The sequence below is a fragment of the Hyla sarda genome, chromosome 8 (genome assembly GCF_029499605.1).
Source record: "Hyla sarda isolate aHylSar1 chromosome 8, aHylSar1.hap1, whole genome shotgun sequence".
NCBI lineage: Eukaryota > Metazoa > Chordata > Amphibia > Anura > Hylidae > Hyla > Hyla sarda.
Genome location: NC_079196.1, coordinates 12,624,839 through 12,733,863, shown reverse-complemented (window position 1 = coordinate 12,733,863; position 109,025 = coordinate 12,624,839). Strand labels below are relative to the sequence as shown.

Below are 109,025 nucleotides of genomic sequence, written 5' to 3'. Positions count from 1 at the left end.
CAGATCCCCTATACAGACCCCCCAGTCATACAGATCCCCCTATACAGACCCCACCAGTCATACAGATCCCCTATACAGACCCCCCAGTCATACAGATCCCCTATACAGACCCCCCAGTCATACAGATCCCCTATACAGACCCCCCCAGTCATACAGATCCCCCCTATACAGACCACCCCAGTCATACAGATCCCCCTATACAGACCCCCCCCAAGTCATACAGATCCCCCTATACAGACCCCCCCCCCCAGTCATACAGATCCCCTATACAGACCCCCCCCCCAGTCATACAGATCCCACCTATACAGACCCCCCCAGTCATACAGATCCCCTATACAGACCCCCCCAATCATACAGATCCCCTATACAAACCCCCCAATCATACAGATCCCCTATACAGACCCCCCCCACCAGTCATACAGATCCCATATACAGACCCCCCCCAGTCATACAGATCCCCTATACAGACCCCCACCAGTCATACAGATCCCCTATACAGACCCCCCAGTCATACAGATCCCCTATACAGACCCCCCCAATCATACAGATCCCCTATACAGACCCCCAATCATACAGATCCCCTGATACAGACCCCCAGTCATACAGATCCCCTATACAGACCCCCCAGTCATACAGATCCCCTATACAGACCCCCCAAGTCATACAGATCCCCTATACAGACCCCCCCAGTCATACAGATCCCCTATACAGACCCCCCAATCATACAGATCCCTATACAGACCCCCCAGTCATACAGATCCCCTATACAGACCCCCCAGTCATACAGATCCCTATACAGACCCCCCAATCATACAGATCCCCTATACAGACCCCCCCAATCATACAGATCCCCTATACAGACCCCCACCAGTCATACAGATCCCATATACAGACCCCCCCAGTCATACAGATCCCCTATACAGACCCCCACCAGTCATACAGATCCCCTATACAGACCCCCCAGTCATACAGATCCCCTATACAGACCCCCCCAGTCATACAGATCCCCTATACAGACCCCCCAGTCATACAGATCCCCTATACAGACCCCCCAGTCATACAGATCCCCTATACAGACCCCCCAGTCATACAGATCCCCTATACAGACCCCCAATCATACAGATCCCCTATACAGACCCCCCCCAGTCATACAGATCCCCTATACAGACCCCACCAGTCATACAGATCCCCTATACAGACCCCCCCAGTCATACAGATCCCCTATACAGACCCCCCCAGTCATACAGATCCCCTATACAGACCCCCAGTCATACAGATCCCCTATACAGACCCCCCAGTCATACAGATCCCCTATACAGACCCCCCCAGTCATACAGATCCCCTATACAGACCCCCCCAGTCATACAAGATCCCCTATACAGAACCCCCCAGTCATACAGATCCCCTATACAGACCCCCACCAGTCATACAGATCCCCTATACAGACCCCACCAGTCATACAGATCCCCTATACAGACCCCCCCACCCAGTCATACAGATCCCCTATACAGATCCCCCCAGTCATACAGATCCCCTATACAGACCCCCCCAGTCATACAGATCCCCTATACAGACCCCCACCAGTCATACAGATCCCCTATACAGACCCCCACCAGTCATACAGATCCCCTATACAGACCCCCCAGTCATACAGATCCCCTATACAGACCCCCCAGTCATACAGATCCCCTATACAGACCCCCCAGTCATACAGATCCCTATACAGACCCCCCACCCAGTCATACAGATCCCCTATACAGACCCCCCAGTCATACAGATCCCCTATACAGACCCCCACCAGTCATACAGATCCCCTATACAGACCCCCCCAGTCATACAGATCCCCTATACAGACCCCCCAGTCATACAGATCCCCTATACAGACCCCCACCAGTCATACAGATCCCCTATACAGACCCCCAGTCATACAGATCCCCTATACAGACCCCCACCAGTCATACAGATCCCCTATACAGACCCCCACCAGTCATACAGATCCCCTATACAGACCCCCCCAGTCATACAGATCCCCTATACAGACCCCCCCAGTCATACAGATCCCCTATACAGACCCCCCAGTCATACAGATCCCCTATACAGACCCCCCCAGTCATACAGATCCCCTATACAGACCCCCAACCAGTCATACAGATCCCCTATACAGACCCCCACCAGTCATACAGATCCCCTATACAGACCCCCCAGTCATACAGATCCCCTATACAGACCCCCCAGTCATACAGATCCCCTATACAGACCCCCCACCAGTCATACAGATCCCCTATACAGACCCCCCAGTCATACAGATCCCACCTATACAGACCCCCCACCAGTCATACAGATCCCCTATACAGACCCCCCCAGTCATACAGATCCCCTATACAGACCCCCCCAGTCATACATATCCCCTATACAGACCCCACCAGTCATACAGATCCCTATACAGACCCCCCAGTCATACAGATCCCCTATACAGACCCCCACCAGTCATACAGATCCCCTATACAGACCCCCACCAGTCATACAGATCCCCTATACAGACCCCACCAGTCATACAGATCCCCTATACAGACCCCCACCAGTCATACAGATCCCCTATACAGACCCCCCACCAGTCATACAGATCCCCTATACAGACCCCCCCAGTCATACAGATCCCCTATACAGACCCCCCACCAGTCATACAGATCCCCTATACAGACCCCCCACCAGTCATACAGATCCCCTATACAGACCCCCCCCAGTCATACAGATCCCCTATACAGACCCCCCACCAGTCATACAGATCCCCTATACAGACCCCCCAGTCATACAGATCCCCTATACAGACCCCCCCAGTCATACAGATCCCCTATACAGACCCCCCAGTGATACAGATCCCCTATACAGACCCCCCCCCCAGTCATACAGATCCCCTATACAGACCCCCACCAGTCATACAGATCCCCTATACAGACCCCCACCAGTCATACAGATCCCCTATACAGACCCCCCAGTCATACAGATCCCCTATACAGACCCCCCCAGTCATACAGATCCCCTATACAGACCCCCCCAGTCATACAGATCCCCTATACAGACCCCCACCAGTCATACAGATCCCCTATACAGACCCCCACCAGTCATACAGATCCCCTATACAGACCCCCCAGTCATACAGATCCCCTATACAGACCCCCCAGTCATACAGATCCCCTATACAGACCCACCAGTCATACAGATCCCCTATACAGACCCCCCCCCAGTCATACAGATCCCCTATACAGATCCCACCATCAGTCATACAGATCCCCTATACAGGCCCCAACCAGTCATACAGATCCCCTTACAGACCCCCAGTCATACAGATCCCCTATACAGACCCCCCCAGTCATACAGATCCCCTATACAGACCCCCCAGTCATACAGATCCCCTATACAGACCCCCCCAGTCATACAGATCCCCCTATACAGACCCCCCCAGTCATACAGATCCCCTATACAGACCCACCAGTCATACAGATCCCCTATACAGACCCCCCCCAGTCATACAGATCCCCTATACAGATCCCCATCAGTCATACAGATCCCCTATACAGGCCCCAACCAGTCATACAGATCCCCTATACAGACCCCCAGTCATACAGATCCCCTATACAGACCCCCACCAGTCATACAGATCCCCTATACAGACCCCCCAGTCATACAGATCCCCTATACAGACCCCCCACCAGTCATACAGATCCCCTATACAGACCCACTACCAGCCAGAGATCCCCTATACAGAGAGCCATACTGACCACCCCCCCCCCCCCATACTGACCTAAGTATCCCCAAAGTATCCCAGATCTTGTTGCAGGGTGCTCCTTGCAGTTCCCCGTCCTTTTGCAGTGTGCCCCTCGCAGTTCCCCGTCCTGTTGCAGGGTGCCCCTCGCAGTACCCCGTCCTGTTGCAGGGTGCCCCCTCGCAGTACCCCGTCCTGTTGCAGAGTGCCCCCCGCAGTTCCCCGTCCTGTTGCAGGGTGCCCCTCCGCAGTTCCCCGTCCTGTTGCAGGGTGCCCCTCGCAGTTCCCCGTCCTGTTGCAGGGGTGCCCCTCGCAGTTCCCCGTCCTGTTGCAGGGTGCCCCTCGCAGTTCCCCGTCCTGTTGCAGGGTGCCCCTCGCAGTTCCCCGTCCTGTTGGAGGGTGCCCCTCGCAGTTCCCCGTCCTGTTGGAGGGTGCCCCTCGCAGTTCCCCGTCCTGTTGGAGGGTGCCCCTCGCAGTTCCCCGTCCTGTTGCAGGGTGCCCCTCGCAGTACCCCCGTCCTGTTGGAGGGTGCCCCTCGCAGTTCCCCTCGCAGTGCCACCCACCTCTCGCTGGGTGCCCCTTGCAGTTCTCCTTCGTCGCTGGGTGTCCTGCGCAGTCTCCCCCCCCCCCCCCCCCTTGTTGCCAGTTGCCCCTTGCAGTGCCTCCCCCCATTGCTGAATGCCCCAGGAAATGACACCCTCTTTGTTGCTGAGTGGCCCTTGCAGTGATTTTTTGGGATTTATCCGGCTCCCAGTTGACTGTCAGTCTCTATTTACAGGTCGTCTATAAGGTTCACCAGAAGTCACATCATGTGTTCAAGAGACAAGCGGACGAGCAGCTGCGGATGAAGATTGTGTATGACGGCAGCATCGACGCGTGAGTGGTCACCAGGAGCTGAGTGCAGGCGGCCCCCCCTCCATATATCACCCCCTCTGTATGAGGAGCCGCACTGATAGCAGTGTAGGGTCTGGGTATAAAGGGGATCTCTGACATGTTCACTATTTCTCCAGTGTAAATTGCTGCTGTACAAACCAAAGCAGATCTGACATGTGACATCACAGCGAACGTCTCTGCCCATTATATGTTACACATCTGAGTGTGAGTGTCTGTGCTCATCCTATAGCTGATACATTAGAGTGTGAGTGTCTGTGCTCATCCTATAGCTGATACATTAGAGTGTGAGTGTCTGTGCTCATCCTATAGCTGATACATTAGAGTGTGAGTGTCTGTGGTCATCCTATAGCTGATACATTAGAGTGTGAGTGTCTGTGCTCATCCTATAGCTGATACATTAGACTGTGAGTGTCTGTGCTCATCCTATAGCTGATACATTAGAGTGTGAGTGTCTGTGGTCATCCTATAGCTGATACATTAGACTGTGAGTGTCTGTGCTCATCCTATAGCTGATACATTAGACTGTGAGTGTCTGTGCTCATCCTATAGCTGATTCATTAGAGTGTGAGTGTCTGTGGTCATCCTATAGCTGATACATTAGACTGTGAGTGTCTGTGCTCATCCTATAGCTGATACATTAGACTGTGAGTGTCTGTGCTCATCCTATAGCTGATACATTAGACTGTGAGTGTCTGTGGTCATCCTATAGCTGATACATTAGAGTGTGAGTGTCTGTGCTCATCCTATAGCTGATACATTAGAGTGTGAGTGTCTGTGCTCATCCTATAGCTGATACATTAGAGTGTGAGTGTCTGTGCTCATCCTATAGCTGATACATTAGAGTGTGAGTGTCTGTGCTCATCCTATAGCTGATACATTAGTGTGAGTGTCTGTGGTCATCCTATAGCTGATACATTAGAGTGTGAGTGTCTGTGCTCATCCTATAGCTGATACATTAGAGTGTGAGTGTCTGTGGTCATCCTATAGCTGATACATTAGAGTGTGAGTGTCTGTGCTCATCCTATAGCTGATACATTAGAGTGTGAGTGTCTGTGGTCATCCTACAGCTGATACATTAGAGTGTGAGTGTCTGTGGTCATCCTATAGCTGATACATTAGAGTGTGAGTGTCTGTGGTCATCCTATAGCTGATACATTAGAGTGTGAGTGTCTGTGCTCATCCTATAGCTGATACATTAGAGTGTGAGTGTCTGTGGTCATCCTATAGCTGATACATTAGACTGTGAGTGTCTGTGGTCATCCTATAGCTGATACATTAGAGTGTGAGTGTCTGTGGTCATCCTATAGCTGATACATTAGAGTTTGAGTGTCTGTGCTCATCCTATAGCTGATACATTGGAGTGTGAGTGTCTGTGGTCATCCTATAGCTGATACATTAGAGTGTGAGTGTCTGTGCTCATCCTATAGCTGATACATTAGACTGTGAGTGTCTGTGGTCATCCTACAGCTGATACATTAGAGTGTGAGTGTCTGTGGTCATCCTATAGCTGATACATTGGAGTGTGAGTGTCTGTGCTCATCCTATAGCTGATACCTTAGAGTGTGAGTGTCTGTGCTCATCCTATAGCTGATACATTAGACTGTGAGTGTCTGTGGTCATCCTATAGCTGATACATTAGACTGTGAGTGTCTGTGCTCATCCTATAGCTGATACATTAGACTGTGAGTGTCTGTGGTCATCCTATAGCTGATACATTAGACTGTGAGTGTCTGTGGTCATCCTATAGCTGATACATTAGAGTGTGAGTGTCTGTGGTCATCCTATAGCTGATACATTAGAGTGTGAGTGTCTGTGCTCATCCTATAGCTGATACATTAGACTGTGAGTGTCTGTGGTCATCCTATAGCTGATACATTAGACTGTGAGTGTCTGTGGTCATCCTATAGCTGATACATTAGAGTGTGAGTGTCTGTGCTCATCCTATAGCTGATACATTAGAGTGTGAGTGTCTGTGCTCATCCTATAGCTGATACATTAGAGTGTGAGTGTCTGTGGTCATCCTATAGCTGATACATTAGACTGTGAGTGTCTGTGCTCATCCTATAGCTGATTCATTAGACTGTGAGTGTCTGTGCTCATCCTATAGCTGATACATTGGAGTGTGAGTGTCTGTGCTCATCCTATAGCTGATACATTAGAGTGTGAGTGTCTGTGCTCATCCTATAGCTGATACATTAGACTGTGAGTGTCTGTGGTCATCCTATAGCTGATACATTAGAGTGTGAGTGTCTGTGGTCATCCTATAGCTGATACATTAGAGTGTGAGTGTCTGTGGTCATCCTATAGCTGATACATTAGAGTGTGAGTGTCCGTGGTCATCCTATAGCTGATACATTAGAGTGTGAGTGTCTGTGCTCATCCTACAGCTGATACATTAGAGTGTGAGTGTCTGTGCTCATCCTATAGCTGATACATTAGACTGAGTGTCTGTGCTCATCCTATAGCTGATACATTGGAGTGTGAGTGTCTGTGCTCATCCTATAGCTGATACATTAGACTGTGAGTGTCTGTGCTCATCCTATAACTGATACATTAGAGTGTGAGTGTCTGTGCTCATCCTATAGCTGATACATTAGACTGTGAGTGTCTGTGGTCATCCTATAGCTGATACATTAGACTGTGAGTGTCTGTGGTCATCCTATAGCTGATACATTAGAGTGTGAGTGTCTGTGCTCATCCTATAGCTGATACATTAGAGTGTGAGTGTCTGTGCTCATCCTATAGCTGATACATTGGAGTGTGAGTGTCTGTGCTCATCCTATAGCTGATACATTGGAGTGTGAGTGTCTGTGCTCATCCTATAGCTGATACATTAGACTGTGAGTGTCTGTGCTCATCCTATAGCTGATAAATTAGACTGTGAGTGTCTGTGGTCATCCTATAGCTGATACATTAGAGTGTGAGTGTCTGTGCTCATCCTATAGCTGATACATTAGAGTGTGAGTGTCTGTGCTCATCCTATAGCTGATACATTAGAGTGTGAGTGTCTGTGCTCATCCTATAGCTGATACATTAGAGTGTGAGTGTCTGTGGTCATCCTATAGCTGATACATTAGAGTGTGAGTGTCTGTGCTCATCCTATAGCTGATACATTAGACTGTGAGTGTCTGTGCTCATCCTATAGCTGATACATTAGACTGTGAGTGTCTGTGCTCATCCTATAGCTGATACATTAGACTGTGAGTGTCTGTGCTCATCCTATAGCTGATACATTAGAGTGTGAGTGTCTGTGGTCATCCTATAGCTGATACATTAGAGTGTGAGTGTCTGTGGTCATCCTATAGCTGATACATTAGAGTGTGAGTGTCTGTGCTCATCCTATAGCTGATACATTAGACTGTGAGTGTCTGTGGTCATCCTATAGCTGATACATTAGAGTGTGAGTGTCTGTGGTCATCCTATAGCTGATACATTAGACTGTGAGTGTCTGTGGTCATCCTATAGCTGATACATTAGACTGTGAGTGTCTGTGCTCATCCTATAGCTGATACATTAGAGTGTGAGTGTCTGTGCTCATCCTATAGCTAATACATTAGAGTGTGAGTGTCTGTGCTCATCCTATAGCTGATACATTAGACTGTGAGTGTCTGTGCTCATCCTATAGCTGAGTTATTAGACTGTGAGTGTCTGTGCTCATCCTATAGCTGATACATTAGACTGTGAGTGTCTGTGGTCATCCTATAGCTGATACATTAGACTGTGAGTGTCTGTGGTCATCCTATAGCTGATACATTAGGCTGTGAGTGTCTGTGCTCATCCTATAGCTGATACATTAGACTGTGAGTGTCTGTGCTCATCCTATAGCTGATACATTAGACTGTGAGTGTCTGTGCTCATCCTATAGCTGATACATTAGACTGTGAGTGTCTGTGCTCATCCTATAGCTGATACATTAGACTGTGAGTGTCTGTGCTCATCCTATAGCTGATACATTAGACTGTGAGTGTCTGTGCTCATCCTATAGCTGATACATTAGAGTGTGAGTGTCTGTGCTCATCCTACAGCTGATACATTAGAGTGTGAGTGTCTGTGCTCATCCTATAGCTGATACATTAGAGTGTGAGTGTCTGTGGTCATCCTATAGCTGATACATTAGGCTGTGAGTGTCTGTGGTCATCCTATAGCTGATACATTAGAGTGTGAGTGTCTGTGCTCATCCTATAGCTGATACATTAGAGTGTGAGTGTCTGTGGTCATCCTATAGCTGATACATTAGACTGTGAGTGTCTGTGCTCATCCTATAGCTGATACATTAGAGTGTGAGTGTCTGTGCTCATCCTATAGCTGATACATTAGTGTGAGTGTCTGTGGTCATCCTATAGCTGATACATTAGACTGTGAGTGTCTGTGCTCATCCTATAGCTGATACATTAGAGTGTGAGTGTCTGTGCTCATCCTATAGCTGATACATTAGAGTGTGAGTGTCTGTGGTCATCCTATAGCTGATACATTAGACTGTGAGTGTCTGTGCTCATCCTATAGCTGATACATTAGAGTGTGAGTGTCTGTGCTCATCCTATAGCTGATACATTAGTGTGAGTGTCTGTGGTCATCCTATAGCTGATACATTAGACTGTGAGTGTCTGTGCTCATCCTATAGCTGATACATTAGACTGTGAGTGTCTGTGCTCATCCTACAGCTGATACATTAGACTGTGAGTGTCTGTGCTCATCCTATAGCTGATACATTAGACTGTGAGTGTCTGTGCTCATCCTATAGCTGATACATTAGACTGTGAGTGTCTGTGCTCATCCTATAGCTGATACATTAGAGTGTGAGTGTCTGTGCTCATCCTATAGCTGATACATTGGAGTGTGAGTGTCTGTGGTCATCCTATAGCTGATACATTAGACTGTGAGTGTCTGTGCTCATCCTATAGCTGATACATTAGACTGTGAGTGTCTGTGCTCATCCTATAGCTGATACATTGGAGTGTGAGTGTCTGTGCTCATCCTATAGCTGATACATTAGAGTGTGAGTGTCTGTGCTCATCCTATAGCTGATACATTAGACTGTGAGTGTCTGTGGTCATCCTATAGCTGATACATTAGAGTGTGAGTGTCTGTGGTCATCCTATAGCTGATACATTAGAGTGTGAGTGTCTGTGCTCATCCTATAGCTGATACATTAGACTGTGAGTGTCTGTGGTCATCCTATAGCTGATACATTAGAGTGTGAGTGTCTGTGCTCATCCTATAGCTGATACATTAGAGTGTGAGTGTCTGTGGTCATCCTATAGCTGATACATTAGAGTGTGAGTGTCTGTGCTCATCCTATAGCTGATACATTAGACTGTGAGTGTCTGTGGTCATCCTATAGCTGATACATTAGAGTGTGAGTGTCTGTGCTCATCCTATAGCTGATACATTAGAGTGTGAGTGTCTGTGGTCATCCTATAGCTGATACATTAGAGTGTGAGTGTCTGTGGTCATCCTATAGCTGATACATTAGAGTGTGAGTGTCTGTGGTCATCCTATAGCTGATACATTAGAGTGTGAGTGTCTGTGCTCATCCTATAGCTGATACATTAGGCTGTGAGTGTCTGTGCTCATCCTATAGCTGATACATTGGAGTGTGAGTGTCTGTGCTCATCCTATAGCTGATACATTGGAGTGTGAGTGTCTGTGCTCATCCTATAGCTGATACATTAGAGTGTGAGTGTCTGTGCTCATCCTATAGCTGATACATTAGACTGTGAGTGTCTGTGCTCATCCTATAGCTGATACATTAGACTGTGAGTGTCTGTGCTCATCCTATAGCTGATACATTAGACTGTGAGTGTCTGTGCTCATCCTATAGCTGATACATTAGACTGTGAGTGTCTGTGCTCATCCTATAGCTGATACATTAGAGTGTGAGTGTCTGTGGTCATCCTATAGCTGATACATTAGACTGTGAGTGTCTGTGGTCATCCTATAGCTGATACATTAGACTGTGAGTGTCTGTGCTCATCCTATAGCTGATACATTAGAGTGTGAGTGTCTGTGGTCATCCTATAGCTGAAACATTAGAGTGTGAGTGTCTGTGCTCATCCTATAGCTAAACCAAGCATTTTTGGCAAAAAAAAAAATGCAAAATATGCTGGGAGTTGTAGTTTTGCAACAGCTGGAGGCACCCTGGTTGGGAATCACTGCTGTAGAGTCTGTAGAGCTCCAAAGCATCAACATTGATGTATCCTGATGCTATATATCAGTGTCAGTGCTCTGGATCCCCCGAAGATGAAGACCCCCATGATCCTGGCCTAAAAGACTAGAAATACCAACAACTCAGCTTTCCTGGCAGTATCAGATTCCAGACCGTGCTGTAGATGGATACTGATCTAATGAGACTTTCTCTTTGTATTTATAGCCTGATCCCAGCAAGGAGAAGACTTGTCAAAGTGAGTATCATCATTCCCTGCGTGAGAGGGTAAAGTTGAAGAGGGGGGGGGTCTTGCGGCTCAATGTTCTTGTACTCCCTGACTCACAGTACATTTTTTAAAGTGACACCGTCATTTGAAACAACTTTTGACATGTTGACCAGACATATCAAAAGTTTCGGTCGCATCAGGTCTCAACTCTAAAACCCACTGCTATCGTGATATCACGAGTTATATGGCAGGGAAGTGTGCAGCAGCAGCGTGCAATCACAGCGGGTCTAAGGACTGAGAACCAGCGCCATCTAAATTTTTGACAGTCTGGGCAACATGTCCTCCTTCCTAAACGGGTACTTCCCTCCTAAAGGGGAACATTTAGTTCTGAACTCTGTGTGCGCCCGCTGTGGGGGTTGGCCACGTTCCCTTGTACCGTGACGCCACGCCCCCTTACTGCGAGTCTATGGGAGAGGGCGTGGCGTGACATTGTGTGTGCATTCTGTGATGGTTGGCCCCGCCCCCTCGTGCCGTCACGCCCCCTCACTGCAAGTCACGCCCCCTCACACTTGCAGTGAGGGGACATGGCGTGACGGCACAAGGGGGCAGGGCCAACCCCCACAGCGTGCGCACACACAATGTTCGGAACTAAATGTTCCCAATGCTGGCCAGTGGAGTACCCCTTTAATTAAAGCTGAACACTTACCTTGCCACTTCCCCATCATTGCACGTTTCCCGAGTGCCAAGTCTTCAACTAGTAAAAAAAAAAGGACTGAGCCAGAGACCAAGGGCATTCTGGAAAGTAGCTGGAGTTTGGGCAGGTAAGTATGCTGTTTTATGCTTTCTGCAGCCTCATTAACATATAAATAAATCACTCTGTGCCCTGGCAGTCTTTTGAAATGGGCACTATCATTTGCAAAAACTTTTTATATAGTAACATCATATATGGCTAAATATAACAACATTTTATTTTAAGGAGAAAAAATACTGTCTTGTCCCTGCAGCTGTTGCCCATGTGTCCCTGTGCGAAGACAAAATACAGGAAGTTAGGGTGGGACAAGCAGGGCTCTGTACAGGCTCTTGGCTTGTCAATCATCCTGGTGTGTGATTCGGGAGTGTGTCACAGGGCCTCAGTACCAATTTATATGACAAATATACATACACTCTTATCTACATTATATAGAATGTTTTTGAAAATGACAGTGTCTGTTTAAAGCGCTACTGTCATTAGTAAGGAAAGAAAATGCTTAAATCAGTATAGTTATGTGCTCTTATATAAAATAATAATAATATGCATGTCTTAATATGTAAAATACCTTTTTGATCTATATATTACTGTGATCAGTCTTCTGAATTTCTCTCTGAGACTGGGGTTGCTTCCCCTGGAGTATGATGAGCTCCCCTCTCCCCTGTCATGAGGTCTGCACAAACATTTTTACATTTGCAAAGCATACTGCCTATATGCATGCTCTATATAACTCTAATGCAGCCATGCATGCTCTAGATAACTCTAATGCAGCCATGTGAAACTATATGGTGCAAGGAATGAAGTAGAACTCCAGTGAAAAATTTTTTTTTCAAATCAACTGGTGCAAGAAAAAACTGATTTGTAAATCATGTCTATTTAAAAATCTTAACCCTTCCTGTACTTATCAGCTGCTGCATACTACAGATATACTACAGAGAAATTTGTGAAGTTCTTTCCAGCCTGACCACAGTGCTCTCTGCTGACACCTCTGTCCATGTCAGGAATGGTCCAGAGCAGAAGAGGTTTTCTATGAGGATAGTATTCTAATCTGGACAGTTCCTGACACAGACAGATGTCAGCAGAGAGCACTGTTGTCAGACAGAAAAGAAATTCACAAATTTCTCTGTAGTATACAGCAGCTAATAAGTACTGGAAGGATCAAGATTTGTTTAACAGAAGTCATTTACAAATCTGTTTAACTTTCAGGCCCCAGTTGATATGAAAACATTAGTTTTTCTACTTTTTTCCACCGGAGTTCCCCTTTAAGTGTTGATATAGTGGAAGGCAGTACTAACATAGAATGGACATGATGACGCTGTATTGTAGGGATAAGTGATTTTCTTTATCTACAGAATAGGCTCTTCCCACAAGCAATCTCCTATTTACAGAAGACGTTTCAAGTGCGCAGACCAAGTGGCTCCATATTACTGAGCAGGTAAGTGCGGCCCTCCCCTTGTGTTATACAGTACAGTGGTCCCTCAAGTTACAATATTAATTGGTTCCAGGACGGCCATTGTATGTTGAAACCATTGTATGTTGAGACCATAACTCTATGGAAACCTGGTAATTGATTCTAAAGGCCCAAAATGTCATCCAAAAATAGGAAAAAGTGAGGATTAAAGAAAAATAAGTAGATAACTAATATAGATAAAGCAAATCCTTACATATAAAAGTAAGAAAGATCTGCTGGGAGCTGTAATCACTGTCTATGTCAGTGTTTCCCAAGCAGGGCGCCTCCAGTTGTTGCAAAACTACAACTCTCAGCATGCCCGGACAGCCGTTGGCTGTCCGGGCATGCTGGGAGTTGTAGTTTTGCAACAGCCAGGGGCACCCTGTTGGGAAACACTGGTCTATGTAGAGGAAAGGAGCTTCTTCAGGGTCCTGTACAGTACACACAGTGTCCTAAAAAAGTAACATGGAGCCGCCCTCACCTGGTGTCCAAAGGAGCAGGTAACCCTGGTACAGGTAAAGTGTACAGAACATGTAATACCTCCCTGTACTGTAGGGGGCGCTACCAGACACCAGTCAGTGCATACACTTCAGTAATACAGGTAAAGTGTACAGAACATGTAATACCTCCTGTACTGTAGGGAGCGCTACCAGACACCAGTCAGTGCATACACTTCAGTAATACAGGTAAAGAGTACAGAACATGTAATACCTCCCTGTACTGTAGGGGGTGCTACCAGACATCAGTCAGTGCATACGCTTCAGTAATACAGGTAAAGAGTACAGAACATGTAATACCTTCCTGTACTGTAGGGGGGCGCTACCAGACACCAGTCAGTGCATATACCTCAGTAATACAGGTAAAGAGTACAGAACATGTAATACCTCCCTGTACTGTAGGATGTGCTACCAGACACCAGTCAGTGCATATACCTCAGTAATACAGGTAAAGAGTACAGAACATGTAATACCTCCCTGTACTGTAGGGGGCGCTACCAGACACCAGTCAGTGCATACACTTCAGTAATACAGGTAAAGAGTACAGAACATGTAATACCTCCTGTACTGTAGGGGGCGCTACCAGACACCAGTCAGTGCATACACTTCAGTAATACAGGTAAAGAGTACAGAACATGTAATACCTCCCTGTACTGTAGGGGGCGCTACCAGACACCAGTCAGTGTATACACTTCAGTAATACAGGTAAAGAGTACAGAACATGTAATACCCCCCTGTAGTGTAGGGGGTGCTACCAGACACCAGTCAGTGCATACACTTCAGTAATACAGGTGTTTTACCAGTAAATGTCCATTCTGATTGGTCAGTTCTTTCAGCCATTGACATGTTTCACAGATCTGGACCGTCTGTTGTATTGTATGTTGAGTCTGGTTTCAACTTACAATGGTCCAGAAAAGACCATTGTATGTTGAAACTATTGTATGTTGAGGCCATTGTAAGTTGAGGGATCACTGTAATATGTGACTGTTTTGCTGACGCTGATAATTCCTGAACATATGTTCTGTTTGTTCTCATTAAGACAATGTGCAAGGAATCAATATGTGAGGAAAAAGTCAGATACCCAGAGATACTGCCATGAAGGCTGCGCTGAGCACACGCGATGCGGTCCGGTCATTGTCCCGGAGGAACATCTCCAGGTAGTACATTGTCCCAGAAGTCCTTCTGCTTTGGAGGGAGCTTCTGAGCTTTCCTATTAACGGGGTTTAATGAGAGGATTTATATGACACATATATATATATATTATATATATATATATATATATATGTATATGTATTGTGAGGCTTATGAATAAGATATTTTATTTATTTATTCGTTCCTTTACTCACTAATTAGTGCCAATAGTAACCAACTGGGCCAGTGCAATACTGTTCTGTTATTTCATCATATACCTGCTATCATAATCCTTATTATTGGGGTCTGTATAACAAATTTACTATAGTACAATTTAAAGGGAACCAATCATCAGATTTTACCCTATATAATGCTTGGCAAAGAGTTATATAGGGTAAAATCTTTATTTTTACCATTCCCGGGGGATGCTCCTGCCCCCAGGGATGGTGAAGATATGAAGTTATAAACTAGTCACCGCCGCCGCCGTAAGTAGTCACCTGGGCGGGGAGCTTCACTCACCTACTCCCGTTCTTCGGCCGGGAGCGACGCCCCCTCCGCTTGTTTGAAGGGCCGCGTCATTGTTCCGCTCACTGAACAGACGAAGCAGAGCGATGACACGGCCCATCAATCAAGCGGAGGGGGCGTCGCTCCCGGCCGAAGGACGGGAGTAGGTGAGAAGAGCTCCCCGCCCAGGTGACTACTTGCGGCGGCGGTGACTTGTTTATAACTTCATATCTTCACCATCCCTGGGGGCAGGAGCGTCCCCCGGGAATGGGGAAAATAAAGATTTTACCCTATATAATGCATTTCCAAGCGTCATATAGGGTAAAATCTGATGATTGGTTCCCTTTAATCTGAATTTGTATTTCTGGCACGCCACCATAAGCATAGTGCAATATTGTTTAATATATTTACTAACTGAATTTCTATCATATTTTAAACCTCACCCGTCATATTAACAAAAAATATTTTTTGTTGGATCTATCACTCAGTACCTAATCCTGACCATGTACATGTAATTTTTATGTGTCTAGCTCCTTTATTTTTTTTTTATTACACTTTAACTTTAGCTCACTAGTCCGAATTCCTCTCAAAGGGAGGGGGCGTGGCCTCACTGTGCAGGTCTCCGCCCCCTCCCTCAGTATACTGTCTGCTCACATCTCTCCCAGCATTAGCAAAACTACAACTCCCAGCATGTCCTCACTGGCAGTAGCCGGACACAAGATGACAGTGGGAGGATTTTTCCTCCAGCTCTGAGCCCTGAGCTCACAGCTGTCAATCAAGGAAGTGTGTCCATGACATAGGTGATGACTCATGGACACAGCAGGACTAGTATGTGTCCAAGCAGGCGGGGGGGCAGTTGTTTACTGGATTTATCAGTAGAGAATACAGAGAATTTTCTAATGAAAGCAATTACAAAACCTATTTGTTATACCGTATTTTTCGCCGTATTAGACGCACTTTTTCTTCCCCAAAACTGAAGGGAAAAGTCGGTGCGTCTTATACGGCGAATACACCCCTATCGCGGCGGTCCCTGCGGCCATCAACGGATGGGACCCGCGGCTAATACAGGACATCACCGATCGTGGTGATGCCCTGTATTAACCCTTCAGACGCGGCGATCAAAGCTGACCGCCGCGTCTGAAGGGAAAGTGACACTAACCCGGCTGTTCAGTCGGGCTGTTCGGGACCGCCGCGATTTTACCGCGGCGGTCCCGAACAGCCCGACTGAATAGCCGGGTTAGTGCTTACAGAACACCGGGAGGGACCTTACCTGCCTCCGCGGTGTCTTCTCCGTTCAGGGATCCCCTGTATGGCCGGCGCTCTCCTTCCTCGTCATCACGTCGTCGCGTACGTGCGTCGGCGTGCATAACGACGTGATGGCGGCGACGGAGAGCGAGGATACCCGGCCGGCAGCAGAGACGTTCCAGAGCGACGGTGACGCGGCGACAGCGATGGGTCCGGAGCGGCGGGGACACGTGAGTATTACCTCCTATGCAGTGGTCTTCAATCTGCCGACCTCCAGATGTTGCAAAACTACAACTCCCAGCATGCCCGGACAGCCAACGGCTGTCCGGGCATGCTGGGAGTTGTAGTTTTGCAACATCTGGAGGCCCGCAGGTTGAAGACCACTATTGGGTTCAAAATCTTAATTTTTTTTGATTTTGCACCTATAAATTGGGTGCATCTTATACGCCGGTGCGTCCTATAGGGCGAAAAATACGGTACATGCTTTACAACATGTCAAAAGTTTTTGTGTCTGACAGCGCCCGTTTAACTTAACTGTTGTGTTCATTAAGGCAGGTATTTGTAGGTGAATATGAGGAGATTTCAGTAAAATGGCAGATAGCAGAGTTTGTTTGGGGTAATTTATTGAAGACATTTATTGGAATAGCTTTCTGAATATTGTGGGTTCTTTTCCGCTGTTTTCCTGACTGTTTGTCATTCGCCTTGTTTTCTCCATCTACCACTTTGCTATAGCAATGCTTCCTGTGCCGCAACAAGTTCTGCGGAGCATCCGGGCCCCCTGATAGTGGAGGGATTCGAGATGCAGACTTCATCCTCTACGTCAGCGCCATCACAACGGAAAGATGCAGCCAGGAGAACATTGTGGCGTATGCGGCCTATTGTCAGCTGGAAGCAGATATGGACAGGTAGTGAAGCTTATACGTTTCTATGCCAGAAGGGAACATATAGTCCAGTCATTAAAATGATCCTTTCCAGCAGGGTAACCTATTCCAGCTCTGCACACCAGTCATCTGCATTCATGTTTGTGTGTTAAAGGAAAACTGTCAGCTTACTCCCCCCGCACTAACCAGTGGTACTGGCTGGGGGACGCTGATCAGTTTGATGCCTACTGTGCCTGGATCCGTCCCTCCGTTCGCCCGAAATCTTCAATATAGCTATAGCTATAGTTTAGAGACCACTGCACAGTGGTCTCCAAACTGTGGACCTCCAGATGTTGCAAAACTACAAATCACAGGATGAACGGACAGCAAACTGCTGTGTGGGCATGCTATCAGTTGTAGTTTTGCAAGATCTAGAGGTACACAGTATAGAGATCACTGTGCAGTGGTCTCAAACTGTAGACCTCCAGCTGTTGCAAAACTGCAAATCCCAGCATGCTTTCCTGTATATGCTAATTATATGCCCACATACCGCCGCCGCCCCATTGCCTCCCCCCATCCCCTGCCCACATACCGCCGCCGCTGCCCCATTGTCTCCCCCATCCCCTGCCCACATACCGCTGCCGCATTGCCTTCCCCCATCCCCTGCCCACATACCGCTGCCCCATCGCCTCCCCCCATCCTATGCCCACATGCCGCTGCCCCATCGCCTCCCCCCCTTCCTCTGCCCACATACCGCCTCCCCCCATTCTTCTGGCTCCTGCGCTGTTGCTGTGCGCTGCGTAATGATGAGTGACGTCCCCAACGCGACGTCACCGTCCGTGCGCTCAGTGACAGCGCAGGACGCCGACGGAGCCAGAAGGATTGCGGACCCCAGGAACAGGTAATTATTACACCGGCGATGGGGGGAGGCGATGGGGCAGAGGATGGGGGGAGGCGGTATGTGGGCAGAGGATAGGGGGGGGGGAGGCGATGGGGCAACTGTGGTGGTTAGACTCAGGACCCCAGGACCGGCAGGGGGAGAGAAGCAGGCGGCGGCGGCGGTCTCTGGCCCAGCAAAAGCCGCTGCAGTTCATTGATTTAAAGCGCCCGCTTTAAACCTTTGATCTGCAACGGCTTCTGCCTCGCCAGGGGGGTGTTGAAATAGCCGACAACTTATACCGGAATATCGGTATAAGTTATCGGCTATTGGCCTGAAAGGTGACAGATTATCGGTATCGGCCCTAAAACATCGATATCTGTCGATTCCTTCCCTGTAACCCCGCCTGTGCCATTTAGCACCTAATTAGCATATACAGAAAAGAAGATTTCGTCCGCATGGCAGGGCGGATCTGGGCACGGTAGGCATGGGGGGCAAGCTGATGTGCGTTTATTTCAGGATGCCATCATAAGCATCTGACCCTTTGTAGAGTTACCTTCACACAGTATTTACCCAGTTTGGAGACCATCTTTGCAGTATAGCATAGAGCTGCAGGATCTACCAATATGCTGCTATATATTGATATAAATATAAAGTCTGTACTGGGACTATCACTTCTTGATGAAAATCTTTCATTGACCTGCTGCTTTCTATAAGCAGAACCCCTGAGCTGTACATGTTATTTTCTATCAGGATATATGTCCATTACAGAACTAGAGCCTAAAGTGTGTTTATATTAGTAATATACTGTACTATATTGGTAGATTTGAGAATTCGTGCCAATATCTTTTTTTTGTCCTTGTAGGCCCATTGCAGGATATGCCAACCTGTGCCCCAACATGATCTCCATCCAGCCCCAGGAATTTGCTGGAATGTTATCCACTGTGAAGCACGAGATAATTCACGCTCTGGTAAGTGCCTTCTGCCATTTATCTCTGTGTTCTTGTTCTAAAGCGCAACTGTCATGAAATCTGGGTGCAATAACCTGCACACAGCCTTTGTTCTGTGTGCAGGTGGAGTGTATAGCAATGTTTTTACCTAATATTTGCAGGCTTTCATGACCCCAAAAATAGGGATCGACCTATTATCGGTTTGGCCAATAATCACGATTTTTGACATTATCGGTATCGGCAATTGCCCCGCCCCGAGATCACCACCGCCGCCGCATTGCCTCCCCCATCCCCGGTTTTATAATTACCTGTTTCCGGGGTCCGAGCTACTTCTGGCTCCTGCGACGTCCTGCGCTATTGCTGTGTGCTCTGCAATGACGAGTGACGTCCTCAACGCGACATCGCCGTCAGTGCGCACAGTGACAGCGCAGGATGCTGCCGGAGCCAGAAGTAGCGCGGACCCCGGGAACAGGTAATTATAACACCGGGGATGGGGGAGGCAATGGGGCAGCGGTGGTGGTTGGACTCAGGACCCCAGGACAGGCAGGGGCAGAGAAGCCGGCAGCGGCGGCGGTCTCTGGCCCTGCAAAAGCCGCTGCAGTTCATTGATTTAAAGCGTCTGCTTTAAATCATTGATCTGCAGCAGCTTCTGCCCCACCGGGGGGAATAACCGATAACTTATACCGGAATATCAGTATAAGTCATCGGCTATCTGCCTCAAAGTTCACATATTATCGGTATCGGCCTCGGCCCTAAAAAATCTATATCGGTCGATCCCTACCCAAAAAATGCTTTTGATCAAAGCCACTGACGGTCGGATAGGCGTGGCGCGAGGTACGCGATGCCCTGCCGCTACCATGCCCACCCCCTGTATGTCAGTGCTGGGACCGCTTTTTGATTGACCCACAGGTCCCAGTGCATGTGCCCTTCAGCTCGTCTAACGTGAGCGCGGCTGCTGTTTCCGGCACTCCAAGCGCACTTCCTCGGGCTGCCGATAGGAGTGCAGGAAACAGTCTGTCGCTGTGAGGCTGCACCTCTGCTTCTACCCGCTGTACGTTTTTACTGCATGTGAATAAAGATTCCTTCAAGCAAGTATCCCGGGTGAGTGCATCCTTTATTTCTTGAACTATTTGCCAGTGCTTATGTATTCTGGATTGCACCCCTGTGAAGCTCCTCAGGTTATCAAGCTGGTGCCTAGTTTCCCATTGGATTGGGCAGCTGGACTCACCGGTTTCTATCAGTGTTTTGGATTCTACATATCCTATAACTTCTGTATAATAGGCAAACGTTCCTAAACTCCATATAATGATAATTACTGTGCATGAATCTTGGGAGTTATAGATGTGAAATGTCGGTAGTATTAGAATTGTTGCCTGAATTCTGTTCCTTTTTTTGTTTTCCAGGGATTTTCAGCTGGTCTCTTTGCATTATATTATGATGACAATGGGGAACCTCTGACACCGAGGAACATAAATGGTTTCCCTATCTTCAATGAGAGGTGAGTGTCCTTCTTATCCTCTCACATTAAACATTACAGCAGGTGTATGCGGTGTTACAGTCTCCATTTATTGCAGCATTGGTGTTTACCAGTGGAGTGATAAAGTCGTTCGCACTGTGACAAGAAACTGGGATGTTAGAGGCTCCAAAATGGTTCCACACAATGTCTACCTGCTGGTCACTCCAAGGGTCACTGTGAGTTTCCATATTCATTATAGTTATATTTTATGACAGAATAGTAGTAGAATACTCAAATGCACAGAAAATCAGCTCAACCAACAAGCTCAGCCGACAACCACCGGGTAAACTTGCAAAGAATCATGCAGAAAACATTTATTTATTTAAAGGGGTTATCCAGGAAAAAACTTTTTTATATATATCAACTGGCTCCAGAAAGTTTATGCAGGATAAGACATCAACTGCCGAGCCGAGAAGTTCGTGACGAATCGAATTTACTGTAAGTTCGCTCATCTCTAGTTGTGACGTCACAAAATGTTTTGTAACACTAAAAATATATTTTTTTAATTTAGATAAAGTAGAAAAACTTTAATAAATAGCATTAAAGGGGTTATCCAGGAAAAATTGGATACAATGTTATATATATATATATATATGTCAACTGGCTCCAGAAAGTTAAACAGATTAGTAAATTACTTCTATTAAAAAATCTTAATCCTTTCAGTACTTATGAGCTTCTGAAGTTGAGTTGTTCTTTTCTGTCTAAGTGCTCTCTGATGACACTTGTCTCGGGAAACGCCCAGTTTAGAAGCAAATCCCCATAGCAAACCTCTTCTAAACTGGGCGGTTCCCGAGGCAGGTGTCATCAGAGAGGATTTAGACAGAAAAGAACAACCTTAACTTCAGAAGCTCATAAGTACTGAAAGGATTAAGATTTTTTAATAGAAGTAATTTACAAATCTGTTTAACCCCTTAAGGACGCAGGACGTAAATGTACGTCCTGGTGAGGTGGTACTTAACTCACCAGGACGTACATTTACGTCCTAAGCATAACCGCGGGCATCGGAGCGATGCCCGTGTCATGCGCGGCTGATCCCGGCTGCTGATCGCAGCCAGGGATCCGCCGGCAATGGCCTACGCCCGCGATCTCGCGGGCGTCCGCCATTAACCCCTCAGGTGCCGGGATCAATACAGATCCCGGCATCTGCGGCAGTTCGCGATTTAAATGAACGATCGGATCGCCCGCAGCGCTGCTGCGGGGATCCGATCATTCATAACGCCGCACGGAGGTCCCCTCTCCTTCCTCCGTGCGGCTTCCGGCGTCTCCTGCTCTGGTCTGTGATCGAGCAGACCAGAGCAGGAGATGACCGATAATACTGATCTGTTCTATGTCCTATACATAGAACAGATCAGTATTAGCAATCATGGTATTGCTATGAATAGTCCCCTATGGGGACTATTCAAGTGTAAAATAAAAATGTAAAAGTAAAAAAAAAGTGAAAAATCCCCTCCCCCAATAAAAAAGTAAAACGTCCGTTTTTTCCTATTTTACCCCCAAAAAGCGTAAAAAACTTTTTTTATAGACATATTTGGTATCGCCGCGTGCGTAAATGTCCGAACTATTAAAATGTTAATGATCCCGTACGGTGAACGGCGTGAACGAAAAAAAATAAAAAAAAAGTCCAAAATTCCTACTTTTTTAATACATTTTATTAAAAAAAAAATTATAAAAAATGTATTAAAAGTTTTTTATATGCAAATGTGGTATCAAAAAAAAAAGTACAGATCATGGCGCAAAAAATGAGCCCCCATACCGCCACTTATACGGAAAAATAAAAAAGTTAGAGGTCATCAAAATAAAGGGATTATAAACGTACTAATTTGGTTAAAAAGTTTGTGATTTTTTTTAAGCGCAACAATAATATAAAAGTATATAATAATGGGTATCATTTTAATCGTATTGACCCTCAGAATAAAGAACACACGTCATTTTTACCATAAATTGTACGGCGTGAAAACAAAACCTTCCAAAATTAGCAAACTTGCGTTTTTCGTTTTAATTTCCCCACAAAAATAGTGTTTTTTTGGTTGCGCCATACATTTTATGATATAATGAGTGATGTCATTACAAAGGACAACTGGTCGCGCAAAAAACAATCCTCATACTAGTCTGTGGATGAAAATATAAAAGAGTTATGATTTTTAGAAGGCGAGGAGGAAAAAATGAAAACGTAAAAATTAAATTGTCTGAGTCCTTAAGGCCAAAATGGGTCCTTAAGGGGTTAACTTTCTGGAGCCAGTTGATATATATATATATAAAAAAAGTTTTTTCCTGGAGTACCCCTTTAAAGGCTTACTCCGCTCCCCATCGTCCGGAACATTGAGTTTCTCAACGCTGTGTGCGGCCTTCCGTGTTCACGCCTACCCCCTCGTTACGTCACAGCCTGCCCCCTCAGTGAAAGTCTATAGGAAGGGGGTGCAGCAGCTGTCACGCCCCTCCCATAGACTTGCATTGAGGGGTCTGGGCGTGACGTCACGAGGGGGCGGGCGTGAACACGGAAGCCCACATACAGCGTTGTTCCGGACACTGGGGAGCGGAGTAACCCTTTTAATCCACCTGATAAAGCAAGACATACAGGTAAAGTGACTCGGTTCAATTGATCAAATCATTTTAGTCATACGCATGACTGAGGGTGTTTTGATCGACTGAAGCGTGACACTTTACCTGTATGTCTTTACCTGTATCAAGTAAATTAAGTTTTACTGCAACGTCTTACTGTGCTGGGCATCTGTAATCCTTAGCGATCCGAATACTATGGGGTTTATTTACTAACGCGTTCCCGACTCTTTTTTTTTTTTCCCTAGGGTTTTGCGCCCAAATTTTGTCGCACACTCCATGGGACACAGTTTGTGACCAAAAAACCAAAACTCTCCATTTTACAAGAAAACCCCCAAAAAGTGGGCACAGTCACAGGAAAAAGGGGCGTATCTATCCCTGACAGTTTAAAAAAAAAATCCCAACATATTTACTAAGGTTTTATTGTGGATTTGAGCTGGAAAAACCCGACAGATCAGAACAGTTGTAAAAAAAATTAAAATAAAATAAAATAAAAAAAAACTTGGAAAAATACCCACAAATAACCCACTCCACCCTTAGTAAATAAACCCCTATATGTATAGATATGGCCTAGTACAGAAAGCCGTTTTTGCACCGTGTGCTTCTTTTGGCCTCCTGAGGGCGGGAAGAAGCACACGGCTGTGTGTGATAACGGCTGTTACCCTCTGAGCGCCCGCATCAGAACATCTCCCTGCCGCACAGAATGCTCGTGTCGTGACAAGCTACGAGGACGGCGAGTGCAGGCTACTATATCTTACTAGCTTGGCACCTCGTCGGTAGCGAACCATACTACGGCTACGGCCACTGATAGATACTGAGAACTGTTGTACTTGATTGTGACACTCGGGCTCCTGTATGTGACTGTGCTCTCTGTATCCAGTTTCTCTTCCCAAATTATAATACTGTATAAGTTTATGATAAAAAAAAAAAACTGTTAGAAATAATCTATCACCTCCTGATTATACATTACCATTAATCCTGTTGATCATCTGACGGACTGTGGGGGCAGCACTGAGTAGTGATGTTGTTTTTTCAGGAGGAGGTGCGGAATCACTTTGACTGCCCAATACTGGAGGGAATGGAGCTGGAGAACCAGGGCGGTATCGGGACAGAGCTGAATCACTGGGAGAAGCGGCTGCTGGAGGTGCGGGGGCAAAGATTTTTTTTTTCTGGTTATTTCTGTAGTCATTTTTACTTTTTCCTAATACTTCTTGTTCTGCCTCCACAGAATGAAGCCATGACCGGCTCCCACACACAGAATAGAGTCTTCTCTAGGATCACCCTTGCACTGATGGAGGATACGGGGTGAGTCCTGATATTATAACCCACAAACTCTGATCAGTATAACCCACAAACTCTGATGTCTGTCTGGAGCCATACTACTTACGTTTTTATTTAGTTGTTTTTGCCCACTGGCTATGGTTATGTTTTTGTTTTTTTCTTTAATCCTGTTTTACAGTCCCCTGATGAAGTAAGCTCCCCAAAACAAGTTGAGACACCAAATACAATTTAGGCATATCTAAGGCTACTAGCTTAATGGTCTTTGTTCCCTCCCTTATCTGGACAGGTGCTTTGTGGTTGGGCTCATAGGGACTGGTAGGGCATAATAGAAATGGGGCGTATTCCCTTTCTTTAAAGGGGTACTCCGCCCCTAGATATCTTATCCCCTATCCAAAGGATAGGGGATAAGATGTCAGATCGCGTCCCCTCAATGCAAGTCTATGGGAGGGGGCGTGACGGCCGTCACGCCCCCTCCCATAGACTTGCATTGAGGGGACGGGGCGTGACGTCACCCTCTTCCGCTCGCATGGTCGGGATCTGAAGCCTCCAGCGTTGCCGGAAGCCATTGAGGTGGGTGCTGAAGTTGAGATCCTGCAGCGGGACCCCCGCAATCTGACATCTTATCCCCTATCCTTTTGGAAAGTGGATAAGATGTCTAGGGGCGGAGTACCCCTTTAACAAACTGCGTTGTTCTCTGTGGTAAATCAACAGCATTAGTAAGGGCATTGCAGCTTGCTATGACTGGCTCATATTCCCATGTCCTGCTAATTTAGATATTAATGATAACAGACGGACAATCAGCTCGAGTCCAAATGAAATATCCCCTGTCCATATGAGAAGAGCGTCCCCTACAGTGGAGGGCTCGGTATGTCAGTACATACATTTTTTTTTTTTGTACGTGCCACCAGCCACAGTTTTTGGCTGAGTGGCAGAACACCCCCCCCCCCCCCTCCACTGACTTCTGCGCCCCCCTGCCGCCACCAATCGCTGATCAGTGTGCAAACCACTGATTAGGTAAACGCTTTTTTCTTTTTTTTTTCTGGACTACAATCGGTATATGGGGGGAGTTGATCTTTCTGATCAAGTCCTCAAGCCATATAACGCCATGCGGAAAACACGGGCATGGTACAAAAAAGTTGCGGTCTACATGGTACAGGTTGCCATGTACAACGCTTTTGTACTGTCCCAGTACGCCGGCAACACAGGGACATACCTGCAGTACCAAGAGGAAGTCCTAAAGGTCCTGATCTTTGGTGACCACCAAAGAGCGGGTCAGAGCACCTCTGGAACTGTGGGCCCCCGGATCACTTCCCAGGTGAAGACCCCCCCCCCCACACTGGAAAGAAGGGACGATCCCAGAAAAAATGCAGAGTGTGTGGCAGGAGGGGGATTCGTAAGGACACCACCACCCAATGCGACACTTCCCCCGATCATCCGGGCCTCTGCATTAAGGATTGCTTCAGGAGTATCACACTTCCATGGAGCACTTATGAAACTTCTATTCCTTCTCCCTAATTTTAATTCCCCCAAAATTCGACTCCATTGTAACAGTCCAGAGTACATGGTCTTTAAAATGTTAAATCTAAACTTTTTTTTTTCTTCCCTAAAATGGGTCATGGGACACAGTCAGCAGCATTGGGGGGGTTTGCAAGTTGCCTCAAATGTGCAGCGCTCTCTCCCCAGCTGAGCTGCGCATTTGAGGTAACAGAAATAGGGACGGCCACACACATCACATTCCCGGGGGGGGCGGAGATACTTTCTGTAATGGTGTCACTTGTGGGTGTTTCATTTTTGTATTTTCCTCGGAATGTATGTAACCGTCATCTACTGATATGCCAAAGGCCTCAAATGCAAAGTGACCTCTCTGAGCCTTGTTGTGCGCCCGCCCAGCACGTTACCCCATATGTGGATGTATTTGCATAGTCAGGAGAAAAAGACCTCCAAAATTTGTAACCCAATTTCTCCCATTACCCCTTGTGAAAATGTAAAAAATTGGGTAACCCGAGCATTTTAGTGTAAAAAAAAAAAAAAATCTAGTTTTTCAATGTACTCACTGTACCCCTTTTTACCTTCCAAAGGATAGGGGATAAGATGTCTTGACGCTGGGGACCCCCGCAATCTTGTATCGGCACCCACCTGTTTGAGCTGCCCGCCGCGGTGCCAGCTCACAACCAGCCAGGTGGTGAACACGGGGCCGGAGTATCATGATGTCACGATTCCGCCCCCGTGTGCCGTCACGCCCCCTCCCATAGACTTGCATAGCGGGGGCTGATGTCACACGGGGGCGGAATCGTGTCGTCACGATACTCCGGCCCCGTGGTCGCCTGTTTGTGAGCTGGCACCGCGGCTTGCAGCTCAAACTGGTGGGTTTAAGATGGGGGATAAGATGTCTTAGGGCCGGAGTACCCCTTTAAATTGATAGTGGATCCAGCATCTCACTCAGTCAGAGGCCATATGCCCAGCAGAGGTGAGTGAAAAGAGTGTTAGGGTCCCATCCAAAATGAGGCCACCTCCCCGTGGTGGATGGGGGGACATGTTTTGATCAAAAACTGTGCGAAGAGCCTCCATTTTTTGACCAAGAGCGCTACTGCAACCTTCTTTTTTGTATACTTTGTATTTGCCACAGCAGCGTGCACCCGTGTATTAGGCAGTTGTGCTGGCAATTTTTTTTATTTTTTTTTTTGTTTTTTTTGAGGGCACCAGGTACAGCATTGGGTACACTTATTTAGACATAGACAGAGAGCACTGGGAACTCAGAAGTAAAAACGGCTTAAAAATAACGGATGCAGACGGGTACAGGCCCAGTTTATCAAACACAAAACTTTTTAAGGGGTATTCCAGGAACAAACTTTATTTTATTTTATTTTATATATATATATATATATATATATCATCTGGCTCAAGAAAGTTAAACAGATTTGTGAATTACTTCTATTAAAAAATCTTAATCCTTCCAATAATTATCAGCTGCTGAAGTTGAGTTGTACTTTTCTGTCTGATAACAGTGCTCTCTGCTGACATCTCTGCTTGTCTCAGGAACTGCACAGAGTAGAAGAGGTTTGCTATGGGGATTTGCTTCTACTCTGGACAGCTCCCGAGACAGGTGTCATCAGAGAGCACTTAGACAGAAAAGGACAACCTTAACTTCAGCAGCTCATAAGTACTGGAAGGATTAAGATTTTTTTTATAGAAGTAATTTACTAATCTGTTTAACTTTCTGGAGCCAGTTGACCCATACATATATATAACATTGGTTCCAATTTTTCCTGGATAACCCCTTTAATGCTATTTATTAAAGTTTTTCTACTTTATCTGAATTTAAAATATATATTTTGAGTGTTACAAAACATTTTGTGACGTCACAACTAGAGATGAGCGAACTTACAGTAAATTCGATTCGTCGCGAACTTCTCTGCTCGGCAGTTGATGACTTTTCCTGCATAAATTAGTTCAGCTTTCAGGTGCTCCCGTGGGCTGGAAAAGGTGGATACAGTCCTAGGAGACTCTTTCCTAGGACTGTATCCACCTTTTCCAGCCCATCGGAGCACCGGAAAGCTGAACTAATTTATGCAGGACAAGACATCAACTGCCGAGCCGAGAAGTATGTGACGAATCGAATTTACTGTAAGTTCGCTCATCTCTAGTCACAACTTGTTTAATGATTTGTTTTTTTTTAAGCTGGTACAGAGCTAACTACAGCATGGCACAGAAACTGGAGTGGGGACGAGGGAAAGGATGTGACTTTGCAATGAAAAGCTGCAAGATCTGGATTGATCAGCAGAGCAGAAAGTAAGACATATCTTGTTTCTTGTGTATTCTAATCTCTGCGTATCTCAGATGATACAGCATCTATTGTGTGCAGGAAGAAAAATGTCAGCCCCTTCTGCAATGCCCTGCGAGGAAATCCTTTAAAACTGGCCTGCCGGCAGGACCAGAGGGCGGTGGCGATATGTAACCTACAGAGGTTCCCCAAGAGCCTCCCCCAAGAATATCAGGTACCTACAAGTTACAGAGTTCAGTATAACCTCTTCCTATGTACCGTATTTTTCATCCTATAGGACGCACCGGCGTATAAGACGCACCCAATTTTTAGGGGCAAAATCTAAAAAAATACAGATTTTGAACCCAATAGTGGTCTTCAACCTGCGGACCTCCAGATGTTGCAAAACTACAACTCCCAGCATGCCCGGACAGCCGTTGGCTGTCCGGGGATGCTGGGAGTTGTAGTTTTGCAACATCTGGAGGTCCGCAGATTGAAGACCACTGCATAGGAGGTAATACTCACGTGTCCCCGCCGCTCCGGACCCGTCACCGCTGCCCTGGATGTCGCTCCATCGCTGTCGCCGTGTCCCCGTCGCTCCGGAACGTCTCTGCTGCCGGCCGGGTATCCTCGCTCTCCGTCGCCGCCATCACGTCGTTACGCACGCCGACGTATGTGCGTGACGACGTGATGACGAGAAAGGAGAGCGCCGGCCATACAGGGGATCCCTGAACGGAGAAGACACCGAGTTGGCAGGTAAGGTCCCTCCCGGTGTCCTGTAAGCACTAACCCGGCTATTCAGTTGGGCTGTTCGGGACGCCGCGGTTAAATCGCTGCGGTCCCGAACAGCCCAACTGAACAGCCGGGTTAGTGTCACTTTCCCTTCAGACGCGGTGGTCAGCTTTGATCGCCGCGTCTGAAGGGTTAATACAGGGCATCACCGCGATCGGTGATGTCCTGTATTAGCCGCGGGTCCCGGCCGTTGATGGCCGCAGGGACCACCGCGATAGGGGTGTATTCGCCGTATAAGACGCACCGACTTTTCCCCCCCAGTTTTGGTGAAGAATAAAGTGCATCTTATACGGCGAAAAATACGATATTTCACAGGTTCCTTATGTTATTTATGGAACAGCTGATCGTGTAATATTAGGTGTGTGAATCTCCATGCCAGTGTTTCATAGCCAGGGTGCCTCCAGCTGTTGCAAAACTACAACTCCCAGCATGCCCGGACAGCCAACGGCTGTCCGGGCATGCTGGGAGTTGTAGTTTTGCAACAGCTGGAGGCTCACCAGGTAAGAAACACTGCTCTACGCAGTAATAAAAGTGGATGGTGTTACCCTATGCCAGTGGTGTCCAAACTGTACTTCTCCAGATGTTGCAAAACGTCAACTCCCAGCATGCCTAGACAGCCGTTGGTTGCAGCGAAAAGTTGTTCGGGCATGTCCAGGCGTGCTGGGAGTTGTAGTTTTGCAACAGCTGGAATACACACCAGCTAAAGGGGTACTCCGCCGCTAGACATCTTATCCCCTATCCAAAGGATAGGGGATAAGATGTCAGATCGCCTTGGTCCCACTGCTGGGGACCCCGGGGATCGCCGCTGCAGCACCCCGCTATCATTACTGCGCAGAGCGAGATCGCTCTGCATGTAATGACGGGCAATACAGGGGCCGGAGCATCGTTACGTCACGGCTCCGCCCCTCGTGACGTCACGGCCCACCCTCGTCAATACAAGTCTATGGGAAGGGGGCGTGGCGGTCGTCACGCCCCCTGCCATAGACTTGCATTAAGGGGAAGGGCCGTGATGTCATGAGGGGCGGAACCATGACGTCACACTGCTCCGGCCCCTGTATCGCCCGTCATTACACACAGAGCGAACTCGCTCTGCGCAGTAATGATAGCGGGGTGCTGCAGCAGCGATCCCCGGGGTCCCCAGCAGCGGGACCAAGGCGATCTGACATCTTATCCCCTATCCTTTGGATAGGGGATAAGATGCCAGGGGGGGAGTACCCCTTTAAGAAACACTGCTCTACGCAGTAATAAAAGTGGATGGTGTTACCCTATGCCAGTGGTGTCCAAACTGTGCTTCTCCAGATGTTGCCAAACTACAACTCCCAGCATGCCTAGACAGCCGTTGGTTGCAGCGAAAAGTTGTTCGGGCATGTCCAGGCATGCTGGGAGTTGTAGTTTTGCAACAGCTGGAGGGCCGCAGTTTGGACACCACTGGCATAGGGTAACGTCATCCACTTTTATTACTGCGTTGAGTAAGTGTTTCCCAGCCAGGGTGCGTCCAGCTGTTGCAAAACTACAACTCCCAGCATGCCTGGACATGCCCTAACAACTTTTCACTGCAGCCAACGGCTGTCTAGACATGCTGGGAGTTGTAATTTTGCAACAGCTGGAGGCACACCAGTTTAGAAACACTGCTTTACGCAGTAAAAGAAAATGGATGGCGTTACCCTATGCCAGTGGTGTCCAAACTGCGGTCCTCCAGATGTTGCAAAACTTCAACTCCCAGCATGCCTAGACAGCTGTTGGCTGCAGTGAAAAGTTGTTCGGGCATGTCCAGGCATGCTGGGAGTTGTAGTTTTGCAACAGCTGGAGGGCTGCAGTTTGGACACCCCTGGCATAGGGTAATGTCATCCACTTTTATTACTGCGTATAGCAGTGTTTCTCAACTGATGTGCCTCCAGCTGTTGCAAAACTACAACTCCCAGCATGCCTGGACATGCCATAACAACTTTTCACTGCAGCCAACAGCTGTCTAGACATGCTGGGAGTTGAAGTTTTGAAACATCTGGAGGGCCGCAGTTTGGACACCACTGCCCTATGCGGAGTATCTTCACTTTGAAAGAACAGTTTTGCAGTAGCTGTATACAATACATTCATAAAGTCTTCAGACTTATTCCCCTTTTTACATTCTTTAATATATTTCTATGTTGTACTGATCCTTGGTTACATCATATAGATATAGATATATATATAGTTACATATATATATACACATAGTACTATTATCTGTATTATACTTCAGAGCTGCACTCACTGTTAGAGCTCGAGGTGTCAGACACAAGACATGGGGACTTTTTCTGATGAGAACCTGCAGAATAGCGAGTGCCAATATGGATTCAGAATAAGATTTACATCTCTTAGCTCTGAGCGTTTTTGGAATATTACTAAGCTGTCTGGAGTCTTTCATGTTTTTACCTGTCACATGAATGTTATGCCATGAAAAAGAAAGTCATTCAAAATCCTTTTGGTGCTTGAAAATCGTTACTGATGAGGATGACTCTTCCTTATACCGGGGCATGTTATAAAACAGCTCCCACTTGAATGCAAACAGTCTTAAAGGGTACCTTTCATCAAAAAAATTACCTAATGTATGCAGAATAACTTTCCAATTGCATGTTATTAAAAAAAATATGCTTCTTTTTATTACATTTTCCACTTTGAAAAAATGACCACTAGAGGTCTCCCTACCAGTCCTGGCGCAAGCCTTTTTATAGATTTCAGACTCATGCTGGAGTACTAAATCTCAGACTGATGCCAGGACACTGACAAGCTCAGCACTGCTCCCTGCCTGTCACTCAGGACTCTGCCTTACTGCATGCCCTCATTCTTATTACTATCGGAGCTCCTGTCTTCTCTCTGCACATGCAGTTGTAAACAGAGAGGAGAAGATTCAGAGCTGCCGGCTGCTGTGTTCACAGCCTCTATACTGGGCCACGCCCCCTTCCTCCCTCACACTAGTACGGCTGAATGAGCAGCCAAGAAGGCAATAAATCAGGTAGAAAGGGGGGGGTTTTGAGTGAAAAGAAACACAGGGATAGAGTCAGTGAGAGTCAGATGGGGGGGGGGGGGGGTATTAGGGATGAGTTTGGATCATGATAGGTACACTTTAAATTGGGTGGGTCGCACATGCTCAAGTACTCAGACTCCCATCATCCATGAGGGGTGGGGGGTGCTTAGTTTTCCAAATGCTTTTTTCCAGTAATGTTACCTCCCCATCCAATACTCTGTCCTGTCTGAATGCTGGGGATATATATCCTGCTTTTGTATTAGTAGGTGAAGCCTTTTTCGGTTACATTAGGTACAGTTTACATATATTTAGTACTTTTTAGTGAATTTTAAGAATTTAACTTGTTTCCTCAAAGCAGCTGAAATGAATTACAATCTTATGATTTTCATTATTGTTATTGCATTATCATCCCAGTATTTTGACTACATTCCTGGAGTGGTAGAAGAAGATCTGGCTTATTATGGAGGAGCAGTAGAGATTGCTGACTTTTGCCCCTTCACCCAGGAGTTCAGCTGGCATTTGAGCGGAGAATACCAGAGAAGCTCGGACTGCACCATGGCCCAGAACCAGCCCGGTTAGTCATTGGTATAAGCTCAGGGCCATACACACTACACTCATGCTGGTGGGATCCAGCAGTCATCTAATGGATTTTTGGGAACCAATCTGTCTCTGCGGGAGGAGTGTGATCCTGTGTTGCTGTTGGAGACAAGTGTTGCCTTAACCCCTTAAGGACTCATGACGTTCTCATACGTCTTCATTAAGGTCATTAAGGACTCATGACGTATGAGAACGTCATGAGCTTTCCCGGCCCCCCGCATCCATCTGGAGGGGAGCCAGTGCCCAATGCCTGCTGAAATCGTTCAGCAGGCATCGCGGCATATCACCCAGGAGGGACATGGTGACCCCCCCATGTCGGCGAAGGCCGCAGATCGCTGTACAATTCAGCCCAGCGATATTCAGCCCAGCGATACGGTTTACCGGCCGACCAATCAGGGCACCTGCTGCGGGTGTCACTCCCGCAACCCGCTCCGCCCCTCTTCCGGAGGACGGGTGCGGGAAGGTGACCCCGGCAGCTGGGGACCCCGATCCCCGGCGTCCCTGTTGGGATTGGGGCCCCAGGAGCGGCGGTGGCGACGAGGGACTGACCTGTGTGCCGGAGCAGCAGTTGGAGCTGAGTGACAGCCTCCTGCTCCCAGCATGCAAAATGGGCATGCTGGGAGCTGTAGTTATGCAACAGCAGGACGCAGACCACCTCAACTCCCAGCATTCCCTTATGGGCATGCTGGGACTTATAGTTTTGCAACAGCTGGAGGCACATTTTTTCTATGGAAAAGTGTACCTTCAGCTGTTGTATAACTACAACTCACAGCTTGCACAATCAGCTAAAGTGCATGCTGGGAGTTGTTGTAGTGGTGCATCTGCTGGTTGCATAACTACAACTCCCAGCATGCCCGTTGGCTGTCGGTGACTGCTGAGAATTGTAGTTTTGCAACAGCTGAAGGCACACTGGTTGTGAAACACTGAGTTAAGTAGCAAACCAGTGTGTCTCCAGCTGTTGCATATCTACAATCCCCAGCCAAAGTAGTATGCCTCCAGCTGTTGCATAACTACAACTCCCAGCATGCACTGATAGACCCTACATGCTGGGAGTTGTAGTTTTGCAACAGCTGGATGTTCTCTCCCCCCCCCCCCCCCCCCCCCCCCCCCAATGTGAATGTACAGGGTACACTCACATGGGCGGAGGTTTACAGTAAGTATCCGGCTGCAAGTTTGAGCTGCGGCAAATTTTCTGCCGCAGCTCAAACTGCAAGCGAGAAACTACTGTGAACCCCCGCCCGTGCGACTTTACCCTAAAAACACTACACTACACTAACACACAAGAAAATAAAAAGTAAAAAACATTATATACACATACCCCTACACAGCCCCCCTCCCCAATAAAAATGACAAACATCTGGTACGCCACTGTTTCCAAAACGGAGCCTCCAGCTGTTGCAAAACAACTACTCCCAGTATTGCCAGACAGCCACTGACTGTCCAGGCATGCTGGGAGTTTTACAACAGCTGGAGGCACCCTGTTTGGGAATCACTGGCGTAGAATCCCCCTATGTCCACCCCTATGCAAGTCCCTAATTTAGGCCTCAAATGCGCAGTGCGCTCTCACTTTGGAGCCCTGTCGTATTTCAAGGCAACAGTTTAGGGACACATATGGGGTATCGCCGTACTCGGGAGAAATTGTGTTACAAATTTTGGGGGGGGATTTTCTGCTATTACCCTTTTTAACAATGTAAAATTTTTGGGAAACCAAGCATTTTAGGTAAAAAAAATTACATTTTTTTTTTTTTACATATGCAAAAGTCGTGAAACACCTGTGGGGTATAAATGTTCACATTACCCCTTTTTACGTTCCTCGAGGGGTCTAGTTTCCAAAATGGTATGCCATGTGTTTTTTTTTTTTTTGCTGTCCTGGCACCATAGGGGCTTCCTAAATGCCCCCAGAGCAAAATTTACTTCCAAAACGCCAAATGTGACTCCTTCTCTTCTGAGACCTGTAGTGCGCCAGCAGAGCACTTCTCACCCCCATATGGGGTGTTTTCTGAATCGGGAGAAATTGGGCTTCAAATTTTGGGAGTTATTTTCTGCTATTACCCTTTTAAAAAATGTAAAATTTTTGGGAAACCAAGCATTTTAGTTTTTTTTTTTTTTTTTTTTTACATATGCAAAAGTCGTGAATCACCTGTGGGGTATTAAGGTTCACTTTACCACTTGTTATGTTCCCCGAGGGGTCTAGTTTCCAAAATGGTATGCCATGTGTTTTTTTTTTTTTTTTTTGCTGTCCTTTTTGCTGTCCTGGCACCATAGGGGCTTCCTAAAGGTGACATGCCCCCCAAAAACCATTTATCGCTCCTTCCTTTCTGAGCCCTCTACTGCGCCCACTGAACACTTTACATAGACATATGAGGTATGGGCTTACTCAAGAGAAATTGGGTTCCAAATACAAGTATAAATTTTCTCCTTTTTACCCCTTGCAAAAATTGAAAAATTGGGTCTACAAGAACATGCGAGTGTAAAAAATGAAGATTTTGAATTTTCTCCTTCACTTTGCTGCTATTCCTGTGAAACACCTAAAGGGTTAAAACACTTACTGAATGTCATTTTGAATACTTTGGGGGGTGCAGTTTTTATAATGGGGTCTTTTATGGGGTATTTCTAAATAGGGAGTTTGCAAATTTTGTGAAAAATTTGAAAATTGCTGCTGAACTTTGAAGCCCTCTGGTGTCTTCCAAAACTAAAAACTTGTCAATTTTATGATGCAAACATAAAGTAGACATATTGTATATGTGAACCAAAATTTTTTTTATTTGGAATATCCATTTTCCTTACAAGCAGAGAGCTTCAAAGTTAGAAAAATGCAAAATTTTCAGTTTTTTTCATTAAATTTGGGGATTTTTCACCAAGAAAGGATGCAATTTCCCACAAAAATTTACCACTATGTTAAAGTAGAATATGTCATGAAAAAACAATCTCAGAATCAGAATGATAACTAAAAGCATTCCAGAGTTATTAATGTTTAAAGTGACAGTGGTCAGAATTGCAAAAAACGGCCGAGTCCTTAAGGTGAAAAAGGGGTAAATCCTTAAGGGGTTAAAGGGGTTATCCAGGAAAAAAATTAAATTTTTATATAGCAACAGGCTCAGAAAAGATAAACAGATTTGTAAATTACTTCTATTAAAAAATCTTAATCTTTCCAATAATTATCAGCTGCTGAAGTTGGGTTGTTCTTTTCTGTCTGACAACAGTGCTCTCTGCTGACATCTCTGCTTGTCTCGGGAACTGCACAGAGTAGAAGAGGTTTGCTATGGGGATTTGCTTCTACTCTGGACAGTTCCCGAGACAGGTGTCATTAGAGAGCACTTAGACAGAAAAGAACAACTCAACTTCAGCAGCTCATAAGTACTGAAAGGATTAAGATTTTTTAATAGAAGTAATTTAGTAATTTACAAATCTGTTTAACTTTCTGGAGCCAGTATAATGGCGGCGAGAGGCCGCGGAAACGTTGCTCTCCTGATTTTTGCACTGGAATAATGCAATAAAACCCACGTTTTTTTCACAATTTTTTGTGTGCTGCTATTCTCTGGAGTACTATATCTATTATTTCTACTATATATATATATATATATATATATATATATATATATATATATATATTCCTGGATAACCCCTTTAATTCTTCCAAACTGTGAGTGATTCGACAGCCAGTGACAAGAACATTACATAAGGTGGCATCATTAAAAAAAAAAGTCCTACAAACTAAGCCCACAGTCCCCATACTTCTGTTCCAATTGTATATCCGCATACACTGTGTACTGTGATTTGACGGTAAATTTCTTGCATGTCCCAGCTGCAACCAGGAATTATGGAGCAGAGCGCTACGGTCCCGCGTCGGTCTGTGTGGAGCAGAAAGCGGCATTTGTCATTGAGCAGTGCACGAAAAGGATGAGTTACCCCGACTGGGGCAGCGGCTGCTATCAGGTATGGACGGTTACTAGGTATAGAGCGAAATAAAAGGAATCCCTAATTAGGGATCGACCGATTATCGGTATGGTCGATATTATCGGCCGATAATCACGATTTTGGGCATTATCTGTATCGGCAATTACCTTGCCGATAATGCCCCGCACCGCCCCCACCGCAACGCGACCGCCCTCCCCCCGACGCACCGCGACCGCCCCCCGACCCGCCGCACCGCGTCGCACTCCCCACCGTAGTGCTGGGCGGTGAACCGGATACCGTTTTTTTTTTTTTCTCCCATGGTATGGATTTTTGCCCATACCGCTATACCGGTCGGGCCCCTCCCCACCCTCCGAGTCAATAAAAAAATGTAAATTACCCATAATAGGGGTGGTCCGGGCCATCCATCCTTCCTGTAGTGTCAGGCGGCATTCTGGGTGGAGGGTGAACCGGTCCGGGCTGTCCTTCTTCTCCGGGGGTCATCTTCTCCACTCCGAGTAGGCTCCGGCCTAGTAACGCAGCATAGACGCCGCTACGCCGTGACGTCAGGTGCGTCGCTGCGCATGGGCGTCACTGCGCAGCGGCGTCTATGCTGCGTTACTAGGCCGGAGCCTACCCGGAGTGGAGAAGAGGACCCCGGAGAAGGACAGCCCGGAACGGTTCACCCTCCACCCAGAATGCCGCCGGACACTACAGGAAGGAAGCATGGCCCGGACCACCCTGACAGGCAGGGGGAGAGAAGCGGGTGGTGACGGCGGCGGTGGCCTATGGCACCGCAAAAGCCACTGCAGTGCATTGATTTAAAGCGACCATTTTAAATCAATGATCTGCAGCGGTGTCGCGGGGGGGATAAATAGCCGAAAACTTATACCGGAATATCGGTATAAGTTATCGGCTATCGGCCCTGACCTCCACCGATTATCGGTATCGTTATCGGCCCTAAAAAAACGATATCGGTTGTTCCCTATCCCTAATATACTTCTATAGCAGCGTTTCGCAACCAGGGTGCCTCCAGGTGTTGCAAAACTACAACTCCCAGCATGCCTGGACAGCCATCGGCTGTCCAGGCATGCTGGGAGTTGTAGTTTTGCAACATCTGGAGGCAACCTGGTTGGAAAACATTATTCTATAGTCGCGTCTGGGCATGTTGGGAGTGGTAGTTTTGGTTAGAAGATCAAACTTTCAGGCCCAGCAAAAACTGGAACATACAGATACAATGGTCCCTCAACATACGATGGTGATTTGTTCCAAATGAACCATCGTTACTTGAATCCAATGTATGTTGAGGGATCCGTACAATAGTAATATAGAAAGTTATACTCACGTGTCCCCGCCGCTCCAGACAGTCACCGCCGCCCTGGATCGTCACTCTCCATTGCCGTCATCACGTCGCTGCGCACGCTCCTATTGGATGATGGGACGGTGTGCGCGGCGACGTGATGACGACAAAGGAGAGTGACGGCTATGCAGCGGAGCCCGAAGAGGACGGTCCGGAGCGGCAGGGACAGGTGAATGGCACTCACCGGAGCACACGGGGCATATTAAACAGCCATCCAGTGGCAGCTGAAGCAGTCTGCGCTGCCGGATAGCCGTTTATGCGATGGCCCCGACATACAAAAGCATTGTATGTTGATGCTGCCTTCAACATGCGATGGCGTCTGAGAAGCCATCATATGTTGAAATGATTGTATGTCGGCGCCATAGTAGGTCAGGGGACCACTGTACTCTCATATACAATGTATTTTTTTTTTTTTTTTTTCGTGTTCAAACTAAAGTTTTATTAAACATAAACGGGTCAAACATTCCAGACTAAAAGGAACAGAAAGTGTACATTACAATTCAGTACAACAACAGTGACCGGGTACTGTCCATCAAGGTGACAGGGTACTGTCCATCAAGGTGACAGGGTACTGTCCATCAAGGTGACAGGGTACTGTCCATCAAGGTGACCGGGTACTGTCCATCAAGGTGACCGGGTACTGTCCATCAAGGTGACAGGGTACTGTCCATCAAGGTGACAGGGTACTGTCCATCAAGGTGACAGGGTACTGTCCATCAAGGTGACAGGGTACTGTCCATCAAGGTGACAGGGTACTGTCCATCAAGGTGACAGGGTACTGTCCATCAAGGTGACAGGGTACTGTCCATCAAGGTGACAGGGTACTGTCCATCAAGGTGACAGGGTACTGTCCATCAAGGTGACAGGGTACTGTCCATCAAGGTGACAGGGTACTGTCCATCAAGGTGACAGGGTACTGTCCATCAAGGTGACAGGGTACTGTCCATCAAGGTGACAGGGTACTGTCCATCAAGGTGACAGGGTACTGTCCATCAAGGTGACAGGGTACTGTCCATCAAGGTGACAGGGTACTGTCCATCAAGGTGACAGGGTACTGTCCATCAAGGTGACAGGGTACTGTCCATCAAGGTGACAGGGTACTGTCCATCAAGGTGACAGGGTACTGTCCATCAAGGTGACAGGGTACTGTCCATCAAGGTGACCGGGTACTGTCCATCAAGGTGACCGAGTACTGTCCATCAAGGTGACAGGGTACTGTCCATCAAGGTGACAGGGTACTGTCCATCAAGGTGACAGAGTACTGTCCATCAAGGCACTGAGGGGGAGTAAACAGCTCCAGTTCACAACAATAAAGAGCATTATCAACATAGGACAGAGAGCCGTGACTCAAATGCGACTATAGTCAAGGAAAGAACGGGAAGGTAGAAACAGTTATAAAAACAAAAGAAAAAAGGGCAGCAAGGGAGGAGGGGAGGGGAGGAGGAGAAAAGAGGGGAGAGGGGGAAAAGGGGTGACGGAAGGAGGGAAAAAGGAGAGAGAGAAAAGAGAAAAATAAATAAAAGGGGGGGGGGGGGTTAAGAAGAGTCACTGACCTGCGCTCCTCTGGTTGCCGCGGGCAGCCCCTCCGCCGGCCACCGACTACGCCACTTATATGTTTTATGTGTCTGCATTATTCCAGCAGTTCTGGATCGGACCTTTAGGCTAGGTTGAGACTGCGGAATCTCCGGGCAGAAAAATTTCCACCCGGAGATTCCGAGTTCCGCCTGCGCCGACTGAATTAGTCGGCGCTAGGACCGCGCGGACACTGCAGTCTCCTATAGACTGCTATGTGTTCCGCTAGGATTTCCGCCTGAAGAAAGAGCAACCCCTTTCTTCAGGCGGAAATTTTCTAGCGGATTTTTCATCCGGGTTTTCCGCTTCACAAATTCCGAAGTGTGAATTTGTGAACGGAAAACCATTCACTACACTATGCATTATAGTAAGCGGAATTTCTGCCAGAAATTTCAAAGCGGAAATTCCGTAGTCTGAACCTAGCCTTACATGTGATAATTTTTTTCACTTTATTCACTATGTAGATTCTGTGATATTTTACATTTTAGAAGTAATGTTAAAGACATTTGTGCGTATTATCAAACAGGTGAGCTGCACCCCAGAAGGCCTGCAGATTTGGCTGGAAGATGAACCCTACCTGTGCAGCCGGGCCGGGCAGGTACTCACTGTCAGCACTCAGATCAGCGGCTGGTATTATGAGGGGAAACTTGTCTGCCCATCCTGTTGGGATGTCTGTGACTTCTGCCCTCCGGAACGTGATCCCCCTCCAGACAACAGGACGAGAGCCGCCCCTCTAGGTATGATCCTGTGTGGACAAGAGCTGCTGTATGGGTTGTGCTATAGATCAAGCTATAGAGCAAGATTGATAGAATTGTAGCCAGAGCTATACAATGTAACCGAAAAAGACTTACCTGAGCAATAGACATATTGCCGGAACAACCCAACCAGAAACCTAACCTGAAAATAACAAATCCAAATTACCCATACAGGATCTCCCCAGGATACTATATAAATTCTCAATTTCCCATTCGGCTTTCGCCCTCATGGGACTAATTTCCCAAACTAGGGAACCCTATAATCATTAAAACTTATCTTCATTGCTCTACTTATTAAAAAAAACTTTAATTAATGAAACTTGTGAGAAACCAAAAATATGATGTGCATTAAAAACACAAACACTGGCTCAGTAGAGGGTCAGGTGTAATACCCATTCCCATTTAGGTTGGATAAATAGCTCCCTGGCCGGGACGCCACTAATACTCCACTCAAGGTATTTATAATTAAGTCCAACCTAATTATTTGTCAAATTTTACGATCCAAATGTTGCTGTTTAAAACATCACACACTGACACCCCCTGACGTTTCGCCAACCGTGACCGGCTTTAATAACCCCTTGGCCCTTGATAAAGCCGGTCACAGTCGGCGAAACGTCGGGCGGTGTCAGTGTGTTATATTTTAAACAGCAACATTTGGATCGGAAAATTAGACAAACAATTAGGTTGGACTTAATTATAAATACCTTGAGTGGAGTATTAGTGGCGTCCCGGCCAGGGAGCTATATATCCAACCTAAATGGGAATGGGTATTACACCTGACCCTCTACTGAGCCAGTGTTTGTGTTTTTAATGCACATCATATTTTTTGTTTCTCACAAGTTTATGAATTAAAGTTTTTTTTAATAACCAGAGCAATGAAGATAAGTTTTAATGATTATAGGGTTCCCTAGTTTGCGTAATTAGTCCCATGAGGGCGAAAGCCCGAATAGGAAATTGAGAATTTAACCTGAAAATAAAGCACTTCGCCACAACTGGGATTAGATAAACCAGAAAAGAAAACACTTGAGTAAATAACACAGTTACAAGCCTTATAAACATAGATGTTGAACTGTGCCCAAAACCGCGACCTAGGGTCCGCTTTTAGAGGGCACACCCTATAATAATGAAAAAGGGGAGGGATGGTTTTCGCCAAACGCACCATACACACCTCTGGAGAGGCCGTTATATATCCCATGCTCCTCCCACAAATACAGCCTGATAGGCTTAAAGGGGTACTCCACTAGTGCCAGAAAGTGAAACAGATTTGTAAATTACTTCTATTAAAAAATCTTAATCCTTCCAGTACTTATCAGCTGCTGCATGATCCACAGGAAGTTCTTTTCCTTTTGGATTTCCTTTCTGTCTGACCACAGTGCTCTCTGCTGACACCTCTGTCCATGTAAGGAACTGTCCAGAGCAGGAGAAGTTTGCTATGGGGATTTTCTCCTGCTCTGGACAGTTCCTAAAATGGACAGAGGTGTCAGCAGAGAGCACTGTGGTCAGACAGAAAGGAAATTCAAAAAGAAAAGAACTGCCTGTGGATCATACAGCAGCTGATTAGTACTGGAAGGATTAAGATTTTTTAAATAGAAGTCATTTACAAATCTGTTTAACTTTCTGGCACCAGTGGATTTAAAAAAATAAAAAAAAGTTTTCCAGTCTCCTGTGCATGTGAATTATAAGTTTCTCAGTGTGGAAAACCACAGCAAAAACCTGACTGGACCCCTCATACCATGTTCACGTGGCTGAAAATGTGCAAAATGTCCACCGTGCGCACAGTGAGGCAAAATCCCATTGAAATCAATGGGACCCTGCTGCAGCAGAATTTCCGAGAGGAATATTCCTGTGAAATTCTTCTAAAAAATTCCGCTGTTTGAACATGGCCTTAGAGTTTTTATCTTGCTCCTTGTGTTACTATGTCATATCTGGCCTAGAAATGTAATATAATAGTAATATCGTAGTCAGTGATGTGTTAGCGTTCTACCAAATGGCCGTCCCCATCGTGTATATTTATGGCATCATTGTGTAAGTGTATAATATATATCTCCCACCTTAACATTGAAATGATGGTACATAGAAGGACAAGCCATAAAGCTATGGTGCAGAGCAGGGCTGGAATGGAGGTCTATTATCTTTACAGATGAGTCTGTCTTTGTTTTAGATGCAATGATATCTATCTCGGTGTTTCCCAACCAGGGTGCCTCCAGGGGTTGCAAAACTACAACTCCCAGCATGCTTGGACAGCCAAAGGCTGTCCAGGTATGCTGGGAGTTGTAATTTTGCAACCCCTGGAGGCACCCTGGTTGGGAAACACTGATCGACCTGTGTGTGTGTTTCGATAGATATAACGATACATATAGCGATAGATAGATATGAGATATAGATAGATCTGAGATATAGATAGATATGAGATATAGATAGATAGATAAATATGAGATATAGATAGATATGAGATATAGATAGATATGAGATATAGATAGATATGAGATATAGATAGATATGAGATATAGATAGATAGATATGAGATATAGATAGATAGATATGAGATATAGATAGATAGATATGAGATATAGATAGATAGATATGAGATATAGATAGATAGATATGAGATATAGATAGATAGATAGATATGAGATATAGATAGATAGATATGAGATATAGATAGATTTGAGATATAGATAGATTTGAGATATAGATAGATTTGAGATATAGATAGATTTGAGATATAGATAGATATGAGATATAGATAGATAGATATGAGATATAGATAGATAGATATGAGATATAGATAGATAGATATGAGATATAGATAGATATGAGAGATAGATAGATAGATATGAGAGATAGATAGATAGATGGATATGAGATAAAGATAGATATGAGAGATAGATAGATAGATATGAGATATAGATGTATATGAGATATAGATGGATATGAGATATAGATGGATATGAGATATAGATAGATGGATATGAGATATAGATAGATGGATAGATAGATATAGAGATATAGATGGATATGAGATATAGATAGATGGATATGAGAGATAGATAGATGGATAGATAGATATAGAGATATAGATGGATATGAGATATAGATGGATAGGAGATATAGATAGATGGATATGAGATAGATAGATAGATAGATAGATAGATATGAGATATAGAGATATAGATGGGTATGAGATATAGATGGGTATGAGATATAGATAGATGGATATGAGATATAGATAGATGGATATGAGATATAGATAGATGGATATGAGATATAGATAGATGGATATGAGATATAGATAGATGGATATGAGATATAGATAGAGAGAGGTAACTGTATGTGAGAGGTGGATGAGCGTCCTCCATCACCTGACCATGCACCACATGCACAATATGGCACTAATAGGTGACTTTTTTTTAATGTTTATGTTTTTCAGATCTCTGCTCTCGTTCTTCAAACCTGGTGGTCACCCTGTGGCTTCTAATGCTGAACTTACTCCCCCTGCTGGCAGGGTTTTTTCTTTGTGTGTACAAGTGACAGATGCTGCAGTTGACCTCTCCGTGTCCTGGTGACACCCGCTGCACTTTATATAGACAGATATGTGGATGTGCCACGTGCTGGACCTGGGCATTACAGGTGTCTATGGGGCAAAGAATCATCAATTCTCAAATGTTTACCTGACTCCATCCTAGAGCTTTGCACATGTAAACGAGACTCTCTGAGACCCTGAGAGAGGTGTTGGCAAACCTCTAACCATAGCTGTGGGGTTTACTATATACTTGATGTGATCTTTAGTAGTAAGCTCAAAACCATGCAGTAATCTCTGTATGTTCACTTTACAGCTCCTACATTGTGCCATGTGGACAGCTGTGTTCTGCCCCTATATAGGGACGTTTTGCCAGTCCATGACCATCGAGAAGCAGGTCTATATTGTATATTGTAAGTAGCATACAGTCCTTCAAAACCAGGAGCATACAGTACCTCCCCCTGTGGGGCAGAGCTATGCCAAATTTGGCACAAGTTTCTTCCCCTAAGGAGAAGGACTGTGATGCATGTGGCATAAGTCCCTCCCCTGAAGAGCCGGGCTACACTCCATATAGCATACAGTCCCTCCTGGGAAGAGTAGTCGGCCCCCTGAGAAGCAGGGCAATGCCATATGTGGCATATTTTACTACATTACATTCCCTTTAATGCACTTTTTAAGTACTCGTCCCATCCCTCATGAGGAAAGCTAAATCATCACAGAATGAAAAGTCTGCAACTTTCTTGTTTTATTTGTCCAATTCCTCATTATTTTCAAGATATCTGCTTCTTGTATCCAACTATTGTTGTGCTCCATATACATATCACTCCTAATACTAACACTCCTCATCAAAAGTAAGCAGACATTTTGACAGCGATGATAAATTGAATCCAAAAAGTATTAGAAAGTTACAGGACTTTTTCTCTAAGTATCGATGAAGCTTTCTTTACATTAAACTGGCCTGGCCCTTTAAGTCTTCTACAATGCACTGTACGTGGGTCAGATTGTGGAGGGACACGACTAATTTATTACGGTTTGCTCCTGATTCATGGAACCTTTGAAGATGTATTATATGACTAGAGAGGAAGTCTCCAGATCGGGTGCAGTGCAATAGAAATGTACAACTGGGCTTCTTTTTTTTTTTTATATACACTGCTCAAAAAAATAAAGTGAACCCTAAGATAGCACATCCTAGATCTGAATTAATAAATAATCGTATGAAATCCTTTCGTCTTTACATAGTTGAATGCACTGACAACAAAATCACACAAAAATTATCAATGCAAATCAAATGGAGGTCTGGATATGGAGTCACACTCAAAATCACAGTGGAAAACCCCACTACAGGCTGATCCAACTTTATGTAATGTCCTTAATACAAGTCCCAATGAGGCTCAGTAGTGTGTGTGGCCTCCACGTGCCCGTATGACCTCCCCGCCTGGGCATGCTCCTGATGAGGTGGAGGATGGTCTCCTGAGGGATGTCCTCCCATACCTGGACTAAAGCATCCGCCAACTCCTGGACAGTCTGTGGTGGATGGAGCGAGACGTCCCAGATGTGCTCAATCGGATTCAGGGGAACGGGCGGCCAGTCCATAGCATCAATGCCTTCCTCTTGTAGGAACTGCTGACACACTCCAGACACATGAGGTCTAGCATTGTCTTGTATTAGGAAGAACCCAGGGCCAACCGCACCACCATATGGTCTCACAAGGGGTCTGAGGAGCTCATCTCAGTACCTAATGGCAGTCAGGCTACCTCTGGCAAGCACATGAAGGGCTGTGCGGCCCCCCAAAGAAATGCCACCCCACACCATTACTGACACACCGCCAAACCGGTCATGCTGGAGGATGTTGCAGGCAGAAGAACGTTCTCCACGGCATCTCCAGACTCACATGTGCTCAGTGTGAACCTGCTTTCATCTGTGAAGAGCACAGGGCGTCAGTGGTGAATTTTCCAATCTTAGTGTTCTCTGGCAAATGTCAAACGTCCTGCACAGTGTTGGGCTGTAAGCACAACCCCCACCTGTGGACGTCGGGCCTTCATACCACCCTCATGGAGTCTGTTTCTGACCGTTTGAGTGGACACATGCACATTTGTGACCTGCCGGAGGTCATTTTGCAGGGTTCTGGCAGTGCTCTTCCTGCTCCTCCTTGCACAAAGGCGGAGGTAGTGGTCCTGCTGCTGGGTTGTTGCCCTCCTACGACCTCCTCCACGTCTCCTGATGTACTGGCCTGTCTCCTGGTAGCGCCTCCATGCTCTGGACACTACGCTGACAGACACAGCAAACCTTCTTGCCACAGCTCGCATTGATGTGCCATCCTGGATGAGCTGCACTACCTGAGCCACTTGTGTGGGTTGTAGACTCCGTCTCATGCTACCACTATAGTGAAAGCACCGCCAGCATTCAAAAGTGACCAAAACATCAGCCAGGAAGCATAGGAACTGAGAAGTGGTCTGTGGTCACCACCTGCAGAACCACTCCTTTATTGGAGATGTCTTGCTAATTGCCTATAATTTCCACGTGTTGTCTGTTCCATGTGAAATTGATTGTCAATCAGTGTTCTTCCTGAGTGGACAGTGGGATTTCACAGAAGTGTCAGTGACTTGGAGTTACATTGTGTTGGTTATGTGTTCCCCTTATTTTATTGAGCAGTGAATATTTTAGAAATCAATGAGAACTTTACATTACTTCTATTTATGTGAGAGTTTTCTCCAAAATGAGCATTTCAGATACAGGGTTGTGTCATGAAAGGTATGGTCTCGTGATGTGGGCTACATGGAGAAGGTGATCCCTATGATTAGGACCCCCACCCTCCATCAGCCATTGTTAAGAGGGACTGTCAGTCTGGAGAACCTGTCTGACTGATTACAATGGTCGTCATGTAACATGTATCGCTTGTAAGAGGTACTTGGCTTGCTGACTCTTTAAAGGGGTACTCCGGCCCCAAGACATCTTATCCCCTATCCAAAGGATAGGGGATAAGATGTCTGATCGTGGGCGTTCCGCCGCTGGGGACCCCCGCAATCTAGCATGCAGCACCCACCTGTAAGTACTGTCAGAAGTGCTGGAGGCTCTCAGTCTTAGGCCTCCCGACCACGGGGACGGAATATCGTGACGTCACGACTCCGCCCCTGTGTGACACCACGCCTGCCCCCTCAATGCAAGTCTATGGGAGGGGGCGTGGCGGCCACCACGCCCCCTCCCATGGACTTGCATTGAGGGGGCGGGGCATGACGTCACGATACTCCGTCCCCATGGTCGGGAGGCATAAGACTGAGCGCCTCCAGCACTTCCGGCAGTACTTACAGGTGGGTGCTGCATGCTAGATTGCGGGGGTCCTCAGCGGCGGGACCCCCACGATCAGACATCTTATCCCCTATCCTTTGGATAGGGGATAAGATGTCTTAGGATCAGAGTACCCCTTTAAAGAAAAAAACAATCATATGAGAGCAAAAAAAAAAAGCCAAGATCTGGAGCCCCCTGGTTGGGAAATGCTGCACTAGCACTGATATTTTCAGTTCGGTGGGATGTGATTTCCCCAGTAAACCAATCTGCATTAGGGACCATCTGCACGTAGTGCTGTTAATTTTAGTAGACCCCGTGTAAGGCTATGTTCACTTGGCGTGCGTAATTCTGCAGAAGAATTCTGCCATTATTTACTGCCTATTAATTTCAATGGGATTACGCAGGCCCATTCAGACACCATTCTGCCACGGAAATTCCACATTCACGATAAGGCACTTCCATTAGGGATATGAGAATGCCGCCTCATGTTTCATTTCTGAAGTGTGCAGCAGGTTGTTCCCCTGTCCCCAGCTCATTGCTGGAGAATAAATGACTTTACCTGAACTGCCCGGCGCTGTTTTACGAGAACTGCTTGCAGTATTAGCTTATACAGCGCTGATTCTTTACTGGGGAATCAATGTTTTGGCACCGCACTGTCTAGGGTGCTGCACAAACCCACACTACTGTGGTGAGCTCAGGAATGTCTCCAACTGTCGGTGCCGATCGCTCTTGCAGGTTGCCGGTCGCTCTTGCAGTTTGCCGGTCGCTGTTGCAGTTTGCCGGTCGCTGTTGCAGTTTGCCGGTCGCTCTTGCAGGTTGCCGGTCGCTCTTGCAGTTTGCCGGTCGCTCTTGCAGTTTGCCGGTCGCTCTTGCAGGTTGCCGGTCGCTCTTGCAGGTTGCCGGTCGCTCTTGCAGGTTGCCGGTCGCTCTTGCAGTTTGCCGGTCGCTCTTGCAGTTTGCCGGTCGCTCTTGCAGGTTGCCGGTCGCTCTTGCAGGTTGCCGGTCGCTCTTGCAGGTTGCCGGTCGCTCTTGCAGGTTGCCGGTCGCTCTTGCAGGTTGCCGGTCGCTCTTGCAGGTTGCCGGTCGCTCTTGCAGGTTGCCGATCGCTCTTGCAGGTGCCGGTTGTACATCATAGCAGTATTACTTTTTGAATTCTTAGATATTTGGGTGGGGTAGTATAGCTCTCTTCATTACATGGCTATAGTTCAGCAGCCATATAGACTTTGAATGGCGTGGCAGCGTGCATGCTTGATCGCCACTACAGTTTCATGGGTAATAAGGTCCTCTCGTTCTAGCAGTTGGCAGGGGTCCCAGTAGTCTGACCATCACCATAAGTCTCATATCTATAATTTTCTTTAATACTAAAACTAATAATGCAGATTGACATTGGTCTCATTCAGTGTTTCCCAGCCAGTGTGCCTCCAGCTGTTGCAAAACTATAACTTCCAGCTGGCTAAGCAGCAGGTGTCATGGTCTGGGCAGTGGATGGGAGACCAAGAACAATACTCAAAGCAGTGTTTCCCAATCAGGATGCCTCCAGCTGTTGCAAAACTACAACCCCCAGCATGCCCAGACAGCCAAAGGCTGTCTGGGCATGCTGGGAATTGTAGTTTTGCAACACACTGATGTACATTGGCATTCGTCTGAATGGTCATTAATTGATATTTTCTGTTTACACATGTGTTCCGTTCATGTTCAATGTATTATGCGTTATAGTCATCCTCCCTGTGTGCGTGAAATGTTTGTGTTTGATATGTTAAATTTTATGGTTGTATTTTTTTTTTTCCTTTTAAGCTGCTCATTTTTTGGCGCATTTCTACAGCGCCGGGTATCCCAGGGTAAAAATAACACAATGTACTACCTCAGCCATCGCTGAATGATCGAGCAGTTTGTGTTATTATAATGTAGTGAATGTGAGAGATTCTTTTTATTTCTTTTGTTTCTCTTCCCTGCAGTGTTATTAGAAGGTTCTCTCCATTATGTTTACTAATAGGCCCTGACGTTTTTTTCCTCTGCATTTTCTATTTGTGTACGCGGCCCCCTTACTGCAACCAGTGGAGTTCGTAAGGGGTTCTGGTTTATTATTAATGATCCGTTGTCATCCTATAGTAACAATAAATTGGTTATAATAACTTTGAAATACCTTTTGCAGCCATTTTCTGTAAATACTTCATATGTGCAATGACTGGAATCGGGAAAACTATTCTACTGGCTGCGGAAATGTTTCAGTGTCTGTCCCTTTAAGGCTGTGATCACGCGGCGGAATGTCCCACCGTACAGGAATATTCCACACAGACATTCTGGTGCAGCAGAGTCCCATTGGTTTCAGTGGGATTCTGCTGCACTGTTGACATGGCGGACGTCTCTGATGCAGAAATCGCGATTGCGGCGTACGCAAAAAGAATAGCCTTGTTTATTCTTTTTGCAGATTTTACATGGCTGTCTAAAACGTCATATTTCCGGCCGTACTAGCGCCCGCCACGGATCAGGCGCACATTTTACGCCATCTGAACATGGTCCAAGGCTATGTTCACACGGATTAAAGGAGATCTGCAGCCCCCTTCAGGATAGGGGAGAAGTGTCTGATCGCGGGGGGTCCGAACCCCAGGACCCCAGCTCTGCCGTGGCTCTACCATGCAGGAGGCATGTTGGCCGCAGCATGACGTCGCGGACGACTAGCCCCCTCCATGTATCTCTATGGGAGAAACAGAGATGCAGCGTTTGTGCACCCCCCATAATACACGCATTAGCTGCGGCAAGGCCGGGTCCCCGTATGGGAGATCGCAAGGGGTCCCAGCGGTCGCCCCCCCCACGATCAGACACTTATCGCCTATTCTGTGGATAAAGGATAAGTAGAGCTGGGCAGTAAACCGGTTCATACCGAATACCGGTGTGTTTTTGTCTTACGATATGAATTTTTCACATACCGCAATACCGTTTCCATAGCAACCCACTCCAATGCATGATGGCATAAATAAAAGTCCGTCCGCACAGCGTTTCTGGGAAGTGTAGTCCGAGCTGCACTGAACTGACTGTGAGGAGCTGGGAGGGGACTACAACTCCCAGCGGGCACGTGATTTCCGGGCGGGTGCGGGAAACTCGCGGAGACATGGAGGAGAGTTATCGGGCGGGCTGACAGAGACCCTGGGTACCATGGTGAGGACCCCCGACCACCTGACACTATACTGAGGAACCCCCCCCCCCCCCCCCCCTGACCACAAATACCGTTAAATACCGTGAAACCGATATAATTTATAATATAAAATACCGTGATATAAATTTTTGGTCATATCGCCCAGCTCTAGGGATAAGTGTCTAAGACTGCAGTATTCCTTTAAAATATGCAGAATGTCCACCTGGAAAACACGGCAGACATTCTATCCATTTGCGTATTCAGGTGGCGCTAGGACCACTTGGAAATGCGCCGTCTCCATAGACTACAATGCATTCCCGAGTGCAATCTAGAAACATTGAACAGGTTCGTTGTTTCTGAGGTCCCCGTAATCAGGATTTCTGCAGCAGAAAGACCCTTAAAGGGGTACTCCGGCACTTACACATCTTATCCCCTATCCAAAGTATAGGGGATAAGATGCCTGATTGTGGGGGTCCTACCGCTGCGGACCCCCGTGATCTTGCACGCAGCACCCCAGTTAAAATCAGTCCCCGGAGCATGTTCGCTCCGGGTCTGATTACTGGCGACCACAGGGCTGAGTTGCTGTTTTCCACTGTGTTTACTGTTCTGGTGCACGGTCGGCATTAATTGTGCACGCTCAATTTTGGCGCAGTGCGATGGAAATACCTGACAGAGTGAATTTCCTGTAACTTGATGAGAGGTCCCTGAGGAGCCATGAGCAATAGGGCAAAAGCCAAAAATATAAAAAGTGAAAAGAGAACTATGCCACCGGAGCTTTATGAACTATGCCACAGTTTTGTAAAGATCTGTGCCTCCATGCCCATCTGATCTGTGGCGCCATGCCCATCTGATCTGTGGCGCCATGCCCTTCTGATCTGTGGCGCCATGCCCATCTGATCTGTGGCGCCATGCCCATCTGATCTGTGGCGCCATGCCCTTCTGATCTGTGGCGCCATGCCCTTCTGATCTGTGCCGCCATGCCCATTTGATCTGTGGTGCCATGCCCATTTGATCTGTGGCACCATGCCCATCTGATCTGTGCCTCCATGCCCATCTGATCTTTGGCTCCATGCCCATCTGATCTGTGGCGCCATGCCCTTCTGATCTGTGGCGCCATGCCCATCTGATCTGTACCGCCATGCCCTTCTGATCTGTGGCGCCATGCCCTTCTGATCTGTGGCGCCATGCCCTCCTGATCTGTACCGCCATGCCCTCCTGATCTGTACCGCCATGCCCTCCTGATCTGTACCGCCATGCCCTCCTGATCTGTGCCGCCATGCCCTTCTGATCTGTACCGCCATGCCCTTCTGATCAGTGCCGCCATGCCCTCCTGATCAGTGCCGCCATGCCCTCCTGATCTGTGCCGCCATGCCCTTCTGATCTGTGCCGCCATGCCCTCCTGATCAGTGCCGCCATGCCACTACTTTACTAGTAAAATGGCATAAAACATGGACAAAATTTTCTGAAATATATAAGATAAATAATATCCTCAACATTCAGGTTTGTATTTTGAAAATAAATACATTGTAACATATCAAGCTTTATTTATTAATTATGGATTAAAAAACACATTTGAATGTAGAATTAGAGTTTCTGAACAAAAATCTATACAAATTTGATAAAAAATAATTTAAAAAATTATAAAACCAACAAAAGTAAAAAAAAAAATAGAGGATTTTCTGACGTGAGGAGAAATTCACGGGGTTTATTCTCATGTTTTCTCAATTTAGCGATTGGGAACGATTGTGTTCCAGCAGTATAGGCTTCCCCAGCTCGCCGGAGCAGATTCCCTCTCCAGATGGTAGGTCAGCAGTGCAGTATACAGGTGAAACTAGAAAAAATGTGAATATCGTGCAAAAGTCCATTGTATTTCATTAATGCAACTTAAAGGGGTACTCCGCTGCTCAGTGTTTGGAACAAATTGTTCCGAATGCTCGAGCCGAGAGCTTGTGATGTCATAGCTCTGCCCCTCATGATGTCATGCCCTGCCCCCTCAATGCAAGTCTATGGGAGGGGGCGTGACGGCTGTCACGCCCCCTCCCATAGACTTGCATTGAGGGGGCGGAGCTATGAAGACATCACGAGCTCCCAACTCCAACATTTGTCACCGTTTGTTCCCAACGCTGAGCAGCGGAGTATCCCTTTAAAATCTCCAGGTAGACGGATGCGTTGACCCTGGACCTAATGAAGCCCAGTGACCATCACCAGCAGATGACATGGCCCCAAATCATGGTAATTGGGGGGGGGGGGGGGGCGGCTTTGGGGTTTTCATGAGCTGTAACCATCACAATTATGACAAATCACTATCTTGCTTTGCATGTAATGAGTCTCTAATATATTAGTTTCACCTACTGAAATAAATGGACTTTGTACGATATTGTAATTTTTCGAGTTTCCCCTTTATGGCTGTGCTATTCCTGGGGCTGGCAGGGGCATAGTCCTGAGGGACCGTCTTTTTTTGTGTGATGATCTGGGTTAAGGGCTGTTTGTTATTTGCCGATTTTTTTGTGATTTTATTGTAACCTGGAATATTTTATAAACAAAGTCAATAAAGAATCGGACGATGAAGCTTGTGTTCTCTTTCTCTGATCCATCCCTGTACGCTGAACCTGTATATAAAAAAGTGTGTGTGTGTGTATATATATATATATATATATATATATATATATATATATATATAGTATGAAAGGAGGATGAAAAAAGTGTAGTCTTTATTCACTTCTCAGCGAGCTACATTTCGCCAACCTCACGCTGCCATTGTCAGGCAACAAATTGTGTAAAAGGAGGGTAATTAAAGGGGTACTCCGGTGGTCAATGTGTTTTTCCGTTTGTGACTTACCCTATTTGTTTTGTTTCATTTCTATTCTTGTTGTTTCGCCTACTCTATTTCCGTTCTTTGTTGTCTTTTTATCCCCCACTTTGTTTTCCTATCTTTGCTTCTATTTCCTGTTTCTTGCTGTACTGAAAACTACAAATCCCAGCATGCCACATGCCTTGCTGGTTTGGGGCGGCTGCTTTTTTTGTTAGTTTGTTCCGCCCTTTACCCACCCTGCTATTTTCCCGGGTCAGCCCCCTTATACACAGCACACTAATATAATCAGCCTTGGTTGGGATACACTGGCATAAACACACAAAAGGAACTACAACTCCCAGCATGTGTCATTCAGGAGTCTTCAGTCTGTGGTATAACACCAGCATGCTGCCTCTGTAGTCTCCTGGGGGTTGTAGTTCACCACACCTCTGTAGGGTATACACCAGTATTTCCCAACCAGTGTGCCTCCAGGTGTTGCAAAACTACAACTCCCAGCATACCCTGACAGCCTTTGGGCATGCTAGGAGTTGTAATTTTGAAACAGCTGGAGGCACACTGGCTGGGAAACACTGGTGTAACATGAAGTGTATGCTGAATAGGCTAGAACAGTGTTTCCCAACCAGTGTGCCTCCAGCTGTTGCAAATCTACAACTCCCAGCATGCCCAAAGTCTGTCAGGGCATGCTGGGAGTTGTAGTTTTGCAACAGCTGGAGGCAGACTGGTTTCTAAACACTAGCATACACACACATAACAGGGACTACAACTCCCAGCATGTGTCACTCAGGAGTCCCCCCCCTCCACCTTCACATATAGGGAGAGATTTATCTAAACCTGTGCAGAGGAAAACTTGCCCAGTTGCCCATAGCAACCAATCAGCTCACTTCTTTCATTTTATGAAGGCCTGTGAAGAATGAAAGAAGCGATCTGATTGGTTGCTATGGGCAACTGGGCAAGTTTTCCTCTGGACAGGTTTTGATAAATCTCCCCCATAGAGATCATTCCCAGTATGAGATTTCTTCCCCTGCAGTCCATACATCCCCGGCCCGTGCACCTTCTCATCCTCCCCTTCACATAACACTTCTCTTCTATGTGAGGTCCTTCTCCTGTGTAGACCTGCGTACTTAGAATACAGAGCAGGGGGAGGGGAGGAGCTGTGTACTCAGCTGGATGAGATTAGGGGGCGTGGCTTATTTCTCATGCAGACAGAGAAAAAAAAAAAAGCTATGACATCTTGTCCACAACAGACTCAGAACTGTGGACAACGGTAAAAGAAAACCGTCTGAACTACAGAACTTCCTGCCCAACAAACAGGTAAGAAAAACACATACATGCTGCCAAAACATAGAACACATGTATATTGCAAAAAAACTAAACTTACAAAGAAGATGCCATATAGTCAAAAAAAGGAACCACTGGAGTACCCCTTTAAGGTCACGCAAGTTAGGGGTAATTTCCTATTCTTTGGGCATAAGGTTATCAGGAAGAAGTGGGCAGCATCTATCTCTCCTCCTTGTCCTGCCCAGGGACTGAACATAGAGGTGTCTCCTGCCCATAGCAGAGTATAAAACTGCAGACCTGGGGGGGACTAGGTGCGCTTGCATGGGGGACAAGATCTAATTTTGGATGCCAGACGCCATTTCCTACCAGACCCCATGGCCTAGAACTCTGTAACTTTCTGTAAGTAAGGATTCTATGTTTTTTCCCTTTTATTTTATTTTCTGTGGGGTGAAACTTTGTCTTGTTAATATCTATTTTTACATGTACTGTGAATATTTTAATTTCATAATAAATCATTTATTCATTCCCGCCTTATGTCTGGTAAAACGGACGTGTATTGTCCTTGAAGAGATTGAAGTTATAGTCTTAAATTTACTTCGGCTACATTATAGATTTGGATTAATCTTTTTCCTGTTTTTATATACTACTGGGGATAGTAGATTCTATTTGGGAATTGTAGCATATCCAGATTGGATTGATAGCTTCCTGTCGGCTTGAGATTGACAGGTGGTGGCAGCGATTTAATTGGGTGGTGTAAGAGGGATTTTTTATCATTATTTTCGGTCTAGTGTAGACAAATAGTTACCGTATTTTTCGCCATATAAGACGCTCCGGTATATAAGACGCACCCAATTTTAAAGGAGGAAAATCTAGAAAAAAAAGATTCTGAACCAAATACTGTAGTAAAATATTTTATATCAGTATAGTTCCCCCACAATAGTTGGCAGTATAGTTCCCCCACAATGGTAGGCAGCTCCTCCCCCCTCCCCCCCCACAATAGTTGGCAGTATAGTTCCCCCACAACGGTAGGCAGCTCCTTCCCCCTCCCCCCCACAATGATTGGCAGTATAGTTCCCCCACAATAATTGGCAGTATAGTTCCCCCACAATGGTAGGCAGCTCCTCCCCCCTCCCCCCCACAATGGTTGGCAGTATAGTTCCCCCACAATAGTTGGCAGTATAGTTCCCCCACAATGGTAGGCAGATCCTCCCCCCTCCCCCCCACAATGGTTGGCTGTATAGTTCCCCCACAATGGTTGGCAGTATAGTTTCCCCACAATAGTTGGCAGTATAGTTCCCCCACAATGGTAGGCACTGGCAGCTCCCCCCCACAATAGTTGGCAGTATAGTTCCCCCACAATGGTAGGCAGCTTCCCCCCCTCCAAAATGGTAGGCAGCTCCCCCCCCCCTCCACAATGGTTGGCAGTATAGTTCCCCCACAATGGTTGGCAGTATAGTTCCCCCACAATGGTTGGCAGTATAGTTCCCCCACAATGGTTGGCAGTATAGTTCCCCCACAATGGTTGGCAGTATAGTTCCCCCACAATGGCTGGCAGTATAGTTCCCCCGCAATAGTAGGCAGCTCCCCCCCCCACAGACATACAGCTTCAAGCCATATACAGTGTATGGCTGGAGGCTGTATCTCTGTGTGCTGCCCCCACAGTGTTCCGGTCACTGCTCCTCTGGCCCAGTGTCCCATTTACTGCTATGGCCTATGGACCATAGCAGTAGGTGCCGGGACCGGAGGAGCGGTGACCGGAACGCTGAAGATTACACACCGCCGGTCACTCACCAGGCCCCGGTCGGCGCGCGTCTTCCTCCGGTCCTCCGGCGCCTCTATGGTTGTACGCACGGGACGTCACTGAGGTCCCGTGCGTACAACCATAGAGAGGCAGAGGATCGCAGGAAGACCGCAGGAGGACCGGAGGAGGACGCGCATCGGCCGGGGAATGGTGAGTGACCCGCGGACATCCTTATGTCCCGAAAAGATTTTTTGGGACATAGGGATGTCCGGCATAGGAAAACCTATGATTTTATCTGCCCGGGCCGGCTCCTGTGTACGGCTGCAGGCGGGGGCCGGCCAGAGCAGGTAAAAACTAATACTGTATATTAAAAACCAGGGGGCCTCTAGCTGTTGTGAAACTACAACTACCAGCATGCCCAGACAGCCTTTGCCGGTCCGGGCATGCTGGTAGTTGTAGTTTCAGAACAGCTGGAGGCCCCCTGGTTTTTAGTATACAGTTATTAGTAATTCACTTGCCCGGCGCCCGGAACTGTATGTTCCAGGCGTAGGGCAATAAACATAGCCGGTGTGAGGTGAAAAATTCACCGGGGGTCATGAGGCTGCTGCGGGTGGGGAGCGGGAAGTCAGCGCTGTACCGTACCGCCGCAGCCTCTGTACTTACCGCTGACTTCCCGCTCTCGCCCTCAGCAGCCTCGGGCGTATATTCGCCGTATAAGACGCACCAACTTTTCCCCCCCACGTTTTGGGGAAGAAAAAGTGCGTCTTATACAGCGAAAAATACGGTATTTTATAGATAATCCTACCACCCGCACGTCTCTGTTCGTGACAGCGCCCCCTACAGTACAGAGAGGTATTACATTCTCTGTACTCTTTACCTGTATTACTGAAGTGTATACACTGACTGGTGTCTGGTAGCGCCCCCTACAGTACAGGGAGGTATTACATGTTCTGTACTCTTTACCTGTATTACTGAAGTGTATGCACTGACTGGTGTCTGGTAGCGCCCCCTACAGTACAGGGAGGTATTGCATGTTCTGTACTCTTTACCTGTATTACTGAAGTGTATGTACTGACTGGTGTCTGGTAGCGCCTCCTACAGTACAGGGAGGTATTACATGTTCTGTACTCTTTACCTGTATTACTGAAGTGTATGCACTGACTGGTGTCTGGTAGCACCCCCTACAGTACAGGGAGGTATAACATGTTCTGTACTTTTAACCTGTACCACGGTTAGCTGCTCCTTTGGACACCAGGTAAGGGTGGCTCCATTTAACTTTTTTAGGACACTGTGTTCTGTACAGGACCCTGAAGAAGCTTCTGTCCTCTACATAGACAGTGATTACAGCTCCAGCAGATCTTTATTACTTTTATATGGAAGGATTTGCTTTATCTCTATTAGTTATCTACTTATTTTTCTTTAATCCTCACTTTCTCCTATTTTTGGATGAAATTTTGGGCCTTCAGAACCAATTACCAGGTTTCCATACAACAATGGTCTCAACATACAATGGTTATCCTGGAACCAATTAATATTGTAACTTGACTACTGTACATACATAGTACAAGTAATATGTAGTGATCGTGTACATAGAGGAACATAAAAATCATGATGCAAAAAGTGGGCGGCAGGACGTGATCACTCACCCGCCAGATGACCCCTTGCTGTATGTTGAGAAAACGCCAAACGTCATTGTACTTCCGGTGCGAGTGGTTTCTTGCCGGAAGTGATGTAATGCAACAATGTCACATGAGCGGTCACATGGTATGTATCATGGAGACCAAGGACGCTGTTCCCGGCACATGCTCATATCGCAGGACACACAGAGCTCACTTTACAGTCGCTCTGTGAATGCCGCATCCGCATCGTCATATACGCTACAGATGTGCTGTGTGTGACCCTACCCTAAACCCCACCCTTTTTGGAAGTATAAAGCAGCCTAATTTATCTATATGATGGTATATAAGGATGTGGTTGAGAAGCCATAGTGCACTGTGTGTGCAGCTTCACAGCATATTCTTGGTGACAATTGCGCTTTACCATAATAACACACTCATGGGGTTGTCGCTTTTGCCATTCATTGGCAGGTGTTGGGTAGCTGTAGTGGGGGCAGGGGCAGCACGTGATGATGGGACAAACATCGACATATGATTACGGTGCAGGAACGGCAATGACACAACTGTTGTCAATCACAACTCCTGACGCATCAAAGTAACAAGCGTGGTCAGAGATGGTCATTCACTCACTGGCCACTTTATTAGGTACACTTGTTCAATTGCTTGTTAAAGGGGTACTCCGGAGAAAAACATCTTATCCCATATCAAAAGAATAGGGGATAAGATGTCTGATCGCAGGGGTCCCATTCAAGTCTATGGAAGGAGGCGTGGCAGTTACATTCTAGCCCCCTCCCATAGACATGAATGGAGAGGGCGTGGCACAACGTCACAAAGACAGAAGCTCCGTGCTTCTGTGTTCTGGATGCCGCTGCTGCCAGGCCGTAGAGTGCGGGGGGTCCCCAGCAGTGGGACCCCCGCGATCTAACATCTTTTTGATTGCCAGAGTTCCCCTTTAACACAGATAGCTAATCAGCCAGTCACATGGTAGGCATATAGATGTGGTCAAGACAACTTGCTGAAGTTCAAACCGAGCATCAGAATAGGGAAGAAGGGGGATTTAAAGGGGTACTCTGCCCCCAAAGGATAAGATGTTTGATTGCAGGTGGTCCTGGGGCTGAGACCCCCGTGACCTCCTGCCCAGCACCCCGGCGTTCTGATTATTTATCCTTTAGATAGGGGATAAGATGTCTAGGTACAGAGTACCCCTTCAATTGACTGTGAACAGAGAATGGTCAGAGAATATATCCCATTTGTGGCAGTAGCATGGAAAAAAATTCCTTGGTGTCAAAGAAGAATGGGTGGAAAGGTTTGAGATGCCAAAAAGGCAACAGTAACTCCAATAACCACTGGTTACAACCAAGCTCTGCAGAATATAATCTCTGATCACACATTCTACTTTTAAGCAGATGGGCTACAGCAGCTGAGTGCCACTTAAGTCAGCAGGAAACTGAGGCTACAATTCACACAGGTCACCTGCTCTGGTCACATGACCCGCCCTCTCCTTGGCAAAGCTGCCAGTAGACAACATGTCACACGCTGCACAATGCGTCACGACGTCAAGCGGCCGGTACGTAACCCGGAAGTGACGAAAGGCATCTTGCCCTGCCCGGGAAGGCTGCGGAGGCGACATGGAGAGAACGGGAACAGCAGCGGGGACGTACCGGCGCCTATAGAGCCGGCTGAGATACTGCTCCGTGTCCCTGTAGATACACCCCCTGCGGCTGTCAGTGAGCTTAGATACAGTCCGGACACGGCCGCTCCTGTCACCGCATACTGCTGGTATATATAGTCATACACTCAGTATATATAGTCATACACCCCCGGTATATATAGTCATACACCCCCGGTATATATAGTCATACACTCAGTATATATAGTCATACACCCCCGGTATATATAGTCATACACTCAGTATATATAGTCATACACCCCCGGTATATATAGTCATACACTCAGTATATATAGTCATACACCCCCGGTATATATAGTCATACACTCAGTATATATAGTCATACACCCCCGGTATATATAGTCATACACTCAGTATATATAGTCATACACCCCCGGTATATATAGTCATACACTCAGTATATATAGTCATACACCCCCGGTATATATAGTCATACACTCAGTATATATAGTCATACACCCCCGGTATATATAGTCATACACTCAGTATATATAGTCATACACCCCCGGTATATATAGTCATACACTCAGTATATATAGTCATACAGCCCCGGTATATATAGTCATACACTCAGTATATATAGTCATACACCCCCGGTATATATAGTCATACACTCAGTATATATAGTCATACACCCCCGGTATATATAGTCATACACTCAGTATATATAGTCATACACCCCCGGTATATATAGTCATACACTCAGTATATATAGTCATACAGCCCCGGTATATATAGTCATACACTCAGTATATATAGTCATACACCCCCGGTATATATAGTCATACACTCAGTATATATAGTCATACACTCAGTATATATATAGTCATACAGCCCCCGTATATATATATATATATAAATATTCATACACTCAGTATATATAGTCATACACACAGTATATATAGTCATACAGCCCCGGTATATATAGTCATACACTCAGTATATATAGTCATACACCTGGTATATATATGTAGTCATACAGCCGGTGTACACACAGTGCGGTCTGCGGCCATTGTATAGAGAGAGACTGCTCCAGAGAGACATCCTAAAGAGACAGCTCAGCAGGGACACCAGCATCAAGTAGACTGATCTGAGATCTAAGAGAGAAACTACTCCAGAGACATCCAGAAGAGACATCAGAGAGACTGCTACACAGAGACATCGGAGATCTGAGAGACTGCTCCACAGAGACGTCCAGCAACCAAGAGAGACATCAGAGATCTTAGCGAGAAACTACTCCAGAGACATCCAGCGACCAGAAGAGACATCAGAGAGACGGCTCAACAGTGACATCATCCTAGATCTGAAAGACTATACTGCAGAGATATCCAGCATCCAAGAGACATCTGAGAGACAGCTCCACAGTGACATCCAGCATCTGAGTGAGACCAAACAGCAGACATCCAGCATTTGTGAGACTTCAGAGATCTGAGAGACTGTACTGCAGAGACATCAGAGACTGCTCCACAGATATTTGAAAGAGAGACTGTACTGCAAAGACATCCAGAAGCTGCAGAGCCATTTCATTGACTGCTCTGTATAGACATTCTGCATCTGAGACACTTTTCTACAAAGACGTCTGAGAGACTGCCGTGCAGATATATCCAGAACGAGAGTGTTCTGCAGAGAGATTCAACGTCCAAGAGAAACATCTCTGCAAAGACAACCACAAGACTTCATTGTCCTCTAGGAGAACGCGCATGAGAGACAAGTGACATCAGGACGTGAGCGCTCTGGTTCCACCATGCAGGGTGACCCTCCGACTATGAGAGTCTCCGATAGCGATGGGAAGCTAGACCTGAGCCCCAGCCCCCTCAACCACCGTGTGCCCCCCCGGGGGGTCAGCAGCAAGGTGTGGCAGTACAGGTCAGTGCACCCGGGGGTCCTATCACCTCCTCCCATCACACACCAGTCTAGCTTCACCGTAACTGGTGGGCAGCCAGGAGGTGCCTCCACCCATACCGCTGCAGGTAATGAGCCCCACCATGTGTCCTCCAGCGTGGTCTGGGGTCTATATATATATATATATATATATATATATATATATATATATATATGGAAGAAAAACAGGAGTCATCCATATGTGTCCGGGTGCAGGGGCCACACTTATATGAGTGAGGCTGAGATATGTTACCTGCACTGATACATTGTAACAAACTGGACAGGAAAGAGATTTGTGCTGATGGATTTAACTCAAAGAAGGTTGACTCAAACAGATACAACTCTTGTGTGTATACAGTGGTCTCTCAACATATGATGGTAATCCGTTCCAAACGGACCATCGTTTGTTGAAACCATTGCATGTTGAGGGATCCGTGCAATGTAAAGTATAGGACAGTGGTCTACAACCTGTGGACCTCCAGATGTTGCAAAACTACAACACCCAGCATGCCCGGACAGCCGTTGGCTGTCCGGGCATGCTGGGTGTTGTAGTTTTGCAACATCTGGAGGTCTGCAGGTTGTAGACCACTGTTAGAGGAAGTTGTACTCACCTGTCCCCGCCGCTCCGGACCGTCACCGCTGCCCGGGATGTCACCGTCCATCGCTGTCGCCGCGTCCCCGGGGTGTCCCTGACGCTCCGGCAAGGCCTCTGCTTCCCCGGCATCCTCGCTCTCCGTCGCCGCCATCACGTCGTTACGCACACCGCTCCTATTGGATGACGGGACGGCGTACGCAGCGACGATGCAGGGGATCCTGAAGAGGACGCGCCGGAGCCCCGAGGACAGGTAAGTGATCGTCAGCGGACCACACGGGGCACCGTAAACGGCTATCCGGTGGTGGCTGAAGCAGTCTGCGCTGCCGGATAGCCGTTTATGCGATGGCCCCGACATACAAAAGCATCGTATGTTGGTGCTGCCTTCAACATGCGATGGACTCTGAGAGTGGTCGTATGCTGAAATGATCGTATGTCGGGGCCGTCGTAGGGTCACTATATATATATATATATATATATATATATATATATATATATATATATATATATATATATTACTGTAACAACCCATCACTGACAGTCAGCTGGGGTCTCAAAAATAGGGAGAAATGGATTTATCAATACCGACTAAAAAAAAATCCGTCTTTGTTGATCATATCAAACAATCACAGTGCAGCTTTCATTTCTTAAAGGGGTTATCCAAGGATAAAAAGTAAATAAATACAAAAAATTCTAAATGGCTCAGGGTGGCAAAAATAAGTGGTATTTTCCCCAAGCCAGCTGTCGCACTAGCTCTCCCAGTCCTCTTTTTTTTTTTTTTTTTCTTTTCTGATGACACATTGTCCAGACATTGAATGACTGCTCGGCCAATCACTGAGGCAGGACTCCGCCGCGCCCTGTGATTGGCTGACTCAGGCAGTTTCTGTGAGGGTTGATGCTTCATCAGGATGAAGGGGTGACGAGCAGGTATCGGGAGCGCTCGGGGAAGCTGAATATCACTTTTGCTATTATAATATTATTTTCACGCCACCTTAAGCAATATAGAATTTTTCTTTTTATCCCCGGATAATCCCTTTAAGAAACGAAAGCAGAGCTGTGATTGGTTTCTATTTGCAGCAGCGACCGTTTTCTTTTAGACAATTATTAATCACCTACTTAGAAAGATGCAGAATTTTCAACTATACATTAATGAAGCTTTATGTAGGTGAAATGGGATGCCGTCCTTTTTAAGGGGTTCTCCACTGCCCCAGCGTTCGGAACATTTTGTTTCAAATGCTAAGAGCGGGTTTCGGGGGTTGTCACGCCCCCTTATGATGTCATGCCACGCCCCCTCAATGCAAGTCTATGGGAGGGGCGTGACGGCCGTCACGCCCCTCCCATAGACTGGCATTGAGGGGTCGTGGCGTGACATCACGAGGGAAGAGGCGACCCTGAAGCCCGCAACCAGCTTTCGGAACGAAATGTCCCAAACGCTGGGGCAGTGGAGAACCCCTTTAAAAGCAGCCTATGTACTGTTACTGGTGACAACAAGTTATATAGGGAAAAATAGGGTTTCTCACCATGTCCAAATGTCCTCCCTCCCATCTGCTATAGTGTGGAGAATGAGCTTTAAAGGGGTACTCCAGTGGAAAACAATTTTATTTAAATCAACTGGTGCCAGAAAGTTAAACAGATTTGTAAATGACTTCTATTAAAAAAATATTTATCCTTCCAGTACTTTTTAGTAGCTGTATGCTACAGAGGAAATTCTTTTCTTTTTGAATTTCTTTTTTGTGTTGTCCACAGTGCTCTCTGCTGACACCTGATGCCTGTATCAGGAACGGTCTAGAGCAGGAGAAAATCCTCATAGCAAACCAATGCTACTCTGGACAGTTCCTGACATGGCCAGTGATGTCAGCAAAGAGCACTGTGGACAAGACAAAAAAGAAATTCAAAAAGCAAAGAAATTCCTCTGTAGCATACAGCAGCTAAAAGTAAAGTTTTCCACCGGAGTACCCCTTTAAATTGTCCTGCGCCATATACTAATGAGGCTCAGGTAGTCAATGGGGCGTGCAGCGTCCCAAATTAGCCATCGCAGCCTTGGCTGTAATTCCGCCTACTCATGTGATTGACAGCCCAGGCGCAACCTCCGTCCCTTCCCTGCTCCTTCAAGGGTCTCCCTATCCCAAAATCCCCTTCATGCCCAGGAATATTGCTGCTTCTAGGTGTTTCAGGTGAGGAGAGCGGTGATGGCAGCCGGGCCCGGGATGGCGATTACATCTGGGTAGGCGGATTACAGCCCAGGGCACAATGACTACTTAGGCCTCATTAGTAAACTACACAGGATGATTTTAAAGCTAATTTCCCACACTATAGTGAACGGGCAGAAGGACATCTGGACATAAGAAACCATATTATACACTATATAATGTGTTGTCACCAGTTATATACGGCTAAACCTGTGACGGATCCCTTTAAGGTGTTAAGATAATTACATACTAAGTAGATGTCCATACAGGGTGGAAGTGCCATGTGAGGAGCGAGAGGAGAGAGAAGAGTCATGTGAGGAGCGAGAGGAGAGAGAGGAGTCATGTGAGGAGCGAAAGGAGAGAGAAGAGTCATGTGAGGAGAGAGAGGAGTCATGTGAGGAGAGAGAGGAGTCATGTGAGGAGAGAGAGAGTAGTCATGTGAGGAGAGAGAGGAGTCATGTGAGGAGAGAGAGGAGTCATGTGAGGAGAGAGAGAGGAGTCATGTGAGGAGAGAGAGGAGTCATGTGAGGAGAGAGAGGAGTCATGTGAGGAGGAGAGAGAGAGAGAAGTCATGTGAGGAGAGAGAGAGAGAGAGGAGTCATGTGAGGAGAGAGAGGAGTCATGTGAGGAGAGAGAGGAGTCATGTGAGGAGAGAGAGAGGAGTCATGTGAGGAGAGAGAGAGGAGTCATGTGAGGAGAGAGAGGAGTCATGTGAGGAGAGAGAGGAGTCATGTGAGGAGAGAGAGGAGTCATGTGAGGAGAGAGAGGAGTCATGTGAGGAGAGAGAGGAGTCATGTGAGGAGAGAGAGGAGTCATGTGAGGAGAGAGAGAGAGGAGTCATGTGAGGAGAGAGAGAGAGGAGTCATGTGAGGAGAGAGAGAGAGGAGTCATGTGAGGAGAGAGAGGAGTCATGTGAGGAGAGAGAGGAGTCATGTGAGGAGAGAGAGGAGTCATGTGAGGAGAGAGAGGAGTCATGTGAGGAGAGAGAGGAGTCATGTGAGGAGAGAGAGGAGTCATGTGAGGAGAGAGAGGAGTCATGTGAGGAGAGAGAGGAGTCATGTGAGGAGAGAGGAGTCATGTGAGGAGAGAGGAGTCATGTGAGGAGAGAGAGGAGTCATGTGAGGAGAGAGAGAGAAGAGTCATGTGAGGAGAGAGAGGAGAGAGAAGTCATGTGAGGAGAGAGAGGAGTCATGTGAGGAGAGAGAGGAGTCATGTGAGGAGAGAGAGGAGTCATGTGAGGAGAGAGAGGAGTCATGTGAGGAGAGAGAGGAGTCATGTGAGGAGAGAGAGGAGTCATGTGAGGAGAGAGAGGAGTCATGTGAGGAGAGAGAGAGAGGAGTCATGTGAGGAGAGAGAGAGAGGAGTCATGTGAGGGGAGAGAGAGAGGAGTCATGTGAGGGGAGAGAGAGAGGAGTCATGTGAGGGGAGAGAGAGAGGAGTCATGTGAGGGGAGAGAGAGAGGAGTCATGTGAGGGGAGAGAGAGAGGAGTCATGTGAGGAGAGAGAGAGAGGAGTCATGTGAGGAGAGAGAGAGGAGTCATGTGAGGAGAGAGAGAGAGGAGTCATGTGAGGAGAGAGAGAGAGGAGTCATGTGAGGAGAGAGAGAGAGGAGTCATGTGAGGAGAGAGAGAGAGGAGTCATGTGAGGAGAGAGAAGTCATGTGAGGAGCGAGGGGAGAGAGAAGAGTCATGTGAGGCGCGAGGGGAGAGAGAAGAGTCATGTGAGGCGCGAGGGGAGAGAGAGGAGTCATGTGAGGAGCGAGAGGAGTCATGTGAGGAGCGAGAGGAGTCATGTGAGGAGCGAGAGGAGTCATGTGAGGAGCGAGAGGAGTCATGTGAGGAGCGAGAGGAGTCATGTGAGGAGAGAGAGGAGTCATGTGAGGAGCGAGAGGAGTCATGTGAGGAGAGAGAGGAGTCATGTGAGGAGCGAGAGGAGTCATGTGAGGAGCGAGAGGAGAGAGAGGAGTCATGTGAGGCGCGAGGGGAGAGAGAGGAGTCATGTGAGGAGAGAGAGGAGTCATGTGAGGCGCGAGAGAGGAGTCATGTGAGGAGCGAGAGAGGAGTCATGTGAGGAGCAAGGGAAGAGTGCAGAGTCATGTGAGGAGCCAGGGGAGAGAGCAGAGTCATGTGAGGAGCCAGGGGAGAGAGCAGAGTCATGTGAGGAGCCAGGGGAGAGAGCAGAGTCATGTGAGGAGCCAGGGGAGGGAGCAGAGTCATGTGAGGAGCCAGGGGAGAGAGCAGAGTCATGTGAGGAGCCAGGGGAGGGAGCAGAGTCATGTGAGGAGCCAGGGGAGGGAGCAGAGTCATGTGAGGAGCCAGGGGAGGGAGCAGAGTCATGTGAGGAGCCAGGGGAGAGAGCAGAGTCATGTAGAGGGAGTAGAATCATGTGAGGCACAAGGGAACAGAGCAGAGTTATGTATGGAGCAAGGGGAGGGAGAAGTCATATGAGTAGCGAGGGGAACAGAGTGGAGTCATGTGAGGAGTCAGGGGAAGAGAGTGCAGTTATCTGAAGTGAACAGAATCACGTGAGGAGCGGGGGAGAGAGCGGAGTAATTTCAGAAGCGAGCGCAATCATGTAAGGAGTGATGGGAAAGAGCGGAGTTATCTGAAGAGAGAAGTATTATGTGAGGATCAAGGGGAGAGAGCGGAGTCATGTGAGAAGTGAGGGGGGAGAGTGCGGAGTCATGTGAGGAGCGAGGGGGGAGAGTGCGGAGTCATGTGAGGAGCGAGGGGGGAGAGTGCGGAGTCATGTGAGGAGCGAGGGGGAGAGTGCGGAGTCATGTGAGGAGCGAGGGGGAGAGTGCGGAGTCATGTGAGGAGCGAGGGGGGAGAGTGCGGAGTCATGTGAGGAGCGAGGGGGGAGAGTGCGGAGTCATGTGAGGAGCGAGGGGGGAGAGTGCGGAGTCCTGTGAGGAGCGAGGGGGGAGACTGCGGAATCATGACGAGGGGAGAGAGCAGAGTCATCTGAAGAGCGAGGAGAGTGCGGAGTCGTGTGAGGGGAGAGTGCGGAGTCGTGTGAGGGGGAGAGTGCGGAGTCGTGTGAGGGGGAGAGTGCGGAGTCGTGTGAGGGGAGAGTGCGGAGTCGTGTGAGGAGAGAGAGTGCGGAGTCGTGTGAGGAGAGAGAGAGAGGAGTCATGTGAGGAGAGAGAGAGAGGAGTCATGTGAGGAGAGAGAGAGAGGAGTCATGTGAGGAGAGAGAGAGAGGAGTCATGTGAGGAGAGAGAGAGAGGAGTCATGTGAGGAGAGAGAGAGAGGAGTCATGTGAGGAGAGAGAGAGAGGAGTCATGTGAGGAGAGAGAGAGAGGAGTCATGTGAGGAGAGAGAGAGAGGAGTCATGTGAGGAGAGAGAGAGAGGAGTCATGTGAGGAGAGAGAGAGAGGAGTCATGTGAGGAGAGAGAGAGAGGAGTCATGTGAGGAGAGAGAGAGAGGAGTCATGTGAGGAGAGAGAGAGAGGAGTCATGTGAGGAGAGAGAGAGAGGAGTCATGTGAGGAGAGAGAGAGAGGAGTCATGTGAGGAGAGAGAGAGAGGAGTCATGTGAGGAGAGAGAGAGAGGAGTCATGTGAGGAGAGAGAGAGAGGAGTCATGTGAGGAGAGAGAGAGAGAGGAGTCATGTGAGGAGAGAGAGAGAGGAGTCATGTGAGGAGAGAGAGAGAGAGGAGTCATGTGAGGAGAGAGAGAGAGAGGAGTCATGTGAGGAGAGAGAGAGAGGAGTCATGTGAGGAGAGAGAGAGAGAGGAGTCATGTGAGGAGAGAGAGAGAGAGGAGTCATGTGAGGAGAGAGAGAGAGGAGTCATGTGAGGAGAGAGAAGTCATGTGAGGAGAGAGAAGTCATGTGAGGAGCGAGAGGAGTCATGTGAGGAGCGAGAGGAGTCATGTGAGGAGCGAGAGGAGTCATGTGAGGAGCGAGAGGAGTCATGTGAGGAGCGAGAGGAGTCATGTGAGGAGCGAGAGGAGAGAGAGGAGTCATGTGAGGAGCGAGAGGAGAGAGAGGAGTCATGTGAGGAGCGAGAGGAGTCATGTGAGGAGAGAGAGGAGTCATGTGAGGCGCGAGGGGAGAGAGAGGAGTCATGTGAGGAGAGAGAGGAGTCATGTGAGGCGCGAGAGAGGAGTCATGTGAGGAGCAAGGGAAGAGTGCGGAGTCATGTGAGGAGCCAGGGGAGAGAGCAGAGTCATGTGAGGAGCCAGGGGAGAGAGCAGAGTCATGTGAGGAGCCAGGGGAGAGAGCAGAGTCATGTGAGGAGCCAGGGGAGGGAGCAGAGTCATGTGAGGAGCCAGGGGAGAGAGCAGAGTCATGTGAGGAGCCAGGGGAGGGAGCAGAGTCATGTGAGGAGCCAGGGGAGGGAGCAGAGTCATGTGAGGAGCCAGGGGAGGGAGCAGAGTCATGTGAGGAGCCAGGGGAGGGAGCAGAGTCATGTGAGGAGCCAGGGGAGAGAGCAGAGTCATGTGAGGAGCCAGGGGAGAGAGCAGAGTCATGTAGAGGGAGCAGAATCATATGAGGAGAGAGAAGAGAGAGCAGAGTTATCTAAAGGGAACGGATTCATGTGAGGCACAAGGGAACAGAGCAGAGTTATGTATGGAGCAAGGGGAGGGAGAAGTCATGTGAGTAGCGAGGGGAACAGAGTGGAGTCATGTGAGGAGTCAGGGGAGAGAGTGCAGTTATCTGAAGTGAACAGAATCACGTGAGGAGCGGGGGAGAGAGCGGAGTCATTTCAGAAGCGAGCGCAATCATGTAAGGAGTGATGGGAAAGAGCGGAGTTATCTGAAGAGAGAAGTATTATGTGAGGATCAAGGGGAGAGAGCGGAGTCATGTGAGAAGTGAGGGGGGAGAGTGCGGAGTCATGTGAGGAGCGAGGGGGGAGAGTGCGGAGTCATGTGAGGAGCGAGGGGGGAGAGTGCGGAGTCATGTGAGGAGCGAGGGGGAGAGTGCGGAGTCATGTGAGGAGCGAGGGGGAGAGTGCGGAGTCATGTGAGGAGCGAGGGGGGAGAGTGCGGAGTCATGTGAGGAGCGAGGGGGGAGAGTGCGGAGTCATGTGAGGAGCGAGGGGGGAGAGTGCGGAGTCCTGTGAGGAGCGAGGGGGGAGACTGCGGAATCATGACGAGGGGAGAGAGCAGAGTCATCTGAAGAGCGAGGAGAGTGCGGAGTCGTGTGAGGGGAGAGTGCGGAGTCGTGTGAGGGGGAGAGTGCGGAGTCGTGTGAGGGGGAGAGTGCGGAGTCGTGTGAGGGGAGAGTGCGGAGTCGTGTGAGGAGAGAGAGTGCGGAGTCGTGTGAGGAGAGAGAGAGAGGAGTCATGTGAGGAGAGAGAGAGAGGAGTCATGTGAGGAGAGAGAGAGAGGAGTCATGTGAGGAGAGAGAGAGAGGAGTCATGTGAGGAGAGAGAGAGAGGAGTCATGTGAGGAGAGAGAGAGAGGAGTCATGTGAGGAGAGAGAGAGAGGAGTCATGTGAGGAGAGAGAGAGAGGAGTCATGTGAGGAGAGAGAGAGAGGAGTCATGTGAGGAGAGAGAGAGAGGAGTCATGTGAGGAGAGAGAGAGAGGAGTCATGTGAGGAGAGAGAGAGAGGAGTCATGTGAGGAGAGAGAGAGAGGAGTCATGTGAGGAGAGAGAGAGAGGAGTCATGTGAGGAGAGAGAGAGAGGAGTCATGTGAGGAGAGAGAGAGAGGAGTCATGTGAGGAGAGAGAGAGAGGAGTCATGTGAGGAGAGAGAGAGAGGAGTCATGTGAGGAGAGAGAGAGAGGAGTCATGTGAGGAGAGAGAGAGAGAGGAGTCATGTGAGGAGAGAGAGAGAGGAGTCATGTGAGGAGAGAGAGAGAGAGGAGTCATGTGAGGAGAGAGAGAGAGGAGTCATGTGAGGAGAGAGAGAGAGAGGAGTCATGTGAGGAGAGAGAGAGAGAGGAGTCATGTGAGGAGAGAGAGAGAGGAGTCATGTGAGGAGAGAGAAGTCATGTGAGGAGAGAGAAGTCATGTGAGGAGAGAGAAGTCATGTGAGGAGCGAGAGGAGTCATGTGAGGAGCGAGAGGAGTCATGTGAGGAGCGAGAGGAGTCATGTGAGGAGCGAGAGGAGTCATGTGAGGAGCGAGAGGAGTCATGTGAGGAGCGAGAGGAGAGAGAGGAGTCATGTGAGGAGCGAGAGGAGAGAGAGGAGTCATGTGAGGAGCGAGAGGAGTCATGTGAGGAGAGAGAGGAGTCATGTGAGGCGCGAGGGGAGAGAGAGGAGTCATGTGAGGAGAGAGAGGAGTCATGTGAGGCGCGAGAGAGGAGTCATGTGAGGAGCAAGGGAAGAGTGCGGAGTCATGTGAGGAGCCAGGGGAGAGAGCAGAGTCATGTGAGGAGCCAGGGGAGAGAGCAGAGTCATGTGAGGAGCCAGGGGAGAGAGCAGAGTCATGTGAGGAGCCAGGGGAGGGAGCAGAGTCATGTGAGGAGCCAGGGGAGAGAGCAGAGTCATGTGAGGAGCCAGGGGAGGGAGCAGAGTCATGTGAGGAGCCAGGGGAGGGAGCAGAGTCATGTGAGGAGCCAGGGGAGGGAGCAGAGTCATGTGAGGAGCCAGGGGAGGGAGCAGAGTCATGTGAGGAGCCAGGGGAGAGAGCAGAGTCATGTGAGGAGCCAGGGGAGAGAGCAGAGTCATGTAGAGGGAGCAGAATCATATGAGGAGAGAGAAGAGAGAGCAGAGTTATCTAAAGGGAACGGATTCATGTGAGGCACAAGGGAACAGAGCAGAGTTATGTATGGAGCAAGGGGAGGGAGAAGTCATGTGAGTAGCGAGGGGAACAGAGTGGAGTCATGTGAGGAGTCAGGGGAGAGAGTGCAGTTATCTGAAGTGAACAGAATCACGTGAGGAGCGGGGGAGAGAGCGGAGTCATTTCAGAAGCGAGCGCAATCATGTAAGGAGTGATGGGAAAGAGCGGAGTTATCTGAAGAGAGAAGTATTTTGTGAGGATCAAGGGGAGAGAGCGGAGTCATGTGAGAAGTGAGGGGGGAGAGTGCGGAGTCATGTGAGGAGCGAGGGGGGAGAGTGCGGAGTCATGTGAGGAGCGAGGGGGGAGAGTGCGGAGTCATGTGAGGAGCGAGGGGGGAGAGTGCGGAGTCCTGTGAGGAGCGAGGGGGGAGACTGCGGAATCATGACGAGGGGAGAGAGCAGAGTCATCTGAAGAGCGAGGAGAGTGCGGAGTCGTGTGAGGGGGAGAGTGCGGAGTCGTGTGAGGGGGAGAGTGCGGAGTCGTGTGAGGGGGAGAGTGCGGAGTCGTGTGAGGGGGAGAGTGCGGAGTCGTGTGAGGGGGAGAGTGCGGAGTCGTGTGAGGGGGAGAGTGCGGAGCCATGTGAGGGGGAGAGTGCGGAGCCATGTGAGGGGGAGAGTGCGGAGCCTTGTGAGGGGGAGAGTGCGGAGCCTTGTGAGGGGGAGAGTGCGGAGCCTTGTGAGGGGGAGAGTGCGGAGCCTTGTGAGGGGGAGAGTGCGGAGCCTTGTGAGGGGGAGAGTGCGGAGCCTTGTGAGGGGGAGAGTGCGGAGCCTTGTGAGGGGGAGAGTGCGGAGCCATGTGAGGGGGAGAGTGCGGAGCCATGTGAGGGGGAGAGTGCGGAGCCTTGTGAGGGGGAGAGTGCGGAGCCATGTGAGGGGGAGAGTGCGGAGCCATGTGAGGGGGAGAGTGCGGAGCCTTGTGAGGGGGAGAGTGCGGAGTCATGTGAGGTCCTAAAGTGTCGTTGTCTGCTTTGCCATAGTTTGGACAGTTTAGCGATAACGTGTGACCCCTGGAGCTCGGCCATCACAGGGTTAATATTTGACTCTCTTTGTGATGGGGAAGTGAATGTGCAGATCTCTCCGGAATGTTCCGGATGGTCACAGTGGAAAGTTTGTATCAGTTGTGGAGCCGGGAGCTGGTTATATGTCAGTAACTATAGTGTAATATAATATAATGAGGTCAGGGGTCATAAACATGTGAAACATTAACACAAGTTGTTACAATGTATCGGTGGAGTCCTGGTTCTTCTGTCTTTGCTTTAGGGGTCCGCCCCAGATCTGTAGGGGTACCCGCCCTGTGGATGTGCAGCCCCGTATATGATCAGAGGGGATCATTGTCATTCGGCGCTATGTTCAGTGCACGGAGTTGTTAATACAATTGTAACAAATCGTGCAGCAAGCGGAGACCTCAAGGTGATAAAAGGAAACAAATTCTATTAGTAAGTTGCCGAAATTTGTGTTTTTCAATGATTTTATATACAGGAGGCTCCGAAATCTCCCACTTGGTGGCTTCTCCTCCTATCATCCACTGACAAATACTTCCATCCATCGTATACGAGGGATAAAACTTAAAGGGGTACTCCGCTGCTCAGCGCTTGGAACAAACTGTTCCTAACGCTGGATCCGTGAGCTGGTGACTTCATAGCCCCGCCCCCTCATGACATCACGCCCCACCCCCTCAATGCAAGTCTATGGGAGGGGGCGTGACGGCTGCTACGGAAGCCTGTGAGATCCAGCCAGAGGCTGTAGTGTCTGCAGCTCATCAGGTCACACTGTATATTGCAGCATAGCATAACCTGTAAAAAGTGTAAAAAAATAAAATAAAAAGTTCTTTAATAAAAGTATGAAGTGTAAAAAAAGAAAAAAAATGCCCCTTTCCCAATAAAAGCCCTGTATTATCACCAAAAAAATTAAAAACACAAATTATATACATGATAGGTATTGCCACGTCCGTAATGATGTGTACTATAAGATTATAATGTAAATTATGCCGCACGGTGAACGCCCTAAAAAAAACATAAAAAAAGCGCAAAATTCGCCAATTTTGGTACAAATAGCGGAATAAAAAAGATCAAAAGGTAGCATGTAGCACAAAAATGATACCAATAAAAATTACAGCTCATCCCGCAAAAAATAAGCCCTTACTCAATGTCGTCGGATAAAAAATAAAAAAGTTACGGCTGTTGGAAAATAAATGGCAGAAAAATAATTTTGCTCAGAAAAGGAAAAAGAACATAGAAAGCGATAAAATGGTATCGCCATAATCGTACCGACCCACAGAATAAATAGAACATCACTTTTAACGCACAGTGTACACCATAAAAAAAAATTTTAAACGCCAGAAATTTTCCCGTTTTTCACAATATTTTGAAGTTTTTCACAAAAAAATGCTGCATGTGTCAACAAAAATGCACCAGTTATATAAAGTACAATATGTCACAAAAAAACTATCTCAGAATCGCTCCAATCAGAAAAAGCGTTCTGAAGTTATTACCGTTTAAAGAGATACATGTCAAATAAAAAAAAATAGAGCCTGGTCATTAAGGTAAAAAGTGGGTCCGTCCTTAAAGGGGTACTCCACCCCTAGACATCTTATCCCCTATCCAAAGGATAGGGGATAAGATGTCTGATCACGGGGGTCCCGCCGCAATATAGCATGTGGCACCCACCTGTTTCTGGTCCGGAAGCGCTGGAGGGTCTGGGTCCCAACCACCAGAATGGAAGTCCATGACGTCCTGACTCCGCCCCCGTGTGACATCACGCCCCGTCCCCTCAGTGCAAGTCTATGGGAGGGGGCGTGACAGCCATCTCACAGAAGACCTTTCTGCTTTGCCAATCAGCGCTAAGACGGGGACACCACTGCGGTCACTGATTGGTTAGGCAGGAAGGTCCTTTTATACAACAAAGTGCAGCACGGCAGGGAACTGGCATTGAGATAGCGGCAAGGGGGGGTCTGTATAGGTCAGGGGTCGGCAACCCGCGGCTCCGGGGCCACATGTGGCTCTTTTACACCTTTGCCGCGGCTCCGGTGTGAGGTGAATAAGGGAGGGGCAAGTTTTCCGAAGCTACAGCGGGGAGGATCGAGGGCGGAGCCATGGGTTTGATTTTTTTTCACCGCACGTCTGCAGATAATTAAGCCACGCCCCCTCAGAGGATGGAGAGCACGAGAGCGCAGCTCTGCATAATACAAGGAGACAGTGGGGACGGACACAGCTCCTCCCTCCCCCGCTCTGTACACACAGGACCTCATTCTTCACGGGGAGGTTTCATGTTTGCACAGGGGAAACACAGAGCGGGTGAGGGGAGAGGAGACTGCACTGCAGGGGCTGGGGAATATCGGGCAGTATGTAAATATCATACTGGGAATGATGGGGGGACGGGGACTGCTGAATGACACATGCTGGGAGTTGTAGTCCCTCTTATGTGTGTGTATGACAGTGTTTCCCAACCAGGGAATGCTGGGAGTCCTAGTTTTGCAACATCGGTAGACACCCTGGTTGGGAAACACTGGTGTATGAACTACAACTCCCAGGAGACTACTGATACAATAGAGGTGTCGGTGAACTACAACTCCCAGGAGAATACTGATACAATAGAGGTGTTGGTGAACTACAACTCCCAGGAGAATACTGATACAATAGAGGTGTTGGTGAACTACAACTCCCAGGAGACTACTGATACAATAGAGGTGTTGGTGAACTACAACCCCCAGGAGAATACTGATACAATAGAGGTGTTGGTGAACTACAACTCCCAGGAGAATACTAAGATACAATAGAGGTGTTGGTGAACTACAACTCCCAGGAGAATACTGATACAATAGAGGTGTTGGTGAACTACAACTCCCAGGAGAATACTAAGATACAATAGAGGTGTTGGTGAACTACAACTCCCAGGAGAATACTGATACAATAGAGGTGTTGGTGAACTACAACCCCCAGGAGACTACTAAGATACAATATAGGTGTTGGTGAACTACAAATCCCAGGAGACTACTGATACAATATAGGTGTTGATGAACTACAACTCCCAGGAGAATACTAAGATACAATAGAGGTGTTGGTGAACTACAACTCCCAGTAGACTACAGAGGCAGCATGCTGGTGTTATACCACAGACTGAAGACTCCTGAATGACACATGCTGGGAGTTGTAGTCCCTTTTGTGTGTGTATGCCAGTGTATCCCAACCAGGGCATCAGAGGGGAGGGGGGTTTTGCGGCTCCCAGTTTTGTTTGTTTTTTTCTTCGGAAACTGGTCCAAGTTGCTTTTTTTTTTGTCTTAAAGGTTGCACACCTTAAAGGGGTACTCCGTCCCTAGACATCTTATTCCCTATCCAAAGGATAGGGGATAAGATGTCTGATCGCGGGGGTCCCACCACTGGGACCCACGCAATCTCGGCTGCAGCACCCCAGACATAGACTTGCATTGAGGGGGGGGCGTGGCCGTGACCTCATGAGCGGGGCGTGGCCATGACGTCGTGAGCCTCCGACACTGCACCTGAAGCTCTAAACAAATGCCGGGTGCAGCAGGACGCCGACGCCCCTATCCTTTGACCCCTTATCCCCTATCCTTTGACCCCTTATCCCCTATCCTTTGACCCCTTATCCCCTATCCTTTGACCCCTTATCCCCTATCCTCTGACCCCTGGGCTGTGATGCATGATAAGTCTATAGGGTGACTGATCCGTCCTACAGAAGTGAGGGGTTCAGGGCGTTTATGTTGGTAGCTGTAACTCTCGTCTCCTCTGTTCTCTCCCCCAGCGACCACATGGAAAATATCTGCGGGTATCTGATGAAGTACACCAACCTGGTCACCGGCTGGCAGTTCAGGTAGGTGAGGAGGGGAATGGGTAGCACTGAAAATAGATAAACATTACGGGTTCTGATCAAGATTTTCCTATTTAATTGAATGGGATAATAGGCAAAATGTCTGCACAAAACCCACGACAGCTAAAACATTCTAAGGTTAAAAAAATCCACATAATGTTCCAAAAATTCCTGCAGATGTTATGTACAACATAATTTGCAAAGCGGAGAGGATGTCCAGCCTGTAGGAGTTTCAAAAGATAGCCTTTATAAAACCATCCATAATGTAGTACAGCACTTGGCACTGGGTTGAGACCTGACGTGTTTCTGACATTGTGTTCTTACTCATCCCTCATGAGTAAGGACTTGACGTCTACATCAGAAACACGTCGGGTCTGAAACCAGTGCCCAGTGCTGTACTACATGCTTTTATGGAACATTAATGAAGGTTATCTTTCTAAACTTCTTTGAAAACTCATTCCAGACTGGACATTCTCTCCATTTTGCACGTTGTGTTGGGGCTGGAGATGGTGCACACCTGTTTGCATTTGTACAGCATAAACAAGCCATGTGCCTTTGGTGCAGGATATACTCCAAAATATTCCCAAATACACAATGCAGCTGAAATATTTAGTTTTTTACTCTTCAAGTGTGGTTGAGGCTTTAAAAAGTACATGACCTATCGCAGAAAAAAAAAGTTTCTATATGTTCCTAACTAGGTCATGCAGATGCTTTTCATGTCTTTGTGTCTCGCTTCTGTATTTGGCTCACAAATACTTCTGTTCTGCTGGTTACTCATTCTGACATCCTCTGCTCAGGAAGGGGAGTGTCCAAGGCAAACACTCATGTCATCCCATGCTCACCATGCATTCACTTCCTCCCTGAGTCTGCTGTGCTGTGCAGGGTCTCTTCATCCAATCACTGCAGGCTGCTCTGTAACCCCCTCCTCTCTGTTTTTATGCTGCAGTCTTTTTAAAGGACATCTGCAGCAAAAAAACAACTTATCCCCTATGCACAGAATAGGGGATAAGTGTCTGATCGCGGGGGGTCTGACCGCTTGGACACCCGCGATCTCCTGCACGGAGGCACGCCTCTGCTGTGGCACTCCCGTGCAGGTGACGTGCAGGCCACAGCCTGACGATGCGGCAGACACACCTCCTCAATTTATCTCTATGGAAGAGGCGGGGAGGCAGCGTTCGTTCCTCCCCGCCGCTCCCGTAGAACTGTATGGGGAGGGGGCATACCGTCGACCTCAGCAGCAGCCACGCCCCCTCCCATAGACTTGCATTGAAGGAGCTTGGCCAACCCCCGTCAGCATGCACACAGCGTTTGGAACTGATGCTGGCCAGTGGAGTACCCCTTTAATGAGACTGCACAGTGCGGGAAATTAAAGTGCCAACTCCAACAACTTCCTGGATCCCATGAGAATTCACGCGCACTGAATCCATTCCACCATCAGGCGGCGCTGTAGAACACCAGTGTTTCTGTTTTAATCTTTTTACTGTGTTCTCTCCTCTAGATTTTTCGTCTTGAACAATGAAGCGGGGCTATTGGAATATTTCGTAAATGAGCAGTCGAAGAACCAGAAGCCGAGGGGCACGGTGCAGCTGGCCGGGGCCGTCATCTCCCCCAGTGATGAAGACTCCCACACATTTACAGTCAATGCTGCTAGTGGAGAACTTTACAAACTGAGAGGTGAGTGGGCTTAAAGGGGAACTCCAGTGGGGAAAAAAAAAGTTTTTAAATAAACTGGTGCCAGAAAGTTATACGGATTTGTGAATGACTTCTATTTAAAAATCGAAATCCTTCCAGGACTTATCAGCTGCTGTATGCTCCAGAAGAAGTTGTGTAGTTCTTTCCAGTCTGACCACAGTGCTCTCTGCTGACACCTCTGTCCATGGCAGGAACTAGAGTAGCATCAAATCCCCATCGCAAACCTCTCCTGCTCCGGACAGTTCCTGACATGGACAGAGGTGGCAGCAGAGAGCACTGTGGTCAGAATGGAAAGAACTACACAACTTCCTGTGGAGAATACAGCAGCTGGAAGGATTAAGATTTTTAAATAGTAGTAATTTAGAAATCTGTTTGACTTTCTAGCACCAGTTGGAGTACCACTTTAACTCATATATAAATGTATATCCTCCAACCCTATACGTGTAATCCTATATTCTGCATGTCAGTAAATATCCGTACGCTCACATATGATGTCCCCATCAGCTTCAGACACCAAAGAGCGGCAGCACTGGGTGAGCCGTCTACAGATCTGTACACAGCACCACACGGAAGCCATTGGCAAGGTGAGGCAGGGTCAGGGGTCATAGCTGGAGACTCAGTGACCTGAACGCTCTGTTCACACACGTTCTTCTCTCCTCTGCAGAACAATCCTCCTCTGAAGTCTCGTAGCTTCTCTCTGGCTTCTCAGGGCAGCGGCAGCTCTCCCGGCACCCAGCGTCGGCCCAGCCAAAGTGCTTCATCGTTCTTTAACATTGGCCACCACCGTGCGCTGCCAGGCGGCAGGAGAGCCCAGATGTTACAGCCGGATCACCTGGGAGAAGTGCGGGAGGTGAGTGGGAGAGCGACTCCTGGTCCTTGTCCTCTACAGCAGCTGCAGACCGAGCACCCGACAACTCAGGGTTCTTGGTGGTCTGTCTGCTGGGATCCTGACCAATCAGACCATTGTTTCCCAACCAGGGTGCCTCCAGCTGTTGCAAAACTTCAACTCCCAGCATGCCCGGACAGCCAGTGTCTGTCGGGGCATGGTGGGAGTTGTAGTTTTGCAACAGCTGGAGGCACCCTGGTGTGGAAACACTGTACAGCTGTTGCAAAACTACAGCTCCCAGCATGCCTGGACAGGAGCTACCTGGCATTAAGTGCTCATGCTGATGTGTGCATTACAAATAGTGAGGTTTTTCCTACAGAAGATATAGCATATAAAAGGGATAGACCTAAAGGTCTGATCCAGTGTTTCCCAACCAGGGTGCCTCCAGCTGTTGCAAAACTACAACTCCCAGCATGCCTAGACAGGCTTTGGCTATCCAGGCATGCTGGGAGTTGTAGTTTTGAAACAGCTGGAGGCACCCTGGTTGGGAAACACTGGATCTGACCAATACAACTCCCAGTATGCCCTGGTTTGGAAACACTGCACAGCTGTTGCAAAACTACAACTCCCAGCATGCCTAGACAGGCTTTGGCTATCCAGGCTTGCTGGGAGTTGTAGTTTTGCAACAGCTGGAGGCACCCTGGTTGGGAAACGCTGGATCAGACCTTTAGGTCTATCCCTTTCATATGCTATATCTTCTGTAGGAAAACCTCACTATTTGTAATGCACAAATCATCATGAGCACTCAATGCCAGGTAGCTCCTGCAAAGGCAAAGATATTTGTGCATAAAAAAAAAAAAAAATCAGCATATAACAACATTAAAACCCCTAAAATCCTTGTAGGTTCTCTTCACCAGGGGGAGAGGGCTCATTGTTGTGTGTCCTGGGATCTGGCAGCAGCTTTTTAATCACATGATGATGATGTCATTAAGAGTTCAGCAGCTTTATTCTGATGTAACCGGCGGCAGCTGAGACCTCGCTGGATACCTTCACTTTCTGTAACCGGCGGCAGCTGAGACCTCGCTGGACACCTTCACTTTCTGTAACCGGCGGCAGCTGAGACCTCGCTGGACGCCTTCACTTTCTGTAACAGGCGGCAGCTGAGACCTCGCTGGACACCTTCACTTTCTGTAACCGGCGGCAGCTGAGACCTCGCTGGACGCCTTCACTTTCTGTTACCGGCGGCAGCTGAGACCTCGCTGGACACCTTCACTTTCTGTAACCGGCGGCAGCTGAGACCTCGCTGGACGCCTTCACTTTCTGTAACCGGCGGCAGCTGAGACCTCGCTGGACACCTTCACTTTCTGTAACCGGCGGCAGCTGAGACCTCGCTGGACGCCTTCACTTTCTGTAACAGGCAGCAGCTGAGACCTCGCTGGACACCTTCATTTTCTGTAACCGGCGGCAGCTGAGACCTCGCTGGACACCTTCACTTTCTGTAACCGGCGGCAGCTGAGACCTCGCTGGACGCCTTCACTTTCTGTAACCGGCGGCAGCTGAGACCTCGCTGGACACCTTCACTTTCTGTCGCCAAAGTTGCGGTCACAGTATCTTGTCTTAGGGTTACGTTACAAAGTGCACGGAAAATGTGTAATGTAGAAGTGATGGGACCGATTCACTGCGGACGCGCAGAGTGATCCTGTAACTAGACACCCCCCATACTGACCTAGAAATGTAGGTAGCTGTAAGCCCCCCCCCTTTTTCACCTTTAGTTATGCTGCTTCCTGTGCTAAAATAAAACTTAAATATAAAAAGAATTCTGCCCTATATACCCTATAAGGACAGTGATCACAGAATGTTACAAATCTTTACTAATTCATTGAAAAAGATAAAACTATTATCTTGCAGTGACATAAGTATTCATACCCTTTACTCGGGACTAAGTTAAACCCCCTATGGCAGTGATTCCGGCCTCCAGTCTTCTTGGGGATGCGGCCACAAGGTTTACACCCCTGGATTTGGGGATTTTCTCCCATTCTTCTCTGCAGATCCTCTCTGTCAGGTTGAATGGGGCCCGGTGCTGGAAGCCATTTTCAGGTCTTTTCAGAGATGTTCCATTGGGTCCAGGCCACTCAAGGACATTCACAGAGTTGTCCCTAAGCCGCTCCTGTCTTGTCCTGGCTGTGTACTTAGGGTCATTGTCTTGTTGGAAGGTGAAACATCAGCCCAGTCTGAGGTCCAGAACTCTGGAATATTTCTGTACTTTCCTTCATTTAGTTTTCCCTCAACCCTGACCAGTCTCCCTTTCCCCACAGATGGTATTGGGCAGGTGATGGGCAGTGTCTGGTTTCCTCCAGACATGATGCTGCCCCCACCATGATCACTGTAGGGATGGTATTGGGCAGGTGATGGGCAGTACCTGGTTTCCTCCAGACATGATGCTGCCCCCACCATGATCACTGTAGGGATGGTATTGGGCAGGTGATGGGCAGTACCTGGTTTCCTCCAGACATGATGCTGCCCCCACCATGATCACTGTAGGGATGGTATTGGGAAGGTGATGGGCAGTGCCTGGTTTCCCCCAGACATGATGCTGCCCCCACCATGATCACTGTAGGGATGGTATTGGGCAGGTGATGGGCAGTGCCTGGTTTCCTCCAGACATGATGCTGCCCCCACCATGATCACTGTAGAGATGGTATTGGGCATGTGATGGGCAGTGTCTGGTTTCCTCCAGACATGATGCTGCCCCCACCATGATCACTGTAGGGATGGTATTGGGCAGGTGATGGGCAGTACCTGGTTTCCCCCAGACATGATGCTGCCCCCACCATGATCCTTGTAGGGATGGTATTGGGCAGGTGATGGGCAGTGCCTGGTTTCCTCCAGACATGATGCTGCCCCCACCATGATCACTGTAGGGATGGTATTGGGCAGGTGATGGGCAGTACCTGGTTTCCTCCAGACATGATGCTGCCCCCACCATGATCACTGTAGGGATGGTATTGGGCAGGTGATGGGCAGTGCCTGGTTTCCCCCAGACATGATGCTGCCCCCACCATGATCACTGTAGGGATGGTATTGGGCAGGTGATGGGCAGTGCCTGGTTTCCTCCAGACATGATGCTGCCCCCACCATGATCACTGTAGGGATGGTATTGGGCAGGTGATGGGCAGTGCCTGGTTTCCTCCAGACATGATGCTGCCCCCACCATGATCCCTGTTGGGATGGTATTGGGCATGTGATGGGCAGTGTCTGGTTTCCTCCAGACATGATGCTGCCCCCACCATGATCACTGTAGGGATGGTATTGGGCAAGTGATGGGCAGTACCTGGTTTCCCCCAGACATGATGCTGCCCCCACCATGATCCTTGTAGGGATGGTATTGGGCAGGTGATGGGCAGTGCCTGGTTTCCTCCAGACATGATGCTGCCCCCACCATGATCACTTTAGGGATGGTATTGGGCAGGTGATGGGCAGTGCCTGGTTTCCCCCAGACATGATGCTGCCCCCACCATGATCACTGTAGGGATGGTATTGGGCAGGTGATGGGCAGTGCCTGGTTTCCTCCAGACATGATGCTGCCCCCACCATGATCACTGTAGAGATGGTATTGGGCATGTGATGGGCAGTGTCTGGTTTCCTCCAGACATGATGCTGCCCTCACCATGATCACTGTAGGGATGGTATTGGGCAGGTGATGGGCAGTACCTGGTTTCCTCCAGACATGATGCTGCCCCCACCATGATCACTGTAGGGATGGTATTGGGCAGGTGATGGGCAGTGCCTGGTTTCCTCCAGACATGATGCTGCCCCCACCATGATCACTGTAGGGATGGTATTGGGCAGGTGATGGGCAGTGCCTGGTTTCCTCCAGACATGATGCTGCCCCCACCATGATCACTGTAGGGATGGTATTGGGCAGGTGATGGGCAGTACCTGGTTTCCCCCAGACATGATGCTGCCCCCACCATGATCCTTGTAGGGATGGTATTGGGCAGGTGATGGGCAGTACCTGGTTTCCTCCAGACATGATGCTGCCCCCACCATGATCACTGTAGGGATGGTATTGGGCAGGTGATGGGCAGTGCCTGGTTTCCCCCAGACATGATGCTGCCCCCACCATGATCACTGTAGGGATGGTATTGGGCATGTGATGGGCAGTGTCTGGTTTCCTCCAGACATGATGCTGCCCCCACCATGATCACTGTAGGGATGGTATTGGGCAGGTGATGGGCAGTACCTGGTTTCCCCCAGACATGATGCTGCCCCCACCATGATCACTGTAGGGATGGTATTGGGCAGGTGATGGGCAGTACCTGGTTTCCCCCAGACATGATGCTGCCCCCACCATGATCCTTGTAGGGATGGTATTGGGCAGGTGATGGGCAGTGCCTGGTTTCCTCCAGACATGATGCTGCCCCCACCATGATCACTATAGGGATGGTATTGGGCAGGTGATGGCAGTGCCTGGTTTCCTCCAGACATGATGCTGCCCCCACCATGATCACTGTAGGGATGGTATTGGGCAGGTGATGGGCAGTACCTGGTTTCCCCCAGACATGATGCTGCCCTCACCATGATCACTATAGGGATGGTATTGGGCAGGTGATGGCAGTGCCTGGTTTCCTCCAGACATGATGCTGCCCCCACCATGATCACTGTAGGGATGGTATTGGGCAGGTGATGGGCAGTGCCTGGTTTCCTCCAGACATGATGCTGCCCCCACCATGATCACTGTAGGGATGGTATTGGGCAGGTGATGGGCAGTGCCTGGTTTCCTCCAGACATGATGCTGCCCCCACCATGATCACTGTAGGGATGGTATTGGGCAGGTGATGGGCAGTACCTGGTTTCCCACAGATATGATGCTGCCCCCACCATGATCACTGTAGGGATGGTATTGGGCAGGTGATGGGCAGTGCCTGGTTTCCTCCAGACATGATGCTGCCCCCACCATGATCACTGTAGGGATGGTATTGGGCAGGTGATGGGCAGTGCCTGGTTTCCTCCAGACAGAATGCTGCCCCCACCATGATCACTGTAGGGATGGTATTGGGCAGGTATTGGGCAGTGCCTGGTTGCCCCCAGACATGATGCTTCCCCCACCATGATCACTGTAGGGATGGTATTGGGCAGGTGATGGGCAGTGCCTGGTTTCCCCCAGACATGATGCTGCCCCCACCATGATCACTGTAGGGATGGTATTGGGCAGGTTATGGGCAGTGCCTGGTTTCCTCCAGACATGATGCTGCCCCCACCATGATCACTGTAGGGATGGTATTGGGCAGGTGATGGGCAGTGCCTGGTTTCCTCTATACATGATGCTGCCCCCACCATGATCACTGTAGGGATGGTATTGGGCAGGTGATGGGCAGTGCCTGGTTTCCTCCAGACATGATGCTGCCCCCACCATGATCACTGTAGAGATGGTATTGGGCAGGTGATGGGCAGTGCCTGGTTTCCCCCAGACATGATGCTGCCCCCACCATGATCACTGTAGGGATGGTATTGGGCAGGTGATGGGCAGTACCTGGTTTCCCCCAGACATGATGCTGCCCCCACCATGATCACTGTAGGGATGGTATTGGGCAGGTGATGGGCAGTGCCTGGTTTCCCCCAGACATGATGCTGCCCCCACCATGATCACTGTAGGGATGGTATTGGGCAGGTTATGGGCAGTGCCTGGTTTCCTCTATACATGATGCTGCCCCCACCATGATCACTGTAGGGATGGTATTGGGCAGGTGATGGGCAGTGCCTGGTTTCCTCCAGACATGATGCTGCCCCCACCATGATCACTGTAGAGATGGTATTGGGCAGGTGATGGGCAGTGCCTGGTTTCCCCCAGACATGATGCTGCCCCCACCATGATCACTGTAGGGATGGTATTGGGCAGGTGATGGGCAGTACCTGGTTTCCCCCAGACATGATGCTGCCCCCACCATGATCACTGTAGGGATGGTATTGGGCAGGTGATGGGCAGTGCCTGGTTTCCTCCAGACATGATGCTGCCCCCACCATGATCACTGTAGGGATGGTATTGGGCAGGTGATGGGCAGTGCCTGGTCTCCTCCAGACATGATGCTGCCCCCACCATGATCACTGTAGGGATGGTATTGGGCAGGTGATGGGCAGTGCCTGGTTTCCTCCAGACATGATGCTGCCCCCACCATAATCACTGTAGGGATGGTATTGGGCAGGTGATGGGCAGTGCCTGGTTTCCTCTATACATTATGCTGTGCCCACCATGATCACTGTAGGGATGGTATTGGGCAGGTGATGGGCAGTACCTGTTGACTTCCATGTGTTATTACTGAGGAGGTTTCTTTCTACCATAAAGCCCAGACTGTGGAGGCCGCAGTGATGGTTCTGGACCTTCTGGAAGTTTCTCCCATCTGCACACAGGATCTTTGGGGCTCATCCATAGTGCCCATTGTGTTCTTGGTCTCTTCTCTTACTAAGGGCCCTTCTCCCCGATCACCTTGTGTGGTGGGTTTTTCCTTCTTCTTCCATGTAAGAATTATGGAGGCCACTGAGCTCTTGGGAAATTTCAGTTCAGCATTGATGTTTTTGTCCCCATCTCCAGATCTCTGACCTCTCCAGGCAGTTCTTTCCCCCTCATCCCCTGGCGTTTGCTCTGATATACATTGTCAGCTGTGAGCCCTTATATAGACAGGGATGTATCTTCCCAAATTCTGTCCAATCAGATGAATTTACCACAAGTGAGGGTCTGAATACTTATGTTTATATAAATCCTAAAATGCTTCATGATGTGAGAAAACTTTAATTAACAAAAGGAGCAACATAATAAAATGTGAAAAAAACGTTTATGGGTCTGAAAACTTTCTAAATTGTAAGCATTGTATGTATACAGCAGTGGGGACTGTCTGCTGAGACGTCCGCAGATTTAAAAAACGGAGGTGAGTGCACTGAGCATGCTCAGACAGGGCTCCAGTCTCTATGGGGCTTTAGAACATTCTGCCCCATAGAAAATAAATGGCGCCCTGGCTGAGCGTGCTCGGGGTGCTCCGTTTTTTTCTATGGGAGATGTCACCTCTATTCCTATGGATAGGGGATAACTTTGGACTGGGATAACCCCTTGAATACTTCTGTATCTATTTTCTGATATGTTCTCTTCTGTGTCTTAAGATGATGACGCGGGCGGAGACTCAGCAGAGGGACCTAATGCGCAGCATAGAAGGCCTCCCATCCAGCGGTCACTTCAGCTCCCTGGACCAGGACCTGCTCATGCTGAAGGCCACATCTATGGCGACCATGAACTGCCTGAATGATTGTTTCCACATGTTGTACCAGCAGCACACAGCGTTACAGAAGAACAGCCTGCCCCCTGGTGAGTAACCCCCTTCCACCATCGCCGCACACCCTTAAAGGGATATTCCAGCCATAGACATTTTATCCCCTGGAGACGTGACATCACACCACACCCCCTCCATTCTTGTCTATGGGAGGGGGCGTGACCACCGTCACGCCCCCTCCCATAGACATGAATGGAGGGGGTGTGGCGTGACCTCACGAGGGGGGAGCCCCCATAATCAGACATCTTATACCCTATCCTTTGGATAGGAGATAAGATGTCTATGGCTGTAATACCCCTTTAAGGGAGGTGCCATGCTGGCTATAGATATGATTGCTGTACGTGGATCCTGCTGAATTATGGCTGATGGTCGCCTCATATCGCTGCTTTTTGGGGAAGAACACAGATTAGGCTGTAACTAGGGATGTCCAGATACCAATACTGGTATCCGTAACGGGACCGAACTGGACATTTGCACGAGTACTTGTACTCCTGCAAATGTCCCTGATACCCAATCCAATACTCGCCAGCGGGACCCCCATCAGGTATCACAGAGGTGCCGAACTATGCAGCGTGCCCAGCAGCTGAGCGCGCGTCATAGCCGGGGCCTGTGGCTAATGCCTAACATCACAGATTGCGGTGATGTCTGGCATTAACCTTTTAGATGCCACGATCATAGTTGATCGTGGCGTCTAAAAGTCCTGAAGTTAACTGCTGGTAAGCTCAGGGATTCTGATCGGGATAGCCGCGGTGAAATCACGGTGTCCCAATCAGCTGAGAGGACGGACGGAGGTCCCATACCCTGCTTTGTGCCATCCAATAGTCGCTCCTTTACTATTGCTAGCCATGGCAGGCAGTAGTAAAGGAGCGCCGATAACACTGATCAATGCTATGCTATGGCATACCATTGATCAGTGTATGCAATCTGCATAGTTCATGTATTAGTGCCCTATGGTGACTAAAAAAGTAAAAAAATAAAATTAATAGTGTTAAGAATTTTTTTTTTTTTAATAAATAATAAATGTGAATTAACCCCTTCCCTAATAAGTTTGAATCACCCCTCCCCCCTAATAAGTTTGAATCACACCCCCCCCCCCTTCTACCGCACTTTTAAAAGCCCTTCCTCTAATAAAAACAAAAAAGACACCCCCTTTTCCCATTAAAAAAAAAAACCCTGTCACGTGACATGGAAAAAAGTATCGGTAATTGGTATCGGCGAGTACCTAAAGGAAATCTGTCACCAGTGTCGCCTGCACTAACTTATCGGTATCGGCAGGTAGTACAGGTGACACTGATGACAATGGTACTTACCTTGTCCCGTTCTGTGGCGGGATCTTCAGTAATTTCCTCTGTTAGCTCCAGTCCCGGCAGCCGGCTTGGTTCTCGTACTCGTTCTTAAAAAAACTTGTATCGGGTCATCCTTAGCTGTAACCGCCTGATTCTTTTTCCTTCTGATGAGAGAAGCGGAATTGGCAATGTTCACTTTCTTCTGTGCTGATCCCAGCATGCATTGCTGCCTGTGGGTTGACTTATGTATATGGCCCGGTAAATGGTGACACTAGGTGGATCATACATATCCCTTCATACCGTAATTCTAATGATATAACCTACATTGGGATGCACGGACCCCAGATTATGTCCATTGTGGCATTAAAGCCCCTCGTCTCATAAGCCGCTGCTGGACACTGATTAATAATGATTTTCTGCGGATATTTTGCGCTGAGCTCCATCATGAATTGTTAACAGGAGCGTCTGCAGCTCCGAGGCCTCAAACATAAGAATGAGACGTGAATAATTTATCCTGGGAGCTCGCAGCCGCCTGACTGTAACCGGAGCTCAGGGTAAAAACAGGTCAAGGCCACAGGTGAAACACTCTGGACCCCTCACCCTGATATCACAAGGGGGAGGTCGATGGGACCTGTGTCTCCATCTGTGGTCCTGACCCTTGTGCCCACTTCAGTCCAAGAGTGATGCCAACCCCTGTATAGAAGGTGGCGTGTATCACACCTTTAATGAAGTTTAGGAGCACTCTGGCCAGTCCCCTCTACCCCTGAGCGATGTGCCCATCTGTGTCCTCTCTACCCCTGAGCGATGTGCCCATCTGGGCCCCCTCTACCCCTGAGCGATGTGCCCATCTGTGTCCTCTCTACCCCTGAGCGATGTGCCCATCTGTGTCCTCTCTACCCCTGAGTGCTGTGCCCATCTGTGCCCCCTCTCCCCCTGAGCGATGTGCCCATCTGTGTTCCCTCTACCCCTGAGCGCTGTGCCCCCTCTACCCCTGAGCGATGTGCCCATCTGTGTCCTCTCTACCCCTGAGCGATGTGCCCATCTGTGTCCCCTCTACCTCTGAGCGCTGTGCCCATCTGTGTCCCCTCTACCTCTGAGCGATGTGCCCAGCTGTGTCCCCCTCTACCTCTGAGCGCTGTGCCCATCTGTGTCCCCTCTACCTCTGAGCGATGTGCCCATCTGTGTCCCCTCTACCTCTGAGCGATGTGCCCATCTGTGTCCCCTCTACCCCTGAGCGCTGTGCCCAACTGTGTCCACTCTACCCCTGAGCGATGTGCCCAGCTGTGTCCCCCTCTACCTCTGAGCGCTGTGCCCATCTGTGTCCCCTCTACCTCTGAGCGATGTGCCCATCTGTGTCCCCTCTACCTCTGAGCGATGTGCCCATCTGTGTCCCCTCTACCCCTGAGCGCTGTGCCCAACTGTGTCCACTCTACCCCTGAGCGCTGTGCCCAACTGTGTCCCCTCTACCCCTGAGCGCTGTGCCCAACTGTGTCCTCTCTACCCCTGAGCGATGTGCCCGGCTGTGCCCCCTCTACCCCTGAGCGATGTGCCCATCTGTGTCCTCTCTACCCCTGAGCGCTGTGCCAATCTGTGCCCCCTCTACCCCTGAGCGCTGTGCCCATCTGTGCTCCCTCTACCCCTGAGCGCTGTGCCCATCTGTGCCCCCTCTACCCCTGAGCGATGTGCCCATCTGTGCCCCCTCTACCCCTGAGCGATGTGCCCGGCTGTGCCCCCACTCCCCCTGAGCGATGTGCCCGACTGTGCCCCCTCTCCCCCTGAGCGATGTGCCCATCTGTGCCCCCTCTCCCCCTGAGCGATGTGCCCATCTGTGTTCCCTCTACCCCTGAGCGATGTGCCCATCTGTGTTCCCTCTACCCCTGAGCGCTGTGCCCGGCTGTGCCCCCTCTACCCCTGAGCGATGTGCCCGGCTGTGCCCCCTCTACCCCTGAGCGATGTGCCCATCTGTGCCCCCTCTACCCCTGAGCGATGTGCCCAACTGTGCCCTCTCTACCCCTGAGCGATGTGCCCATCTGTGTCCCCTCTACCCCTGAGCGATGTGCCCAACTGTGCCCTCTCTACCCCTGAGCGATGTGCCCATCTGTGTCCCCTGAGCGCTGTGCCCATCCGTGTCCCCTCTACCCCTGAGCACTGTGCACCCTCTACCCCTGAGCGATGTGCCCATCTGTGTCCCCTGAGTGCTGTGCCCATCTGTGTCCCCTCTACCCCTGAGCGATGTGCCCATCTGTGTCCCCTGAGCGATGTGCCCATCTGTGTCCCCTCTACCCCTGAGCGATGTGCCCATCTGTGCCCCCTCTACCCCTGAGCGATGTGCCCGGCTGTGCCCCCTCTCCCCCTGAGCGATGTGCCCATCTGTGTCTCCTCTACCCCTGAGCGATGTGCCCATCTGTGTTCCCTCTACCCCTGAGCGCTGTGCCCCCTGTACCCCTGAGCGATGTGCCCGGCTGTGCCCCCTCTACCCCTGAGCGCTGTGCCCGGCTGTGCCCCCTCTACCCCTGAGTGCTGTGCCCCCTGTACCCCTGAGCGATGTGCCCGGCTGTGCCCCCTCTACCCCTGAGCGATGTGCCCGGCTGTGCCCCCTCTACCCCTGAGCGCTGTGCCCGGCTGTGCCCCCTCTACCCCTGGCGATGTGCCCGGCTGTTCCCCCTCTACCCCTGAGCGCTGTGCTCCCTGTACCCCTGAGCGATGTGCCCGGCTGTGCCCCCTCTACCCCTGAGTGCTGTGCCCCCTCTACCCCTGAGCACTGTGCCCTCTCTACCCCTGAGCGCTGTGCCTATCTGTGCCCTCTCTACCCCTGGCGATGTGCCCGGCTGTGCCCCCTCTACCCTTGAGCGCTGTGCCCCCTGTACCCCTGAGCGATGTGCCCGGCTGTGCCCCCTCTACCCCTGAGTGCTGTGCCCGGCTGTGCCCCCTCTACCCCTGAGCACTGTGCCCTCTCTACCCCTGAGCGCTGTGCCCATCTGTGCCCCCTCTACCCCTGAGCGCTGTGCCCTCTCTACCCCTGAGCGATGTGCCCGGCTGTGCCCCCTCTACCCCTGAGCGCTGTGCCCGGCTGTGCCCCCTCTACCCCTGAGCGCTGTGCCCTCTCTACCCCTGAGCGCTGTGCCCATCTATGCCCCCTCTACCCCTGAGCGCTGTGCCCATCTGTGCCCTCTACCCCTGAGCGCTGTGCCCTCTACCCCTGAGCGCTGTGCCCTCTACCCCTGAGCGCTGTGCCCTCTCTACCCCTGAGCGCTGTGCCCATCTGTGCCCTCTCTACCCCTGAGCGATGTGCCCGGCTGTGCCCCCTCTACCCCTGAGTGCTGTGCCCGGCTGTGCCCCCTCTACCCCTGTGCCCGGCTTTGTCCTCTCTACCCCTGTGCCCGGCTCTGTCCTCTCTCCATGTAATGCTTCTCAGTCTGGCTCTGTCCCTGACATTGACCGCAGTCTTGGGCTCTTGTCCATCTGCTGGAGCCGTGAAGAACAACTTTCCAGCGAGTGTTTCCGCTCCTCTCCGGTGTCACTTTACCTGTGAGTGTCAGGTTCCCTCTATCAGGACAGGTAATCTCATGCAGAGGGGGGGGGGCGCATTGTCTCGTACAAGTTGCTGAGCCACAGATCACATATAGTTGCCAGGAGAAGACGTTCTCCCGCTCTCCCTCCGGATTATTAGGGCACAGTCACCTGATCATATCACAATGTAGGATTTCTCCAGTCTCTGTGCCCGGCCTGGATTATGAGCAGCTCAAAGTGCAAAATTCCTTTTCCCACAGGGGTGACGATAAACTGGTTGGAACCAAAGAGCCTCCTGTCCGAGCACCTGGAGAATGGAGAGGCACCCCGCTTCCCAGCCGAGGAGTGTAAGGAGCAGGAGCTGCTGATCGAGACACAGGGGGAGCCAGAGAGCAGCGAGTTATGTCGGGTAAGCGCCACCTCCACCATGACACCCCCCCCTGTCTTTATGTATCCTGCCGTATCTTATGGGGGAACGCTGCAGGATCATGGTAGGAACCACAACACTGGCAAAAAGTGGGATTCAGCTTTCTAAGCTGCCTCCGACCACTGGGACCCCCGTGATCTCCTGGCTGGCGCCTCTGGATAGGGGGGGATACATTTTTAAAGGGTTACTCCCCTGGAAAACATTTTTATATTAATCAACTGGTGCCAGAAAGTTAAACAGATTTGTAAATTACTTCTATTAAAAAAAATCTTAATCCTTCCAGTACTTATCAGCTGCTGTATGATCCACAGGAAGTTCTTTTCTTTTTTTGAATTTCCTTTCCGTCTGACCACAGTGCTCTCTGCTGACACCTCTGTCCATTTTAGGAACTGTCCAGAGCAGGATAGGTTTGCTGTGGGGATTTGTTTCTACTCTGGACAGTTCCGAAAATGGACAGAGGTGTCAGCAGAGAGCACTGTGGTCAGACAGAAAGGAAATCCAAAAAGAAAAGAACTTCCAACAGCTGATAAGTACAGGAAGGATCAAGGTTTTTTTTAATAGAAGTAATTTACAAATCTGTTTAACTTTCTGGCACCGGTTGATTTAAAAAAAAAAAATGTTTTCCGGGGGAGTACCCCTTTAAGTACCGGAGTACCGCTTTAAAAGGTACCTGAGCTTTCACAAAACATTTTACCTGCCCTAGGAACATGCTAAATGTTTTGATCGATCGGGGTCTGAGTGTTCAGACCCAGACAGATCGCATGCGGGGAGAAGCATGCGCCTGAATACTACTTCTCCCCACTCGCTGTGCACGCACTTGGATACGGCCCCATAGATACATTAGGATTCCGTCTCGGTCACATGACACAAAGCCGAGAGAGACCGCCCTCAGTTACGGTCTGAACACTTAGACCCTGATAGATTTAAACTTTTAATAGAAGTAATTTACAAACAGCATGTCTCCAGCTGTTGCAAAACTACAACTCCCAGCATGCCCGGACAGCCTTCGGCTGTCCGGGCATGCTGGGAGTTGTAGTTTTGCAACAGCTGGAGACACACTGTTTGGGAAATCACTGCTTTAACCGACAGCAACTAAAGGGGTTATCCAGAATTAGAAAACCAGAGCTGGTTTCTTCCAAAAAAACAGCACCACGCCCGTCCTCGGGTTGTGTGCGGTATTACAACTCGGTCCCATTGAAGTAAATGGAGCCAAGTTGCAATACCACATACAACCTGAAGACACGGGTGGTGCTGTTTTTAAAAGAAAATAAGAGAAATCTACCCCTAAACCCCCAAGTTACCAAAATTTGAGGTGGTCAGTGGATGATCGTCATCCTTCCATGCCCCCATTTCCTTGACTTAAAGAGGTATTCCATGAAAAACCTTTTTCTTTATATCAACTGGCTCCAGAAAGTAAAACAGATTTGTAAAATTACTTCTATAAAAAAATTTTAAATCCTTTTAGTACTTATCAGCTGCTGAAGTTGAGTTGTTCTTTTCTGTCTGACCACAGTGCTCTCTGCTGACACCTCTGTCTGTTTCAGGAGCTGTCCAGAGTAGGAACAAATCCCCATAGCAAACCTATCCTGCTCTGGAGTGTTCCTGAGACACAGTGGTGTCAGCAGAGAGCTCTGTGGTCAGACAGAAAAGAACAACTCAACTTCAGCAGCTAAGTAGTGGAAGGATTAACAAATTTTAATAGAAGTAATTTACAAATCTGTAACTTTCTGGCGCCAGTTGATATGAAGAATTTTTTTTTTTTCATGGAATACCCCTTTAATCCCTAATCACCCTGACCCCCCCCCCCCCCCCCCCCAGAATGTTAACTTGTTTTTGTTTTTTGACCCTCACAGGAGCCCATAGAGATTGACCCTGAGGATGAGGTGGAGGACTCGTGTGAGCTGACGGAGGATGATCTGGGGGCGGTGGAGGAGCAGCGCAGCGTCATCCTGCATCTCCTGTCACAGCTCAAGCTCGGGATGGACCTCACTCGGGTCAGTGTCCTGTGCATTCTGTCCAGCCAGCAGAGTTACTATATATTTCCTTTCTGATCTGTAGATCCCAGACTCCCCCCTACCCCTGTTTGTTATAAGTTGTCAGTGGAGACGACTTCTGCAGTCGCCCCCAGCTCTCAGGCCCATCCTGGAGAGCACACACATAGTAATAAAGATCTCTGCTTGGTGTCACTGAATTGAAACATATCATGGTTTAAGTCATAACCATTGTTTCCCAACCAGGGCACTTCCTGCTGTTGCAAAACTATAACTCCCAGCATGCCTAGACAGCCATTGACCGGGAGTTGTAGTTTTGCAACAGCTGGAGGCACTCAGATAGGGAGAGAGGAGTGTTACCTAACCTTGGTGCCACCAACCGGTGCAAAACTACAACCTCCAGCATGCCCGGACAGCCATTGGCTGGTAGTTGTATCTTTATTCAACAGCTGGAGGCACTCGGATAGGAAAAGATGAGTGTTACCTAACCTCGGTGCCACCAGCTGTTGCAAAACTACAACCTCCAGCATGCCCGGACAGCCATTGGCTGGTAGTTGTATCTTTATTCAACAGCTGGAGCACTCGGATAGGAAAAGATGAGTGTTACCTAACCTCGGTGCCACCAGCTGTTGCAAAACTACAACCTCCAGCATGCCCGGACAGCCTTCGGCTGGGAGTTGCATCTTTATTATTCTGAATGGGAAAGATGAGTGTTTCCCTACCTAGGTGCCACCAGCTGTTGCAAAACTACAACTTCCAGCATGCCCGGACAGCCTTCGGCTGTCCGGGCATTCTGGGAGTTGTAGTTTTGCAACAGCTGGTGGCACCTAGGTAGGGAAACACTGCAGAGTGCCTCAAGCTGGGAGTTGTAGTTTTGCAACAGCTGGAGGCACCTAGGTAGGGGAACACTTGAGAGTTCCTCCAGCTGTTGAATAATGTTGGGCACCATTAAAGGGTTTGTTCAGGATTGGAAAAACATAGCTGATTTCTTCCAGAAAATAGCGCCACACCTGTCTTCAGGTTCTGTGCGGTATTACAACTTGGCTCAATTATCTTCAATGGAACCATGCGGCAATGCCACACTCAACCCGATGCCAAGAGTGGCGCTGTTTCTGAAAGAAAGCAGCCATGTTTCTCTAATCCCAATTAACACTTTGAACCCATCTCCTGTCTTTATAGTTTGTTACAGTGTATCAGTCTGGAGCCCGGGCTGTCTGGTAGTCACCCAGCTTTCCTTGGAGCAGATGAAGCTCAGAAGCCATGTTTTCGGTTTCTATCACTCCCGTCGCCTCCTCTTCGATGACGTATTCTCATACGCTGTTCATTTTTCCAGGTTGTCCTTCCAACCTTCATTTTGGAGAAGCGTTCGCTGCTGGAGATGTACGCAGACTTCCTGTCCCACCCCGACCTCTTCCTGTCCATCAGTGGGGGGCTCACCCCAGAGGCGCGCATGCTGAGGTTTGTGGAATATTACCTCACTTCCTTCCACGAAGGACGCAAGGGCGCGCTGGCCAAGAAGCCGTATAACCCCATCATCGGGGAGACCTTTCACTGCTCCTGGAGGGTCCCCAAGGACTGTGTCCAGTCCCCCGAATCCTCAGAGACTTTAGTAGACGCCCAGGATCAGACACCACCGCAGGAGGACTCTGCGGACAATAAGACGGAGGAGGACTACTACACCGTCAGGTTTGTGGCTGAGCAGGTTTCTCACCACCCTCCAGTATCGGGATTCTACGCGGAGTGTCCGGAGCGCAAAATGTGCGTCAACACCCACGTGTGGACCAAGAGCAAGTTCATGGGGATGTCCATCGGAGTCACCATGGTGGGAGAAGGTGATTAACTGCGTGCGGAGGGTCCGGAGGGCAAATGTGTATGTGACTATAGCCACAAGGAAACCATACTGACCCCATTATATAGGGAACATATACCAACTGCACTCACAACTCTGCTGGTTGTCATTGGAGACAGTCGGCCTGTGGGTAAACATCCCCCTAATATCTTATAATAAAGGGGGTTATTACTGTTACCAGCAGAATAGTGAGTACAGCTCTGGAGTATAATACAGGATATAACTCAGGATCAGTACAGGATAAGTTATGTATGTACACAGTGATCTCACCAGCAGAATAGTGAGTACAGCTCTGGGGTATAATACAGGATATAACTCAGGATCAGTACAGGATAAGTAATGTAATGTATGTACACAGTGACCACACCAGCAGAATAGTGAGTACAGCTCTGGAGTATAATACAGGATATAACTCAGGATCAGTACAGGATAAGTAATGTAATGTATGTACACAGTGACCTCACCAGCAGAATAGTGAGTACAGCTCTGGGGTATAATACAGGATATAACTCAGGATCAGTACAGGATAAGTAATGTAATGTATGCACACAGTGACCTCACCAGCAGAATAGTGAGTACAGCTCTGGGGTATAATACAGGATATAACTCAGGATCAGTACAGGATAAGTAATGTAATGTATGTACACAGTGACCTCACCAGCAGAATAGTGAGTACAGCTCTGGAGTATAATACAGGATATAACTCAGGATCAGTACAGGATAAGTAATGTAATGTATGTACACAGCGACCTCACCAGCAGAATAGTGAGTACAGCTCTGGAGTATAGTACAGGATATAAATCTAGATTTTCCTAGCTTGTGACGGAAAATATTAGTTATATGAAGACAGGAGGCGAGTATCTTGCATTAAATCTTTCCTTTTAATGCTCATAGCAGAATATTTTAAAACCATACAAAACTCAAATTCCAAAGAAAAAACTTTAGAACTACATCTCCCAGCAGCCCTTGTGTCTCTCTTCACCCCTCCTAGCCCGACTGGCTCATATATAAAGGGCTGTCTGGAACCACTCCTCCTCTTTCTTTATGCAGTTGTCAGCACGGCGGGTGTCATCGTGAAGTACAGGAACAAATCCGACTTGTGGTTGTCTGCATACATGGTCAACAGGACCGCAGGAACCTGAGCAAACAGGAACAAATCTCATGAACAAGAGAACCGGAGTATATCAGCCTCCATAGAGCAGATGCACGTAGTCCACTTCAATAACCTGGAAAAAAGAAAAACAACAAACACCGTGATAGGGTGGGTCGGGAGGGAAGATACTCGCCTCCTGTCTTCATATAACTAATATTTTCCGTCACAAGCTAGGGAAATCTAGATTTATATATCAGACAGGAGGCTCGTATCTTGCAAGTTCAAAGCTGAAAACAATGATAGATATAAATATACTACAAGACTGACATAGAGACATGTTCCTCTGGACGGAAATAAAATTGCCGGAACGTCGTCCGAGACGACCAATCAGCAGCCATAAGAAGATCCGACAGAGAACCACCGGACACCACTACTTTAGTAGCCATAGCCCCTCTGGAAGAATGGGCGCCAAACAGGGATACGTCAATCCCTGCCATTTCCATAGCTAACCGCACCCACTGGGCTAAAGTGGCTGAAGTGACCGGGAGGTGTGGTTGAACATAAGAAATAAGCAATTGATTAGGGTTAGAAGAACGAAGAGGTGCTGTCCTAGACTCATATGCCTGGAGGCAACGAACCACACAAAGTTTGGGATGCGCTGGAAAGTATGGATAGAATACGGACTGAAGACCTGTCTTAGTCCTGCGCACCACGGAAAACTGAACACCACCCGGCGAGAACTGTCGTCGAGTGATATCCAAAGCTCTAACATCAGATACCCTCTTTATAGGGACCAGACATAAGAGGACAGTCAACTTCACAGAGAGAACCTTCAGGGAAAGATCATTGTTGTCTTCCCAAGAGGAGAACATATCCAAAACACGGGAAACATCCCACGTAGAACTATATTTAGGTCGAGGAGGACGTTTAAATTTTATTCCACGCAGAAGCCTGCAGACTAAAGGATGCTTGCCCACCGGCAAAGAGTCAACCGGAGAGTGATAAGCAGAAATAGCAGATCTATAAACATTTATTGAGCTATACGATTTACCCGAATCAAAAGATTCAGCTAAATAATTAACCACTATCTGTACAGGTGCTTGAACGGGATTAATTTCCCGTTGAACACACCAACGAACCCAGAGTCCCCAGGCAGATCGATATGCCGATCTAGTCCCCGGGGCCCAGGCCAGGGCGAGGAGATCTCTAGCTGACCTTGAAAGGTCGTTACCTGATTCCGGCACCCCGAAACCAACCAAGCAAGGAGAGGCAGGTTGCCCTCCAGTACTAGGGGATGAAGACCCTTGTTCGGATTCGTCAATATGTGGTCCAGGGCTGGTAACAGCCTGGGAAAGTCTATCGCCATCCCCAGAAGTCGAGGGAACCATGGCTGAGTCGGCCACCACGGGGTGACCAACACTACCGTCGCCCTCTGAATCAATATCTGACCGAGGACCCTCGTGAGCAGTTGGAAGGGAGGGAACGCATAGTGTGTCCCCTCCGGCCAACGTTGGCAGAAAGCGTCTACTGCAGACGCTTCCGGGTCGGGTCTCCAACTGTAGAACCGTGGTAACTGGTGGTTGAGGCGAGAAGCAAAAAGGTCCGTATGTAGCGGACCCCAAAGATCTCGCAGAGCCAGGAATATCGACCGATCTAGTTTCCAATCGCTGGAGTCTGCCAGATATCGGGAGTTCCAGTCTGCCACGGAGTTGGATGTCCCCGGGATATATTCCGCTATAGGGACAAGGTCGTGGGACAGACAGAAATGCCAGAAGTCGGAAGCTATGTCCGCTAGTACTCTGGACCTCGAACCTCCAAGGCGGTTGATATATTGAACCGCCGCTACATTGTCCATGCGTAGCAGCACGCAACAATGTGACTCCTGTGAAAGGAAACTCCTGACCGCGAAAAATGCTGCCAGCAGTTCCAATGCGTTGATATGGAGAAGAGACTCTTCTTCCGACCATATCCCGCCTGTAGATTGATGACCGCAGCGGGCGCCCCATCCCTGCCTGCTCGCGTCCGATTCTATGATCACGTCTGGGCAGGAGTTGAAAATGGACTTGCCATTCCACTCTACAGCGTGGCGAAGCCACCAACGTAGTTCCTCCACCGATTCCGGACATAGTTGTACTTCGTCCGCATAACGCAAACCTCGCCGGAGGTGCAAGGTCTTGAGTCGTTGGAGTGCCCGATAATGGAGCGGGGCCGGAAAGATCGCTTGAATGGATGCCGACAATAAGCCGACTATGCGAGCGATCACCCTCAAGGATACCCGACCCTTGCGTAATACAGCCCTGATTTCTTTGCGGATCAGGGCTAGTTTGGCTTTGGGCAAACATAGAACTGCTCTTCTGGTGTCCACCAGAAAACCTAAAAACTCCATCTCCTGAGCTGGAGATAGAACGGATTTTTCGTGGTTTATAAGAAAACCAAGTTCTTCCAACAGGGAGATTGTCCAATGACAGTGGAGACTGGCTAATTCTCTGGAATGGGACATGATGAGTAAATCGTCTAGATAAATTATCAGACGTACCCCTCTGCTCCTGAGAGCGGCTACCACGGCTTTCATCAACTTTGTGAAACACCAGGGGGCTGACGACAGACTGAATGGGAGGCACGTGAATTGCCACAGACGGTTCCCCCAGTGAAACCTTAAGAAAGGTTGGGAAGCGTGATGCATTGGTACGGTAAGGTAAGCATCCTTGAGATCTACCTTGACTAGCCAATCTCCGGGGCAAAGGAGGTCGCGTAAAAGATGGATTCCTTCCATCTTGAAGTGACGGTACATCACATGTTGATTTAGATTTCTCAGGTTTATTACGGGGCGATAACCTCCACCTTTCTTCCTTACCAAGAAAAGGTTGCTTAGGAACCCCGTGGTCAAGGGATCGACTTCTAGAACCGCTTGTTTGTGTACAAGTTCTTGGAGTTCTCCGTCTATCAGGGATCTGTTGAGATCCGAGAACTGGATAGGTGGAGGGACGAACTCCATGTCCGGTAGGGATTGAAATTCTATTTGATAACCCGCTACTGTATTCAGTACCCAGACATCTGCAGTAATCATGGACCAGACGTGGGAAAAATACCTCAATCTGCCCCCCACCAGTGTGTGGGGAATGTGTGGGGGAGTTGTACTCACCAGTAGACGGTCTAGCACGGGGGTATCCTCTACCTCCTCGGCTTCTCCATGGTCTTCCCCGGGGCGGAAAGAAGGGGGCGGGTTGTACCACCGGAACGGAGTACTGTGGTTGTGGTGGAACGTAAGGTGGAGCGGTAGGTCTGGCATAGGGCCTGTAGAAATTGCCTCGGCCGGCAGATCGGCCGCGTCCTCTGCCGGCCTTGTTAAAAACCTTGCCCCCATTGGTTTTCTTTAATGAGGACTGGGCTTTATCCAGGCCTTTGAATAAGCCAACAAACTTATTAACGTCCTTTAAAAGGTCGTCACCGAAAAGTAAACCCTCAGCCGAGGGGCCAGGTTCGTTCTCGGCTAGGTGAGAGAGCTGGGGTTCCAGTTTCATTAAAATAGACCTTCTACGCTCTATTGAACACGTAGTATTGGCCGTACCTAGTAGGCAAATGGCACGTTGTGCCCATCCCCGGAGCTGGGCTAAATCTACGGGGTCACTAGAGGAAGCGGCTTGTTCAGACAAATTGAGGATCTTTGTTAGGGGGCCAAGCAGATCTAAGATCCTATCTTGTATAGTCTTAAAGGATCTCTCTCTCCCTTTCTTTGAGTATTTCCCAGCTCTGGATAGGTATTTCATAAGTATGGGGTCTATTTCAGGCGTCTCGGCCACCCTCTTGGCTATAAAGGGACAAGGGCATTCTGACCTTAGCTTATTTCTGTTTACCCGGTCCAATGCCCGCCGGGTCCAGAACTCTATATAAGTAGCCACCTGGGGCAAGGGGGCCCAGTCCCCTGATCGGGGGTGAGATATGTCGTCCGGATTAAAGAAGGGTTGCCCCAACGTATCTAGGATGGCTTCTCCTGATACCTCCGGCTCGGCGACATTAGCGTCCGCCATAATGCCCGCATCAACGTCTGACTCGGAGTCTGCGTCCTCCGGTTCTTCAGAGTCCTCAGCTGACTCATCTGATGTATTATAAGAGTCAGGTTTAGTCCGCTTGGCGGATTTATGCCTCTTATTAGAATACTCCCCGAGGCTCGGGGGTCGCACTGAGTCATTCTGAACTGTTAATGGTGCGGGTTGACAGTCTGTGGAGGGACCTGTCGGGAGCATAAATTGTACTTCCCCTGCCGGGGAGTCGAAAGGCACGGTGACGTGCTTGCGTTTACGCAGAGCCTTGCTTGGCTTAGGGATGTCTGCCGATGTGGTAGGCAACATTTGAGTAGATGCAGAGGCCAGAGCGGCTTGCACTGACTTATTTATGAGATCCTGTATCTGCGAGGCAGAGAGGAATTGTGGGGTGTCAGGGGTTAATAACTCCCCCACAATTAAAGACTGAGAGCTTTCTCCAGCCATAGCAAAGATTTGATATTTAGTGAAGCTAATTAGTCTAAGCTTAGAGCACTGAGTAACAAGGTAGGTAAGATAGTTATCAATGCCAGGGGAAGAACCCTTACAGCGTGCACCGGAATCTATATAGGAATGAAGGGCCGTGTATGCTCCTGACCTGCTCACACTCGCCGTTCGCACCCGACTGACGAAGTGGGAGGAGGAGCGGAGAAGTATAAACGCTCAGAGCCGAAATATCACGAGAACTCGGCCGAGAGTCTCGTGATAGGACGGGAACTGAGCGCGCAGCGCAGCGATAGGTCAGTGGTTGGAGGAGGGCACGCCTCCTCCCCACCCTGCCGACAGTGCGCGAAGATAGCGGAGGAAGATGAAAGCGCGAAAAGGAGAAAATGGCGCTGGTAAGTGAAAAGAGAGATAGGGTGGAAGCGCTGTCTAACTGTATGTAAAGCTAAAAAACCAGGCCAAGAGTCGCGTCGGGGATCGCGATCTAAACTGCAATCGCGGGGGGGACGCAGCAAGAAATAAGATTAATAAGAGTAAAAGACATATATAAAAAACATATGAGAGGAATGAGAAACGAGGAGTAGTACTGAGTAAATCAGTACAGAAGAAGCAATACACAGAATCAATGAGGATAGAAACATAAAGATATACAAATCCAGTAATACTTATCACTTAACTGACTGCCATGAGCAGAAAGAAAGAGGAGGAGTGGTTCCAGACAGCCCTTTATATATGAGCCAGTCGGGCTAGGAGGGGTGAAGAGAGACACAAGGGCTGCTGGGAGATGTAGTTCTGAAGTTTTTTCTTTGGAATTTGAGTTTTGTATGGTTTTAAAATATTCTGCTATGAGCATTAAAAGGAAAGATTTAATGCAAGATACGAGCCTCCTGTCTGATATATAACTCGGGATCAGTACAGGAGAAGTAATGTAATGTATGTACACAGTGATCTCACCAGCAGAATAGTGAGTGCAGCTCTGGAGTATAATACAGGATATAACTCAGGATCAGTACAGGATAAGTAATGTAATGTATGTACACAGTGACCTCACCAGCAGAATAGTGAGTACAGCTCTGAAATATAATACAGGATATAACTCGGGATCAGTACAGGATAAGTAATGTAATAAATATACACAGTGACCTCACCAGCAGAATAGTGAGTGCAGCTCTGGAGTATAATACAGGATATAACTCAGGATCAGTACAGGATAAGTAATGTAATGTATGTACACAGTGACTTCACCAGCAGAATAGTGAGTACAGCTCTGGGGTATAATACAGGATATAACTAAGGATCAGTACAGGATAAGTAATGTAATGTATGTACACAGTGACTTCACCAGCAGAATAGTGAGTACAGCTCTGGAGTATAATACAGGATATAACTCAGGATCAGTACAGGATAAGTAATGTATGTACACAGTGACCTCATCAGCAGAATAGTGAGTACAGCTCTGGAGTATAATACAGGATATAACTCAGGATCAGTATAATGTAATGTATGTACACAGTGACTTCACCAGCAGAATAGTGAGTACAGCTCTGGAGTATAATACAGGATATAACTCAGGATCAGTACAGGATAAGTAATGTAATGTATGTACACAGTGACCTCACCAGCAGAATAGTGAGTACAGCTCTGGAGTATAATACAGGATATAACTCAGGATCAGTATAATGTAATGTATGTACACAGTGACTTCACCAGCAGAATAGTGAGTACAGCTCTGGAGTATAATACAGGATATAACTCAGGATCAGTACAGGATAAGTAATGTAATGTATGTACACAGTGACCTCACCAGCAGAATAGTGAGTACAGCTCTGGAGTATAATACAGGATATAACTCAGGATCAGTACAGGATAAGTAATGTAATGTATGTACACAGTGACCTCACCAGCAGAATAGTGAGTACAGCTCTGGGGTATAATACAGGATATAACTCAGGATCAGTACAGGATAAGTAATGTAATGTATGTACACAGTGATCTCACCAGCAGAATAGTGAGCACAGCTCTGGAGAATAATACAGGATATAACTCAGGATCAGTACAGGATAAGTAATGTAATGTATGTACACAGTGATCTCACCAGCAGAATAGTGAGTACAGCTCTGGAGTATAATACAGGATATAACTCAGGATCAGTACAGGATAAGTAATGTAATGTATGTACACAGTGACCTCACCAGCAGAATAGTGAGTACAGCTCTGGAGTATAATACAGGATATAACTCAGGATCAGTACAGGATAAGTAATGTAATGTATGTACACAGTGATCTCACCAGCAGAATAGTGAGCACAGCTCTGGAGAATAATACAGGATATAACTCAGGATCAGTACAGGATAAGTAATGTAATGTATGTACACAGTGATCTCACCAGCAGAATAGTGAGTACAGCTCTGGAGTATAATACAGGATATAACTCAGGATCAGTACAGGATAAGTAATGTAATGTATGTACACAGTGACCTCACCAGCAGAATAGTGAGTACAGCTCTGGAGTATAATACAGGATATAACTCAGGATCAGTACAGGATAAGTAATGTAATGTATGTACACAGTGATCTCACCAGCAGAATAGTGAGCACAGCTCTGGAGAATAATACAGGATATAACTCAGGATCAGTACAGGATAAGTAATGTAATGTATGTACACAGTGACCTCACCAGCAGAATAGTGAGTACAGCTCTGGAGTATAATACAGGATATAACTCAGGATCAGTACAGGATAAGTAATGTAATGTATGTACACAGTGATCTCACCAGCAGAATAGTGAGTACAGCTCTGGAGTATAATACAGGATATAACTCAGGATCAGTACAGGATAAGTAATAATATGTAAAGTCATTTTATATCTAAGCTGTATATTGATGGTTATAGGTGATTTGCGCTTTTATTGGGAAACAGCGCCAAGTTAAAGACCAGAACAGGTTTACAGAAATTCGTCACAGATTCAGGGTTTGTTTTGGTCCCTGGTTGTGGTTTTCGCCTCCTGTTTACATAGAGATTGGGCTGGTACTGTTGCAGCTGTCAGGGTGGGTACTATAGGAGCAATGATGGTTTGAGGCAACCAGATCCGCATACAATGACATGGACACCGGGAGGTGCAGATCAATAAATACGATCAGTAGTAATCCAAGGTGAGTAAAAAAAGATCGCACTCACCCGTCTGTGTCAGTATTCTTTATTGACGATCAAAGTCCGTTTAGCCCGGCGTCAAGCCGCTGAACGGCAGAGACGAGGCCGTTCTCCTTTCGCGGTCTTGCCCGCTTTCTCAAGCCTGCTGGACGTCACCTGAAAGGTGACGTCCAGCAGGCTTGAGAAAGCGGACAAGACCGCGAAAGGAGCGCGGCCTCGTCTCTGCCGTTCAGCGGCTTGACGCCGGGCTAAACGGACTTTGATCGTCAATAAACAATACTGACACAGACGGGTGAGTGCGATCTTTTTTTCTACTCGCCTTGGATTACATAGAGATTTGGGCTCATTCTTGTTTGGTCATTGTTGCAGCCAGAGCTGTTGGTCCCAACAATAGATATCGGGACGGGATCCACATACAAAGTCACACGACTAACGCAGCATCAGGCACCATCACTGACCTGATGAAAGCGTCTACTACACTCAGCAAAAAAAAATTGTTTACTGTTGTTGGTTCTGTAGCTTCTTTATCCAGACGAGCATTTCCTTTCTTTTGGATATGGATTCCTGTTCAGCTTTACTACTGATTCTCGTGGTCTCCATGTTCACACAACGGAATTCCCGAGTGAAATCAGACAGAAAAATTCTGCATGCAAATTTAGTTGCAGCAGAGTCCCATTGCTTTCCATAGGATTCTGCTGCATCACGCACGTGGCGGAATTTCTGCGGTGGAAACGTCTTCCAGGGAAATCCCGATTCTATTCTCCGCCGAAAGACTTGACCTGTTTCCATGGAGACGGCGCACTTTCGAGAGGTCCTAGTGCCGGCACGTTCTGTCGGGTCCTGCTCTATGCGGAATGTCCGCAAATTATTCCGCTGTGTGAACATAGCCTAATAGTTCTGGGGCCATTCTCAGTGCTTTCCTCCTTCTTCCCAGGCGTTCTGCATCTACTGGAGTATGACGAGGAGTACACCTTCACGCTGCCCTGCGCCTACGCCCGCTCCATCCTCACCGTACCGTGGGTGGAGCTCGGAGGGAAGGTGAACGTGAACTGCCCCAAGACCGGATACTCTGCCACCGTCACCTTTCAAACTAAGCCTTTCTATGGAGGAAAGCTACACAGGTGAGAGGTGTGGGAGGGAGAGACACTGAGTGACCGGGTTACGGGATGCAATGTAGGATTTTTACTTTGTGGCCTCGCTGAGAGCAGGACCTGTGTGATAGACTGGGACCTCTGTGGTTTGATGTTTGTTTTCAGGGTGACCGGCGAGGTGAAGCACAACCCGACGAACACGGTGGTGTGTAAGATTCAGGGCGAGTGGAACAGCGTCCTGGAGTTCACGTACGGCAACGGAGACACCAGATGTGTGGACCTGACCAAGCTGCCGGTGACCCGGAAGAGGGTGCGGCCGGTGGAGAAGCAGGGGCCCTTCGAGTCCAGGTGAGCGGACCCAGGGATTTTGCATTAAAAATAATAGGACTTTTGAATAGTGCGCTTGCTCTTGGGTTGTCATAGAAACAGTGATAACTTTGGTCATGTGACCTCCTGCGATAGTCCTTGCATAGCCATGGCAACTCTAGAGCAGTGGACTCCAAACTGCAGCTCTCCAGCTGTTGCAAAACTACAACTCCCAGCATGCCCGGACAGCCGTTGGCTGTCCGGGCATGCTGGGAGTTGTAGTTTTGCATCATCTTCATATAACTTGTCTCTTGTTTCTGGGGCTCCAGGAGGCTTTGGGCCCATGTGACAGAAGGTCTGATGGCGAAAAATATAGAAGAAGCCACGGAGCACAAAAGAGCCCTGGAGGAGCGGCAGAGGGCGGAGGAGAGGCACCGCGCCGAAACCGAGACTCCATGGGAAACCAAGTACTTCTCCAAAGAGGTAAATCGCAGTGTACGAGAACAGGAAAATCCGTCGTATTGCATCTGTTTCATCCCAGCACAGCTGCATCCATGTGTATATTTTTTATTGTAACTGGGTCATGTGATCACCGGTCGGACCCACGAAAAAAAATCACAGAGCTTAAAAACCTGTTTAAGCACAGATTTTCTGCGTGTCAGATTGGTGATCACCTGACCCAGTTACAGTAGTGAAACATATGGATTCAGCTGTGCTGGAATAAACCAGCTCTGTTTTTCTATTGCTGGATAACCCCTTTAATGTGCCAGAGCAAGTGGTCTGTCCTGGATCAGCTGACTTCCTTTGACCTACAGGATGACCTCATCACCCATCAGGTCCCTCATGCTAGCTCCCAGACCCCTCCCCCTTAGCTCTATCTGTATACTGCTGCTATCTCTATGTGGTCAGTGTGTGTGTGTGTGTGTGTGTGTATATATATATATATATATATATATATGTGTATATATAAAGTAGTTATACACCTCCCCTCCAGCTCTACCTGTATACTGCTACAGCTATATCTATGGATCAGTGTGTGTGTGTATATATATATATATGTATGTATATATAGTAGTTATACACCTATGTGGCTCTAGTTGTATACTGCTGCTATCTCTATAGGATCAGAATATATAGTAGTTATACACCTCCCACCTAGCTCTAGCTGTATACTGCTGCTATATCTTTATAGTATCAGGAAATATAGTAGTTATACACATCCAGCTCTATCTGTATACTGCTGCTGCTATCTCTGAGATCAGGATATATAATAGTTATATACCACCCCTCCATCTCTATCTGTATACTGCTGCTATCTCTATGGGATCAGTATATATAGTAGTTTTACACCTTCACCCAGCTCTATTTGTATACTGCTGTTATTTCTATGAGATCAGGATATATAGTAGTTATACTCCTCCCCTCCAGCTCTATCTGTATACTGCTGCTATGTCTATGAGTTCAGGATATATAGTAGTTATACACCCCTCCTGGGGTTGTATTCACATGTTGCATTGTTGCCAGGTTTTTTTCTGTCTATGCCATGATAGTCCCAAAATTGAGGGGAAAACGGTGCTATTTACTGCATCTTAAAGGGGTACTCCTGTGGAAAACTTTTTTTTTTTTAAATAAACCAATGCCAAAAAGTCAAACAGATTTGTAAATACTAAAAAAAATCTTAATCCTTCCAGTACTTATCAGCTGCTGTATGCTCCAGAGGAAGTTCTTTTCTTTTTGAATTTCCTTTCTGTCTGACCACAGTGCTCTCTGCTGACACCTCTGTCCATGTCAGGAACTGTCCAGAGCAGGAGAGGTTTTCTATGGGGATTTTCTCTTGCTCTGGACAATTCCTGACATGGACAGAGGTGTCAGCAGAGAGCACTGTGGTCAGACAGAAAGGAAATTCAAAAAGAAAATAACTTCATCTGGAGCATACAGCAGCTGATAAGTACTGGAAGGATTAAGATTTTTTAATAGAAGTAATTTACAAATCTGTTTAACTTTCTGGCACCAGTTGATTTAAAAAAAAAAAAAATCCCCTTTAATTATTATTATAGGCCAAATCCCTTTCGCCGCTTGGCAATATGACGTCACGAGCTCCCGGCTCCAGCGTTCAGAACAGTTTGCTCCAAATGCTGAGCAGCGGAGTTCCCCTTTAATAGCCAATGCTGTGCTGTATAAGCAAAAATATTAAAATGTGTGTGTTGGGGGGTCTTGCAGGTGTGGTTGTGCCCCCCGTTATTCTTTCTGTGTTGTTTGCAGGGTGATGGCTGGATCTATAACCGTCCTCTGTGGAAGAGCTGTAGTTCTGGACTGTAAACTGGAAGCGTGTGGACGTGTCCTGCAGAGGATCGCACCCCAGGAGTGGTGTAGACAGGCTGCTTCCCCCCAGAGGGGTTTGTGTCTTAGTGCCCCCCTGTTTTATACCCCCCGTACCCCCAATGCCTCTCTGATCTTATACAGTTGGCCGCTCAGGATCCTTTCATCGTGGACACACAGAGACGACATCCCTGCTCTGACCCTCCCCGTCACCTCGTCCAGTATTAATTCGCCTCTGTCCAGCGTCTTTTCGTTGACCGGTCCCTGAGCTGCGGCGTATAGCGCCCCCCTCTGCTCAGAGCCTTTGATGTTCCTGTTTCTTGGCCTCTGTGGATCAGGGAGTCTTCTCAGCCGCGGTTGGAACGTCCCGCTCCGGATGCCACCACAATCTGCTTTTGTTTTGGATTGTGTTTTACAAATGAGGATTAACCCTTTCCCTGCACATGCTGCCTCTGGGGATAGACTGGGGTAGGTGGGCCATGATATTAACCCCTCTCCTGCTGCTTCCTGTCAGGTGTGTACTTGTAGACTCTCTACCTGTTGGGGTGAAGCTTGCGCAGTAGCTGGAGGAGGATGGCTTCTCTGTACAGTATATGAGTGGTGCCTTATCTCTCTTCTGAATGTCGTCTTCCAATCCGTGTGACCGGCGATGGCCGGGGCGTCTACTCCTGCGCTGAGAGAACAGACGTCCTACAAACCGTGTGATGGAAGAATGAGAATAAATTGTGAATTGTCTCTGTCCTGAGTCATTTCTTGTGATGCTGAAATAACTGACCTAGGGATGTGTGAAGAACGCGTCCGCCATCATCAGAGGTGTTACCGTCACCCCTCAGGAATTTGTCTTATTCTGCCTGTTACATCATGTTTTATCCTGCAGTCACCTCCAGAGCTGCACTCACTATTCTGCTGTTACAATCATGTCTTATCCTCCAGAGCTGCACTCACTATTCTGCTGTTACAATCATGTCTTATCCTCCAGAGCTGCACTCACTATTCTGCTGTTACAATCATGTCTTATCCTCCAGAGCTGCACTTACTATTCTGCTGTTACATCATGTCTTCTCCAGTCACCTCCAGAGCTGCACTCACTATTCTGCTGTTACATCAGGTATTATCCTCCAGTCACCTCCAGAGCTGCACTCACTATTCTGCTGTTACATCACATCTTATCCTCCAGCGCTGCACTCACTATTCTGCTGTTACATCACATCTTATCCTCCAGCGCTGCACTCACTATTCTGCTGTTACATCATGTTTTATTGTCCAGTCACCTCCAGAGCTCCTCTCACTATTCTGCTGTTACATCATGTCTTCTCCTCCAGTCACCTCCAGAGCTGCACTCACTATTCTGCTGTTAAATTTTTTCTTATCCTCCAGAGCTGCTCTCACTATTCTGCTGTTACATCATGTCTTATCCTCCAGTCACCTCCAGAGCTGCACTCACTATTCTGCTGTTACATCATGTTTTATTGTCCAGTCACCTCCAGAGCTGCTCTCACTATTCTGCTGTTACATCATGTCTTCTCCAGTCACCTCCAGAGCTGCACTCACTATTTTGCTGTTACATTGTGTCTTATCCTCCAGAGCTGCACTCACTATTCTGCTGTTACAATCATGTCTTATCCTCCAGAGCTGCACTCACTATTCTGCTGTTACATCATGTCTTATCCTCCAGTCACCTCCAGAGCTGCCAATTGTTGTTAGAAGCAAACTATAGTTTATCTACATCTTACGCTCAATTGCGGACATTTATCAAAACCTGTACAGAGGAAAAGTGGAGCAGTTATCATAGCAACCAATCAGATTGCTTCTTTTATTTTTGCTGCCTATAAAAAAATAAAAACATGAAAGAAGCAAACTGCTCCACTTTTTTCTGCACAGGTTTTGATAATTCTCCTCAAATGTCCCAAAATGTACTGCTTACCTGCAGCCATGCACAGTCCGGCTGACCAGCACTGTGGCCTCGTTCACACAAATTCCGGGATGATTCGGAGTACAGTAGCCACCCATTG

At 48.2% G+C, this 109,025-nt stretch overlaps 2 protein-coding genes across 3 annotated transcripts; both read left to right on the top strand.

The window, feature by feature from the left end:
- Positions 1-4,541: 4,541 nt before the first annotated feature.
- On the top strand, positions 4,542-45,077 carry LMLN (leishmanolysin like peptidase; the record flags this gene model as incomplete). Its single annotated transcript, XM_056534113.1, is given in 16 exon segments — positions 4,542-4,639; positions 11,028-11,058; positions 13,129-13,211; positions 14,763-14,880; positions 17,336-17,508; positions 19,206-19,311; positions 20,694-20,788; positions 20,865-20,982; positions 24,399-24,506; positions 24,591-24,667; positions 28,322-28,432; positions 28,506-28,638; positions 32,613-32,772; positions 36,601-36,731; positions 40,148-40,358; positions 43,807-45,077. Coding segments are annotated over 16 exon segments (1,854 nt in total), but the record flags the coding sequence as incomplete, so codon positions are not given.
- A 15,259-nt stretch (positions 45,078-60,336) lies between these two features.
- OSBPL11 (oxysterol binding protein like 11) lies at positions 60,337-107,748 on the top strand. Of its 2 annotated transcripts, none has more exons than XM_056534882.1 (13): positions 60,337-61,317; positions 75,605-75,673; positions 77,169-77,344; positions 77,867-77,946; positions 78,027-78,212; positions 85,341-85,542; positions 90,564-90,712; positions 92,584-92,724; positions 94,055-94,553; positions 104,232-104,418; positions 104,554-104,736; positions 105,024-105,177; positions 106,957-107,748. In XM_056534882.1, the coding sequence occupies exons 1-13, from the start codon at positions 61,196-61,198 to the stop codon at positions 107,011-107,013; spliced, it is 2,205 nt and encodes a 734-aa protein (XP_056390857.1). In that variant the 5' UTR covers positions 60,337-61,195; the 3' UTR covers positions 107,014-107,748. The 2 variants fall into 2 exon arrangements, with proteins under 2 accessions (XP_056390857.1, XP_056390858.1); XM_056534883.1 differs by lacking the exon at positions 60,337-61,317 and adding an exon at positions 70,959-70,977.
- The last annotated feature ends 1,277 nt before the right edge of the window (positions 107,749-109,025 follow it).

Coding starts and splice junctions, on each gene's coding strand:
- OSBPL11 (XM_056534882.1), top strand. CDS start 61,196: ATGCAGGGTGACCCTCCGACTATGAGAGTCTCCGATAGCGATGGGAAG. Junction 94,554..104,231: donor AGTCACCATGGTGGGAGAAG/GTGATTAACTGC, acceptor CCTTCTTCCCAG/GCGTTCTGCATCTACTGGAG. Junction 104,419..104,553: donor TATGGAGGAAAGCTACACAG/GTGAGAGGTGTG, acceptor GTTTGTTTTCAG/GGTGACCGGCGAGGTGAAGC.